The sequence below is a fragment of the Coturnix japonica genome, chromosome Z, assembly GCF_001577835.2.
Source record: "Coturnix japonica isolate 7356 chromosome Z, Coturnix japonica 2.1, whole genome shotgun sequence".
Taxonomy (NCBI): Eukaryota; Metazoa; Chordata; class Aves; order Galliformes; family Phasianidae; genus Coturnix; species Coturnix japonica.
In genome coordinates, this window is record NC_029547.1 from 45,848,583 (window position 1) to 45,992,761 (window position 144,179).

Below are 144,179 nucleotides of genomic sequence, written 5' to 3' on the forward strand. Positions count from 1 at the left end.
ATTTTCTGGTAAAGTAGAGAGCTGTCTTAAAAAAAAAAAAAAAAAAAAGAATACAAATTACAAATGGGAAAATCTATTTCTATCAATAAAATGCTTCAGTGCAAACAGTTCATATGTCATGATGTAAATCTGTATTTTGGCATTAGTGATTAAACTTCACAGTCTCCTGCCTGTGCAATGCTGCACTTGATGTCAGAACTAATGTTGTCAGAATTTAGTAGTAAACACATCTCTAGTGGTTTAGAGGCTCAGCTGATGTCATGGATTGTCAGTGTCAGTGTTCAGTCTGTGCAGAAATCATATATCTTTGTTCAGAATGGAAGATGCCAACAAATCTGGTTTCCTTCACCTCTGTTTTCTGTCTACTCGCATCCCTCCCCTAACCCCCCAAGAACTGTAAGGGAGAGGGTGAAACTCATGGCAGAACAATGTGGAAGACTGGAGACAATGCTTTTCTTGCCTTAGCCTAGACTGATAAGTATTACAAAATGTGTATAGAGGAAATAATCAAAATATATCATATCTGTTTTAGAACTAAAGCCTGGAAAAAATAGTTGGCAATTTTTGAGCTACTATTATTTAGTTCTTTTTTCTGTCGTTGGAAGGGTACATTGTCAGATATAGGAAAGACTGGCCCGTGTTGACACTCCTAGTGTAATATGAGCAGAAACTTTTTTAAATGAATACTGCATGGGAAAGCCAGTATACCAAGGCAAAACTTGGTCCCATTGCACTGTAAGCACGAAACTCCTCTAGGAGAGATGATGCATTGGCTTCTGTAATTCACTGGACTGCTGAGAGTTCTGGTAAGTCTTTTTGAAAATAATATAATTAGGAACAGCAAAGTATCTTCAAAACCTGAAGTGCATCACTTTAATATGAACATGCACAGAGTCCCTGGATCAGTCTAAAAAGAAAATTTGGAAAGCAAAGTCATTTATTTTAGAATTCAGTGAAAAAGTTAAATGCATGACTTGGGTATAGGATGTAGTTAGGCTTTCAATAAGGCTCCTGGTACTGCTTCTCACAAGAAACTTATCAGGGAATTGAAGTAATAAAAGACTAATAGTAAAACCCTGTGAGAGATTAAAAACTGGTTAAGAGATTGGAAATGAAGGAATAAATGGCCAATGATCATGTCTGAAGGAGGTTAACAAGAGCATGCCTGTGGGATCCATGTTAAGACTGCTGATGTTTGCTAATAATAACCAAGAATAGAGTCTCAACATTCAGCTGGCAAAACACACTGATGACTTAAATTTATGTAGGTTTCTTACAGATTGTAAGGAAATGGAGGATCCCCCAAGAGGTTCTAAGCAAACAAGTTAAGTGAGAAGTACCAACAAAACATATATAGACAACTGCAAAGCAGCAAACAATGGGAAGGCTGTGGAGTAGTACAACAGCTTTGAGTTCAGGATGAATAACGACATCTCAGTAGGGCAGCCACGAAGCATATCCATCAGGAAAATCCTCCTGTTGTGCCAGCAGAGGCTTTCAGGTCAGAACATGTTCTATCTTATGCAGCAAAAGAGCATAGGAGCTGGAGAGTACATAAAAAGGAGAGCAGATTCGTGGATGCACAGAATAATTTCGGTTGGACAGAATATCCTGAACTCAAGTCCAATCTACCAGTGAAATCCAGGCCAGTGTAAATCTGCATGTTTAGAGCCTTCTCCAGCTGAGGTCTGAGCTACATGCTGTGGAGATCACAGCGCCACTCTGGGCCCCTGTGGCACTGCCCAACTTTTCATCACTAGCATTACTGCTATGAAGATACATGTAGTACTGAGCCTCAGAGCAGAAACCAGAAATTCTGAGATTATTGTATATTGCAACATAAAGCAAGGAAAAATAAATAAATAAAAATCCTTGCAACAAAACGACTGTTTATCCAGCCGAGCCAGCGAATGCTCAGCCTCACAGGCTGAATGAAGGTCCCAGGCAGATTTTACAATTCATGAAGAACTTTCTGCTGCTGCAGCTACATCTCTGCCAGACCTAATCATTTTCTGATGAGCTGCTGGTGTTGGAAAGCTCAAATCCTATGATTCCAGACTGCCCACATCCAAAGCAAACCTGTGATGCAGCCCGTATTGTTCTCCTGCCAGAAATCTTCAGAATGCTTGCAAGTGAACAATGTCCTAATGCCAGCTGGCTTTATGAGCAGTTCTTTCTATGGTGCATCTGAAAGTGAGAGAAAAACTACAAAATCTGACCTTGTTCATAAGATAAATGACAGAATCATTGGACACAAACTACACTGGTCCTTGGGAGGAAAGAGATTACCTGGAAGGAAAAATATGAAAAGCAGCTCCCTTTCTTTTCCTGCAGTAAGACAGTGAGAAGAATCAGCTGGGTTTCAGTAACCAAAACTGATTCCAGAATGAGCACTCCTACCTACTCAGAAGTGATCTGGTTGCTGTAGGTGATCACTTTGGAAAGCAGAAAAATCAGATGTTCACATTTAGCCACATACATACACAGAAAGGAAAATATTTAGAAATATAATGGGCTATAGGTCACAAACTAATCTGGAATCGTTACATGACCATGATGCAATATGCACAATTAGGAGAACTCCAAAATCATTATGGACATTACACACCCTTTCTGAAATATCCAGTATCAGTCACCAAGAAAGAAGCATATCAATAAAGTAAACATTTTCAGTTTTATGATGGCATTTTTTAATGTGTTGAATGCTTGTGATGTTTTGCCCAGCCCAAAGCTGTGAAAAACAGTGTAATTCCTACTTTCCATCCTTGTGAGAATTCCAGTTGGAAGAGCTGATAAATACAGAAAAATGTTGTACTTGTTTTTTTAGAGAACTGTGAAATTATATATGGCAACATTGCTTGTATGTTTATTAACCCAGAAAGTTATTTGCTATGTATGGCACTTGCTTCTTTTTCTTCTTTATCTTAATTTAAAATGCAATTAAAATATATAGCAATACTTATTACACATGGAAACGAGACGCACGAGGGGAAATAAATGTCTTGTAAATTCCCAAGAAGTTGCTCCTTAACTTCATAATTTAACTAAATAAATATAATTAGCAGTGTGCGCACTCAGCACAAATGTAAAATAATATACGCTTGTATGTAATAATATATACGTATCAAATTCCAGCTCTTCTTTTGGTCTTGCTGGCAACAAGAATCTCAGTATTACTCATTCTCTAAGTTGGAGCAAATTACAAACCTCTCCCAGTGCTTCTACTTCAAGAGATGAAAAGCTAAACAGGAGCAGATCTACTGACCCTTCTTTCCAAAATCTGGCTTTAAAAAATAAAATAAAATAAAGTAAAATAAAATAAAATAAAATAAAATAAAATAAAATAAAATAAAATAAAGTGATTAAATAACCAGCCAGAATTCATAATTCCATTTCAGGCTCTGAAAAGATGAAGCCTGGTTCCTCCATAGATCCGTGTGTCACAGAACAGAGATCAGTCATGCTGTAGGTTCACCTGCGTGAGCATGGGCCTGGAAAGCAGCCAGGAGTGCTATGGTCCTTACAGGCTCAGGTTGGTGCAAGCTTGAAGCTGGTATATTCAACAGGTGGCAGAAAATTAATCTCATTTTTCTGCTATGCTGTCTTTCAGATACTTTTGCTTTCATTTATGCCAGTTAGCACCCAGGCTGGACTTTTCTTGGGCTTACCCAGTCTCCCCAGCTTTCCTTTTTTCACCCACTGATGTGATTTTAAGGTAGGTAAATTAAGAGAACCACTGAAGTATTAGATAAGCTGCCTTGCACTGGTAGCATTTTGCTCACCTATCCATCTGCAAAAGCAGTGTTTAAAATGCAGTTCTTTATACATCCATAAGTGATGGCTGCGGAACTGAGCTTGTTGTACTCCTGGGGCCTTCCTGCCTTTCCCATGCCCCCATACTGGAGCCAAATTCTTGGTGGAAAGACTGGTAGAACAGGAATTAGGGAGCAATTAGGAAGCTGGTTTTCTGAGCAATGAGGTCCTTGGAGTCTTAAAGAAATTGAAGCTCATCTCCCTTCTGGGCAGAAACTCATACTTTTGCATAAGGGACATTCCTAGAAATAGAAGTTCTGGGAGTTCTCAGCTATGTGAAGGACCCTGGCTGTCACCAGGTAAGATGCTGGACACCTTCCAGTGTTCATTTCTGTCAGGAACACTGTTCTGTTAAAAGCTATGGTCATTTTAACCCTATGTTGGCAATGGAGGAGCTCTGCTCTCCGAAGGACACTATACAATGTTCAGACTTAGTCTGAGCAAGGTGACCAAACCCAGTAAATTTTCTGGCATTCAAAAGAGAATGGAGCTTTCCATAATGTGTGAATGTGCCAAGAACAAGGTTAAAATGGCCCACAAAACCCAAGGAAAAAAAAACGTGTGAAAGTCTAATCTATCACTACTGAAGCAGTGAGCACAATTTACTTTATTCTGCCTTCAGAAATCATGACTGAAGCTGAGTGTGCCAAATATATCACAGGTATGGCTCTGAGGTTGGATTTCAACAGTACAAAAATGCAAGCAGGGCTCTACACAGCTGGCTTGTAATCCCATGCAGTTAGTGTTTTCTCTTCTCCCCCCTCACCCCCCCCTTTATGGATAGAAAGTATGAGATAAAAAGAGGGCCCAAGTGACTCAACGGGAAGATGGTCCTCCACATGAAAGCATAGGTCTGAAAACCCTGTCATAAACTTGATTTGAGTTGAAGAGGTGATATTGGTGGTTCCAAAAGGAGGCAAAGAACCAAGGTTTTAGTGCTTGTGTTGGTATTCTGAATCTTGGCTGATGGAAGCCTCCCAAGGATGTAATTAGTGGGGACTTCACCATTTTGTAAGCTGAATCCTGCAGTGCAGACTGAACAGATAAACAGTGGTAGCCTCCTGTTCCAGACTAGTTCCCACAATTGTAGCACTGCCAGTCTAGGTCCTACTTGGAGTGTTCTTTGATCTTCTTTCTCGTTGCAGAGGCCATAGATGGGCTAGGGGGATCAGCCTAAGGATGTTCATAACTGCACTTGAACATCCATTCAATGCTACCAGCTTTCTTCAAGACCAGACCAATTAATTAGTGATAGATACTAACAATGCAGATGAGACTAACACAGCACTTCAGAAGAAAACATGGGAGGACCTGCTAATTGTCTGTGCAAGAGGAGAAAGTTACAGCAAGCAATATTAACCAGTCACAGCAACAGTGGCCCACATGAAAAACCCTCCTGACAATAAATCAGTGTGATTCATGCAGATAACATCTCCAACTCACAAGAACACATAAGGGAACTCATCTGGGAAAGGCATCTACTTACAAACACCACTACATCTTCTTTGCTTAGCAGCACCATCTCTAGCCAGCAGCAGAGCCTGGTGCCCTTCCCTGAGGATATGGTCAAAGACCTCTGTCTCATGGAAGGGAACAGCACACACAGGCAGTGGGGTTGTGATGTCAGGGCTCAAACTGAGGAAAATGGCAGGAGGGCACAGCCCTGGCTACAGGCCTATGGCTTCTCCAGACAGAGGCTTCAGTGCCCCAGCCCATCTGGGAGAGGAACAGGACCCATGACTCCTTCCTCCTTATGGTGGGGGATGAGGAACCCCAGAAGGACACTGCTGCTGCTAATGGCAACAGTGGTGGTGGCTGCAAAGGTTAGCTGTACTCTATACTGCATCAGGCCCAGCACTGCCCGCTGGGCAAGGGAAATTGTCACACTCTGCTCTATATGGTGTGGCCTCACCTTGGGCACTGGATGCAGTTTCGGTGGCATAATAACTTAAAAGCCATAACAGAACATACAAAGGGGGGTTTACAAAGATGGTGAAGGAGAAGTTGTGGATCTTTTGTGTGCTCAGAGCAGAGCAGAGGAGCTGAGGGGATCCTTCATGGCGGCTGCAGCTCCTCACAGGGAGCGGAGGGCAGCGCTGAGCTCTGCTCTGTGTGACAGCGACAGGGCCCGAGGGAACGGCATGGAGCTGTGCCAGGGGAGGAGTGGATGAGGGTCAGGGAAAGGGGCTGCACCAGAGGGAGGTGGGCATGGAACGGGCTGCACAGGGCTGTAAACCTGGCCCCGAGCAATAGGACGACAGGGAATGGCCTCAAGTTGCACCAGGGAAAGTTCAGGTTGGGTATTAGGAGACATTTCTTCTCAGGAGTGGTGATGGAGAGGCACGGGCAGCCCAGGGAGAGAGCGGAGTCACCGTCCTAGAGGTGTTCAAGAACCGTGTGGGTGGGGCACTGAGGGATGTGATTAGTGGGCATGGTGCGGATGGGCTGACAGTTGGACTTGGTGATTTACAGGTCTTTTCCTTAGTATTCCCATGATTCCATGACTCATTTGAGTCCCTTCCAAATGGGAATATTGTGCGATTCCCCGGTGACGGTCACTTCCAAATGGCGCTGTTCCACTTCCACGCTGGAACCGCCGCTCGCCCCATCCCGCGGCCGCGCTCCTCCCCAGGGCTGAGGCAGCCCCTCCCCGCCCCGCCCGTCCCCTGCTGCCCCGCCCCGCGCAGCCGCGTCCCCCGCCGCGCTGCGTGCTGAGGTCAGGCCGGGCCGCGGTGCAGGCACGGCGGCGGCGCTCGCGAGAGCGGAGCTGCGGCTCGGCCGGGAGCGGCTGCGTCCCGCGGGGAAGCGGGGCGTCTCGGTGGCGGGGAAGCCGCCTGTACGCGGAGCGGAGCGGGGCGACCGGCCCGCCCGCCCCGCCGCCCAGCTGCTCCATGCGGGCGGCGGCGAGCGGGGCCGGCGCGCAGGGCGGCGGGGGCAGCGCTAGTCGCTGAGGGGGCCGCGGCCGGCGGGGACGATGGCTAAATGGCTGAATAAGTACTTCAGCCTGGGCAACAACAAGACCAAGAGCCCCCCGCAGCCTCCGCGGCCCGACTATCGGGAGAAGCGCAACGGTGCCGGCGGCGCGCCCCGCCCCGACGGGCCGCCGCACCTCCACCGCCACCAGCACCACACTTCGCCCGGCTTCCCGCACCGCCACCTGCGCGACGACACCAGCGAGCTGCTCCGCGCCTACCGCGCGCAGAAGGACCGCGACTTCGAGGACCCCTACAGCGGGCCCGGCTCCTCCTTGCGCAAGCTGCGCGCCCTGTGCCGGCCCGAGCCCTGCACGCCCGACGAGCCGGGCCCGGCCGCCCCCCGCGCCTTCTCCTCCGCCTCGTGCGGTGCCGCCGCCTCCGCGCCCGCCGGCTCCCCGCTGCTCGCCCGCAGCCAGAGCGAGCGGCGGCCCGGCACGCCGCCCGAGGTGCGGTACATCTCCCCCCGGCACCGCTTGATCCGCGTGGAGATCGGCGACGGCGGCAGGTTCGGCCGTGGCGGGGAGCAGCTGGCGGCCTCCGCGCCCGCCAAAGAGAAGGTGAGCGCCAGGCCCGGCCCTGCCCTCCGGGGCCGGCTGTGGGGAAGGGGCCGGGGAGGCGTTCGTGTCGGTGAGCTGCTGGGATGGAGGGGGCCTTTGTGCGTGCTGCAGGTCGGTGGCGGTGCACTGGATGCCTACCCCGGCGAAAAGAGCTGGGGCTTGTTGTAGAGTCATAGAATCGCAACGGTTGGGAAAGATCTCTAAGATAAGTGAGTCCAGGCATCAGCCCACCCTCCCCATGCCCACTAACCACATCCCTCAGCGCCACATCCATGTGGTTCTTGAATACCTACAGGGGTGGTGACTCCACCGCCTCCCTGGGCAGACCGTGCCACTGCCTCACTGCTCTGAGAAGCAGTTCTTTCTAATATCCAACCTGATACCTGGCTTCTACTGACACTCTGGTACATCTCAGAGTAGATGTGCTGTGGAGGAACATGGAATGTGTTGCTTGTTCCCGAAGTACTGTGATTACAATCACACTATCAGCTCAGCTCCTAGGGTGACAGCAGGCCTGGGCCAAGGGTGCCTAAGGGCTGCTTGGCCTACAGGTGCTGCAGCATGAGTGGCAGGGAGTGCGCCCAGTGTGGTGGTGGTGGTGGTTTTTCTTCATCTCTGCCCTCCTGTAGTCACTCACAGCCTCTTGATGGTTTTGTGCAGGCCGGGCTGTGTATCAGCATTGTGCTTGTTTTGGCACATGAGGACTAATTGGTTGGTCAGATCTCAGGAGCAGGGTAGAGGCTGTTCTACAGTCTGTGTGAGAAGCAACTGTGCGCAACATTGGAAGGGGTTTTCTTTATGTATTACTAATCCTCCGCAAATCTGTGTACTTTAGTGCTTGCTGCAGACTTTGGCTGTAACTGCTGGAGGAGGCATGTTCCGCTCTGCAGGGCAATGTCTGCTTATCAGCCAGGCTTCTTACATCTGTATCTAACATACATTTACAGGAAGAATTTCTATCCAAACAACAGCATCCTCCTTGCTTTTTCTGGAAAAAATTGTCATGCTCTAACTTCTTTGCCTCCTTGTTCACTGCTGAAGGTGAGGTTGATCAAAGTCCTGTGTTACAACAGCACAACACTTCCCTGCACATCTATGTCTTCAGCTGACAGCTTAAGCAAGCTCTGCAGCCACTGGCATGGCTGCAAATGCTCTCTTGTCTTTCAGTGGTGGTTCTTTACAAATATTTACAAAAACACTGTAGAAACAGTGCTGGGAATGCTCCAGGCTTAGGAACTCAGGTTTAGGGGAAAGGCTTAGCAGATGCTAGTGCGGCTCTGATGTTCTAAGCACAGCACCTCTGCTCTTCCTGTAAGTACAGGTTTTTGGTGGTGTTTTTTTGGTGTTGTTTTTTTTTTTCTTTTCCTTTTTTTTTTTTGTGTGTGTGTGTTGAAAATCAGTTTTTCTGCAGTTTGTAAATTGGCTTGTGAAACTTCGGAGTTGTATTCTCATCGCAGGAATTCAAAGTATGTGCTGAACTTACCAATTTAAACGAACTGTGGTTGCATGTTTAAGTATGTAACAGGATTGAATTGAGTGGTAACACATTTCTGTGACAACATGATAAATTGTGTCCTGCCCAGGTGGAATTCCCAATATACCAGCTTGTCATGATGATAAGAGATTAAAACACTAGCATTTATTACGTAGTCTGTCATTTTACACGTAGCTCCTGACTGGAAGCAACTTCTTTCTCGGAAGTGAATCATCATTAAAGTTACAGTCTCAGTATATTCACTTTCGTGTCAATTACCTGTGTTCAGACCAAGTGCTCTCAGGCAAATTCTTTCAACAGCCTCATGCTGTAGGGAAAATAACTGCTCGGGGCAAAACGATTCCAAGTGCAACTGCTGTTCTTTTTACGTAGGACAGGATTTACTACTATTATCTTTGTATTTTAGGCCCGCTGACGCAATTTGCAAAATGGAAATGAGATCTGTTTCAAGTAACGCTCCTTGCTAACTTCTGTGATCATAAGTGTGTGCTGCTGCTTCTAAAATTTGCTTTGAATGAAAGATAGGATGATTCCCCAGAGAAACAGAATGCTCATACTACAACAACATTCTTTCTGGTTTTGAGAGAAAGTATGCATGACAAACAGAAAACCTTAGCCTTCTGAAGGGGCAGGTGTGCTCATCCTCACCTTGTCCCAAGGTTTTTTTTCCCGTTTGGATGGAACTTCCTGTGTTTCTGTTTGTGGTCATAACCTGTTGTCCTATCACTGGGCTGAAAGAGCCTGCCCACTTCCTGATATTGATAGATATTGACAAACATTGATAAGATCCCCTCTCAGTCTTCTCCAGACTAAACTTTTCCAGGTCTCTTTATCTTGCCTCAGAAGGGAGGTGCTCCAGGCCCCTAATCATTTTTGTAGCCCTCCACTGGACTCTCTGTAAGTTCCCTGTCTTGAACATGGGATCCCAGGGCTGGACACAGTACTCCAGAAGAGACTTCACCAGGTCAGAGGAGAGTGGGAGAATCACCTCCCTCAGCCGACTGGCCATACATTTTGTAATGCACCCCAGGACACCATTGGCTTTCTTGGTCACAGAGGCACGCTGCTGGCTCATGGCCATTCTGTTGTCCACAAGGATGCCCAGGTCCTTCCTTGCAGAGTTTCTAACCTGTACTGATGCATGGAGTTATTTCTTTCTGGCTGTGGGACTCTGTATTTGCCCTGCTTAACTGTATAAGATTCCTCTCCACCCAACTCACCAGCCTGTCCAGGACTTGTTGAATAGCAGCACAGTTGTCTTGAGTGTCAGTCACTCCTCCCAGCTTTGTATCATCAGCAAACTTGCTGAGTACGTTCTTTCCCTTCATCCTGGTCATTGGTAAAGATATTGAACAAGACAGGACATAGTATTGACCACTGGGGAGCACCACTAGTTACTGGCCTTCAGTGAGACTCTGTGCTGCTGATGACAGCCTTTTGAGTTTTACCAGTCAGCCAGTTTCTCAATCTACCTCACTGTCCACTCATCTATCTCACACTTCCTAAGCTTACCTGACAAGAGTGTTATGCGAGACATTGTTGAAAGCCTTGCTGAAGTCAAGATACACAACATCTGCTGCTCTTCCCTTATCTACCTAGACAGTCATGACTTCCTAGAAGGCTACCAGTTTGGTCAGGTTTGATTTCCCCCTGGTGAATCCATGCTGACTACTCCTGACAACCTAACTTTCTCTCTCTTGCTTGGAGATCATATCCAGCACAGGTTGTTCCATCACATTCCCAGGAACAGAGGTGAGTCTGACTGGCCTGTAGTTTTCATGGTCTTCCTTCTCGCCCTTTTTGAAGACTGGAGTGACACTGGTGATGTTCCAGTACTTTGGCAAATTTGCTGTTCTCCATGACTTTCCAAAGATTATAGTAAGTGGGTTAAGTCACTTCAACCAGCTCCTTCAGTGCTTGTGAGTTCATCCTGTGGGAATTCATGGATTTGAATGTGTTGAGTTTGCCTAGTTGACCTCTGACCAGATCCTCCTTGACCAAGCATAACTTAACTATTTATATTATGAATGAAAGAAAATAAAATTGCTGTATAAGTCTTTTCTCACAGAAAAATATTAGTGTTTAGTAATCCAGGAGTGTTCATTAAAGTCTTGTGGTCTGTTCCAGCACCTCTAATCTGTGTTTTTCTTCTTTTTGAATATACAAGGATATTGCTCTGCTTTCTTTTACAGAGAACTATGGTTTCCCACTAATTCCATGAGTGGTTTTTCAAGCTTTGTTTCTGACGTCTGGGTAGAACTGTTGTGGGTTAAACTCGCAAGAGATTCTGGAATGGGTAGTAGATCCAGAAAAATACCTATTCATTGAGGTTTCATGTGAAGGACAAATAGTAAAGTGTAAGTAACAGCAGAATAGACAGTATAAATTTCTGGGAAAATGATGAACCAGATGATCTGAGTAGTAGAGAAGAAACACACTAAAAGTAGTGGCAGGCCAGGATGCATCTGGCAAGATTGCAGACATAGGTTGTAAAAGTAACCACAGAGTTAAGAATGCTGACCAAAACCAGATTGGTAGCAGGCCGTGCACATATAAAAGTGAGGTGAGCAACCTTCGCAAGAAATAGACCAGGGAGGGTGTCATCACTACGAGGTTATCTTTGAATTCAGAATGGTTTGTGGACTTTTTTACCTAGGTAGTACTGTCAGACAGATTTGGGGGCTTTAGCAGTGATGTGTATCCGAAAGCAAAGGAGATCAGGCAAGGTTATAATTTGTGGCAGATTCATCTCAGTTCCTCCAGTATGGGTGATGAGAAGTGACTGGCTTCTATCTGCAGTGCAGGCCTGGGAGAATTTAAATGCTGTTTTCCTGCAGCAGAAAAATGAGCTCAGTTGAGTTGGAATGGCGTGTTCACACACAGCAGCTGCCAGGTTCACGCATCTGTGTAAGAATGGATGTGAGACTCAGCTTGCCATCAACTCAGTGGACAAACCTGTTAGTGAAGAATGAGCTGAAGTCTTCCTAAGTCACATTTTTTCTGGTATAAATCCACAAAAGTAGTAACACTTAAAGGTATAATAGGTTGTGAGTTTTGTTTTTATATTTTCTTACTAAAATACTTACGCCTCTGGCTTTGGAGCTGTAGAACTATTTAGACAGCAACTGCATTACCCTCCATTGCAGTAAGTTCTTAGCATTTAAGAGGTGGAGCTGTAGTGTACTTGTCTTGTAAAAGATGATTGTTTCATAATAATGAACAGCGTTTTCCCTCTCTGTGTGCCACAGAGACAGATCTGTGCAATGGATCTAGATAGGGTGTGCAGAAGACAATATAAGTTGCAAGATCCATTTCTGCAGAAGTGCCTGTGAGAGAGCCTGTAAATGTCATGCGGCAGCAGGAAACCATTCAAGGCAGAATAGCTGGTGACTTGATTTCCAGAGGTCTGAAGGCTTATGTGAATTCTGCATTTGTGTAGGAAGGGAAAACTTAGTTTCCATGGAATCCACCTCAGAAGTGTGTGGTGTAGGGACTGAATACTAGCTAAGTGTGAGGGCATCAAACATCTGCCTTTCTTACAGTACAATAGGCAATGAAAATGCTGTTTGAGCTTTCCAATATTAACATCTGTGGATGATTAACACCTTTTAGTAAATGTTGAGAAGGTGTTTGTCTTATTTTTGTATCCACAAGGTCTAAGCTGTATTTGGTCTTGCAAGTGGGAATAAGTCATGTGTACTTAACAAAATCTTACAGCTGGTATTTCAAGATACCTAAGCAGTGTTAGGCTTATTTATTTCCACATATATACTTTTTAGAGCTTATAAGTTTCTGATAAGACTCTGCTGTGTTCCCATGTTTGATCCTCTGCAGCAGGCTGTCGGGCTGCCATTCTTTCCAACTGGACATACTCTGAATCATACCTTCTCTCTTCATGTGGTACCTATTGCCATATGGCTCTGACTTTAAGCCACAGATCTGGAGTAGATACTGGTATCTGCTGGTCTTGTAAACCTTCAAGAGTGGCTTGTGCAAGGCCATGCAAGCTGTATTTCTTTCCACACATCTCACGATGTGATGGCAGTAAGACTCTGCTAGAAATGCATTTTTCCAGAAATGTGAGCGTCATGATCAAGGTATTATTAAAGTCTTATGGTAAGATGCTTAGTTGTTACCTGAACATGTGGAGTGCTAGGAATTTTATGTCTGTTCCAAGTGTTGTGCTAGACCTGTTTGGTTAGAAGTGGGCCTGGCTTCTCTAATGTATGGCATAGCTGGGAACCATCTCAGCTCTGGAAATGATCAGATTTTCATACTCTTGGATAAAGAGAATTGAAGCAGAAAAAGGCTAACTGAGGGAAGTTCTGAAGCTGTTGGAAACATAGAGATGGGAGAAAGGTGTGATCTTCTGAAAGAGCATATTATGTACACTTTCACAGCTGGCAGATCCAAAACACTGAAAGCTCCTCAGTTACTTGATTCAAACAAAATGACCGACTTGCCCTTTTTCTGTACTCATTATTGAATCATTTACATGAAGACTGTACATGTTCCACGTGGCCTCATTCTGAAAAAGTCTAATGTTACAGCAGTGGACCTTTGTCCAGTTTTCACCCCCTGCTGTGCAGCTTTATTATCTAACTTGTATGAACCATGCTCACCTGGTGCTCAAAAAGCAGAAGCACATGCCTGCAGTGCTCTTTTGTGTGTTCCTTCTGTTTTTCCATAAGGAAGCAAACAAGATTCTTGTATATGCTGGGGTGTTATCTTAAGTCCAGTATGTCCACTCTGCTCCTGGAAGTAGTAGCTCTGAGTTTTCATGAGTGTAGAAATTAAGCAGATGAGGTGAACTGTTTATTCCTTTTGGATTGTTAGGATGAAACAGAACATTAATTGGAAAGTTGAGTCTGCAAGTTCTGGGCAGAAACTCAGATGGAATTGTTTGCTAAAACTGCTTGTGTCTGTCTTTCCTAGAATTATCCAGCATAAGCTTTCTGATTGCATCTTTAATAACAGAGAGTTCAGTCTTGATGTTATGTTCCTGTGCTCTTTCCAAACAATAGGATGTGCACTTTTCTGTTTCTCCAGGCTGTACTCTGAGCATCCTCTGGACTGAGAGCTGGCCAGTTTGTGTTCTGGAGCAGTTTGTCTGTGTTTGGTGCTTTAATTTTTGTCTCTTCATCTGTATTCATGGTCAGATTTTCAAGTGGTTACTAAAATACATGAAGTTGGCACCAGAGCCTCATCCTTTATTGCAGGAGGCGGAATCATAGCGTAGATCAGGTTGGAAGGAATATCTCAAGGACATCCAGTCAAACAGTATTGCTGCTATGGCTCTGTCCTCTTTGCACCTTCCCTTCAGGTATACTCTTCAGGTATTGATGAGATCTTCCCTGAGCCTCCTCTCTTCAAGGCTGAACAGATTCGTAGTCTTCTTGGTGACCCTTTGTTAGACACTCTCCAGTATGTCTATGACTATTCTCTACTGGGGAGCTTGGAACTGGATGCAGTGCTCCTGGTGGGGCCTCACCAGGGCTGAGTGGAATGGAGGGCCCAGCTCCCTTGTCCTGTTGGTAATACTTCACCTCGTGCAGCCCAGGTTGATATTAGCCTTCTTTACGGCAAGGACACTTTGTTGTTGGTGTTCAAGTCTGCCAAGATCCCCAGGTTCCTCTCTACCATGCCATTTTTCATCTGGGGGCCCCCAGGCAGGCACCTGGGGTTGTTCCTTCCTAGGTGCAGAGCTTGGAGCATCTCCTTGTTAAACTTCATGCTGTTCCTGTCAGCCCATTTCCTCAACCTGTTGAGGTCCCTCTGGATGGCAGCACAGTTCTCTACTGTACCAGCCAGTCCTCCCACTTGAATCTGCAGACTTGCTGAGGATATACTGTCCCATCATCCAGACCATTAATGGAGATGTTAGACAGAACTGGACCCAGCATTAACCCCAGCCATAAACCATACTTAGTGACTTATAGCTAGGTGTAGTCCTACTGATTTCTGGGCTTAACCATTCACTTCACTGTTGGCTCATCCATTTCTTCATCAGCTTCTTCATGAGAACCTTTCTGAAGGCAGTGTCAGTGGTTTTACTGAAGTCTAGGCAGTTAATATTCACTGTTCTCATTTACTAGGCCAGTCGTCTTGACTTCTTGACCATAGCATTTTATTTCTAGCTGAAAAAACAGCAGAATCACTCATAGCTGCTGTGGCCAGCAAGTACTTGGGATGCTTTCTCTGGAGGTATGGAAGCCAGCGTAATATGAATAGCTTGTTAATCTTTAACTCTTTAAAAGTAGCTGTGGTCTGTTTGGCATGAGTGAAGAATACCTGCTGAACTGCTTTATTTTTTTTTGTAGCCGAATTCCAGACTTTGAAGTCAAACAGTAATGCTTGCATTTTCTCTGTGCAGAAATACCTGATATTGAGTTACCAGTGACTACAGTAGTCTTGAAAGTGTTAAAACATTTCATAGGTTTCGTGTATGAGAGGGGAGTGATGGCAAACACTGAGGGACTTCGGCCACTTACGGTTTGTTATATGATGGTTATTAAGGATGGTATACTGAATGCTGCCGAGGTACTAGAGGAGAGCATCTTTGAAAGATTACAAGGATCTCTGATCTTCTGAGATGTTTAAGGACATATTTTAATCTTCGATGGTTTATGTTTTTTCTGAGGTTATTTTTGTTTTGTTTTGTTTTTAAATAGAAATACTCTTGAAAGAAAAGTCAGAACAGTGTGCCAGACATAGTTTTAAAGATCCAACATGCACTGTCTGAATGAGATATGAAGGGTCTAGAGCTGTGTTACCTACTCTGTGAGTAGTTACTATGAACTGATATTGTAGAGATTGGTTAAGTGCTGCATTGCAGTGGATCCTCCTCAAGCGATGTTTTAGTGTCTCTTACGTCAAGTAGAAAGTGTTGGTCCAGCTTGCGCTTCTCTTGTCTGCCATCCTCTGACATGTTTGCGTTAAATAAATAACGTGGTTAGCCGCAGTGCTTGCTACAATTGTCCATCAGTCAGTGTACAACTTGAAATTCATTTGAGGAGCTGTGCTGTGCCTAACAGACAAGCAAAAGCGATGCAAAATTACTGAGACTGCAGCATCAGTGAAAAAGGCAAGCTGAATGATTCGCCAGATTGTGGGGAGAAAGAATGTGTATTGGAAGGATTAGACAAATATCTCAAAGGTAAATAAGGATCAAAAGCTATGAGCTGCCACATGCTCCAAGATCATGGTTAAGTAGTTGAGAGCTACCCAAAGTATTTATTGCATTCTGTCTTGAGAAGACAATATTGTCCCCAGGGCATTAGACAAACACTTTCATTTTTTCCCACCCATACTATTGTCATGAAGTTCCAATGGAAAGTTCTAGTGGGCAACTTCTAGAGGTCTCTGGCTGGAGGCTGCACCTCCTGCATAATACAGCACTGAAAATGAATGGGTGGCTGATTTGGCCTGTTCATCATTGTGGTGCTAAGCATATGGGAAGGTAAATTGATGAATCTCGTAGTCTGGGTTGGCTGAAGTGCAAGTGCACAGGTGTTGTTGAAAAGTTTCCAGCTGGCTTTCAAAGGGTGATGGAGAGCATTGGAAGAAGCACAGGTGCTTTTAAATTAGACTTGCCATCACTATACTGTTCTAAAAGGGTTCTTTGAATACCTAACAGCAAAATGATACATGAGGTAATATCAGATTTACAGTGATTTATTGTAGTTTTGCCTGCAATAAGCTAGAGCACAATCAGATAACACATAGGAAAAGTAAAACATTAAGCAATTGCTTAAGCTCAGGTTGATGGGATCTCTCACCCAGGGAGACTAACAGCCAAATCCATCCTGCATACCACCATACACCTCCATCAGGACATATCCTTTGCTGGGTGGCCCCTCCTGTCCAACCACCGAAACAAGTGGTCTCTCAAACCAAATATTCTTTGTGTTTTCTGGCTGGGAGACCTTTTTGCTCACTGTTTAGTTCTGTAATCTGTTTTTAACAAGAGAATGGACATGCTGCTTTGGGAGCCTGCTTTGTTTCAGGCTGCTGCACCGAATTTGAGTGGAACAGTGTGAACCATAAAGAAGAACAAGGTGGCACATGTTACGGTGTAAGTGGGCACACTTGGCACTGGAGTTTGCTGCTGTCATTGTGTTACTAAGAAAATTGGAGGAGAGGACAGCAGCACCTGGAGCTTTATTGTCCACTGTTTGGCACAAAGTTTAGAAAACTTTGTGGCAGTGGCCAGTTGTTGCTGGCTTGATGTATTCAGGTTGTGCTGTGATCTAGTGCGCTGCAGGAGCCTGCTTGCTCCTGATTCTGGAGATGGAGTATAGAGGGCTACAAGCTGCTGTGATGGCTGTGAGGTGAGATACCCTTTTTGGGAAGTGGCTATCTGCATGCAGGGCAGAATGTCATGGCAGGATGTGTTTTCTTGGCAAGGTGTTAGACTGGAGCTACACTTGGGCTTCTGTGAGCTGTTGGGAGGGCCCAGCTCCCTCTCTGCTGCAGAAGGAGGAGCCCTGCAGCATCTTTATGGCTCAGCAGGTTGCTGCCATATAGCTGAGAAATCAGCAGGATGCAGAGGTGCTCTTGCAGGGAGATCACTGCACCAGGAACCTTCCAGGCCCCAGCACTGGCATGCCCCTTGCAAGCTTGCCTTATGAGTTTCATGGTTGGTTTGCATCTTACTTCTGCTGCATAAAGCCATCACTTAATCTTCCTATCTGGTGACTGCCATGTTGCTGTGTGCTGAAAAAGCCAGCTGTGGGAGAGGGAAGAAACTTATTGCTGCTGGATGCCTTTGCTGATTCAATAGTGATGACATTGACCTCATTCTAGCAGCTGACAAATGCATGGGGATACAAGAGAAAGCTGTGTGCTGCAAATGCAGTTCTTGCTCTCCCAGTCTTTGTAGATTGTTCATGTCAGACAGGAGACCCTGAAGCATTCCCTTGAAGTTCACCTTGCTTCTGCTAGCTTACCAAAAGTTTTAGAGGAATGATTAATGTTAATAGTAGCGGTGAGACTTGTCCCTGTGGTTATGCTTCTGTCATTGCACTTGCATGTTGAGATAGCAATTCTAATTGAAGCTGATCAAACTAATAAATGTAGTGGACAAGGCTACGTGGAGAAGGCATGCTGTTTGACCTCAAACGTTAGTAATACATTTAGTAAGTTTGCATAAAGCTAAATATGTCTATTAGATAAAGAAAATCTTCCTGAAGGATAATGCAGTACTTGGAGTTTGCATGGAGAGAAAAAGAAGGCAGATGAACGGAGATTTATTGTCCTGCAAGTTCCAACTTCAAATACAAGTGAAAAATAAGTGATGGATGCCATGCATTGCTTGTGAAAAGATTTCTCTAAACTGAATGTGAGCAGAGCAGGAACTGGGACAAATGTCCAGCAGTCTATCAGGGTAGTGTTTGAATGCCTTCCATCCTCAAGGAAACTGGATGGGAATCCAAATACACACTTAGTTACATCTTCTGGTGCATACATCTAAAACTGTTCCTGCAGTCAGTTACACTTGTATTCTTTGTTTGTTTTGTCTCAAATGTAGGTTTCCCTGTTACATATATTAAAAATAGTGTGTAATGTGTTCATGTTTAAAAGGAGGCTCAGGGGAGTCTTTGCTGTCTGTACATCTCAGTGAAGGGAGACTGTAGCGAAAAGGGGGTTGGTCTCTTCTCACAGGTGACAGTGACAGGGAGTGTCCTTAAGCTGCACCAGTGGAGGTTCAGGTTGGATATGAAGGAAAAACTTCTCTGAAAGAGTGATGAGGTATTATTGGCAGAGGCTGCACAGTGAGGTGGTGGAGTCTCCACCCCTGGAGGTGTTGAAGACCCGTGTGAATGTGGCACTGAGGGATGTGGTCAGTGGGCCTGATGAGGTTGGACTGACAGTTGGATCTGGTGATCTTTGAGAACTTCATCAACCATAATGATTCTATGAATCTGTCATAGATGCGTATACCTAAACATGGCATATGTGTTATATAGCCATAATCATTATGCACAATTTTATATGCATAAATGTACATTCTGCTGAAAAAGTGATTATGGAACTTTCATCTTTAGAACATCTTAAAACTTATGTGTGAAGTATCCTGAACAGTGAGCCCCTGCTTTGAGCAGGTAATTGATTTAATTGTTTTCAAAGACCTCATAGAACCCAAACCTTTGTTTATGTGTCTAAGTCAGATGCTCAAAACCTGCGCTGCAGTCTGAGTGCTGCTAACATACTGATGTAGTGCGTTCCTGTAAGAAGAGTAGTACTGGATGTAAAATGTCTCTGTCAAGCTGGAATGTTTTCACTATTCTGCAGCTGAAACTTTGCAGCAGGTGAATGTGGACTTACATCAGCTTTGGTCTCTCTGGTTCAAGCTTACTTTCTTCTGCAGCACATAAAGGAATGAATAGGGCTTTGTTCAGATCAAGTGTGTACAGTTGGGCATGGCTGGGTGAGTCACTGGGGGAGAATGGTATTGTGAGGACACCAAAGCAGGGCTGAATACTGATCAGCAAGAAGGAAAGCATTGTGCTTGGTGCTGTAGATTGTCCTCTGAACTTCCAGGTGGGTGTGTGCAGGAGTTAAGTACATGTTAATGCTGAAATACTGAGACACTCAACATCCGCTGAAGCAATAGCATTACACAACTCTATTTCTACAGTTAGGCCACCATAAATACAGCATCGATAGTGTCGTCTGGGAGGACAGATACTATCTTCAGTCTTAAGCTGCTCGGATAAGGAAGGAGGTCTGTAGTACAGTTATTTACACATGCATCTTTAGGGCGACTTGCACAGGGTTAGGACTGTTCTGCTGTAACATGGATGTGGGCAAGGAAGCTTTCTGCAGACAGAATAATGTTAGGCCATTGCATGCAATTTAGACGGCCTGTAAATGAGAAGGCAGCACAGTAAGAACATGCATGGAAACTTAGCTAAGTGGCTTGTAACCTGATTTATGAGAAAGAAGGTCTAGAAAAGAAAGAGGTAAATCTGTTTCTTTTTAATCATCACGTTATCTAGTAAGCTTCTGGTTTGCAGTCTGACCTTGTGGTGATGGCCAGCTTGCATTTGTGTTTGCTTTTATCCTTGACAAAATGCCTGTTCTGTATCTTTGCAAGCTCCTTTGCTCCCCAGGTTCACTGAGACTGTTCAGGGAGACTTGTGCCTTTAAACATCTTAGTACAATTCTTGACCAGCAGCAGGGCGTTTGGTGCCTGGACCTCAAAGCTGTGGTCAGCATTGCCAGTGACAAAGAGTAGGGTTTGACTTCTTCACTCTGCTACGTTGTGTCAATGTGATTGTATCCTGTGGCTGAGTGTGAGGCACTGGTGTCACAGTGGCAGAAGTACCAGACCTTACAGCTGAAAAGGTGTATGGTGGATTCTGGTGACAGACAGGAAAGGGACTGCAATCCACGTCTCCCTGGGTATGTCACTCTTTCCATAGGTGTTACAGCAGAACAGCCCATTAACGTGGAAATGGACATAAGCCATGAATTTGGAACAGTTATACATTGCTCATGAAATGTGGAAAATTCTTATATAAAAATTCTCATAACACTGGTGCATGAGATATAAGATTTTGGGGTTTTTGTTTGTTTTTTAGGATTGTTTTTTAACCTAGTTTTCCAAAGGAAACAAGACACATTAAGCTGCATCTGTCCGCCCTTCTGTAACTTTTGGATCTACTGGCAGATACTGGAAGGTGTATTTTCAAATTTAAAATAGAGAATAGCTCAAGGTTGTACCCTTTCCCTACTGAATGGAAAACAGAAGTCTTTCTAAGCTTTTAGTAGCAGTTTTTGGGCCTGTGTTGCCCTATATGAAGTAGAGACATCTGGAGTATGAGCAACCTGATGAACTGGGAGGCGTCCCTGCCTGTGGCAGAAGAGGGTTGGAAGTAGGTGATCTTAAAGGTCCCTTCCAACCCAAGCCATTCTGTTATCCTATATCAAGGAACTGCAGGCTACTGAAGGACTAGAGTGAGGGATATGAGCAGACAAGAAGACAAGAGCTGTTGTTAATGTCTCAGATTGTTAGAAGTTGGGTTCTCTTAGTGTGAGGTGGAGGCTAATACATTTGCTTGAGATCTGGAAACTGCAAACAGCAGTCTCCTGTGAGAATGGAGCCTTGTGGATGGGTGAGTGTCACTAAACAATTTTTTCAGTGCCTTACCATCCTTCCACCTTCTGTCTAAGGGTATCTGTCTAAATTGCTTTCTGTCTGAATTACTGTCCCAGTAATTTAGGAGCTACCTTCCTGAATTTATGCACTAGTTACATTTTATACAAGAAATGCATTTCCCTTTAGAGATCATAGCTATTAATAAGGCCTCTAACTTATTCTGGGGCAGAGCTGATAAAGGTCTTTCCAACATGCAAGATAAGCAGTAGAAGAAATCAGCCTGCACATAACACAGAACCATCTGTGGGGCAGTCCCCTAGTATCATGGCCTAAATTTCTGAAGTCCTTCGAGGGCTCTTCAGAGGCCTTTCTGATGTGTAGCTGCCTGGGCATTACATGAAAGTATTATTTTTAAGGAAACATCTGTCCAGGGAATGTTTGGGATGTGAGACCTGGAAATCCCTTTGGGGCAAAGAGAAATCTGGTTATGTTGAAAATATCACATGGTAGTTAAAAGAAGCAAACAAAAGGCAAAGCAGCATGTAATGCAGAGTGATTTCTACTGTACCTAATGACTGGTCTTTTCTGACTGTAAATTCTCAGAGTAGATGGAGAATTTTCATAGCATTCTGTTAAGGGTGTTAACTGTGGTGTTTTCTGATGCAATGTGAGAGGGCTCATTTTAAATGAGAGCTCCTCCTGTAAATGCTGCCAGCTGCTTGTTCTTGTCTGTGATATTAGCAGACTTAATCGCTGGTCACAAAAGCTGGAAAAGGCAGACTGTGCAGTGGGGGATTTAGTTACAAAATAATGGTGAATCTCCCCCCAAAAGGATCTTTAATAGTAAGTCTCCCAAAGGTTTGGCTACCAAGAGAGGTTTTTCTTGTTTTTAATGAGATAAGGATATCTGCAAAATCATGCATTAGGCTTGTTCTTTGTTTTCTTCCATTGATTTAGTATGCAAGTCATGCCTTTTCCCTATACAAAAGCACAATTAAACTTGTATGTAACATAATAACATATGTAGGAATTGTACAGTGATTTAAGACTGTGAGTGAGAAAGACAGTGATGCTTGCAGCTTAGTTAATGTAGGATTAAAACTGAATTTCATCTTGTATTTAATTTTCTGAGTTTTATTTTTGGAAACATCTTGTATTTTCTAATTGGCTTCTTAATTGGTGCTGTTTCTTTTCATTTGTTTACCTAGTAACTAAGCCATTGCTCGTTTTATTTTGCCTTTTAAAAGAATACCTGCTTGGGATAACTCCTGGGAGTGTTCACTATTTCTGGTTGATGTCTCTGATCCAATAAGGTCAAATGTAAGATTCACTTCATTTGATAAAATTGGATTTCTATTTATATTTCGGGGTTTCTCTTGTATTTATTCATACCTTGAGTGTTACTAGATCTATATACTATATATATAAAATAACTATATAACAGTTGAAACCCTAGGGAGAAGTGATGCCCATCCTTACAATGGAGTAGTGCCAGTGTGGATGTGTTGCAAGGCAGAATATGATGGGGTAGCAAAACAGGTGCTGTTCAGAAGTCTTGTAGTTTCTGTGACACAAATAAGCTTTTACAGCTCTGGCTTATGATGTCATATCTTCATAGATGGAAATAGTGACAATTATCAGAATAGCCTGGGAGCTTAAGGCAAAGTGTAATGTATGTCAACAGCATCATTGTGTCACATGCTAGAACAGGTGTGCTTTGATTTCCACAACAGACCTTGCAGTATGGGAAAACACAAATTTAGGTTATTCTAACTTCTGTTCAGAATAGTAGCTCTGAGCTAGGCCCTGTCATAGGCTATACGTCAATTTTGTACTTGCAGATCTCTCAAGTGAAGTATGGAAAGCATACTTCTGGGTATGTTAGTGATGGTCTGACCTGAATATGAATAGTAATACTGCAGAATCCTATTACAAATCCTGTTTCCAAATACAGGTAAGTAATCGCTATATATTTAAGAAATAAAAAATAACAAAGCAAGTAAAATTGTGGTTGGTTGACATCAGGCAGCACAGATACATTATAAACCATTTAGATCTGTGTTTAAGGTGGGCTTTTGGCTTTGTGTAGTTGTGTGTTTTTTGGTGTGGGTTTTTTTTGTTTCTTTTGTGTTTTTCTGTTGGTTGGTTGGTTGGTTACATGCAAATAGTACTTAACCACATTTTGTAAGCTGTATGGGAATTAACACTTGCTGTATTTGAGATGAGCTGGAAATTTGACAGTGACACAACTAGCTGTCTGTTGACAATAAGGCTGACTTAAAACTTGTATCATTCGTGTGTCTGGCAAAAAGAGTTGGATAGAACATTGCAGCTCTCATGGTTTGTTGTTTATATTTTTGTTTACCATCACAGCACATTTGCACTGAGGAAGTGGAAAATGCCTAACTTTTGCTGCTTGGTGATAGGATAAGCTGTGTACCAAAGTTCACTAGTCTGTTGGTTGTAATAGGGAGAGTTCTTTACTTCTCAATGTTTTTCTTGATCATGGATTGTGTATCTAAAGTGGAGTCATCAATATTTTTCTGTAGTTCATGGTTTCACCATTGAACAGTATGCACTGTAGGTCAGTTCTTGGTAAATGCAGCAAATTGAGACATTTGGAATCCTCATGGCTGCCTGTGGCCATCTTGGGATTTCCTGATATCTATAATTCATTTTGGCAGCTGAGACCTGCATGAAATGTGGCTGGATTTGGCAAAGGAAAGAGGCAGGTTATCTGTCCCACTGAGGTCAGACCCTGTGTGTGTGAATGCTATGTCTAGCTTTTGTTAACGGAACCTCAGTATGTTGCTACTCCATGTCTGTGGCAGATAGAGCAGGTGCAGCATCAGCTTGTGAGTATTCTGATCAGTTCTGGGAGAAGTGTCTTGGTAGATGACAGCCGGCATCCATTCCCTTTGTTCTCCTGTCACTGTTTGTCCATTAGTAACATGAAGGATCAATCTGGAAGCCACTGATACAAGATCAGCCATTTGCCTTGGAAGTGCACTTACCCCAAGATGTGAATGTGTGTGTATAAGTATCACCTCTACTGGCCTTGGCCCCTGAACCACAGAAAATAAATAACTGGCTGAGACCACTTTTCTAGGTAGCAAATGAAAGGTTGTTGAGAGAGAAACCATTACGCCATCATCTCCATCTGAAACACTGATGAGTTTTAGTGAATATGGAGGCACTTCATTATTGTATGAAAAGGCCTGTTCCCACATGCCTGTGGTAGGAAGGATGGCAGCATCTTTTCCGTGTGGCATAGAGATTATTCAGATCTCAATCTGCAGAGCCTCACTGCACAGCAAGGTGTATATGTGGTGAATGTTAGCTGGTAAACAAAACATGCGCAATCGGCTGACAACATAGTTCTTGGTGAGACTGGTATTGTAGTGTGACTAACAAATATATTAATTTGAGGTCTTGATGGCATTTTTGAATTAAACTTTTTTTTTTTTTTTTTAAAAAAAAACAACTAAGTGTAAAATTGGTAGCTGTTAGCAAGTACAGAAGAAATCAGATGTTACTACTGGCCAGCTGCCATATCTAGGCTGAGAATTTATACATTTGAATATAAGCAGAAACCATAGCAGTCACTTGGGAAGCTTTCTTACAGCTCCTATCTGTAGAGCTACTTTTAATAGAGAAGTACAGATGCACAGCTTGAGGAGGGGGAAGCAGACTGCTATTTTCGTGCTGTGGAGTGGGATGGAGATTTATTTGTGTTTTTTTTCAGGGGCCTTTTGGAGAGAAGTTTTCTCAATCTGATAACTCTTATAAGTGATCTGATTGAAAACATGGTTATAATTTGCTATGCACAATTGCTCAGTGCTTTGACACTGCTGTTCCTCAGGATGGGAAGAGTCACACCGCTAGTCGAGCTAGGGAAGATTTTCACACTGGGGAATATGTTAGCTGGTGTATTTCCAGCTAAAGTCTGAACTGAGGCAGATTGATGGATACTATGTTAATTATAAAAAATATATAATAATGAAATAATATTGATTTTGACTTTTTTTTAAACAAATCTTCTAATTGTTAGAAAGCAGATTTTGTTCTATTAGATCTCTTCTGAATATCAAGTTAGCTGCTGAAGTTTTTGTGTTCACATTAGGTATCAGGAGCTCTTGGCTGTTAACATTTATCAGTCTTGATTTTTGCCCCATTTCACAGCATTTTGTCTGTATAATTTTCCTTCTTCCTAATTGGCCAAAAAATATCAATTAACTGTCTGTAAGACTGTTTTCTGCTTCATGTTTTGGTATAGTTACGTTAAGGATAGGCAGATATTAAATGTTGGCATTTGTAATAGGAGAGCAGCAGGAGTCCCATACTACAATCAGCTCTTGACAGGATTGCATCAGAATCATAAATGGATGGGCATTTCAGCTGCAGGGCTTTTAGAGATAAACCTAGCCTTTTGAGGAGCAAAAATTAGTGCTGCATGATGCACGTTGTTGCCTTTGTCTTAAGTCTGCTCAGCAGCTGACACGTCTCTGATTTGCAGCTGATTTGCAGCTTGGGCATATGTCGCCTGTGATGGGGGGAGGGGGCTTTTCTCCTTGGGGTTTCACAACAATGAGACCATCATTTTGGTTCCTACCAGAGAGATAACTATGTTTTCCTCCCTCTATTACCTTGTCAGCCTGGTGCTTTAATCAAACAGATTTCCAAGCACTTTCAGCTTTGAGTGATGGAAAACACGCTTGATTTCTAATTAAAATGTCAATCCAAGACTGTTTGGTAACCCAGCTGTTAACCTGTAACTGGAGGACAGCTAAGCCTTGCTCTGACGCTTATCCCTTTGTGGTCAGTGGTAATAAACACATGTTCAGAAATCTCCCGTTGGGACATGCTTGAGAGTGGTGTTTTTCCTCTATCTCGTGGGATATTCTGGCAGGAGGAGTGGGAGCAGATGCAGCTTCAGTCTTAGAGCTGGCACTGAACCACTGTTTCTTTGTTTAAAAAATTGGAGCTGTTGGTGTAGCAGTCTGCTTTCTGTCCCGCTGTTACTGGTCTTAAAGATGAAAAACTGGTGGGACAGGTAGACTCATGGTTAAAAAATCCCTATGAAGGAGAGTTGCCTTCAGGGCAGAATCCTTCAGGCTTTCCCTGCCATGAACAGGAGACTGGGCAGGTTGGATTTGATCCCATCAGAACCGTTGCACAGTTCTTTGATTTCTGGCAGAGAAAGACAGAAACCTGCTGCTGCTCTCTCAGCTGCAGACTCCTGTTCCTGTTCTGCTTTACACCTGCATGCTCTGCAGTAACTCTCACATGAGGGTTTCTCTCATAGCTCTGGCTCCCTTGTCAGCTTCTCAGCCTCTTCCATAATAAGGGGGAATGATTCCTACCAGCTGATAAGTTGTTTAGCAGTATTGTGGATTATGACTTTTTAAACCAGATGTTAGCAAAAATCTCTGTTATGAATTACACTGGATTGGGTATGCTGAGTGGTTAGATCCTTCTGGTTTGCCCATCCCAATTATTCTGTATCTTCTGCTAATTGGAAAATTTCTGACAAACAAGCTGTTTTTTGTTTGTTTGTTTTGTACAGTCTCTGGGATGAAAAGAAGCAAGCATATTTCAGCACCATTTAGTTAATGATCCACAGCAGTTGTATCTGTCCTCTGAACCAAAGTTGTACTCTGAAGATGGCATATGATGCAACTGAATGAAACTTCAGGTTTTTTTGCTATTAGGGTGTTACTGCATTCTGGTTTGCATGTCTGACTTGAGATCTAATAACAGTTACTTTCCTGTCTTTCAGGTCTTGATAGCTGATGACTACTCAGATCCATTTGATGCCAAAAGTGAGTTGAACAAAATGGTAAAGGGGGAGAACACTGGCTATATGGAGCCATATGAAGCCCAGAGAATAATGACAGGTAAGAAAAGAAAATTGCACATGTGAGATTTAACTGCATGGCAGTTCACTTGGATATTACAACTGCTGTGAAACCAAAATGTCTTTTAAAATGCAAAACCGTGTTTTGCTTTTTCTGAAAATGTCAGATAGTAATAGTAACTGCTGTGAAGGCTTTTCATGTACATATACTTGCCTTGATATCTAAAAATACTGCTCTGGAGCTGGCTGTCAAATATAAATGGTTTGTACTATCATGTATTGAAGTGAAAAAATGAGCATGGGGACTGGAGTCTGCACTGCCCTGCTTGGTGATGACAAGGTTATAATCTGTGTACATAGCAAGAATGGCCAAAGCATAATGTTGTAAGATAAATTAATGCCGCAATTAATCCATTTGCTTATGGCTTTTTTTTTTCCTCCTTCACATTCATTCTTTTCAGCTTTCACTGTGTTGCAGGAGGGCTGCAAAGCTACATCTTTATTTTCTTCCTTCTCTAATAAATTTCTGTGACCATGCATGGAATGAGACACTTTAGGATGCTTGAGAGCCTTTAACCAATGTTCTTGGTAGTTGCTTTCCTATTGTGTTGTGAAGTGGTTTGTAATTGCAGTGTTGTAGGAATTTGGAGGGATGCCTTTGTCCTGTCATCACGTGCCTGTCTTGTCTGCATGTTTCTCTGATACAGCCTGCATCCATTTCCTACTCGTTTGCTATGTAGCCTAAAAATTTCCAAGGTCTGCAGACGTAATTTTTTTAACTTAGAATGATTTGATGTGATACATACCTTTGTGCAGATAGGTTGTGTTTTTCTTGTATTCGTACAGCAGATCTTTTGAGGTAAAAGATGTGAGGTAAAAGTCACTGTGAGGTAAAAGTCACACCTGTGTCCAGATGAGTTCATTGCATGCTTTCCTTTTCTGTTGGACAGCTCCTATTTTGGGCCATCAGGAAAGATGAATCCTTGGGGAAAGATGAGGGTGTTAGTTGCAGATATCCCTTTTTCATGCAGATGTTTGTTTTTCCCTTCATAAAGTGATTTTCTGATGAGGTGCTCGGGAAATTTCATGATGACTTTATTGTTTGAAAGTTCCAATAGAGGGAATGGGAGAGTTGTTGTACATCTATTCATTCTAGTCGAGTAATCTCAGAAAAACAAACTGGTTTAGATGACTTCTTGCTACTTGCACACCAGTGATGAGCATTGGTAATTTCAGCTTTGAAGTTTACAGCACCTTGATTTCCCACTTTCTGTACTCCTAACAGAAACTTACACCACTTTCTTTTCCAGAATTAGCCATAATAAATGGATGGTTTATTGTACAATACTGGATGTCATAGCTATAGCGAGTGATAGTAGATGTGTGTACTGTTGCAATTGCAAGAAGCTGTCACCTGCTCCCTTGACCAACTATAGTGTTTGTTGCAGCTCATAAACTGCTAAATTTGCTTTGTACTCGAACAAATGTTTGATCCTTGAGGTCCCTTCCAACCCGGGTAATTCTGTAAATGTTTGCTATAATCAAACATTATAAATGTTTGTTATAATCAAACATTATAAATGCTAAAAGTACATTAGAAACTGTTCTAACCATGTATACTCATGTAGTAAGTGTTCTGAGTATGCATTTGGTTGATCCAGTAGAAGATGACTGAAACTTAACTGAAAATGTTTAGTGGGTTGAGATCTGGGTGATTAGTTTCCAGTCATCTTGTCCTGATGCTAGTAGAAATAAAGTCTTTTCGCAAGTCTCCTTGAGATCAGGTTATGTTCTGTCATTTTCAAGCATATGTTTTTGTATTTGTTTTATTTCATAGAATTTACATTTCTGTTTTACTTGGCAAATGAAAAACTAAATGTGTCTTTTTAGGGAGTTTTTACAGTTTGTATTTCGTAGGTGAATTTTAGTATTTAGTACTTGTAAAGAAGTCATTTGGATTGTGGTATGGCCTCAGTGCTTGGTTTGCTGCTTTGTTTGTGGTATTTGTTAGCAAAAGGATGTTTATATGGCTGTCTGTTTAACTTAGATTATAGTGAAGTCCTTCTTGACTGTTAAGCATGGGCTAATTCCAGATGGGAGCAATCTGCTTTCTGCTTCAAAATGTAATTAAGGAGAGCCAGCTAAAAGAGCTACTCTCCATACTTTCTGGGCTTTAAGCAAAAAGATTTAAATTGTACTTGAGAAGCAATATTAAATATGCAGAGGACAGTATAAGGGAAACAACTTGTCTTGTGGCTTGATATAGAGGAATATGTCCTAATTGGCTCATGCTAGCCTCTCACTCTGAACTAGTTAAAAAGTACCCTCTTGGATATGACTATAAACAGAGATGTTTTTAGCACAAATGCAGGTGTAGGCTCACATCCTTCATTTTGTCAATCACAACTTGTTTTCTGTTTCTCTGACCTTACTGATGTTGAGCATAACATCGTACACTGTGGAAGGGTGTATATTCTTCATAAAACAAGATATCAGAAACCACAGCTATCACTGTCTTCTGCTTGAGAAGTCAGCTGTTCACGTTTTACACTTTTGTGTTACACAGGTAGTGTGCAAGGGTGCTTAATGCAACTTGGTTGCTCCACTTACGTTTCCTGTTTATGCTACAGTTGTGTTAATGACACTGTCATAGCTTGATTATGCAAAATTTTCCCCCAGTTGCTCAAGATCAGGCTATTTTGACTTTACAGTTATTACAGATTGAAACAACACTATCAAAGGAAGCCTCAAGTGTTTATACTTAAAAGATAAACTACAATGCCCTTTACTTTTCTTGAAGATTTATTGGAGATTACTACTGTTTTTCCAGTTTGGTGTACTGATTCTATTCAGATTTAGAACTTTTGGTGCTTATGTTTCCATGAAGTCATCAGCAGGCCATTCTCTAGTTCTGTGAACAGCACATTGTCAGCTAACATGGATGTTTTTCCTTTGACAGTCATTTTGACAGATGCAAGGGCTTTTTGGAAATTGGGGCCTAAAATTTTTTTGTGCATACTGTGTGCTTCTTCAGATAGTAGAGTATTTGGCAAAAGCAAGTCTCCATATGAAGAAATACCCTGTTACTCCAGTTTGAGAAGATAAGGTTACATCTGGATAGAAATTTGTAGTGTCTTAAATAAATGATAAGTTCATTTGAAACTTTCTCTGTTTCTCGCTGAAAGCTGTGGACATTCATAATTGTGGAAACTCCAGGTCCGGAAGAGAGCAGTCAACAACTAGATGAGTAAGCTGTGAATACTGGTAAAATCCTGTTTGTTCATCAGCATTGGCCTTGCATTCTTTGAACTGTTTGACTCTGAGAAATTGATTCTCAACGGGCACTTAAAAAGAAAATATGCCCTAAAGTGGATTATTTCAATAAACTAGTTAATAGTCTATTTGATTCCATGCTGTCTGTGATAGAATTGGATTTAATCAGGCTTGAATTTTCTTCTGCTTGCAGTATTATCTCTCAACTTTGCAGTTTTGCTGATTAGAGGAAAGCAACCCCTGTGCCAAGGTTTGTGAAGATTCTGAGGAAAGGCTTGACCTGAGGCTTAGGCAGAGCATGCTGAGAGCCAATTTATGTTTATAATAAGATGTTATCTGATGGCAGCCATCCATATCTGGTGGCCTGAGCTGATACTTGCAGATGTCTGTCACACCCATACAGAGGTTGGGAGAAAATCGCTGGGAATCCAGTTTCTTTGTGCTTAAAGTGTAGTTGCATATTTGACATATCACTGTTCTGTCTGGGGATTTGCTGTACTGATGTAAATAGAAATGTATGAAGAAAGTTCTACAATCTAAATATCTGGCATACTGTACCCTGATTGAGATCCTGGCTGCTCTCATGCATGCCTGGAAACAAGTATGGATAGCTGAGATGTTCTGATTTCTAAGGATTCTGATTAGAATTTGGACTAGAGAAAGAAGTTACCTGCTAGAAAGGTAACAGCATTGCTGATACTAACTGGATAACCTCATCCTCATCCAAGAAATAAATGAAGAGCTGGAGATGAGAGAAGAAAGAAGAAACAATCAAAGTTACAATCACTGTGATTGGTGTTCCTTGTAAAGCTGCTACCCAGTTGCTCATTTGCTTCCAGCCTAACAGCTGAAATAACTGTTCCCTCTGCAACTGTAGTTAAAACCTTTCTCTTCCTGTGCAGTGGCTGAGCTGTCTCTCCATGTGTGTTGTACGATATTCCCACTATTTTCCTATGCATGCTTTCAGTGCTTAGTTTTCCTTTAGCATCAGTCTAGAGCTGCCTTCTGCTATAATTAAGGGACCCATAGTAGAAACAGGTGACAGGAACTGTTCTTTCATAGCAAGCGTTGTTGTTTGGATCAGACCTGGGAAATGAACTGTGCTTAGGAATTGGGGCTGGAGCTGCTGTGCTCCAACAGAAGTTAGTGACTGAGACTCTGCCAGGCCAGCATGGTAATGCTAGAGACATCCAGGCTTTCTGGATGTCGATCATTCTTCATAGGCAGTGTTGGGGAGGTTTAAAAAAATAAAAGTCTCATCTGGCTATTTACTCCTGTCAGCTTGCACTGGATGCTGCACAATGATGCAAAGGGCTCTGTTTGTTTTCTGTGGTGCCTGAATGGAGATAAATCTGGGTGATTTTTTTCTCTATCAAAATTCCATATGATTGTATCATCGCCAGGTGGGCTTCCCCGTGGGGAGCTTGGAAGGGGGTAGTGCCCTTACCCCGCCTTGTGACAACTGGATGTGGTGACTCAGCTCTTCCAGGTATCTGTGCTTCTCAGGAATTAGTCAGCTCTTCAGACCACATGCATCACTTCCAATCAAATGCCAAATCTAGGCAACACACAGATATCTATTTGTTGGGCCACACAGATGATAAAAAACTCTACATGGAGAATTCAATTTTAGATACTGTTTAGATGAAGTTTGTACTGTTACCCTTTTGAGGTATCACTAGGAATGATGGCAACAAGAATGAGATAAAAGAGCAACAGATGCAGTCTGTGTAACTTACTGTTTGGCTTTGAGGGATCTTCTTACCTCCAAAGTATGATTCTTGAGTACTCAGTGACTGACATGACAAATACTGTCATACAAAAAAACAGTATATTTGAACAATTCTAAAACTAAGGATAGTTATTCTCAAACAGATTTAGAACCAATTTATCAAAAACTTGTGGGATTCTTTTTAGTGGAGAGGATGAAGTATTATCAGAGGGTAAGGCTTTGTAAAGGAACATTTAGAGAAGATTGCTGGCAGCAGAAAACGACCGTCCTTTCCAGATCAGAAGCAGTGTTTTCTCTGCATTTGAATGAGGAACAAAGGAATATTTGGGCAAGCAAGGCCTTTGAGCCTAGATCTTGGTTAGGAAGTTGAGGTAAGCATACAGTACATCAGTACTCTCATTTCTTAGAGGTCTTTAAAGGACCTTAGGTCTGTGCTCTGCCTAGCAATTTAAGAAAGCCCCTTGTTTTTCTCTTGCTTTTTCAGACATCATTTAGTATTGGGCCAGAGGCCAGAGTCTCTGCTAAGGTCTCTGGCCTCTCTTTTGTGCTTCTGCCTCAGGGCACACAGTAGACAGGGAGAAAGCCCACCTCTTTTATTTTAGACTGGTACAGATTACAGTGGGTGTTTCTGAAAATAGTCCCCTTGTCTGAGATGTAACTTGCCTTGTGTTCTATGTAGAGTAACTGCTATGTTGTGTACAGGCTTCAGAAGCCTGTCACAATGCAACTGATTATACACTGGGAAAAAAAATACTGAAATACACACTGAGCCTGCCTTCTCTGGAGGTGTTCAGGACCAGGTTGGATGGGGTGCTGGTCAGCCTGATTTAGTGCATATCAACCCTGCCCACAGCAGACGGTTGGAACTAGGTAATGTATAAGGTCTCTTCCAACCTAAGCCATTCTACAATTCTGTTACAGATTTCAGAGGCAACTCAAGGCTATTTCAGGAAAATTAAAGGCGCAGGGGTTTGATACTGGGGAGAAGTTTTTTGTTTTTTTAAGGTATTTCTTGTAAGAGATTACTTGCACAGTTGTCCTGGAACTGGATGTGTTAGATCTTGTGGGTAGGATATGCTGACTCACATGATGTGTGGAAGCGCCAGTGTGCATGTTTTTGAGTTGGTCCTGAATCAGCACAGCAGCCTGTTTCCAATATCCTTTGAATACTGGAAGATGTAAGTCCCAGAAGGACTTCTGCATTTAATATGAAAGTGTCCTTCCCCATGCAAGTCCAGCATGTACAGGACAGGCTAACTAAATCAACTTCTGCATGTATTCCAGGAATGACCAACAGCTACAGGAGAAAGCTGTGTATGCTAGATTTAAGGAGCTGGAAATGCTTTCCAAGAATGCTTTAGAGCATTTGGTTCAGGTGCCTGTTGTCATCTTACAGCCTTGCCTGTGTTTTTCAGCATTTTCTTCAAGCTGGGTGATGGCAGATAAAATCACAGAATCATAGAATGGCCTGGGTTGAAAAAGACCAAAATGGTCGTCTTGTTTCAACCCCCCTGTCATGGGCAGGGTCGCCAACCACTAGACCAGGCTCCCCAGAGCCACAGCCAGCATGGGATCTTCACCATCAGTAAAGTTTTGTAGGTGAACATAAACCAAGGCCAGTGCTGGATAGGGAAGGACAGAGTCTCCATACAGAGAAGTGAGAATTGTACTAACAGTAGCTGCTTTTGAGGCTAAATAAGAATAGAGGGGATACTAATGAGGATTTCAAGTAAAAATTCACTGCTTTGTTCACAGGCTTATAGCATTACAATCCTCTTTTCTCTATTTTTTCTGTGTATTTATTGTCCTGTTTCTATCCACATTGTTCTGACTATGTAGCAGAATAGCAGTGAGCAAGTTTGATTTTCTGACCGTCGTGGTTTTTGTGCTTTGGGTCCTTCCTTATCTGGAGAAAGCATGCAGCCAGTGCTAGAAAAGCAAACACCTTCAGACACTTCATTGTTTTTTTCTAGGTAATGCAGAAAGAGTCCATACCTGAGTCATGGAGGCATCTCCAATGTATGACATACAGCCTAGGAAGAGCAACCTCATCTGTCTTAACTGGGAGCTCCCCATGGGCATCCTGGGAGCAATAGGACTGTCTTCCTTCAGGCTATCACGGAAATGCTGGGAGTGTACAGAAAACAGCATTCCCATGAACCTGCACCTACTTCAGAAGGCCTTGAGTGTCAGTTTCCCCTGTAACTAAGGAGTCTGTTTTTTTGTTCAGACATGTAGTCTCATCTGAATAGTCACTGCAGTGCATTGGTGGTGAGTCAGGTCTTGTAAAATCCTTATTCCTTTACCAGGTTGCCTCTGGCACGTTGTTTGCTGGCGCCAAGCTTCCAGCTGCAAATAATGCAAAAAAGAACAATGATAATTGCTTTGACAAATATTAGTCTGGATATAGCAGTGTGTATGGCATGAAATGTTTAGAAAGAAAATTTCTGGCCTCTTCAGGGTGGCTGAGTTGAGTAAACCAACCTGTGATCTTTCAGCACTTTAATGACCCCACAGTTTAAGGTTTGCCATTTGCTTGTACTTGCATATTCCAAACAGCACTAGCCAAGGTGTAAGAGTGTACCAATCCACTAAGCTTTACAGCTGATGAATTTTTGAAAAAACTACAAGTTTGTTCTCTTGCACCTACGTTTTTGTGTGCTGTAGTCATAGAAAGTTCAACATTGTGCTAGTCATGGCTAGAAGTTGGCCCCAAATGGGAACTTATCCATCATCAATCTACCTCATATGGTATTGTGGATTCCTCTCTAGTAAGTACTTATATATTGTCCTGTTGCCAAATAGTACACTGCATGCTAGTCATTCTGGCACAGCAAGATTTGTTTTTCTTCAAATATAAGGTGGGAAAAAGTTGAAAGAATATCACTCTTGAAATTTGGTGTGTATGTTCTCTCAGCTCTTGGTTTACAGTTGCAGCAGGTGAAGTTTGATGTTCAATAGCACACAAACAAGAATTTTGACTAGTAACAAGACAGATTTATTTACATGTTAGGAGCCCTGTAAAAGACCACACTGGAATATTAAGAGAACTAAAGTTAGTTAGACACCTCCTGTGCTTTGGAATCTATTTAAAGTTGTTTCTTGCTTGGTTGGAAATATCCTAACTATCCCATTGTTACTGAGTAGTGGAAAACAAAACAGAAGATGACTTGTTCCTTTCCACTAGGCCTGATGTGCATGAGTTGAGGCAGAACAGAAATTATGCTGGAGTTGCTTCAGTCTAAGTCCTCATCTTTTCTCTAACCAAAGCAGCCAGTCTCACATGTGCTGTGAAACTGCATCATTTTGGATTCATGGCCAGTGGCCACCACGAACACTTTGCACCCCATGGTGACTGTGAGGAGATGAAGCCAGAAATTCTTATGTTGGGAGGGAATGCGATATGTTGTGGTTGCTATAATTGGCTGCGTAACTGGGGATGGAAATCAGCTGTACATAAAATGAATAGCATTTCTCTATATTTAACTCTGTCACCTCCTCTAAAATAATTTAACACATTCTCCCTAATGTTTAACATGGTGTTGCTTGCTGCTTAGAGTAGTGCATACCAGCTGACAAATATGTGAAATTAAAAAGAAACAAACCTTCTCTACTATGTGCTGCTGAGTAAACGTTAAATACAAGGCTTGGCCTTTTCATGAAAAGGGTAACTCTCCCCCCTCCAGCCTTGGTCTGGAATTGGAACTGGGAAGACAGATCTTGCTTATTACTGCACCATACACTGGTTTCATAGGCAAGAGCTGAACACTGGAGCCAGAACTGCAAAGGTACCAATTCCTGTGGTAATTTCTGGCTATTAATTTAGACCAGAGAATGTTAAGCTGATGCACAGGATTTTGTTGCCTTAGCTTTAGTGCAAAAATATACTATGCAAAATAGGTTTAAGCTAAAACTGAAAGGTTGTCTTGTTTTCTTTTTTTGTGTGTGTGTTTTGGTGTTTTTATTTGTTTATTTATTTTTTTATTCTTCTTTTTCAAATCTTCCATCTTCTTAGACTAGATGCAACCTGGAAACTGACTAAATGGGAAAAATCTGAATCACAAATCTTACTTCAGAGATGTTAACTGTTAGGCCTTTTTTTTTTTTTTTTTTTTCCCTGTCACTTCTCATCATGATGAGTTTTTGTCTTTTGAAGTAAAGGAATTTCTGACAGTGCTGAAGAAGAATGTCCTACATAAAGTCCTTTGTATTTGCTTATTTATTTATTGTTAACTGGTGAGTTTCTGTTCACCGAAGTACTTAATCTCTCTTTTTCCAATTACTGCTTTTCTACTGTATTATACTGAAATGGTAAGCTAGCTCAAAGTAAAACAAGTTGTTACAGTAAATACTAGCACAACAAACACAATACTTTTTGTAGTATTTGTAGTCAACTGTAGTATTTTGTGTGGCTTGCTGGTAAATTGATGGAATTTCTTTGCCTGCTGGCTTTTCAACTGAACTCTGAAAGTCTGTAGTGGCAAAACATGAGTGAAATCTTAATTAAATGGAGTCTGTTTCTGGAATCAGACAATAAATTGATGGCTGCAGTTTCTCCTGCATCTTTCTAGGCTTTTTTGTAGTCCACAACAGAGGAGATTTTCTTATCTTTAAAAGTAAATGAAGATTGAAGTTTCAGACAGTTCTGTCTGATTGTTACAGAGGTAGAACATCTTGCTTTATTGATTTGGCAGCCTTTTACTATGACTTCACAAAATAGGCTTAAAAATTCAATGGGAACTGGTCAGAAACTCAGCTTTTGTGCTCTATATGCTTTATGTAGACTGATGACACAACATACAGGTTCAATACAACTATTTGTTGACTTTATGCTTGCTGACATGATTTGAGGCCATTCTCTGCAGGAGCAGCCTATCAGAGGTAGGGCAGACATGCCTCTTCTTGTTTTGGTCCATGTTGATGTGCTAATAAGAAAGAGCATTTGTTTCTGTATTACTTTCATAGATGAAGATCTAGTAAATGGGTGGTATGTTTATGCTTGCTCTGCAACTGTGATGAGTTACTATGACTGGATTTTGTGAGCTCTATCAAAATGTCCAAAAAGAACATGGAAGAATTCAAATTTAGTTCGAGGTTTTTGTTGGTTCTGCTTTGCTCAGCGTCATGAGTTGGTAAAATGGAGTTGAGGAGCTGGTGCACAGCTTGGCATCATGAAGCAGGATGTAGGTATGCAAAACACTTGCTCTTGTAGGCTAGACTAGTAATTAAGAATAAACCAGGCAAACTACAGGGAAATAAGGCTTGCCTGTAGGAAATCTGGACTTGTTTTGAATTCTGCGTTCATTTTCTGTGTAGTAGGTAACTGTGAAAGTGGTGTGAAAAAGCACTGGATTTGGTAGCTCTAGTGCTATGGTTCTCTCTCCTGTGGTTTGTCAAACTGTTGCACTTGTCTAGTACTGGGTGTGAGGCAGGTAAGTGTGATGGCAGAGCTGAGCCCTCTTGAGCTTTCCTGAAGTCCTGGAGCATATGTTACAGCTGTGATGCAGCCTCTGGTGGGCAAGATGATGTCTGTGTTTCTGTCTCAATTAGAATGAAAAGAGAAGAAGGAGAGAAGGGAAGAAAAGCATCTTTCACATAATAACTTTTGTGTATGTTATGTGCTCCTTTCCTTGGGCTGCAAGATGCACCACCACTAAGAAAACTTGGAGTTATAGCGGAGTATAGAGCAGATCAACATAAGCTTGTTCCAAAGTCTCTTTTTGAGGATGTTCATGTGTCTTTTTTTAAAAGCAGAACATAACACCCAGAAACAAATACAGCTTTCTACAGTCATCTCTTTGGATGTGGCTTTGCGCTTTACAAATGTTTGCATGCACCCTCATTGTTGGTTTAAAGGCACATATTGGAAAGTAAGTGTAACTGCAGAAATAATCAGAAATTGTTGACTCAGTAATATGCAGCAAGATCATGGCTGGAATGAATTTTAAAATATGGTGTTTTCTAACCTGACCTCAGTGGAAAATACCAGATGTTACTCTTCATGATTTGTGATGCTTCTGTTGCATGGAGGGGAAGAAAACTGATTAATGGTGTTTGCATGACTGTGGTTTGGTTTTCCTAAGGGTAGAGTCTGTTCTTAATGATGCTTTACTGAATGCTAGCCAGATTTATTTGCTGTTGTTAGGTATTTGTGCAAGCACAAATGCTCTTGGATGGTAATGTGAAAGACTGTATGCCTTATAGCATTTTGTCAATAGCTGCAAACGTTCATACAGAACACGTCAGGTTCTGTTCTGTTGTATGCAAGCGTTACCCCAAGGGGAAAAAAAACAGTGCTGCATTACTAACGGATTTTTTTGTAAGAAAGCATTCAACTAAAAATCAGCATCTAATCATGGTTTGTCTGAGTAGCTTAACAACTACAGTAAAGTTGCTAGCAAATGCAAGGTATTGAACAAGAGCAGCTGGACAGTTCCACTGAGGTTTATAGATGCTGGGCACTAGTTGCACTTCCCATCTATCTCTTGCTGAGTTGACTTGATAAGCGAAAGAATCATAGACCAAGAAGGTTAAGTTGAAACATCTTTTCTCAGTAATTTTGATGTTCACATCCCTTTCACTTTTCTATCCTAGAAAACCATCTGTCTTCCATTTCATGCAAGGCCTTGGATTGTCAGAGACAAAAATCCGTGATGGTGGATACTATCTCATGTGGAAGTAGTATTCTAAGTCAAACTGTTATATCTTCAGAACTGAACAGCAAATCCAGCCCTTCCTTCACTGTGCACATTGATGATTATTGCTGTATGAGTGTAGAATCATAGAATCACAAGGTTGGAAAGGACCTACAAGATTATCTAGTTCAACCGTCCTCCCATTACCACATCTACAGCAAACCACTAAATTATATTTCATAGCTAATGGTGGACTATGCTAGACACTGAACTTACTGAATCTCCTATCCTAACACTTGGAGTTGTATCTGATGACTTCTACTTCCAACAGATGATGACTTATCTTTATTGCAAGTCCTGGGGTACTGATCAGTGCTCTTGAATTGTACTGGTAGCTGAATTTCAGTGACAGGACAAAGACTGCAGCTAGGATGACATTCTCCTTGGAAAACCAAACCAAGTGGGCAAAACTGTAAATAATTTTTGTGCCTGATCCATGTGTCTTGCAGTTGTGAAGACAGCAAATAATTGCTGGTAAACACTCACTGCGGCTGCTCCTTGCAGTGAACAAGAAAAAAATACACAGTTTAAGAAAGTATGAGAACTGGTGGTGCTTGCTATTGCTGGAATCCCAGACAGAAGGAAAGCTCTCTTACATCAGATATCACTTCCAAAGCTTTGACTTTTTTTGTTTTAATGATGCTTTTAAGAAAAATTACCAACTGAAAGAAAATAAATTTAAATGGATGTTAGTCATCTGAGAAGCTTCAGGCTATATGTTTGAGCTTTCAGTTTTGTTGTTTTTTAATTATAACTGGCAGAATTGTTCACAAGCTAGATATTTTGTTTGAAAAAAATGTTCATTCACATTTCAGCATAGCTTTTGACAGTGTAGCCACCTGTCTTTGGAAGTAATCAGCTCCAGGAGTTATTGAACAGAAACCCTTCTCCCTACACTGAACTCTCAACAGGGAATTTTGCCAGATGGCTAGGATAAAATGAGAGTGGATCTCATCTGTCTGAGAGCAAACCTGGTCTGGCTTTTGTTAAACCAAAGATGGCAACTGTTTTGGTTAGGTGTATCTAGTGCCTCAGTATGCCATGTGTTTTATTCTTGTGAACAACTTCGTCCCTACTCTGTGTTGCTGGGCATTCAGGTTTTATACCCACTAAAAAGCTTATTGCTCAGTCTCATTCCATGTTTTGAGTAAACTATGCCCATCAAAGTCTCTGATTATTTATGAATTTCAAGAAAACATCCCAGTTGTATGAAAGCATTGAGCTGCATTTACGCTATGAATGGATCCTATCTCCAGTCCCCATTCCTCTCGAGGTGATATGTACCAGGAGGTGAGATTGCCTGCATGAAGAGAGAGGGCAGGGAGTTGTGATAGCCACTGCATTGGTACCAAAATGTCATTCAATAAATTGATTCTGTTTGAGCAGATTGTTTTTTTTTGTTTGTTTGTTTGTTTGTTTGTGTTTTGTCTGTTTGTTTGTGGGGAAGATACTGTCATTTATTTCATGAGACAGTGAGAACCATTGTGCTAATGGGTGTACGTGAAAATACCAGTGCTCTGTTCCCGAGAAGCGTTCCATTGCAACTTGACGCAGGAGATATATCTCTTCTTTTGCATGGCTTGGAAGTTTCTGAGTGTGTAATGGCAATCTGAGTTTTGATTTAAGCAGTTTCTGTTTTGCTTTATTGCCACTTGAATTGTCCTGTTTAGCTCATGGAACAATGATCTTTGATTCCTGCAGTTCAGTGCTTCCGATCAGAAAAGGTCAATAAATCCTACAAAAACAAATGTAGTGCAATGATGCAGCTGGCTGTAGCAACATCCAGAACTGACTGTTGACCAGGCTATCACTAGATGAAGATAATCTAATGAGGTTTTTCTGAGGGGGTTTCTTCCCCCTTCCACCCCTTCTCCTATTTAAGGTCTCTCAGAGAAAAGTATAATGAGTAACTGCCTAAGCAACATCAAAGTATCTCTTATACAGACAATGTCTGCAGAAATTTTGAATTTTAAAATGTCAGTAGTAATGTTAAATCACTGCTCACTTAATATGAAATTTTATGTTTGGGAGGAAGACTTCATAGAATAAATTCCTGCTTTCAGAGAACTGAAGAAATTAAGCTTCACTGCATCTGCCATAAAAGAAATTACTCCAAAGGCAGTTTCATGTCCTTTGGAAACTGTACTATTGTTCTTCCAGTCGGCTAGGATTTAGTCTTCCTATGTGTTTTGTCTTTTAATCAATATCTCCGTACTATCCTGGATATCTCCAAAAGAAGAGCATGTCTTTTGTGCCATCTTTGGCAGGGTGTATTTCCCTATTTTGTTTCAATGCATATCTTCTGTGGAAGATAGGAATCTGTTCTGTTGCTTGTATATTTGTACTCAATCATAAAGGGACTTCTCCCCTTCTCCTTGCTTGCTTTGTTGGCAATTATGCTCTTTATCACAACTGTTGTAATGCAAAGTTGCTTTGTTTCCTGGGGTAGTGAGTCATACCTGGAGCTCAATAGGATTTCCGATACAGTGCAGGCTGTTTCAAGCCATTGCTTTTCACATCAGGAGGTTATGCCAAACTTTCAAACCAAGGCTGGACAGTAATAATCTGTTGTTCATTCCTGGAAAGGGGCTCACTTCTGAGTCATTTGGCTTGTGTTTAGAAGGGAAAAGGAGGAAAGAGGTTGCAATATCCAGCTTTTCCTGCAGCAAAAAATATTATTCTGGAATAATGAGAGTTGGGAGGCAGTTGCTACAGTCTCAAGCCAAACTACCTTTGCTGTATTGGGATGTTGTTGATGCTCTCTTCTGTCCAGTAGCTGGAGGCATCTGCCTGGACCTGGAAGCAGAGCAGAAAGCAGTTTGAATTCCAGTGTTCTAAGGTGACATTTGAGCAGAGGTCAGTTTTAGCTTCTGTTGTGTATAGTCTTCTTGCTGACATGATGAGAACTCTATGGGCTGAGTTCTGAAGCGTTTCCAGATGATCTTACTGAGATAGGTGTGAAAATAAACATCTACAGTGAGGCTTGAAAGAAGCAAGCAGCTGGCTGGCCTGCTTATGGAAGAGGAATTGTTCAGTGAGAGCAAACCTTCTTGTTTCAAGGTGATCTTTGTATCAGCATCTGATGCCTCTGGGAAACTGGCAAGTTATTGGTTGATCTGTTGCCTCGTGTGAACATATGCCCAACGCAAACAGCTCTGTAACCTCCTGTGGGGTTACATGCCAGATCAGTAGCTCTCCATTGAAAAACTCAAGAGCAGCGCATGCAGAGGGCAGGATTTTAGGCCAATTCAGTAAGAACTGTTCCCTGATGAAGAAAAAGAGAGGGACTTCAGACCAGGCATACTTTTCTACATACAGATCTGGCCCTGATGTGACCCTTACCTTCTAGAGACAGTTATAGTTTCAGGATAATGTCAGATTAAATGCATCAGGTATTCGTCACTACCCTCCATGTGAGCCTGAGGCTTCCCAAGTTTCTTTCTGCTCCCACTGATAATTTCAGTTTTTTTTGTGGCAGGTAAGAATACAGGTGGCTATGGTACACAGACAGGCATGTTCTTGACTTATGTACTTGTTTTTTGTTTTGTTTTTTAAAGTGTGATTATTTATTCTAGGCCTGTTGATAGAAACCAGTGTGCTACACCAAGTCCTCCAGTCACATAACAAGTTGCTTTTGCGGAGCTCTTGAGTATAAAAAGTTTGAACATGCATTTTAAAAATTGGGATGCCAAAAAGGTCTGTAATTTCCAGATAGAACTGCTACAATGCTGAGAGCCCTGCCAGTGGAGTTAACTAGCAAATTTAAGTGGTGCAAATGTATTAAGCATCACAGCAGTATTTGCTGTAGGTTGGTTGTGGTTTATTTTATGTAGCTGGTGGCAAGTTGTGTTTTTGATGTGTTAAAGCAGGAAGCCAAATCTAGGTCACTAAGATTGAAGCTATTTTAAATGCTGACATTTGGGAAGAATGGAGCAACTATTCAGAAGAGACCCATATTCTGAGTTCACTGATATGAAGAGAGAAATTTTTAAATATCTTTTCTGTAAGCAGTCCTGTTCTGTACAGTCCTGCTTCAGCACAGTTTAAATATTTAATTATGTATATTAAGTAAATGAACTTAATATACTGCTGTGTTTACTTCAGATGGCTGTGTATCTGATAAAAGTTACGTGCATTCACGAATGACTTTGAAAAATCATTATGCTTTCATTCAACTGGCAGCTACTGATTACAGTAGTGCTTTAGGAATAGGACAGTGCTCTGTCCACCAGTCTGATTTACATCAATCTCTACTGTTGAATGGGTGTAACTACAAGTGCTGTGCAGACTCTCAGCAACAGCATTCTGTCTTTGTCCTGCTCCTAGGTTTGTCAAGTACAAAAGATGTTGATAGTCATGTACTCAGCTTAAAAATTAGTTTCTGTGCTACCTGTTCAGAAGCTGTCACTGCCATTTCCAGCATATTACCTATATATTTTCTTGATGGCGTATTCCAGTTCTCTCCAAATTCACCTCAGGAACACAGCACATCAGTGAGTAATGCTTTTGATTTATTTGGGATTATGAAAAAGTCTGCAGTGGCTGCTGGAAAGGTTACCATGAGGCTATGTGTGTGTCCAGTGGAGCTCAAGGTCTACTCTGTATGTGCATTTTTGCTGAATTTGCTCACCAGCTAGAAACAAGAATGTCAAATTCAGTCATGTATCACAGAATCTATATATATATTCTTTAATTTATTTAACTTTTGGTAGAATTACTTCATAAATATACTTTCATTATATTATGTAAAAGATAGACTTTTAGACAAGTTTACACAAAGCTGTGAAAAGTATGTGTGAATCTTTCCTAAGGAAGATTTTCTGCCTTAGGAGCAAAATGTTGATGTTTTATTTTATTGTATTTTCTGACCACAAGGCATGAAATAGTAGTCTGTGGCCTTCTATTAAGAGATTATCTTTTCTGTGCAGATTGATGCTCTAATTCTGTGAGTAAACAAAAAGTCTTGATCATGGGCTCCTGTTTTCACATATATGCTAACAGCCATTCGTGTAGATGTCTTTGGCACTTAAAATGAATATAAATTGGTGGAGTTCTGGCTTCCATGATGCAAACTTTCTGGGATAGCAGTGGATGGCTCCACAGTACTGGCAGACAGACAAACGTGTAACATTAGTGACTTAGAAGCAATACAATGTTTGTTTTTGATCCAGGAGAAATCAGAAGAGTTTCAGCCATGTGTTCTTTCTAGTGCAACATTCTTCTTTTAGAGCAGTATTTTAGAGCAGTAGTTGAAACAAAGAATTGTGTTTTACTTTAGGTAGGTCAAAAGCACACTTCTTTTCAAATAATGTACCCTTTAGAATACCCTTTTCTAGATTTTCCCTGTATCGGAATTTGTTAATGTGGTTTTCGTTTGTAACTAGAAATCATCCTGACCTGTCTTGTTTGTATTTACATCACTGGCTGTGGTATAGATTTCATCACACTTAATATGTTTATAATACACAAAGCTTAGGTGTTGTGTTGGTTTTTTTTTTTCAAGCAAAAAGGGTGTTGTCCTCTTACAGACATTTCACAGTATTTTTAAATAGTCTGGAACAATTGCTCTATCAGTGTTCTTACTGATAGACGAATTGATGAAGTGAGGAGGACTGGTCTAAGTCTTTGTATCATTTATACATTAAAAAGTTCTTTCTCCTTTTCCCTGTGTCATTTATTTATTTATTTATTTATTTATTTTTTGCTCAAGAAGAGTCAGTAGAACAGGTTGCCTGTAAGTATATCTAGTCAGGTCTCTGGTATCTCCATTGATGGTATCTCAATAGCTTCTCTAGGCCACCTGTTTCATGTTTGACAATAAAAAATAAATATTTGCTTCTGTGTAGATGAAATTTTCATGTATTTTGGACTATGCTTTTTGCCTCTTGCCTTGTCATGGGGCTCTGCCAAGAAAAGTTTTGCTTTGTCTTCGCTCTGTGCCTTCAGGTATTTATATACCTGAAGACCCTTTCCGAGAAATCCTTTTTCACCTTTGCAGGCTGAGCAGTCTCAGCTCTCATTGAAGACATGCTCCAGTCCCATCATAATCTTTGTGGCCCACTACTGGACATTCCTCAGTATGTCTGTCCTTCTTACACTAGATGACCTAGAACTGGACATAGTTCTCCAGCTATACTCTCACTAGTACTTAGTGGAGAAAAGATATCACCACCTTGTGCCTACTGTCAGTACTTCACATAATGCAACCTAAGAACTTACAGGCACTGTTTATCCTCATCTGCGAAGCTACTCATCTTACTTAGAAAGGTTATCAGGCTGTTCAAGCAGTTTTCCTTTTGTAAATCCACACTGGATACTCACAGTCACCATTCACATATCTGGAAATGGCTTCCAAAATTAGTTGCTCTAGAACTGAGGAGGGACTGATTGGCTTACCATGTCTTCCTTCTTGAAGACTAGAGTTACCATTTGCTTTCTTACAGTTTCTTTCTTCAGTACCTCAAGGTTACCGCAGTCACTCAATAGACAATAGAGACTGGCTATTGATCACTGCTTCCACTGCATCTTCTTTCTGCAATCTTGCTGATATCCTGCATTCCCTAGAGATTTTTTTTATAAGCATATTTAATTACACTATGGAATTCATTTTGGTTGGACTTTGTGTCTGAATTATCTCCTCTTGAAGACTTAACCACATACACAAATGTCAGTGTTCTTGAGGATTTATGTTCAGTTGCTTGTAAATGTACCTTGCACAAACTGACAGGTATTGTGTTTCCTGTAATCTGGTTCTACGCAAGCTGGTGTGTGTTAATGGAGGCATAAGACTGTCCGTACTGTGGTTGTTTGCTAGGGCAAGCTTTTGCTTCCAGACAGTTAACCAAATGCAGAGGTGGAATTTAGAAGTCTTGTAGCAGCTTGCAATCTGTGTAATTAAGTAGGAATTAAGGAGTATGTGGAAGTTGAATGCTCTAAAATTAACAGTGATAAGGCATTGTGGGTAGTGACACTGATGCAATTTTCTTTCTTGACAACAGAGTTTCAGAAGCAGGAAGTCATGAAGACCCATCAGAAAAACATGCAACTCTATGACACACCCTATGAACCAGAAGGCAGTGGTGTGGAATCCGATTCTGAAAGTGTGGTGAGTCAACGTTTACGAGAAAGCAAATTGCCACAGGATGATGACAGGCCTGCAGATGAGTATGATCAGCCGTGGGAGTGGAATAAAGTCACCATCCCAGCTCTGGCAGGTAGGATTCTTTGATTCTGACCAGAAAATTCTTTCTTACAGCATTTGTTTTTCCCTTTGGAAGAATTAGAATATTTTTGTTCTTTTGGGGCCAGAGGGAGATCTCTGAAAAGCAAATATGTGTAGTCCATAATCTTCAGAAATGTGCAACATTACACTTTTCTCCTTGGTGCTTCAGCTATTGTACATTGTCTCAGCACTTAGTTAATGTTAATAAACATCTCATTTCTCCCACCTCTCAATCTCATCCCTATTTTAATGAATGTCATGCAGATAGTGTTTACTGTTATGTGGATCTATGATGAGAGAGTAGCTTTGCAACATCCTTAAACTGTGGGCCAGTTCTTAAAGGGGCGGGACAAAAAGCCATGTAATATGCCTGCAATAACATGCTTCTTCTCACCAGTGCGATTTGATAGCCATTGTTCTCAATCTATTCATTTATCATTCCTGTGGATTTGTAGAACTTGTTCTCAGATTAATCCTTCTGAATTGCAGAACTTCTCAAGTCACAGAAATCTTGCAGAAAATGACTTGTTCTCTCTGCAAATGTCTCTGTTTGTTGTTGGTTATGTTCTCCCTTTTCCCTGCTGCTGCTTTGCAGAAATAGCTGAAGGGGCTTCATTCACTGATTCTAAAGGCCATAAGCTTTATCATTGGTCGAATCTTTATGCTTGGAATAAAAAGGGAGAGCAGTAGATGTCTTCTGCCTTGGATTTGGTGTTTAATACATTATACTGCATCATTCCTGTTGCCTGGATCGGTATATTACAAGATGCGTGGAAATAAATCCAGGCCATTGACTACCAAAGGGTAGTGCTTAGTGACTGATGTTCTTCCTGGACTCTATGAATGTGATTTTACAGAGGACCCTCCCTGTTTGACATCTTTATCAGCAATGTAGTTGAGGGGAGGGAATGCACATCATCAAGTTTGCAATTACATCAAATGGGGGGTGGTACACAGTAGTCATTCAGAGGGAATAGAAGAGGCTGAAGAAATTGACTGACAATAGGCTTGTTAAATCCAATCAAAAAAAACTTAAAATTTGCAAACTAACCCACTTCAGTGATACAATGTAAGGACTGGCTGGCTGCACACTTTACAGCTTTACTGGAAATGGGCTGGGAATCCTGGGGAAGATGAGGTAAACATGGCTAGCATTGCTCCCTAGTAGTGATGAAGGAAAGAAGTATCCTCAGCTGTGTAAACAGGCTGTAGCCTATTTAGCCAGTAGCTCTTCAGTTGACTTTTCATGCACAGTTTATGGAATATTGGAATCACAGAACCACAAAATTGATCAGGATGGAAAAGACCTTAAAGATTATCAGGTCCAACCTCAACCTAACCATACTACCCTAACTCTTAACAACCCTCCTCTAAATTATGTCCCTGATCCAAATGGTTTTTAAATGCATTCAGGGATAGTGACTCATCCACCTCCCTGGGAAGTCCATTCCAGTGCTTAACAACCCTTTCAGTAAAGAAGTTTTTCCTGATATTCAACCTAGTCCCCCACCCCCAGTTCAACTTGAGGCCATTTCCCCTCATCCAGTGAAAACAGACCAATCCCACTCTTGCTGTAAGCACCTTTCAGGTATTGGAAGAGAGCCTCCTTTTCCCAAGACTAAAGTGGTGGTGGCCTCACCAATGCTGAGCAGAGGGCCAGTATGACTTCCTTAGTCCTGCTCACCACACCATTCTTGATACAAGCCAGGATGCCACTGGCTTTCTTGGCCACCTGGGCACACTGCTGGCTCATTTTCAGCCAAGTTCCCTTTCCATCAGGCAGCTTTCCAACCACTCTTCCTCAAACCTGTAGGGTTCCCTGGGGTTGTTGTGACCAAAATGCAGGACCCAGCACTTGGTCCTATTAAAACTCCTACAGTTAACCTTGGCCCATTGATCCAGTCTATCCATGTCCCTCTGTAGTGCCTTTCTCCTCTCCAGAATTCCCTCCCAACTTGGTGTTGTCTGCAAACCTTCTGAAGTTGCACTCAATCCCCTCGTCAAGATAATTAATAAAGATGTTGAATAGAAGCAGCCCCAGTACCTGAGGGACACTGCTCATGAGCAGCTGCCAACTGGATTTAACTCCATTGACCACAACTCTTCAGGCCTGGCCATCCTGCTAGTGTTTCACCCAGCAGAGCATATGCCAATCCAAACTGTGGGCAGTCAGCTATGCTGTGTCTAGTATACTGATGGCAGAGAGATGTTGATAAATGTTGATTTCTTGCCACCAGAATGGGAAGAAAACTTCAGCATGTGACCAGTGAGGAGGTGCTGAGAATTGTTCTTAGCCTGCAGAAGAGAAAACTTTAGAAAGCTCAAATAAATAGCTTTCCATTGTATCTGAGGAGGTCTTCAAGAAGAGAGAGAGGCTCTTCACAGATGAGCAGGTGTGTGATGAGAAGACTGGAGATAACAGGCATAAGTTCAATAAGGCAAGGTTCTGACTTAATATACAGAAGAATTTTTTACATCTTTGAGGAAAGCCAAGCATTGGAGCTGAATGCCTAAGGAGATTTTGCAATCTTCAGATGTTTTTATCCTGTGTGAATGGATGGCTGGGTAAAGTTCTGAATTACCCGATCTGATCACGTAGTAGACCCTGCCTTGATCATGTTGGACTACACACCTCCCAAGGCCTCTTTCTAGTTGAATTATTCCCTGATTCTGCAGATCTGTCTACTGTAATATTACCACACTGCATAAATGGGGAATTACTTGTCTGCACAGCTCTACAGGGCTAACTGTTGTATACAGCCTGTTGTGATACTACCCCGCTTGGGTGTTTCTGATCTGATTGCCTGATAGGTGGAGGTGAATGACACGAATGCATTTCTTTTGCAGGACAGTATAATAAAGCAGCGGAGATGTGCTGAGTGAGTGATTCTACCCCTCTGCTTCATTTATTCGTATATCATTATGTTGCAGTTGGTGCTACATTTTTCCAAATCGTCCATAGAACCTATCCTGACAAAACGAGTTGGGAACAAGAGATCTAGGTGAACCTGAAGCAGTTACTTTAAAAAAAAGCCTCTTGCCAGAGCCCTACAGAAGAGAGAGGATAGAGAAAACTGATCTGTACTTTCTAGCAGCATGGTGTTGTTTGGCATGTCAGATGTAAATAATCTTGCAGGATTCCATACTCAGTCACTTACCCTTAAGTATATGCTAATAGTTGTTCAGAACCTGGATGTAAGCCACCATCCAGTTCTCCTGCATGCTGTGCAAGTACAGTCTCTCTCCCTACACTGCATGAACTCTAACTCAAAATCTTAACTTGCTTATGTGGCTTCCAATAGAATGTACAGCTCTGGTCCGGAGCCCTGCTGTGTTGGCAGCAGGCTTCAGTTCAGGCTTGCCTGAGCTGACTCATCCCCTTTGTTAGGCCAATTAAAATGTTTACAAGAATTGTGCTGGGAGACTGGTCTGTGAGATCCTGGCTACAATTTGAGGTATCTGTTGTGTGTCAGGATAGGTTGGTCAGTTTGACCATGTTTTAAGGAGATGCATATCCACTGGGTTTCCTGTACCACAATAGCTGTTTTGCAGGTGCTGGAAGTCATTCCAGCATATATAAATAAATTCTTTGTTCTGGGCTCTTGCACCCTTTTTCTGTCTTACGTATCACTGCCCCAATTTACTTAGAGCCTTTTTGTTTCCATATGTTGTCAGCAAAGCTGTCCGTGGCTACAGCAAATGTACAACATCAGTCTTCTGATTGATAAGCCTGTCTCTGCATGGTCTCTAGTAACTCAATGGCAGAGGTAGGGTATCCGCTGCTTGGAAGGATCTACAGGCTGCCTGAAGCACCTTTAGGGGCTGCACAGTGCTGCAGGCAGTGGTCTTCAGCTGCTTTGCCCTGTTTTCCAGAGAATTTTCTTGATTCAAGAGAGGATTTCCTGTCTTCTCCCCTCTGACACCATATCTGCATCTTGCACATTTTTCTTTCTTGTGGTCTCATATTTATCTGCTTTTCCTCTTTTGTTTTTTTTCTTTTTCTTTTTTTTTTTTTTTTCCCTCTTACTGACTTTTTTCTATGCCTGCTCTCTCTCTCTTATTCTTCCTTCCCCTACTCAACATTTGGTCCTACATACATCTCCTTGGGATTACATGCCTCCCACCTTCAGACACCAGTTCTCTGTTGCCTTCTCCTGTTAGCTGTATGTGTATTTCTGCCCCACTGAAGAAGACTGGTGTGCTTTTTTTCATCCATGCCTTTGTAGACCTCTGGGCTGGATGACGTGGGAAAGTCTGCAGTGACAACAGATTGCTGTTGAAGAGCTTGTGCAAAGAAACTGAACAGTTACTTTTGGCTGGATGCATTGTCTGAGAGACATCCAAGTTTTTGACATTCTGTCTAGTATTTGTTTGGCTGGAGGTGTAGTCAGCCATTCCTACCACTTGTGACTAGAGCTACTTTTGACAAAATATTTCACTTGAATAAAGCCCCTGGACCGCAAAATGATTTTGGAGAGAAGCACATGCTTGAGTATGGGACACTTAAATGCAGAATTCTTTGAAGACGTTTAACTCTGCAGCTTCTTTCTGCAGCATAGGATAGTATAGTTTTAGCCTTGTGAGCTGAGCTTTTCCTTATGTAGTATTTTTGATCATTTTCCAGTGACTAAGAATAATATCAGTCAGTGATATTCCAGCACAAGGATAGTAACTGTGTGTACCCAGAGGTCATTTTTCTTTCAGTGTATGTACAATAGCTAAGACAGAAACTTCATTGTTTAGCAACACTGAGATACAAGCTAAATATTTACTGTACAATGTTGTGAGGCCAGGGCACATCTGTCTGCAGTGAGATCACACTTCATAGATTTCTCAATTAGTAATACAGCAGGCACAGAAGGGAGATTACTGGCTTCAAAAGTTATTGTCCCAAGATTCATGTGTGCACATGGAAATCTTAGGCCTTACTCCTTATGTATTGTGCATATCATATGAAAATGTTGAGTTTTAATTAAATCCGGAGAATAAATGTGTTAGTTTCTATTGCACTTCTTATTTTGCAGTACTTGGCATTTGTGAAGTTACTTGAGTCCTGTAATCATTTTCAAGACCGCGTTTTTTGATCTTTAGTGAGTGAATTCTGAAATACTCTTTTTTGAGTGTTGATTTTAAAAGGACCTTAGTATTGTCAATTCTTTCTTTATGGTATGCTTCTTAATTTGTATATACGTGAATGTAAATTAACAGGGCACAATCTATCCAATATTATTACATATTCTGATTTGCCTGTGTGTAAATATTCTTCTAAGGCATTATGTAGTAAACTTTGATGAAAGTGTACTAAATTAAAACATCGCTTTATGAAATTAACAGATTAAGAAGAAATTTAATTAAAAAGTGTTTTGATATGGTTGGATTCCTTATGGGCTCACATCAACATGTAGAGCTCTGTTTTACAGTGCTAGGAAAATAAGCTTTTAGATGAATATGATTTCTGAAATGGGGTGTGTCATTCATTATAGCTCACTGTGTCTTAGGCACCTGGTTATTTGTTACAAAGCAGTGTATCAGGACTGTCCGCAGGCTGCTTCATAACCCGTTCTTTCTGTACTTAGTCTAATTCCTTGGATTTATAAATATTTAAAATAAGAGAAGAAGAGATCCAACTCTTAAGTTTGAAACGATGAAATGTTTGCACTGGAGAAGTACTGACCCTATGATGAGGTGTGTGAATTGCTTTTCTGACTTTTATGCATACCGTGGTTCTGTAATGTATCTAGCTAAACAGGCTGGATGGGTTTTGCTCAATTCTGAACTAAGGTGGATTTCTCTGAATAGCACAATATTGGCCTAAGTGGTATATTAGAAATTCTTGCAAGGAGCAAGTTCCACTTCACAGACCCACAACTATCTGGAGCTGTGGGGGTCGTGAACCTGCAGGCATCTCCTGCTAAAACCGTCCTTTGTTGAGAGAGGTTCATCTGCAGGGAACAGCATGAATTTGTGATGTGAAGTGCAGACGCAGTGAGCTTTATGCAGCAAACATTTTTAATTTGTTAGGTGATACGTTTAGGAAAGAAGCCAAAATGGCAAGAAACACTAGAATTACCATGAAGTCAACTACTCATGCAAGCCTTTTTAGGAAGACATTTGTACGTCTGGCACGACTTCAAGATTTATTGCTGAAGCGTGGAGAGAAGCTGTCTGTCTCCCGCCTGGAGTCTGAGATGTGCCAAACTGAAGGTGTACAGAGGCTGTGATGGCCGAGCAGCAGGAGCCTGCAGCACAGCTTCCCAGCACCGGCTGGGCCTGGTGTGGCTGAGGCCAGGGGAAACAGTGGTGTTCAGCCTTCCTCAGTGTTGCAGCTGTTACTTGCAGTGCTGAAAGATGTGGCTGTATGGAATGGAGTGCAGCATTTTGGCTGGCTGTGGCTTGAGTTCTTTCACAAACAGGTTTGGTTTTGTTTTGTTGGAGGCAGCAAAGAGAAAATAGTAGGAAGGAAATAATGGCTTGAACCAAAATGTTGTTTTGAAAGGCTTTTATGAGATGCGGGGCCAGTCTTGTTTGATCTCCTGTTAAGATAGGCAGACTAGTTTGCCCAGAAAAGCTTAGTCTGGCAAAATCACAGAGACAAAGTAACTCTGGAAAGTAAGTTTGCCTGAAAAAAGGAGTTAGCAAAACCAGAGAGCTGGCTCGGTACCTTCAAGGTGACACTGGTTACTTCTTGGGTGTGAGAGAAAACAGGCCTTTACATGGTGGCATGTAGGGAGAACAGACCTCTGGGAAAAGGAAATGCACACAAGGTCTGTAGAGCGTGTCCCAGGATCACTTAGTAAAAAAAGTGGCACTCTGATGTGAAGTAGGCCATCTGGTAGTTGCTTTCACCACTTAGCACTGATCACAGAGCCCTTGAGGGAGGATCTTCAAATTCTAAACTTAACCACATGTGCTGGATGCAACTGCTAATGTCAGGGACCAGGGTGAACATGGAGAAAGGCAGCTCTGCCACACCAACCCCGGAGGGATGAGCTACCAGCTACAAGCACGAGAAGGGAACTCCACATTGATGGTGAAGAAAGGCTGGGGATGCAGGCAGTTCCATAGCTGACAGCTGCGTAAACACAAATACCATGATGATAAGTAACTTTTCATAGAATTGCTCAGGTTGAAAAAGACTTAAAAGATCGAGTTCAACCATGACCTAGCCAAACTATCCTAACAACCCTCCTATAACTAATTCCCTGAGCACCACATCCAAATGGTTTTTAAACACATCCAGGGATGGTGACTCAGCTGCCTCCTTGGGAAGTCCATTCCAGTGCTTAACAGCCCTTTCTGTTAAGAAGTGTTTCCTGATAACCAACCTAAACTTACTGTAGCACAACTTGAGGCTATTTCCCCTCGTCCTGTCACCTGTCACCAGTGAGAAGAGACCAGCCCTGCTCTCACTGTAAGCACCTTTCAGATATTGCAAGAGAGAAATAAGGTCTCCCTTCAGTCTCCCTTTCCCAGACTAAACAGCCCCAGTTCCTTCAGACACTCCTTGTAGGGAACATTCTCCAAGGCCTTCACAATCCTTGTTGCCCTTCCCTGGATCTGCTCCAGCACCTCAGTGTCCTTTCTGTACTGAGATGCCCAAAACTGATCACAGTACTCAAGGTGAGGCCTCACCAATGCCAACTACAGGGGCAGGATGACTTCCCTAGTCCTGCTCTCCACATCATTCTTGATACAAGCCAGGATACCACTGGCTTTCTTGACTGCCTGGGCACACTGCTGGCTTATATTCAGCCAACTGTCCATCAGCACACCAAGGTCCCTTTCCATCAGGCAGCCTTCCAGCCACTCCTCCCCAAGCCTGTAGGGTTCGCTGGGGTTGTTGTGACCAAAATGCAGGATCCAGCACTTGGTCCTACTGAACCTCGTGTCATTAACCTTGGCCCATCGATCCAGTCTATCCACGTCCCTCTGTAGTGCTTTTCTCCCCTCAAGCTGATCAACACTCCCTCCCAACTTGGTGTCATCTGCAGACTTATGGAGGTTCACTCAATCCCCTCATCAAGACTGTTATTAAAGATGCTGAATAGGAGCGGCCCCAATACCAAGCCCTGGGGGACACTGCTCGTGACTGGCCACCAACTGGATTTAACTCCATTGACCACAACTCTTTGGGCCCAGCCATCCAGACATGTTTTCACCCATTGGGAGCATATGCCCAGCCAGACTATGGGCAGCCAGCTTCTCCATGAGAATATCACTCCTAGCTGCGTGGAATTTAACTTTTGAATCTTCGCTATACATACTGCAGCTTAGGTGGAGAGTGGATCTGCAGCACCCTAAAAATTCATCTTGAGCATTGTATGGGTTGATGCCTGAGTTATCACACTTGCCAGTGTTGTCCGTCTGGATATCCCTTTAAACTGCTTCTTCCCACCAGTTTAGTTTGCAGAGAGAAATAGGGCAGGAGTCCAGAGGCTGTCTGAGCTTTTCAGACAAAAACATTCAAAACATTTTAAATTTAACTTTGTCTGTGCTATTTTTGCCAAACGAGTCCTATTTTTAACCATCATAATGTTGTAAAAATTTTGCTGCTACTGTTAAGAACTGTATTTTGTGTTTGTTTTGTTAACTGATTTTTGCTGTTTGGAAGATGTTCATCAATCAGTAGCTGATAACGTAAAGATCATATACATTCACAGAGTTCCCAAATTTCAGTATGCAGGTGTTTCTTGAAGTTGAAACAACAGTGCTGTTCGTGTGTCACTTGCAGGTACCCCACATACAGTATTTCTCCTTGTTACGCTAGTCTGCTTTCATTATCCAGCAGTAAGGTTAATTTTGAATGCACATTTCAAAATGTAACCATATTTCTGCCCTGTATAGATCAGAATTTGAATTTCTACATCTGTCCAATTTTGATAATATTTAGTGCCTAATTTATCAAAAAAGAGGAGAAATTTGAAAGTGTGCCCAAGACATGTGGAAAGCATTTAAAAATAACCAAAGCAAAACCCTTCATAAGATTTTCCAAGTCCAACACATTTCTATTCTGTATGCATTATATTATTGAAGATTACAGCTTTTTCCCTGTTGTCCAATTGCTTTAAAGCAATAAGTACTACCAGACACATAGATGTCTGTGTGTTACAAGCTGAGATCTGAATGCACATGATCTACAACATGCTGTGGTAGCGTTTCTCTATAATTATCCTTGCAACATTTTCATTTTCTCTAATGCTGCTGTTGAAATTCACACAAAAGCTGGCTGCTCTGTGTGCACTGTCATATTTGCCTGCTGATACAGTGAGGTTTGTTCGACTTGTTCCCCACTCGATGATTTTTAGAAACAAGAATCCATCTGCTGCTGGTAATTTTACAGTGAAGAAGCAAAGCCCAGAAGGCAATGAGTGTCTAGAAAGTGTAGATAGCTCCTTTCGCTGCTCCTGTCAGTATTTGATCACTCAGTTCTTTGAAGTTATAGATATGTAGAATCTCTAAGTGTGGTGGGTTGATTCCTTTTTTTTAGGGGGATGAGGCTGCAGGTCTTGCTTATATGTGTCTTGATAAATAACCATATTGCTTTCCTTGACATAATACAGTTTGAGAAAGAAACATAACAAATGCAAATTTTCCTTTTCATCACTTCATACCCTAGTCTTTCAACACAAAAACCTTGTGGCAGTGTTATAAAAGAAAACATCTTTAATTGTTTGCTACTTGCTAGCATTTCTGATGTGTGCAGATGGGTGTCACCTGTCTAAAAGTGCACCAGGATCACTGTGTGGATGACTCCACATAAGCTGAGACAAGCTGAGTTTGTAATTTTCTTGCTTACTTATTGTTCTGAGCGGTTGAGTGAAAGCCTGTGTTCATTACTGCAAGTAGTATTTCTGCAATATCATCCAATGGGGAAGACAACACCAAGTGTTAACATAAGTACTGACAATTTTAACAGCATTTAGAAGTGTGTGGATTTTAGGACTGTATTTTACATTGCTAGAAACATTTCCAGATGATAAATATTATTTTGTAGGCAAACCATTTTAATGTTAATGGATGCGTGCTTATTCTCCTTGGGAAGCAGGAAACTTCTCTAAATGCTACAGCCATTATGCTTTTTGTTAAACTTGCCTACAGAAGTAACTTTTTTATATCTTGCAGCTCAATTTAATGGGAGTGAGAAACGACAAGCATCTCCTTCTTCTTCAAATGACCAGCGCAGGCAATTAAGAGCACCTGGAAGAGGCTTTAAACCCATCAAACATGGCAGTCCAGAATTCTGTGGCATTCTAGGAGAAAGAATAGATCCAACTGTTCCACTGGAAAAGCAGATGTAAGTAACACCAGTAATTGCACTCCAGCTCTTTGCGTTCCTGCTTACAGGAGCAGCAGATGTCCTAGATTCTGCTGCCCGTCTCCACTTCTTCTGCATCCCCTCTGTTAGTGCACTCAGAAAACTGTTCTCATTAATTCTCTAAGGTGTAAATTAACTTCTGTGGGAAACAGAATAGGAGTACTTCAGGAACAATCAGTTCCATCTTATAAGTCATGCCCAGTTATTTTACTTTAAAGCATACTGTGTTGCATTAAGAAAAGCAAGTGTATTTCATGTACATTCAAATTGTGCTTTGAAGCCGTGCAAATTCTTGTGTTTTTATTGCTGCATGTCATATTTCTGGTATCTCAGGAAATGCCTTGCATTTGGCTATAATACTGCTGTAGGGAGAATTTTGATGATACAAGTAACAAAACTTAAATAAAAGAGACTATTCCCACTCTGTGGTGTCAGATCTGAGGGTGGTTTGTAGAAACAGCCTTGTCAGCTCCACATTCAAGTTCTGGGAGTATTCCATGGAGTTAATCAATCTGTTATCTGCAAGGATGGCCTCTGTCGTGTGTCATTACCGTTCCTCAGATTATTCCAACAGACTGGCAGGTGTGAAGGAGTGACCAAAAAGTGTAGCCCCAAGAAAAGTGTCTGAAACTCCTGATAAACAAAGAAATGAAAATATTCCTGTGGAGTCATTTACACACATTATGCTGATATTTGTATTTAGAGGGTTAAGTCAGAGATGTGTGTTTTTAATCTCTTAAGGGAGTCCCACTCTAGACAGTACTCAGAGTTTCTTTTCAGGTGAAAGAGAAGACATGCCTGAATGGTAATGGTATTGGTGAGATTAGCACTGAGTAGTTTTTGCACTTCCAATTCCTCAGATGGAGAAAGTCTTTTCTGTCAGTTGATTCTGAGCAACGGTGATTCCAACAGTTCCTTTTCCTTTGATACACTATTTTTACGTGCATGATATTACATTAGCAGTATGGAGCTTTCAGCTCCCAACAGTGAATATTATAATCCTTTTGGTATCATTTTCCACCAAGCCAGCTTCAGCCTTTGAAGCACCTTCCTGCTAACAAAGGGTAGACTTACCTAGAACAGAGGAGATAGCAACCAGGGTTGTGAAATCACTCACGTTACAGAAAAATTACTAATGGCCACAAATTTGGTTGTAAAACTTGGTCCTTGTACTTGGATTGTTTCAGTCCACAGTAACTAAAAAAATACATTTAAAACATTGTAGAGACTCATAAGTACATTATTGTAACAGATTTATGCAGTGTAACTGCAATTTAGAACTTCAGTCTGCAGAGTTAGTTTTATTTCTTCTAGTCATTTAAGTGTTAAGCATTTAAGATTATTTTTTATTCTTTGTTTTGCAGGAACAAAACTGAAATGGATAGCCAGTTAATAAAAATTGGTTAAAAAAAAAAAAAAAAAAAGGAAGAGTTTGGATTTATTGTAAAAAAAAAAAAAAAAAAAAGGAAGAGTTTGGATTTATTGTACTTCAGATTATTTGTAATAAATTAAAGTGCTTAATCTTTGCTGACGTCAGACTTCTTAACAGCACTATTCCGTCCTTTCTCTTTAAGAATGGAATTTTTATTGTAAAGAGGAACACAAGATCTAGATGAATGAAAGCATGCAAATTTACAAGTGAATTTTTAATATGTAATTTGGGAGTTTCCTAAACTGACAGAAAGTCCAATATATAATAATGCATGAGGAAATTACTTCTAGTTGCTTGTGACTAAGGAATCCATAACCATAAACAGACTTACTCACAGACACAGGGGAATTGAATGAATTTGTTCCACTTTCTCAGTCTAACAGTGAAAAAGGAAAGTGTGTGTTCCGTGCATTCTATTGAAAGTGAATCCCTCCTCCCTGCTGTGCACACACGGTCTGACTTCCTGTTTTGCCCTAACCAATTCAGAAACAGAGTAGTAGTGTTGTACGTCCTGTGAGCTGTAATAACTGATCACACTTACTGGATAGCTGATGTTGGCCATCTTCTCTGCAGTGGAGCATTGGCCATGTAGTGGCTGTAACACGATCAAAATAAGGCAAATCAGGAGGAACTTCTATAAACCATGGCCAGGATGCTTTCAGTTTGTCTTAGGAAGTGCGTGATTGTGTTTGAACTTCGCTTCCAGGTTTACTGTATGCTGCTGTTTTCCAGGGTTCCTTAGAAGATATACATGTCTTCAGGCTCTCGTGTCCTGTACTTTTCCTTTGGTGTGTTTTACAAGCTATTTTACAGCTTTGTAATCACATCATTCACATCTGGAATCTTTGAACTTTCTATACAAATATCTATATGTTGACATCTCAAAAATAGGCACGCCCAGGGCAAACAGCCACAATACATTTGAAATTGCAGTTTAGGCAGGAACTTTAAACTTATTATAGCACTATGCTTATCTTTAGCTGGCTGTAACAGGAGCAAGCTAAATGTCCCATTTACTTGGGCATATGATTCACAAGCAATTACACTTCTCAGCACTGCTGTTGATTCTCAGCAGTAGCCAGAACAGCTTCCAGGCATCATTTCTGAATCAGATGTTCTCCCATCAGAAGTTGTCTTCACATTTTGCTGTAGGTTGTTTTTTGTTTTGCTTTGGTTTGGTTTTTTTTGTTGTTGTTGTTTGTTTGTTTTTTCTGACTTTTCTGAGCATCAGTTTTTTTCTTCTTGTTTTGTTGGTTTTTTTCCCCTGGAACCAACTCTGTGCTTGCTCTCCATGAACCTCTCTGCCAACTGGGAAACATGCAGCCCAAAGAATCTATCAAATACTTCCCTCTGAATATCCAACTCCAGATACCTCCCTGATTTGGGCTAGGTCACTTCTTATTTTGGCTGCATTTGGTCCTTTAGGAGAAAAAAAGAAATAAAATTTTTAAATAATAGAAATGTTTTTTATGCTCTTCCAAATGCATTTTGTGTTTGACATTATTAGCATCCTTCATTACATTCAGAAGACAATTTAGACCTTAACTTCTTCCTGAGAAGTTTTCTCCAGCAGTAAATAACTGTTGAGGCGCCTGAAAACAGAAACATCTCTGTTTCTGTGGTATTTGTGATGTGATGGAGCTGTCTAGGGTAATCCTTGCTAGTCTGTCTTGAATATGCTGCAGTATAACTTCTAGCTTTCGTTAGTGTGGACACATGATGAATTTTTCTTTTGAACACCAATTTTCATTTAGCGCATTTACAAAATTTAACAGCTGAGCTGACATTGGCTCAGCGATTTCTGATAAAAGAACTTCTGTTTATTCACTTATATTTTAATTGGAGCATCTCTCAGAGTAAGTTAAACAGGAAAATAAATGTAGAACAAACAAAAGGAAACTTTTGCACAGGGTCAGTTTTTGTTCCTGGTAATGATGGAGAGATGGCATTCCAAATGCATGTATTATCCAGCTTGGGAAGACAGGGAGGTGTTGTACCATGTTGTTTCAGAGTGTACCTTGCAGTTGCAGGAAGGGGGAGATCTCCCTCAGAGGAGCAATCAAACCTGTGGAGAACTAGGCTTGTTATCTCACTGGGGAACATTTTGGGAAGGGACAAAGCACTTTCCACTGGATTGCAAAATTGTAACTTGCTGATACAGAGCAGCAGGCACTGAGGAGATTGTTTGCAGTGGTCAGTTTAGTGAAGGACCTTCTCTCCTCTCCCCATTCACTTCATTTCCTATATAGAAGACTGAGCATATTCCACTTACTCTAGAGATTGGTAAGTATGCCAATTCTATCATATGCTGACCTGTTCTGACTCATCTTCTTTCAGCTGAGACAGACTACAAGCCTCCACAAGTGGTAATGCTAATGTCAGATAAAGCAAGCAATATGTTTTTAACCTACAATTTCTTAGATCTTAAATATATCAATATGTTATTAGGTGCTATCCACACCTTAAAGAAATAAAATAGTAAAGTAGTATGACTTGAGAAACATGTCTTTATTAATTTCTCTGATTCTTCCTAGATGGTATCATGGAGCAATCAGTCGGACAGATGCAGAAAACCTTTTACGTTTATGTAAAGAGTGTAGCTACCTTGTAAGAAACAGTCAAACAAGCAAGCACGACTATTCTCTTTCACTGAAGTAAGTACTTGTCAGTAAAACATAGTAAATGTCATTTAAAAGCCATAACTTCACTGGTGCAAGAGGGAAAATTATTCAGTTTGTTGCTGCACTAATTCAGATCTGAAGGGCACCCAGAGGGTTTGAGACTGTCAGCCTACATGATGTATAGTGACAGCTGCTGAATTAAGACCTTGTAATTTGGGCATGTTAAGAGGTTTTTAGTCTTCCTTTCGTGCCCATTTAACTAAATAAACTTGGGTATTTTTTTCTGGTTCTGGTTTGAAATGGTCTCCTGCTCCTGCTTCAGGTTGAATAAATACTGGGAGAGGAGCAGGTTTATTCCTTTTGTAAAAGTCACTTGATTTATACATGGAAGGATGTCATTTTGTTGCAGAGGCCAGCAGTATTGGTTCAGTTGTTGGAAATAAAAAGCCCCACATCAAGAATTAGGAAATAAACATTATTCCAATTCCAGTGCTGGTTTTAGCATCACCTACCTTGGCTTAGCAGAGTACATTACAGATCTTTGCCTTGACATATGCTCATTTGCATATCCAGCAGATGAAGTTCTCAGATTCTCAAGTTTTCCACGCAGGAGAACAGGAAGGCTCCTGACCTTCATGTTAGCTATACAGAGACAAAGAAAATTGTCTACTTGATTTTCTCCTTCCAGGACAGGATCTGATGTGGAACAGATTTTCCTAGGTGGGAAAGAAACAGATCTTGGCTCTTTCTTAGGTTTTTTGTGTTTTCGTTTTTCATGGTGGTAGTTTTGTTTTTAAACCAGCATTACTCCTGACTTTTAAACATTTTATTTACAGAGCTGTTGTTCAAGCATACTTTACAGCTGCAATAATGGTAGTACATGATGGTAACACTTTTAGATACATTGCTGAATTTTGTACATCCTTAGGTTAATTAGAAATAAAGGGTCATATCTGTTCTACCCTGCTTTAACTGGATGGTATAAACAGTAGATTTCAAACTGGTCTTCTATCTCAATTTTAGACATAGTAAAAGTGCATGTATTGACCTAGTTTTGACATTCTGTTCAGATATTTTGTAAGGATTCATTAAAACCTCAACTACTTTGTTATAGTTGTGGTCTCTGTACAAGAGAGGTATGCCTTAAACTGGAAAAGACCTGTTTGAGGAATGTAGTTCAGCTCCTGTTGTCACTTTTGTCATTTGATCAATTTTGCCAGTTTTTCTCTAGCTTCTTTCAGACATTGGAGGCTTGATGGCGTATGCTTCAGGTATATGTAGGGCTTAACTTTTCATATTCTGTAAGTCTTAAAATACAACTTCTGTTATTGAAGCATGTCATAGAGTTTCACTTAATTCTTGTCTTGGAACAATTCCTTGTTATTTAACAAGAGGCAAGCTCTGAGAAAAAAAGATAGTCAAGGTCTAGTGAATTGGCTATAGTGCTTAGTTATCCTTAGTTATCCCACTTTGCCCGGTGTTCTTTATTTTCTTCACATGTCAGAAATTTGTGCAACTGGATGGTAGTCATTAGTGCCCTTTTTCTGTGTTGTATTTCAGAATAATCTAAACTAGATTTTTCTTGTGGCACTTAGCTAAAGGTTCCTCAGCATCTGCTTGATAAATGACATCCTCCAACCTGTGTTTTCTAGAGTTTAAGACAAGTTTTCAATAACTTTGAGCTCTTCCTCTGTACATTTATCAGATCCTCTGCCAACCCTCACCTGTTGATGCAACTCTGTGTACCACTTTCCTGCAGTGATGTTTATTCTCCCATATCCTCACTAGAACCTGCATCATTCTCTCAAGCCCATGGTACTGCACTTAGAATTCATGTGCTATCCATTGCCCAGTCATCAGTTTTCTTTTTTCTAGAAACTTCTGTGACATCCTGCAAATGCTGCCAATGTTTTCTCTCCAAATATGTAGTTAAACAAAAATCTTGCCATTTAACCATATATTAGTTATCATGCAAACCTCCTCACTCTTCTAGCAGCCTGCTTCTGTTTTACTTTCCATTTTCCTGACCACTACCATCTGCAAACTACTCACAAAGCTAATATTTGATACTCGTGTTCCCTAACACCTGATTCCTACTCACTGCCATAGAGTTCTCTTCTCCCTCATTCTGCTTGCATAACTCATTGCTCTTTTTTAGTTTTCCAGTGGAGAGAATTATTATTTTTTTGTTTTATTTTAAATCAACTTGTGGAGGGTAAGGCTTCTGATAGTTTTGATAATGGAAGAATTCTTGTTCAATATGCTCAAAAGTGACATTCTCAGTTTTCAGATTTTAGTTAGAACTTTTGTGAAGAGATGTTTCAACCAATCAGGCTTGCATATGACTACTTTTAGATATAGGAAATGGGCCTTCCAAAGTACCAACCACATGCTGCTATGTGGGGCTCTGATTCATTTGCTCAGAGGTAACTAATCAGTACATGATGAGGCTATTTTGTGCTAGGTACAGCCAGGAATCTCTTCATTTAATTCTCATGAGATCTTATATACTCATTAGCACTTGTCTTGTGGGATCTCCTGCTTCCTTCATTAAAATGTGAAATAATGTGTATGTACTCATTTCTAAACTATGCAGTTTTTCATCTTTTCCCATGAATTTCCTCTGAATTTGGTATGTATGTTTCCTTTACAGTATTTGTTGTTATCTCTTCGGGGAGCTTTAGTCTCAAACTCCTTCTACATTACAGTGTTTTTTGTTTTGTTTTTGTTTGTTTGTTTGTTTGTTTGTTTTGATTGTTTGTTGTTTGTTTTTTTGTTGTTTGGTTTGGTTTGGTTTGGGTTTTTTTGCATTGCTCTGTATTTTTTTCTCAGTTGCATCTTTGGACATTACTGCAGATACTGTTTTTCTGGATATCTTTCCAACTGATAGAGTGAAATCCTTTGTGAGCATTAAGTGAAGTGACATCATATATTGCTGGTGTACCTTATGTCACAATGGAAGCAACAGCTTAAGGAGTCCCGTGTCTCCCGCTGAGGGATAAGAGAGATCTCATACCTCTGTCCTTACTCAGTTTTGTTGACTTAAGTGAATGAGCTACAAAATTTTCCAGTAGGGCTGCCAGTGTTCATATGGTTTTGTACTCTTCCCAGTGCTCCACTTCTCAGTGAGATTTATGAGACAATCTGCTTCACCTCCCATTTTCACCAGGACAGATGTGTGGCTTGTATGAAAGTGCTCAGAACAAGATGCATGGAGTAATTGGCAGGATTAACCACAGGCACAATGGCAGTCAGCCATCCCCTTCTCAGACTGCACTGGGGAAGTGTATAACCTAGTTTGTACTACTGCAGATAAAATTACTTCTCTTTGAAGAAAAGAGCCTCTGGAACATTCCAGTGCAAACTGAAGTTGCTGGATGACGTTACTGGCAGGCAGTTGATTTCCATCATCATCAACAGAATGTAAGACTGGCTTTCACATCAGAAGGAAAAAAAAAGATGAAGGAGCTGCAAGAATTTGGCTCTTGTCTGATCATGGGTGGGGTTGTTTTTAGGTGCATCATACCGGCGTCTTTGGTAATGCCAACCCCAATTTTGTAACAACGCACTTCTCCTACCTCTCCTACACAGAACAGGACTTGTGTTGCTGTACCAATCCAGTGCTCTCCTTACTGTATGACTCTGGATCAGGACTGGAAAGAAGGCTTTGCTCACTTTTCATGTAGCAGACTGTAGACACATATCCAATAAGAGAATAATCTTGCTGGGAAATTTAAAAGCGGCATTTCTGATTTGTGTGGTGTTGTCATGTATCTTTTTCCAGTTATATCAGTGCCAGAATAGGAAACTGAGCTAAATGAAAGCTGTAAACAGAGTGAGAGCTCAGTATGTTATTGCCATTGTCAGCTAAACTCTTCCCTGGTAACTTCAGTTGTAATTTGATTGAAATTCTTGCTGTCTGACTGGCAATGAACACTAGAACAGTGCATTTCAGAAGGCAAATAGTGTCTTCTCCTTTTAAAAATAATGAAGACCTTTATTCCAGTGATAGGGAACTGTGGCATGGTATTGTCATGAGCTGACTGAGGCTTGTGTGGAGCATCAGTAGCCTTTTCAGGCCAGTGGGTATGGGTAGCATTCTGTTCCACACTTGACTTGTATTTAAGTTGTGAATAGCTCTCTGGATGCATCTTCTAACATCTACTTGATAGGTCATATGCTTGAGCTCACAGCTGGGAGGATAGGTGGCAATTGACACAGGTTTTGTGTGGTTGATAAGATCTTTGTTTTATTCACTCAGCAAATCTAATCTTGGGTGCCAAAAAAGCATGTTGGGTAGGGTAGGTTATTATAGAGGCTTGCAAGGAGAGCCCAACCTCTCATCAGATAGGGGACCTAGGAGCTTATTTCCATCCACATTCCATCCTATTATGTAAAGCCTTGAATACTATTTGATTCATTCCCCCTGAGCTGTTGAGGAGCTGTTTATGGACTTACAATGCCAACCTTTATTTCCCAAAAAGAGAACTATTCCACTGATAGATTACTCTCAGCAATTCCAGGAGTATCTGTCTTGGTGTCTCAGTCTGTCTTGGTTTCTCTGGGGCTTTGCTAGAGGGGACAGTGGGGCTGCTTCTTTGTTTTCTATTCAGCCACACTGAAATGGAAGCTCATGCAGCAACAGACTGCTGAAGAAATGCAAATAAGTCTCTGCTGTCACTGCATTTAGAAAATGTGAAAGCTGTGCTGAAGATGAGGCCATGAGGCTGAAGAGAAAAGCCCTCCAGGCTTTAGCAGTGCATCAGATTAGATTTGTGAAACGAGTAATTACTAAATTTGTTCTTGTAGCATCTTGCTGTTTCTTTAACTATAATAAATTTGAGGAAAGAATTGAAGCTCTAAGGAGCACTTAGCTATCCATAGTATGCATCCTGCATCCATTCAGTGCCCTGGCTGAGATTTTTCACGCTTCTTAACACAGACTTCAGCTGTACAGGTATGGCAGACCCGAGCAGCTGTGATTAACAAGATCTCCTGAATGGGCATGGTATGGGGACACTGACAGGTCAGAGGTGATGATCTCCCCAGAAGAGTAGATGAGGAGCAGAAGCAGGATGATGTGTTTTGGTCTGTCCATGATTTATTGAAATATGAAAGGGTAGTTAGACTCCAGCTGGCCCTTAGAGCAAACGAGAGTTGATAAACATCATGGCTTCTGTTGGAAGGAGGTGAAAGGCAGGCAGGATATCTATTTACCCACAGAAGTGACTCCATGAAGTGAAAAGTACATATATTGAAGTATCTGTGAGGGAGAAATAGCATTTGTAGAGAAAATATTGAATTTATTCAAATGCACATATATATGCATGAGTATACTCACAGTTCATTCATGTTTTATGTGAAGCACTTGACTATTTAATGCTAACTCCTGGCAAATCTTCTAGTTAGTGTTGACAGCAAGCTCTTCTGTGAATGTAGATGACTTTTTGGTATATATGTATGGAGGTTTGAGGCTGGCTTAGGTCCAGCTGCCATCCATTGGTACACCCAGGTCCTTTTCAATAGGGCTCTTTAAGACTCTGAATGGCATCCCCCCTCAGGTGTGTCCACAGCCTTGCCGATGGTGCACTCAGTCCCACTCTGAAGATTCTAAATGGCACTGGTCCCATTACTGACCCCTGATGGGAACCCCTTGTCATTGTTCTTTTTGTTTTCTTTGTGTTCTTTCAGGGTTGTAGGTGCTTGGCCCTCTCATACTCCTTCACTCTTTCCTTAATCCCAGTTCTGATTGCATAAGGCTCAGTGAAACCTTGAGATCCATACTCCTGATAACTGTTTCACTGCTGCCAATGAACTGCCCAGTTGCAAGCTTCTTTATGTAAGGTCTGCTTTTTACTAGAAATTAGGGTGGTAGAATAAGTGCAGGCAGAGGTATAGAAGCAAGAGGAGAGCCATCGTGCTTGCATTTCAGGTGTTCAGCCATGAATTCAGTGCACATCAGCTCTTGTAGGTGCACTGTGAAATGTAACAGTAGGAAATCTCAGTTTGAATACTGCCTTAAGTTTCAGTCTTGCTCAGTGAAATCCAGCCACCTGCTGGACTGTAGCAGCTAAAGCAGAAGCAAAAGGACAAAAAAGGGATTACAGAACACTACTAGTGAAGCTGTATCTGGTGTGAGGCCTCCTATAAAAAAATGGGACAGGTAAAAAATGGGACAGGTCCAGAGACAGAGCCACTGGAAGGGTTGGTAGATGTTAGCTCATGGCACTGAGCGCCTGGCCACTCTGTAGAAGAGAAAGCAAGGTGGTGAGCTTTGGAATGCCTTACCAGGAAAGTTACTGAGAAAATGGCTGTTTGTTGGACAGTGAGTCATAAGCTGCAGCAAGGAGTTCCCATTGGACATAAAGAAGAACTTCTTCCCTGTGAGAGTAGTGCAACCCTGAGACTGGTCTCAGAGAGGTCAGGAGATGTTTATCCGCACAGATTTTATGAAACTGCCTGTAGAAAACATTCAGCAGCCTGATGGGCAGATCCTACTGGGGACAGGGAGTTGGACTGGATGAGAACAGAAATCTGGAGGTGTATAGGTGTGCTGTAAGCCTCAGCTGGAATAGAATTGAAGTTACAACAATTAACAGCTATTGTATTTCTTAATTGCTGTTAACACATTTAACCGTCATCTTTTAATGATGTTGTAGTGGTGAAAAAACATTTCCTGGTATCTGAGCATTGGTTTGCGTCAGGAAGTAGAGTTTACAGCTTGTCAATAAGTGGTGTGTGCTGACAGAGATGAAAGGTGACTACTTTCTCTAAAAATGGAAGAGGGCAGATCCTGTATGGGTTGGTTTGCCTAGAGCCATTGTTACTGTGCATTTCTACAGGCTTCCATAGAGTTATTTAGAATGCATGAAAACAGCTGGCAGATTTAGATGACTGATTTCTGTCCAGATACTAGTAAGTATGTTGGAAAAGGGAAATCCAGAGATCTGAAAGTGGCTGAAGTATGCTTGCCTGATGGGTGGTGAGGATTCATTTTCTCTGGATGAAATGGTGGGTAATTTCAAAATTAATAGTACAGCTGAGTATGCTTATTCACTGTAAAAAAGGTTTCCAGCTTGATGTCCTGAAGAGAACAATGTGTGCTTTTAATCCTCCTGAAATCTACTCTAGTATTTAAATTTATCTCAAAATCCTAAGTACAGTTGCCTCCAACGTTACATATTTGCTGGCTTTGAGACTGTTGTGGTCACAAGAAATATGTGGTGCTCATCTCTACATGAAATTTTATCAGAACCTTCAAGATCCTCTGCCACAGTTAAGTGATTTTTGAGTTGCTTGGCTTTCAGCAGTTTTTTGAGGTTTTTAGTGCTGTTGTTTAACTCCTTCAGTAAGAGTCTCCTTTTGTCAAGGCCCTTTGCAGTGGTGTGCACCGTGCTTACACTTCATTTTCTGACTTACTTTTCAGTTTGGGGAAATGTGACTGCTTTTAAATTTTAGGCTAAGATTATTTCAGAAGTGAGCTGAATACGCATAATGTAAGTGAACACAGGAAGGGGCTTTCCTTTCTCCTTTCTGAAATAATTTCTGTGCAGTCGTTGCCTTCAGTGGGAGAGAAGAACTGAATCCAGCCTTTTTGACATCCGTGGACAATGTTGTTTACTAAAACCCTGATCCTGTGAGCTTACAGATGTACTTGTGGTTTTCCTTAAATGGCCGAGGAGAATGAAAGCAGAGTTTTTGTTGCAAATGAAAATGTAGGACTGATCTGTAGAAGAGGTCCTGTTTTTCAAGACTGATAACATAAGATCTGCAGTAGGTTTTGGTTTTTGTATTAACCCTGGGCTCTTTACATTGTAGTTAATTTTAAACACAAAACACCTTGGAAAGTAGTAGTTGTAACATAAGAAAATCCTAATTCTTATCTCTCTATGCATTTCTAGTCTACTGTCAGCCTAAATAGAAATTACAAGGAGCTGGCTCTTAGCAGATGAGGATTTTGCCGCTTCTACAGAAGTCCAATAGGCTAAACATCCTTCCTACTTTCTAAGCAGCAGATTAGCATTGGTTATAGAGAAAAGAACAGAGCCAGGGCACAACAGAGCACTGCTGCAAACTGCTGTTTTACATGCTGCTGCAAAGGGAGGAACACTAGCCCTCTTTAGCAGAGGAAGTGACACAAGTACAGTGAAGGTAGTAGCTGTTACATATGGGATGACAGGGCTGCGTGTACAGTGCTTGAAAAAGCTGAGCTGAGCCACAAGAATGATAGTCAGGTAAAATCTTGATTTTCTCCAGTAAAGGACTTGTTTAATTGATCACTCATATGGGGAAAAAAACAAACAAACAAACAAACAAAAACCCACCACAGGTTTGTTTATTGTTTGCTTCAGAGGAGACTTGAATTCATTTCTTTGTTGCTGTAAGTTGCCATGAAACATTGTCAGTTTTGTTCAAAGTGACAGCGTGAAACAACATACATTTCCAGCGTTGCTAGAATGCTTTTTTTTTTTTTTTTTCTGATGCTGCTGCAATATTGTTGCCTTTTTCCTTGCCCAAGTGGCATTTGACTATGAATGCCTTGATGCAGAAAATCTGTTCTGACAAGACAGCAATTTCTACAGCAAAACCTGCATTCAGAAAGCTTGGCCAATTTTCCTGATTGTGAACATGAATAATGTTTCATAGTTGTTAACATTTTCTGGAGAGAAAAAAATAAAAAATAAAAAAAGCTAGGTTTAGTGCCTAATTAGTATTTCCTAAAGGTTCTTTTACCAGAGTTCAGGCATAAGATCAAACAAAGCATGATCTGATGAGCTGTCTGCACAATCCGTTTTCCCATCCTCACTGGATTTTGAAAACTGAGGTAAAATGTGTGGGAAAGCTCTAATTCAAAGTCGCTTGGTTTTATGGTTGAGTTGCAAAACATTTTAAATGAGGTGTGACTATTAGTCATGTATCATGTACTGTGTCTGTANAAACACCTGCCCTGGAGAGTCCAAATCAGTTTGGCACAGGGATAAGTATCTAGGAGCTCTCTAGCTCTGCATTTGAGACTCATGGGAATGGTTGAAATGAGGTAGGAATTAATATTTTCTTTAGTGTCACTGTCTTGACACTGTCTTCATTTTGTCACCCTCAGCTGAACAAAAACTCGGGAGAAATACTGAGAAATCATAGCAACGTTTGGAAGTCACACAGTAACAATCCAGCATATTTTCCTGCAAAGTGATGATGTCAGATCTACTTAAGACACCATTTTTCATCAATGTTCATGTATTCGATTGGGGATTTTGTTAGAGGTTCTACTTCATGGTTGTCAGACATGGAAGACCAGGAAGTTTCTAATAGCTATTGTTGCTGAAATAATTGAGTAATCCAGATTCCAAAAACATGACAATATGTTATCAAGGGCATGTTTTGCTTGTGCTTGTAAAATTCAAGTGGACGCAAATGGCACTGCAGAAAACTAAGCAGAAACTGATTTACAGCTGCTTCAATCATAGAGCTTTTCCCTCATCTCTAACTTGCATTTCAATAACCTCTGTGTTTACTAAGATCAAGGCGTGAATTGAAAAGCTTTGGAGGAGATGATAATGGAGGAATATTGTAATATTCCTTTCAAGTTTCTTTCTGAGCAATATTCCTGTAATTCTAGTCACTGGTCTAGCAGAAGTAGTGTTGTAAAACAAGTGTAGACGTATTCTGTCCATGCCAGTTACTAATGGGCCCTAATTTGAGTTGAGGCTTGTCAGAAGAGGGAAGCCTGTAAGGCAGACTTCAGAAACAAAAGGGGAAGGGTTTACAGCACAGGATCCCTAATGGAGATGTGAATTGTTTGAAATCCTTGGCACTTGGAAGGGCTTAATTCAAGGGCGTTGTTTCAATGTGCTAACCTAACATGGAATTGAGTGGCTCAGCTGGAAAGAACCTACTGAGATCTTTGAATCCACCTGCCACACCACTTCCTTCCAAGTGAATTTGTTCTTCATTCTAGAAGACTGTAAATGTCTGTCCTGGTATTTTTGGCTGCAACAAATGTTGTCTCTGTTGGTTTACTTGGAACAAGGAAAGCAGATAACAGATTCACAATCTAATTTTTGGAAGTTTAAAAGAGGGCAAGAAGGGAGAGAGGAAAGTACTAAAAACACAAAATTCAGCTTCTAATAATCTTTAGAATTAATTCTAAATTAGAAATTTTTAGAATTTCTAAATTAGATTTAGAATTTCTAAATTAGAAATCTTTAGAATCTATTCTAATTCATCTGCCAGTAATCTCAGTGCTCAGCTTAAAGAGTTCTGGACATCTGAAAAAGCAGCTGGGATAGAAATTAGAGCTCACTCTGTCATTAAAAATGCAGTGATTACTGTTGCATACGAACACTGGCAATCAGCAGAATCAGTTCATTGTTCAAATACTGATCTTTCCTTTTAGTCCCTTAGTTTTGTGGACATGCATTCTTGACATTGCAAAGCTCTGAGATCAGTTTAACGTGGCTGCTTGTTGCCACCTGTGCTCCACAGAGAAGGACTTCAGAAATCTACTTCTATGCAGGTCAGATGGGGCTTTACTGAGCAAAAATCATTCTCTTTTTCTGGGAGAACTGAAAACCATAGAAGTGCAAGGGAGGAAATACAATGAATGTGAGGGGAGTTTCTTATTTTGTTTTTCTGTTTGTTTGGTTCTGGGGGGATGGAAGTTATTTATTTCACAAGAAACTACAATAAAATCTACCCCTGTTTCAGACCTATTCAGGGAAAACCTGCAGAGGGGAAACTTCAGGTTTTTTTGTCTGAACACCAAGGACTTCTTTGTACCTTCTCTTCAGCAGGGGAAGGTGAGGGGACATGTATGTGGGTGCGGAATCCCACATTTTCAACAGTCAGATCATTCGGTTAGCTTACCATCTATTTCCTACCAGTTTTCTGATAAATACTTTCAAAAGAAAAATAGCTTTTGGTGAGACCTGTCAGAGATCTTACTGAATAATTAGAGAAGATAGGTAAGAATGAAAATAACTGAAGATAACAAAGAATGCAGCTTTTCATCTCCATATGACCAGTTGAAAGTTTAATCATCTGGGAAGTTCCACAGAGATCTCCTATAGCAGTTGGTTTTAATAGAAAAGCCTTGTGCAAATAAAATCCCTGGGAGTGTTAGCCTTGTGGATTTCATCTTTCAATGGCTAAGTGAGGCCAGTGTAACAGAGGGCTACGACAATTAAATGGTGATATAAATGATGATACAGTGGCTGCAGGGAAAGGTTCTTTGATCATCAACTTAATCCTTCTACCCCCAATAGTCATTTTGCTTCATTACTGATTTTTAACAGTTGCAGGTCTACACCTCTTAAAAATTATAGTTCAGTCTGACTGAAAAGGGAGTATGTGTGTTGAGATACTGATGTGTTAAGGTAGAAGGCTCAGAAAACAGTGATGAATTTTTGATCCTATAAATATGAATTGCATGTAGCCTACATTAAAGGGAACTACTATTTCTGTAGGATGAAAGTGGTCCCTCTACCTCCAGTCATATCAGTTTTGTATGAAAGGTTTTTCAGTCATTCTACTATGAAAGGAATTGATTTAGGGTGAGTGTGGCTTGTATTTTTTCATGAAAAATTCATTGAGCAATTACCAGAAAAGTAAGAGCTGTAAGAGGTACATATTAGCTGCAGGCAGTATGTACCAGCAGCTGCAAAATTACATCATGTATTATTAAATATCTTGCTTTTTAGGAGTGGATTGGTTTTGTTACTAGGGTCAATTTCATTAGCAGTATTTCATAGCCCTTTTGATCAAAAATTGCTTTTTGTTATGGTAATGGATGTTATCCAGCATTGGCATGAATTGCATGTTTCCTTTCAAACACTGCACACTAATAAGATGCATTAGTGCTGGGGGGTTCTCTGTGATTGCAATTTGCTCTGCAAACACGCTTTACCAAAAGAAAGAGAAATTGCCGAGAAAATACTTCTTTTGATGAGAAATGGGACCACTGGAGCTTCCCTGAGCAGCATCTCTGAGCTTTGATGGAATAATACGGTAAAAGAAGTATTAGTTCATGCCATACCTCAGCTGCTTTGCAGTGAAGGGAAAAGCCAGCAGCACAAATGTTCCCTTGTTTGTAAGCAAATGGTCTGGGGCTACAGCCATTGAACCAGAACACTGCTCAAGTTGGCTCAGGGCATGCATGTCCGCAGACTCCTTGTAGAACTGCCAGTGGTGGTAGAATTTTGCCCAGTGCTTTGATAGTTAACTATTATTATGTTTAAGTTCAAGCATGAGTTTAGTTTGCCTTAAGAATGTTAAAAGAAAAAATAAAAAAATCCTCAGCAAAGTTGCTTACTGACTTGTGCCTGTAGAAAGGCTGCAGGCTAGCTGACAGAACTAAGCACAGTGCTGATTAAATTTTTTAAGCTCTGCAAAGGGCTGATCTGAGGGTTTTTCCCCAGCTGAGGGTAGCAGTTCTGCCAGCACAAGGCCACGCTTCGGGCAATCGCTGTAGGGTAAGAAAAGTGTGCCCTACACAGGGGACTCCGTAGCACATGATCTGTCTCATCTGGGTGAGGCTTACAGCCTGCATGGACCCAGAACAACGAAAAGAGTGACACCTTTTGTTGAAAAATGATAGGCAGTTTCATGAAAAGTAAATGCTCACAGCAAAATGGGAGGAAAGAGGAAAGAGGCTGTCCTCTTACATGCCTCTAGGTCAGCTCTAGTATAAAACAACATTGGTTTGCCTTTGTGCTGGACTGCCTCTGGAGGCTTTCAACTAACAGTCAATGTGCTTTGGGGTAATCTTGGCCTGTCACTTAGAAAATGTCTTTTTCTCCCACATTCCCCTGCAGTGTGAGTGAGTCTGTTGTGGTGCTGTCCTCCTCCCTGTACAAAATCGTGAACTAATACTTTGTTTTTCTTGCAGGAGCAGTCAAGGTTTTATGCACATGAAGCTGACAAAAACCAAAGAAAAATACATCCTGGGTCAGAATAGCCCTCCCTTCGACAGTGTTCCTGAAGTCATCCATTACTACACTACAAAAAAGCTTCCTATCAAAGGAGCAGAACACTTGTCACTGCTCTACCCTGTGGCTGTGCGGACCCTCTAATATCCTAGTCTCACCCCTTCCTGTGGATGGGAGGTGAGAGGTAAGCAGGGTTGCACTAAATCCATTGTTGGAATCCAGCACTCGAGTCTATGATGCAGAGCAACTGCCTTTAGACTGGGGCATGCAGGTGATCTACAGAATTGTGTATGGGACTTTCTGTATGGTAATTGTATGCTGCAGCATGCCTCTAGAACTGTGCTTCTGTGTAAGAGAAAGAAATCTTACCTGAGTACAGAGAGAACAGATAGCCTTCCCAGAGCTTCTCTGTGAATGCAGATACTTCCCAACAAAATGTTCCTTCTCCGTGGTTTAAGCTGAATCAACAAGTTCTTCTCAACAGTAAAGCACCAGCAACATTTATTCTTTTCCTACCCTTAGAAGCTTTTCCATGTGAAAAAGTAACCTGCCCATGAGGTTCTTGGTGGACTGAGAAGGATCTGATAGCAGGCAAACCCTTGCTGCTCAGTGTGATCACTTAGTTTGGTGCGTTCTGATTTCTTAATGCCCAGAGTTTAAACCCCAGTGTTTATTGGGGTAGTCAAATGTGGAAATGTTATTAGGCACATCAATCTTAATGAATAGTTTTGTGAGAGCACGTCACGGTCAATTATTTATGAATAAGGGGATATAATTAAAAAAAGTAGTCTATTCTATATTTTTATCCTTTTTTTTTTTTTTTTTTTTTGGTACAATAATAAATCTACAAGGTTTACTGTCTTCATTTGCAAGTTTCATTCCTAGATGCAGGTGGCTAATATTGTCGGGGGAAGTTGCACCCCAATGTTTTAAGTAGTTGAGAATGAGTCATTTTAATATGTGGGTTAGTATTTATGCATGAGGGTGGTCAAAGGCTTATAAACAGCTTTTGTAGGCAAAATCTTCACTTGCTTATTTCATCTGAAACAAACAGTTGTCATGCTGAGGTAGCGGACTCAGAAGTGTGTGTTACACTGCTGTTACACGAGCTGGCTTTCACAGCTGGGCTAATGAGAACAGTGGTATGTAGCAGAGCAGAAATTCATTTTTGCAGTGTGCAAAACATTCTTAAAACATGGTTCCTCAACACACACCTTCTGGACAGTGTTCGTTTTCCCTGTGAGCAGAAGTCCCCTTGCCGTATTTCATACAGTGCCAGCAAGAAGCGCTGCAGAAGCTGCTCTCTACCTCAGTCCTGCCAACTTGGTGCCCATCCACTTGAGAGATATTTGGTACATACTCTGTGTGCTCATTGAATGCATAAGTGAAATACTATAATTGTTCAGAAATTGGAACTGGGGATTCAATAGCCTGGTAGTCCTCACTTTGTGCCATCTCCCACCTATATCTAGAGTGTTGTGCATTAACCTATCAGATGTTTTAGTAGCAAACTGGTTTCATGCAGTTTAGGTATTTTACAGACTGCAAAAGGACTGTGAAATTGTGTGTTATTTAATTCAGCTTTTCTTTCCTTTCTTCTCTTTTATGTATGTGTAGAAGTGCAAATCTGAAAAATGTAATGAAATAATCACTTACTGCCTGTAAAAGTAGTGCTTCACTGTATTGTCTAATCTGATAAGAACCTGAAGGAAGTCACATATGATGTCATCAGTGGTGAATGTTCTGCTGCCTGTCTTTCAAACCTGCCTTTTTCTGTTTATGACATCCAACACCGTCTGAGCAGGAGTGGACCACATGCACACAAGGAGCCCAGTGTCACTCTGTTTATCAGCTTTAGTGGATCGAGCTGTCCCTATCCCACATGGAATTCAAAGGCAGAGGTTCTTACTGGTTTTCTGAGAGAAGGGTTGTACAATGAAGTTTACAAAGAGACAACATTCCTCTCCAAGAAACAACTACTCCAGTTTTTGTGTTCCCACCTATGCACACTCGCTTTTCCCTGATGCTTTCATTCTCCCCATAAAATCCCAATTGGCAAGAGCATAAAAGCACTTTATCATTAGCATGTTTTTGCTGGTACAGGACTACATGAAGGCAGATGTCTCATAGATTAGAAATCAGATTGCTTGCATCTGCTGCTGTAATTCTACTACTGTTTTTCTCTTGTTATGGAAAAGTAAGCCCCTACACTCTAACAACAATTAGCAGCAGAGGACAAAATAACTGTAAACCAGCACCTGGCCCTTTCTTACCTACGCTTTCTTTAGTTCACGGAGAGGACTGTTGTACTGAGTTTTTCTTGACACAGGCTGATCAAAACTCAGTTGAAGCCAGCGGTGCCACTTTATTGCCGTCTGCAGGTTTGGGGTTGGGATCCCAAGCCTGACACAAATCAGGTCAATATGCAACATACAGATATGTATACAGTTTATTACAGCTTCAAGGATCAGACCATGATTCAGCAAAAGGAAATCATCTCAGAAAATGTTGGTTGTCAGTGGGTAGGTTTTTTAATTATTTAAAAAAAAAAAAAAACACAAAAAAACAACAACTTTTAGAAAGAAAATACTCAGTAATTGCAGAATAAATAAAACCAGGATTTTGTTTGCACTGTAATGTTGTCTTTGTTTATTTAAGTGATTGTATGATATTTTTTCCAGTGAAGGAATATTCTTCCCAGACTTTTTAATGTACATTGAAAATGCAGTGTGTTGCAGTGTGTAGTATTGCATATAGGTGGAAGATCTCGTAGTGATCATGCCTATATAGCACATTAAAAGTTTATTTTAAAAAAATATATATAAACATCTCCAATTTCTTCCTGTAATTGTCAGTGTGTTCTCAGATTGTTTTGAATGGAACAGTTGAAGTGGCTTTTGAAAACACCTTATGTTTGTGTGTCTTAACTGTGTTCTGAATATTATTGTTGGGCTGTGGTCTCTTCTGGAATCTGGAAAATCAGATGCCTCGGTTCTGCCCTGAGAAATTCTTTGGACAGTGTGTACCTTCGCAAGGGTGCAACAAAAGCAGGACAGGGGCAAGTATGAATGACACTGCTGTCTAATTGCTGGAGATGCTGAAGGAATCCAGTTATTATTGCTTTTACTGTGAACACTGCTGATTCATTTTTGCAGTCTCTGAAAGAGGTGCTCATTAGGCCTCTGTTTTGTTGAGCATTTCAGCATGGTGGAAACGTCTGAGCTGTGAGCATCTGTATGATGGGAATGGGAATTTTATTGGCCAGGACTGCACTTCATGTTTCCTTCCATAACTGGAAAAATTCTTAAGTTTTGTCTAAGTACAGCCTTCACCGTGGATTCTGTACTTACTTACCCAGAGATACAAAACACACACTTAGAGTTTCTCAAAGAATTTGGCCTGAGACCATGCTCTGAGGAAAAACATTTGGAGAATGACACATCTATGTACTGTTCCTCCATATTGCAGTGAGATGCATGGTTTGCCCTTTCTCTTGCTGTCATTCCACAGGTTGTCAGTGCAAACACTGTATGGCAACATCAGTATTAGCTGCAAATGCCGCCTTTCATCCAAGATGTGACTCCATGTTCACCTTTCTGATTACTCTCTGGGTTAACCCTTCCTCAGTAGCTGGATGGCAGGGGAGAGCCTGCCTTAATCCTCCACTGCTGCTGCCAGTTATTCATGCTGTCCTTGAGTTGGGGCATTTCAGGGCTGTGCAACAAGAATGACACAGACCTGTGTGAGGAAGAGAAGAAGAAACTAAGTGGTAGAGCATCTCCCCTTTTTTTTTTTTAATGTGGTCTTTCCCTTTTAATAATCTACAATAATCACACATGAAATACTACGGATCGCTTCTTTTTCATTATTCTGGGTGTAGTCCCTTGTGAGAAGGTAAGAATGTCACAACAGACTAGATGTTAGACCCTGCAGTTAGTTCAGTTCTTTCTCACGTGTCTTTAACTATCTTTGTCTTTCACTTATTGATGCTAGTAGTTCCAAGACAGGAGCACAATAGCTTAATTGCAGCTTTGCAGAGCAGCTTTGGAAGATTTATACTGATTAAAGGAAGACACCTCCCTGTCATCATTTTGCCAGCAGAAAGGGGCTGCTAGCCTGTCAGCTAGAAGTCAACGTGCACAAGGCCTGTAGATCAAGAGTTTATTCAAGGTAAATCCAGTGACTCTCTTAGGTCTGTCTCCTCTGTCCAGGGATCTGGGTACTGGGCCTACTTGGAGAGGAAAATATAAGACTGCTATGTCTTATTCTCTGTTATGCATCTTCTCAAGCTACTGGTGGACTGAGCCCTCTCACCTGCATTCCTCAAAGGAGACACTGGAAGTTATCATGGGAGCCCACTGATGGTGTTCCCAAGTATTGCGAGCTCATTGTGGGGGACTGGGTGTAAAAAGGGAGTAATATGAGAGTGAGAAACAGATGCTATGAAAATCAGAAATGTGTCATGAGGAAGGGCCTTCAAAAAGGACACACGGAGTTCAGTAGGCAAGAGCTAAGTGTTAGATGCTGAGAGAGTCTGGATGCACTGATCAGGCATTCTCTACCCAGTCTGTTACAGGTAGTCCATAGTCACTCAAAAGAGACCTGGGAGAGACCCCAAATATACCTCAAAAAGCCCCTTGGGAGAAATGGAGGGGACTCTCACATGCTTATGCCAATGCTGTATTTCCAGCATGGAACACACCTGAATTATTTCCCGTGTAGTTTCCTGTACAGGGAAAGAAAAATTTCTCAGGAACTCCTGAGACAGATCCTGGTTCTGACTCAACATCCTGGTTTCTTGCAGTCTGTCTTGCTATCACTCAGCTCCCAGCTCACTTTCTCTTGTTTCCTTCTCTTACTGCTCCTCAGCACCTGCAATATCTTTCTGTGTGACCAAGACAAGAATATAACCGAGAAGTCACCTGCAAACCACCTGCACACAGAAACACTTCCTTAGTCATCTCTGCATTTCATGTAGCTGGGATACCAGAGACCTTCCAGCACCATGCAAAACTATTGCCACGTAACATTTAGCTTCTACAAAGTTTTTCACAGTTCTGTATTATAGTGGTTGGGACAGAGACAGCAGAGACAGCTGGGATAATGTTGATGAATCTGATGCAGAAATAACTGATTCCTAATATCTGGTATCAATTAGGCATTTGACTAAACAAGATGTTACTACTGATGAAACATAAAGTGGCAGTCTGCAGAAACATGACACCACTAAAACTCAAGATTTTAAAGTAGGTAATCTACAGAAAATTCAAGGAACATATAAAAAATGACCCACAGAGTCAACAGCTATGCCAGCATTGGCATAAGGAGTAACCCTGTTTGCAAAAGCAACAGATGACTTCAATCTTGATCAGTCTTATCACAAGAAATGCCTCAGAAAGCAAGCTTTAAGCCAAAAATAAAGACAGGTTCAGACATCATAGTGTTTTCCTCACCTTCCAAACCTTATAGACTTTAGCCACCAAATGGGTGAAAGGAATCCATTATTAAGATCAGGGCAATGAACCTACAATTCCTTGGTGAGGCCTAAGTGGATTGCAGGATGCATTGTTACAAGCGCCGATAATAAGCCACTGCATCAGTATGAAGTCCAAGGTGATGAACCTATTCTGTAGGATGTCCCTGCTGCATCCCCATTTGCTAGTTGTATGGTAAGAAGCCACTGGGACATATGCAAATACACCAGGTTTTACCTATGGGGACCCTTTTTTGCAAGAGCTCCGACAGACCATTGCAGACTGTCACACAAGAACTAAGTCCTGAACCTCCCATTCATAGGTTACAATTGGTTTAACTTAATATACTCAATCCAAATCAGACGGTTAACAAAAGCTTGGCAGTCAGTGGGCTAATTAAAAAAAATAAAAATTAAAAAAAAAATTAAAATAAAATAAAAAGATACTGCTAAGGAAAAATCTCTGCAAAGTGAGAATGAGTGAGACAAGTAGAAGCGATCATAGCAGAATCATTGAATGGCTTTAAGTTGGAGGGGACTTAAAGATCATGAAGTTCCAATGCCCTGCCATGGGCTGGGCTGCCATCCACCAGCTCAGCTGCCCAGGGCCCCGTCCAGTCTGGCTTTGAGCACCTCCAGGGATGGGGCACCACAGCTTCTCTGGGCAGCTGTGCCAGGGCCTCACTGCTCTCTGAGTAAAGAACTTCCTCCTAACATCAGAGTCTCCTTTTTTAATCTAAATCCATTCCCCCTTGCTGAGTCACTAGGTGTTTCTACCTGTAAAAAGTTGGTCCCCTACCTGCTTAAAAACTCTTTAAATACTGGAAGGCTGCAAGAGGAGGACCTGTCCCCACCCACTGAGTCATACTGGACAATAAATTAGTAGCAAATTTCTTTATAGTCACTGGAGCAAAACCATTTGTGATTAAGGTGGAATAATGTCCTGAATTTAGGGCTTCAAAACAACACATTTAGTGCCCAACCAAAATATCAATGAAGTGGGATAAAGAGAAATACTAAGCAGGCTATCAGAATTACTGATGAAGAAACAGTGCCAGTGTTGGCTGTAATAAATCTTTTACAAGCTGCCTTGATTCATAGAATCATAGGATGATGGAATGGCCAGGGCTGAAAAGGACCACACTGGTCATCCAGTTTCAACCCCTTTGCCACGTGCATGGTCACCAGCCACCAGACCAGGCTGCCCAGAGCCACATCCAGCCTGGCCTTTGAGGGCCTCCAGGGATGGGGTACCCACAGCCTCCTTGGGCAACCTGTTCCAGTGTATCACCACCCTCTGAGTGAAAAACTTCCTCCTAATCTCTAACCTAAACCTACCCTGTCTCAGTTTAAAACCATTCTGCCTTGTCTTATCACTATCCACCCTCATAAACAGCCATTCCCCTTCCTGTTTATCTGCTCCTTTCAAGTATTGGAAGACCACAATGAGGTCTCTGAGCCTTCTCTTCTCCAAGCTAAACAAGCCCAGTTCACTCAACCTTTCCTCACAGGAGAGGTTCTCCAGCCCTCTGATCATCTTAGTGACCCTCCTCTGGACCCATTCCAAGAGCTCCATGTCCTTCCTGTACTGGGGGCCCCAGGCCTGGACTCAGTACTCCAGATGGGGCCTCACAAGAGCTGAGTAGGGGAGGACAATCACCTCCCTCTCCCTGCTGGCCACCCCTTTTTTAATGCAGCCCAGAACACAGCTGGCCTTCTGGGCTGCAAGTGCACTCTGCTGGCTCATGTGCAGCTTCTCTTCCACCAGGACCCCCAAGTCCTTCTCCTCAGGGCTACTCCCAAGGGGTTCTTCACCCAGTCTGTATAAACACCTGGGATTGCCCCAACCCGAGTACATCACCCTGCACTTGCCCTTGTTGAACTTCATTACCTTTTAGTAAAGCTTTATTGAAATATATTGCTGACATTTTAATAGGAGGCCTCACTGATGAAATAGTCTATGAAACTACTACATAAAGTTGGGAATATTTAACCAGATTAGGACTGGGAATATCACATGAAAAATTTTAGGGCCCTATCTGGGAAGTTACTTACCTAAGAAAACAGTGGAATGGGAAGGAAAATCAGTCCCAGCTGTGACACTCAGTATCCTGTTATATGTTTTCTCAACAGATGAGAAATCTCTTGCAATTGTTCTAAGTCTCTGAGTGGCTTTGGAAGGACTAATCTCATTATTTTCATAAATATCTTGGCCTCTATAATTTATTTAAGAAATAAATGAATCTGAGCATGGGCTTGCTGTCACAAAACCATGCCCCATCTTTAATAGAATTAATGTAAATAATAATAATTCCATAGTTCTACTATCCTATTCTGTCTACACCTCACAGTGAGATAACAGGTTTTACAGCAAAAACACAATGTTTAGCACCCCTGTCCCATCTGATTTGGGTCACATAGCTGCCAAGTTTCCAAAAATAAACACGTCCCTTATGCAGAAAGGTGCTTAGGGCAATTTATACCAATCTCAGAGAGATGGTAAACCTCACTGTAAATCATTCTCCGCACATCCCTCTGCCTATTTCTACAGTTTATGTAGAAGGCCAAGAGCTACCCCTAGGGGTAGCCCAGAAGCCTACCATTCAGCAGTGTGCACTTTAAATTAGTCACTGCACTGCGCTTTGGGAGAATTATTGCTCAGAGGGGACTTTCGTTTGAATGTGACTGTCTCGAGAGCATGGAAAAGACATGCCATCCTCTATTCCTATTCAAGATGTTTCCCTTCTAACACTAATGATAATTTAGAAGAACAGTTTACAGATGGAAGTGTCTGTCTAAGAAAAATTGTTTTGTTCAACAAAGCTATAGATATTTCTGCTGTTGGAAAAGAAAAGATAATTTAGGCTGAATTACTGGCTATTACCCGAGTTTTTGAAACTGAAGCCTTCACAGTTTATACTGACTCTAGTGATGTACAGAGCCACCCAGTGGCTTGGAAATTGTTAAAGGTGGTAGTGAAAAGAGAAGTTAAGGGATGCTTGTACTGGGAAAAACTACATCCTTTAGTTGTACTCTAGCATAACTTGCTCCCTGTGCATCTCAATCCAAAGATTTTGTCATAGAATTGGTCATAGCACTGGTCCCAGAATGGACTTCTGGGGGACAGCACTCATCACTAGGCTCTACCTGAACATGGAGACACCGACCACAGTGCTCTGACTGACCATCCAACCAGTACTTTAAACATGGAATAGTCCACCCTTCAAACCCCTGCCTGTCCAATCTGGAAATAAGAACATTGTGTGGAACTATGCCCAAGGCCTTGCAGTTCAAGTAGATGACATCAGCTGCCCTTCCTTTGTTCACTAATGCCATCCCTGCATCATAGAAAGCCAACAGATTGGTCAGGCACAATCTGCCCTTGGTGACTTATACACATTGAGTCCCACGACATAGTCTTGAACTTGCTCTTTACTTACAGTGGGTGGGATTTTGTTCCCTCAACCTCTGCCTAGAGATTCAGGGACATAATAAGTATGGAATTCCTGACTGTTACTGAAGACTGAGGCAAAGAACTCACTGAGTACCTCAGCCTTCTCTATGTCTGTTGAAGCCAGTCCTTCCCTCTCATTTGTCAGAGGGAGTTCAACTTCCTCAACCTGTCTCTTCTGACCAGTGTACCTGTAGAATCCCTTCTTGTTATTTTTCACATCCCTTGCCAAGTTCAGTTCCATCTGCACCTTGGCTTTCCTGACTCTATCCTTGCACATCCAGGCAGCATCCCTATATATTTGAGGTCACCCATCCTTGTTTCCACTGCTTATAGTTCACGTTTTTGTTCCTCGATCTGACCAGAAGTCCTTGCTCAGCTGTGCTGATTTCCTGCCTTCCCTGTCAGATTTTTTATTCTGGGTAATGGAGAGTTCTTGTGTTCTCAGAAAAGCACCCTTAAGTGCTGCCAGCACTGTTCTGTTCCTCAGATTCTTAGGACAGTTTCCCACCGAGTCTCATCCAACAATTCCTAAAACAGCAGGGATGTCATTCTCCTGAAGTTCAAGGTCCTGATTGGAAATCTCTTTGCCAGATGGATGTTTCTGAAGATCACAAACTAAACCAGTGGATCATGGTTGTAGCCCAGACTGCCTCCACTCTTAACCTCTTTAATGATCTCCTCTGCACTGATGAGCTCCAGATCTATTAATTCTTCACCTCTGGTTGGTTTGTCCAACTCATGCACCAGGAATTTATCCTCAGCATTCTCCTGGAGTCTGTTATCCTTTTGCCCTTTTAAATAGTCATTACTCCATAAGCAAGAAGTGTATTATAACATTCAGCCATTACATAACCATTCAAAATTGTTGGATTCCAGGTTATCTTTTAGCATAACAAGATGGCATATGTGTGATCTTGTTATAGGTTCTGGAAATACATTATTTTGTTCTATATCATGTTTCAAATCTTACTGTATATCAGCTACTCAATTCAATGTTTTGTACACTATTCTAAAGGAAACAGCTTTGGCCAACATATGTAACACTGTCACCAGTAAGTCTTCTTTATGACCCCATTATTAAGCTGTAGGCTCTGATAAAGAGATAGTGTTATCACCAGTGTTCTTCATGGTTAAGGGGTGGTTTGGGATAAGTACACCCTGATCCAGACTTCTGGCAACATCACTGGCATAATAACAAGGCAAATGGCTATTACAAGTAAACAGGCTGATCACATATCATTCCTGTCCTTTCTCCGTGCTCTTGGCATTGTGAGCAGAGTATTTGACCATCAGTATTGTCTCCAGGGTGTGGTGACACCTATCACAGAACAAGAAAGCTTCCTGACAGCAGTGTGATAAGAAGGTTTACCCACTGTCATTTTGAAAACCTGGTTTGCCACGTTGCTGTGACACCAGGGGAGGTGCAATGGAACATAAGACATGTAACAGCAAGCAGCTGCAAGTCCCTGAGGAACTCAGACTGGAACTGCTCCTGAATGGCAAACTGTGATGCCCTGAAGACCAGAGACAATTCCAGTGTTGACTGCTTCTCCCAGGGAGTGAGTGGCTCATGCTCTTTTAGATAAGTTCTGAGTCTAGATTACGATTACTGTATTGTGTGCCCATTATTGAGAGCTGACTGATTTGCAGCAGATTAAAAATTCAAAAGTGACAAAAAATTCTAAATATGTTATATTAATGAATAAAAATGCAATGTAACAATGAGCTTTGCTGATTTCTAACGATTCTAGATAATACCAAGCTATGTTGATTGCTACAATGCTTATGTGATCATAAAGCTCTATTTACAACCACAACTCAGTGACCAGACCTGATTCCAGAAATGACATCTAAGAGAACCTGCTATCTCTGTTACATCCAGTGAGGGTGAGTATCTCAAAATAGAGTTTGGAGTAATCCAAGAACTGGGACCAGTGGTTAATCAGAATGGTGTTGTGAGGTCAGTGGAGCTGCAGAGTAATGATGTTCATGCTGAACAGCTGTGTGCACTGATGAAATCAGGGAAAACCCTAACGCATAACAGAAGGCACTGCAATGCCCTGCAATGCCTTTCTAGTATATGCAGGAAGATTCCAAAGATGTATTGTCGCATGTACATATCTGGGCATTCCGTGCAAAGGAAGGAGTCAACAAGAGCCTCTTGCTGTGGCATCCTTGATGTTGAAGACAGATACATTCTTTTCTTTTCACTGGAACCCAGGAGCCTCTAAATGACTCTCTAGCGCTGTCGGGCCTCTGAGTATGACCCAGGTGGCTTCAGACTGGCTTTCTGTTGTCTTAGTTTGGGTTGGAAGGGACCATAAAGCCCATCTGGTTCCAACCCACTGCTGTGGGCAGAGCTGCCCATCACCAGCTGAGGCTGCCCAGGGCCTCATCCAACCTGTCCCTGAGCACCTCCAGGGATGGAGCATCCACAGCTTCTTGGGGCAAAGATGGAGGTGAGTGTTTTCCCTCATTAATTTAAATAATGCAATCTTCTCAGCCAGGAAGATTTGAAAGCAAAAGCTTGTCTCTCTTTGCACTTCCTTCCATAAGACAGGCTATATACATCTTTCCTGATGGTGAATGTGGGAGTACTCATTATTTGACTTGTCTGCGTCATGATTCAGAATCTCTCTTTCTGATTCTTTCATTGGATCAGTTGTGATTAATCCTGAGGTCTATGAAGCATAGTTCCTATTTTATGGAGGGTATAATTACAAGAACAAGAGTTTTGCATGGGGAAGATGCAGAGAGGCTGCCATGAAAATGAGAGGGTGTATCATACTTTGCAATGCTGGCTTTTTCAAGTTACTTAATAACTTCATCAAAGCGACTTGCTTCAAGTATCTCACAGTGAATAGGACGTGCAGGCACAGTGCTGTGCTGCCCACTGGGAGGTGAAGGCTGACAGAGAGACAGCCTGGAAAAGTATATTCATAATTCAAGTGTAAGTAGTCCAGCTACAGAAAAAAGAAAGCTCCTAAGATCTGATACAAATTATCAGTAGCTATGCTATATGTCTTCTTTTATTGACGAGAGGTTCATCTGCTGCTTGTTTTCACTGTCATGACAAGTGAGTTCTGGCTAAGTTTTACCCTAATAATTTCCACTCATACAGAAATCTATACCTTAACTGACATGTAAATCTGTGACTGACATGTAAATCTGTGACTGTTGGCCATAGAATGAAGTAGGAGCTAAGAGGATTGACAGGTACAGAGACATCAGAGGAGTACTATGAATAAGGGAGAACTGTAACAAAACAACAAAACACAGCTGATGAGCAAGGCCTGGAATTAAGTGCAAGCTAAATGATCATTATGTATTTTTCCTTCTTATGACACGTCAGTGAAGTATTGGTTCAATTCAGTGACCTGTGAACATCTTTATTATATTTTTAATTCTAATGCCATTGGGATAGATTTTCTTACAGGCCATTCAAACCTGTATTACCCTCATAATTACTGTTGCTGTTGTGCTCTGTTCTCTCAAGTCTTCATTTTCCATGTCTCTCCCATTTATTTTTTTACTTGAATTGCTTGAGCCAGTGGCCAGCACTCCCTTACAACATTAAAAGAAAAATATCCCAGTTATCATTCTGGTACAAAGGAAGATGTTATTGCTTTCTGAGGAAGTTTTAATTTAGTCTTAATTTTCTGGAAGACAGGATTTAACGTTCATTCAAATAATTTCCACACTGAGTCCATTAAGCCCTGCTTAAAATTGAAGCATTTCTCAAACAGACATCATTTTGACTAAGGCTCCAGGGAACACTTGATTTCACTGTCAATAAAGAAGCAGTTCCCAGTGACTTCCAGCCCAACTACATCTTTATCTTTGATTTGAGTTATAACTCTTGCTTGGTCACCTCATTAAAAACAGTTCTTGTTCATCATTTTTCTGCTTTTAATTTCCAGAATCACATCTTGTTCTGCCTAAGTTTGGTAAACAAGTTTGTGAAACAGTAAGAGATTTTGAACACATTTCCTCTTAGAGTTCTGTGGTGTTTCTGTTCCCACCATCCTTTGATTTTTGTTTGTTTTATTTTTACTGAAGGCCCAGTTTTATTCCTACCCTTTCCTTTTCTGTTCTTGCCCCCAATCTGTCAGAACATTTCATCTCTCCACCAGAAACTATTTGCTCTTTACCTATGTGCTTCATTCTCACACCTCCAAGGCAACACATCTGCGCTTCTTCCATGTTGTCAATGAAGAGGTGATACCAGTTGTTGCTAGCTCAGAAACCATCTAGTTCTCTTTACTTGCCCTTTAACCGTATGCTAATTTTAGAAGAAGAAAAATTCCCTCCAAGGAAGGAGATACAAATCTATTTGTGCAAATCAGGGCACACTTGCACAAATTGCAGGTTGGCAGAAAGATTCTGTTAGGCCTCAGGCACCTTGTGCCATGGCCATTCTTCTTAGCCATGCACAGCATTTGTGTAATTCAATGTGTAACACTGAGAGATGATTGTAAGAGCAAGAAAAGAAACATCAGAATTCAGGTTTCTACTTCTTCCCTAGAGTTATCTTGAGATCCTCCTTCTAGTTAATCATTATGATCAGAATTTAACTTTTCATTTCTGTTAATTTGCACATAGATGACTTTGTCTTATTCATTTACAGCAGCAACTAAAAAAATCCAGCAAGAGCTGGAAGTTTCCGGTACTATGAAATAGTACAACATGAAATAGTCCTGACCACAGAAAACTGTCAGTTTCAGACACACACAAAAGGAGGCAGTATTGACACTTTTGTTTTATGCAGAGCTTTGTCTGGTAGAAAGTTGGAGGCACAAGGGACTTGTATTTAGGCAGGACTTTTACCTAGGCATCCACAATTAAAATCCTGATCAATCTAAACTTCATACACAGAATCTTTCTTCATTTCTATAGAGAGAAACAGGCACTATCTGGAGAAGCACTCACCCTTCCAGACATTTTACTTAACATGCCTGTCTCTACTGAGTAGCTTTAAAATAGGATCTTAATTCCAGCATTTAAATTATCTGCAGCAGGTAAGGTTGTGTGAGTCTGTATGCAACAGTGCTGACTTGTGACAGAACTGTTCTGTTCAGAACCAAGTGGATTCTGGGATGAGACTGTGGATATTTATTTGATGAATATACAAGTTAGTACCAAGACATAAGAACATGGGGCACTAATCGCTCATGCAGCCTCATAAGTGAAATGTGAATAAAAAGCTTCAACTGATTAAGCCCAAGTGATTTAGAGAAATGTAGCATAATAAAATCAAAGGGGTTTGGTTTTGCATTCCAGCAGTCACTGTCTCTGTATGGTTCACCAGCCATATTAAATGGAACCCAAGAAAAAGAACAAATGCCTGGCTTTAAATGGAACCCCCACAGAGCACTGGATCATGGCCTAGACTTCAAAGAACTGATTCACAAAATGCCTGGTATCTTTAACCTGGACCAAATAAAGTATGCCACAGCCATGCATACTTCACTTTTTTTTTCCTCTGATTTGGACAAACATGTAGTTGCTGCTATTTATTATAGGTCAGAAGTCACTAGCATTACAGTATTATGTAAGAGATTCATTAACTTTTAAAATAAAAGTCCATGAAGTCCAATTAACTGGGATTTAGAAGGTTTACTAGAAAATCTTGTTCACAGGACAAGTAGAATAATGCCAGGATAAACAGTATAAGCAGCAAAACACCTGGCTGAGGAAATCAGCTTAAAGATGGTGATATAATTGTCAGTGAACTGAGATTAAAATATACATTACAAGCTCTTCTGGGATACTTTGCACTGATAAACCTATTGAGGAGAAACATGAGAGATAATAAAAAAGGCGTGCTAACAAAGAAACCTCAAAAGCCTCCTACATTTTCAGGTTTTTTTGTTTTTGTTTTTGGTTTTGTTTTTTTTTTTTTTTGTTTTGTTTTTTTTGCACACTGGACTGGCACAGCTGACAGTATCTTTAGAAGCAATATTTTTTATTTGGAGATAATTTTTGTTCAAGCAGATAACCATAAAGAACACATTGCTTTCATTGTGCAAGGGACAAAACCAGGCATTTCAGAGATGAGTTATGTAGTGTTCAGTGTTGTGTTTTGTTCAGCACTGACTGCAGACCCGGCCCTAATTACCCCTTTTCAGAGCTACAGTCAGTGATGACAAACAGAACTTCAGATGATATTTCAACACAGTGTGAATAAATACACAGCTTTCAAAGAGCCTGGCTCCTTCCTTTAACCAAAATTGTGCAGGAGTACGTTTTAGAAAAACACAGGGAACACTGCTTAGAGAATGAAATGAGCTGAGTTGAATCAACTGGGCAGCCAAAAACAGTGAGTGACCCACTGTCTGTTTTCACTACTGGTGTAACAGAAGGATTTGCATTTAAGTGGTGGAGCTGGAGTGTGCAAACTGAGAAAAAGCAAGGTCTGTTTCAGGGCATGTTCAATCTTTTCAGATCTAATCCAAAAGTCTTGGTTACTGGAAGACTGGTGGGTTAAGGAGCTAAATGTTTCCGTATAGAGAGCAAACTTTACACCTGACTTCCAGCAGTCCAGTGAATTGGAACATTTAGAAAAGAAGAGCAGCATTCTTGGAATGTTTGCCTGAAGCCTGAGCCTCTAGGTTAGAGATACCTAATGACTTCCGTGTAGCTACATTGTTAGATTCATAGTTGCTTTGGTAGACTGAATTCGGCAGTGGCACCTCATTAGTGCTTTGATATGTTCATTCATTTAAAGCAAGCACCTTGCTCTTTGTTTTATTCTTGATAGTTCAGAGTCATTTAGCCTTGTTCCACTCTCACACAGGGTTCAGGAACATCCATGTACACATACAGTAACTTATATATATATATGTATATACATATGGTATTTATATTCCTTCTCTGTATTATATATGCATGTGCACATAGATATTTGCCTTATTTATTGCCTCTGTCTCTGATGCCTTGTTCTAAAGTGAAGACATGAATACTAGTCTCATAGGTGGTACACTAAGTTCTATTGAAGACAAATGCTAATTCAAAGGCCATATTTCTCACTTGTCTGAGTGGCAGGAAAACAGATCATGACAGGAAATATTAAGTTGCGTCTCTAGAATGCAGTTTTTCTTATTATGCTATTGGAATCCTATGGAAATTCTCCTAAATGTGAAAGAAGGCTGTACAACAACAGTTAAAAGGAGAACATTTGGTAAAATTGTTGAATGAAGTGTTCAGTCCTGTCTGTTTTTGTCTCACTCAAGAGGATGACATGCAAGTAGATGAGCATATACCTCATAGAGCTGAAGAGACCAGAAGTCCCTGCAGAGGACCATGGCTCCTTGGTAATGTACCTGATCTCTACAGCATATTTAAGAATTGTGGTTTCCTTGCAAAGATATTTGTATTTTGTGTGGGAGACAATACTGAGGCTGGCTGTCAGTAGGAAATATGATTTAGCAGATGGCCAGCTATCTAAAATATTCCGCAGTTATGTCCATCCATCAATCAAACTCCTACAACTTTGCTGTCTTAGTACCATCAAAGCATTGTCTTTGATCATCTGCTTTTCCTCCTAGTTTAAAGGTATGCATACCTTTTGAGAGAAGATATCATGCTATGTTAGAAACAGCTGCGTTTCTGTTTCTTTTTATGGCTGAAGTTTATAGCATTTTCTGAGAACCATCTGGACGCCTACCTGTGTGATCTATTGTAGGGTACCTGCTTTGACAGGGGGGTTGGACTCGATGATTTCTTATGGTGCCTTCCAATCCCCACCATCCTGTGTATTACCTCTTCTGTCTGAGCATTATCTTTAGCCCTGCTCACTTTCAGGTCCTAGTACAACTCCCTGACTTCACTCTCTTCTTATATAAACTCCAGCTCTACTCATTTTGCAGCACATAAGCCTTCTCGCTTTTCTTCTTCAGTTTCTTAGTAAAACAAGTGGAAAACCTTCCTCAGACAAGAAAGGTAGAATGATGTCTAATGATACAGAGAGAGAAATCAGGAAGATACAAGCAACAGCTATGTTCATTAAACTGGGAAAGCAAACAAAAAAAATGCAGAGCAAGAATGGAGCAGTTGTTTGAGCATTTATGAGAGGAGTACACAACTGTCTCAGTTTCCTGCACTGAATGGCATATTCTAGAGAATGGTGGTGGACTCAATCTTACTTCAGTAATAGATATATAGACAGGGTTGTGGTACAGACTTAAACAAAATGTGACAGCTTTCATTAAGTGTCCTGTAATAAATAAATCCTGACTGTAGATATATGCTGGAAAACTATAGTTGAGTACTGAAGGCATAAAAATATTGTCACTCATCTAACTTGAGTGATTTCTGCTGCTGTGGATGAAGAACAGCTGCCAACATGCACTGTCACACATACTGAGCTGTGTGTCTATGCAGATACATGCTGCTTCAAATAGTATTTGAAAGTAGGACATATTGAGGCACATGCAGCTCCTGTTTCTGCGGATGGTCCTTTTCTCTGTTGTAAGAATGCTGAATAGGTCTTTCCATGCAAAGGATTTACTGTGTCTCTAGACATTACTATAATTCCCTGACATAACAACTCATCTATTTTCCTCCTTAAAGTCCTTTTAAACCTTCTATCCCAAAATACGTGCTGCCTTAGGACCTCTACTGTGCTCCATGGCCTATTCAGTCTGCAAAAGGCCATGTAGCCCTTAATTCAGACCCTTACTGCTGCCCTCAAGGCAACTGGATAAACAGTTCTGTCTTTTCCTTTCCTGTTATTACATAATGTTGAGACCTTAGTGTGACTGGAGGTAAAAAACACTGAGAGAAGAATTTGGAGTAAGAAAATAAGGGAAGGTACAAATAATTTATAATTTAAAAGAGGGTTTTTGTTTGTTTGTTTGTTTCTCACAATGTCTACAAACCCAGGAATGTGATAATTATGCTTTAGGTTGGTCAGGGTGAGATTAGTGACAGATTCCCAGAGAAACATGTATCTGTAACAAAAGCCATGGATTTTGGCTCCTTTGTTTCAAGAGGGTGTAAATGGAGGAGATACATTTGATGGAGTAGGGAGTGCTTTCTAAGAAACTGACCCTCATATTTTTTAATGAGGAAATCCAAGTGTGGAAAGGCTATGCTCTTTCACTTGGAGTTTTATATATACTTGTGGATAGGCTGCTCTTTTAGTGATCCAATTCCGTCAGACCTCTGAACTCAATATGTAGTTTTGCTTTGTCCAGGGGGCACCATCATGAGCCACAGCCCTAGTAGCTGCTGTGGTGTAGCTTATAGTATGGAATTACGATAGAGAGATTTTTCTGAGTAAAGGGAAGCTAGCATATAAAACATAGATTACAAGCTTTCTTCTCCCTAGAAATTATTCTCCTGAAAATACTGATATTAGTAGTTCTGCTCCTAACAAAGCCAAAAATGGACAGAATCCAATTATTCTACTAGAGCAAGTGGGGAATATATCATTGACTTTGGTGAAAATACCTTGATAAATACCGCCCAAAACTTGTTTTACCATGGACTAAGTAAGTAGAAACATAAATAGGAATGCAAAGAAAAATGGAATTATAGAGATGGTATTATTAGAAATCTCAAAATGTCAAGAGGTGTTTGCAAATACTTGCTCTTAGAGGTGTGGAAGAGTTGTGCCTGCCTCCCTAGATACTGTGTTTTGCCAGCTGGTGTGCTGTCACACAAGTTAATTGAACATCAAAACTTGTGATGCAGTAAGTTGTGCTTTGCATTTGCATGTGGAAATCAGGAAAATACAGTGACAGAAAATGATGCAAAGCATCCTTATTTTTGGTAATTTTAATAGTGTTCCCTGATGTCTCCATCTACACCTGGGTCATCAGTGTTACAGCACTGACCTCACAGAATTTTATGGTATTAAAGGTGCACTGACAGTGGTACCCCAGGACCTGTATATGCATCTCAGATCTAAAATTTATTTCTGCAGCCTAGTAAATAGGCTGCAGAGTTGATCCATTTGGAGGTTTTTCCATCCCCCTTCCTCTTCCCTTTATAAATGCATGGTGCCTCTTATCTAGTAAAATAAAGTCTTCCCCTCACCTACTAATTTTCATGAAAGGGTAAAGCTGAGTTCAGCACAAAACATGAGCCTATTCAGAACAAAATGAACATCTGGGTGCCCTTGGTGAGGTGAAGCATTATCATGTTGGCCTGTCTTGACTAGTTCATTTTCATGAGGCGTCTGTAGAGGTCTCCATTTCCTACCAAATAACATCCACCAGTGACTGTAACACACTCCGAATTAATAATCATTTTGAAATAAATGTTTCCTCCTTATGTTTTTCAACAGATGGGCCTACAATCTTGCTTTCTCTTTCTACACTATTCAAGCAGCTCTCACAAGAAACTCTTCATACTACTCTGTTTGGAAGTTATTCACCACTTCTCCTTGTCCCTTACCAACATCTTCCATCCCCTCCTCACAAGCAGTGCACCTCAGCTACATTTGTCCTCTCCAAGGGAGTAGGGGGAATTGCCTTGCAAAGGCAAGGACTGTCCTGATCTCATTCACTATGTGCACACTATACACTTCCAATGAACTGTGCAGCTTTTGTCCATGGTCAAAAGAAAAAGACAGTCCATTAGGAGCACCTGAACAGCTCAGTCTGTGGGAAAGGTGCCCAGCAGCAGCCATAGTATTTACATACCTTAGTATGTAAGGAAGAAAAACCGTCTTAGATGGTTCAGAAACTACTGAGGAAGGCAGCACTGAGATTCCTGCTTAGCACTACTTTGTCATTTTTGCTCCGGCAGCATAAGGCTCTAGTTCAGATTTCAGCTCTTGTTTTCTCTGTTCTGTTGTCCGATAGTGAGACATTTGTAACCCCAGGCAGATGGAACGGTGAGACATTAAGATACACATCCTTCAGTGAAACAGCAGAGCCATTTGTCTCAAGAACAGCAGAAGGTTGAGACGGCTATGTTAGCTCACCATGGCTCACTCACACAGCCGCGCAAGACGTGAAGCAGGCTGGAAGCAAGCATAAGTTCCATGGCTCAGAGAAGCTTCTGCTGCAGACCTAAGACACCAAAAATCCTAACCATGATTTCTTAGTAAGGCAGGAAATAATAACTCTCCGTCCCCACCGCTCATCCCCTGTCCGTCCGTGCTCCGTCCCGGCTCCTTAGCGCAGCGCCCACCCTTCGGGCAGCGGCGGGGCACTGATGGAGAGGATGGAGGGCACCGCTGTGACACGGGGCTGCTGGAAGCTGGGAGCGCTGCCTTCTGCAGCCCCTCGTGCCAAAACATGGCCACGAAATCTTCATGCACAAATGTTGGCAGGTGGGAGAGTTCAGTAACCCTGAAGATGGTCCCAGGGCTCAGAAGGAGATGACAGCAACCTCATTGTGGCTTTTATTCACTGTGGTATCACGAAGGCTCTACTACAGAAGAGAGGCATGTCACTTTTCCCTGTTTGTGCCTGTATTCTAACACAGAATAGGTGATATCCTCTAAAACTAATCACGCCAGGTATATTAGTTCATCCCCTAATCTTGCAGTAAGAACAGAATTCTGCACTTCTTCACTCTTTCCCACATTAACTTACAGCCTAGATTTTTTTTTTTTACTTTCTGATCAACCAAAACAGAAGGTTTACAGTTACACAAGTTCACTTAGGTTACTTACTGTGAGCACAAGGTCAAGCCCACCAAGTTAGTATACCAGTTACTTAGAGGATCAGTTGTGTCTTCTTGTGTGGTCTCAGAAAATTGCTTTCAGCAGGAGCTGTGTCACTGCTGGGATAGCAAACAGCTCACCCACGTGGAGTTTACTGCCTGAGCTGATTTATCCTGTCACTTATCACGTGCACTTCTGCGAGTTCTCCACGAGGAAAAATAGCCTTGCACACAAACCAGCATATCCCGAGATAGATGTATAAGGCAGACAATTGGATTTCACCACAGAGGTGAGTTTTCCTCCCTAGGGCATAATGAATTTAATGGGTATCTACCCTGTAGATAAGAATTCAGTGAAATCAGCTAACTGCTCACCTGTCAAGGAATAACAGGAAGTGAAGAGCAATTGATCACTGCCCTGGTCCCAAATGAGGCTACAGGGAACTAGAAAAACTCAGCTAATTTGTTCACCAGGATGTCAGCTGCAGTTAAAAGTTAGCAATGCGGAAGTAATATGACCTGTGAGAAAAAGCCAGAAAGAGAGATTGTGGGCATTTACTGCAGGCAGACAGACAGACAGAGCTTCTCACACAGCAGGAACTGTTAAGGGAGCAGATATGAGATGTGGGCAGACTAGGGGCAAGAGCACATTCATTCAGATAAAGTTCTATTTCTGTATCTTGTGCCATTTTAGTCATTCCTGCTCAATTGGTTCTGCAGAATGGGTGCAACTCAGGGGAAAAGACATAAAATAATCTAGAATCTAGGAAAAAGCTTCTTTAGCAGATGTCAAAAACCACAGGACTGTTTATCCTAGATGAGCACAGTAAGATAAGTATCATAGAAACCCATCAAGTGTTGGAAGTCTAGAGCATCATGGTCCTTGCTGGAGTTCACAGCCATGGCAGACAACAGGAGGCAGGCAAATACAACAGCAAAGTGATGAGAAATCATTGCTCCTTCTCAAGTGAACATTCAAGAGAGAAAAATAAATGGGAAAAGAAATAAAATTAACTTTAAAAATTTAACTTCACTAATTGAAAAATACCCTAGTAATGCAGGACAAGAGGTTCTGTCTTTGAATTTTTTCTCCCATTAAAAATTAAGAGAGCATTGATTTGTTTCCTTGTTAGGAATTATGGGCTCTTTCATTTAAAATAATAATAATAATAATAATAATAATAGTAATAATAATAATAATCAGTGCCTTTTCTGAAGTCTTGAATATACAGGTTGGTGACATTCTGCGTCATGGTGATAAAATAATCACCAATAACCTTGGTGATTCTATGATTCTATTAATGATGAAACAGAGAGAAAACGCAGTAAACAAAGATAAAAATAAACTCTTCCTTTGACATTGTCTAATTGGCCTACAAAAAGGCAGCAAAGATTATTAAGATGAACAGCTGAAGAAAATTCTGAAGTTTTTATAAGAAAAAAAAAAAAAAGAATGATATTGTCTAGTTAGCATAGTTAACTGTACTGCAAAATACAAAGCAGTATAAGAAAGGTGAGAGCGTCATCATCATAGTGGCAGATCACACCACTGCGCTGATGGTGGGACAAAACAGTGGGTTAGATGAATAGAGCCTTAGCAAGCACAGCAATTCCACTATTCCTGTGTCATCAAAACTGTGCTGAGCAGTCAGTTTACAGATTACTACAAACTGTATTCCCTCAGCTGCTCTCCATAAGACTCGTGCTCCAGACCATTCACAGCTTCATTGACTTTCTCTGAACACGCTCCAAGACCTCAATGTCCCTCTTGCAGTGAGGGGCCCAAAACTGATCGCAGAACTCAAAGTGATGCCAGGATGCCATTGACCTTCTCTGCACTCTGGGCACACTGCTGCTTCATGTTCAGACAGCTGTCAACTAGCACCCCTAGATCCTTGTCTGCCATGCTGCTTGCCAGACACTCTGCCCCAACCTTGTAGCTTTGCCTGGGATTGTTTTGGCCACAGTGCAGGACCCTGCACTTGGTCTTGTTGAACTTCGACCCACTGGCCTCAGCCCGTCTGTCCAGCCTTTCCAGATCCCCCTGAAAACCCTTACTGCCCTCAGGCAGTAAGTACTGAACCGTGGGGGGCAGGAGTTATTCTTATCATGTTGATTTTTATTTTTTTTTTAATTGTGTCCCATGAGTTTATTTGGTTTTCTCTTCCTTTCCTCTTTCCCATTCTCAGTGGCAGTGAGGGTAAGCAAGCAAGGGGCTGTGATATAGTGAGTTGTCTACGTGGGTAAACTTGCAATATCTCCCCATTTTGATTGAGCTGATGATGGCATGTGTCATAATAATCTCATGAAGTGTTTATCTTGTTTTTCTGACAAATCTCTCTCTTTGAAGACACAGGAATACTATTGGTAACAATTTATTTCCTCTGATTTTTTTCCTGTTTTGTTTTAAGAAACATCCGCAGACTGGGAATCATTTAAGTATCACTGCTATTTCAGCTTTAGCTTTATGATACTACAAAGGTCAGTAACTCTGCGGGTGAGTCTTTCAGAATGTTTTGAAGCTGTCAGGAAGGGTGGGCACAGCTCCCATGCTCTGAAAGTCAGGAGTGAGAAAAGGTGAGGTTCAGTTCTGAACATGAGCCTTTGTCCCTCTTGTGTGTGTGTTCTTTTGCCACATTCTGCTTTACAGATGTCATTTGAGGAACATTTTAAAGACAAAAGAAAAGTTTGGGAAATAACATATCTGAAGCAAGTGCAACATTTGTCAAGAGCTCCCCAGCAGTGTAAGTATCATGTTATTCACTCTGTGATGAAATGAAACTCAGAAAATTGTACAAGTCCTTCCCATAAAGGTTCTGCCCTTCAGAGTTTCAGGAAGGAGTTCCAAGGTAAGTGCTGTTGATATGGGTGACCCAGGAATGTGATGAGATCCCTCCAGCCTCTCAGTTCTCTGCTGTTTTCAGAAGTACATTGTGAGGTGTTTTTCTAGTACAATGTCATTCAACCCGTACTATGTACTACGTCATATCCCATCAAACCTGCCCTTGAACACCTCCAGGGACGGGGCAGCTTACTCTGCTGCCCAAGATCACATGTCTACGTTGAGATGTTAACTTTGTAAGAAATGTTTTCCTCTTCCCAGAAATCACTTAACAGAACTCATACTTGTTAATGACATAATGGTATCCCAAGAGCATCCCGATAATTCAAGGAGACTGAAGTTGAACAGCCAGAAGAGGCTAAGAACCAGGCCATCAATAGTACTGCTTTGGGTTCTGCAGCAGTATCTCACTTAAGCTCACTCTTTCCTTTCTCTGCAGTACATGATGTTGTAATCCTGAACAACAGTATCCAGGCTCTCTACTGAATTTTCCATGCACTGATGAGGAGCAAAACATTTATAAACATAAATATGTATATAAATCTGCAATAACTGGTTAGATTAGTTGAGTTCTTTAGGCTATTAGCAGCTGAGGACATGAACTTTTATGCCTTGCAGTATCAGTGTGAGGTCTATAGACGCACCTGAAATCATTTTTTTGCTACTAGCAACACCCCAACCTGGATTTCTGTTTAGTACCTAACAGCCCTTCAGGTCAGAGGGAGCCAAGCAATACTACAGGGCTCTAGCATTACAAAAACAGCTGGTGCAGCTTTAAATAACTTTGCAAGCCTCCAGAGTCTCTAACTATGCTCTCTGTTTTAGAAACAGCCTACAATAATGCAGAGCAACTGAATGCATATGCAACTCACCATCTTTCTTTGCATGCACCTGCTGAACATCTGTGTCACATTTCACTAGATTCGAGACATACTGTTTATGGACAAGAGCTCTCCTCACTTCGTGACCAGGATTAAATAGCTCCATTTCTCATAAGGTTTTGTCAGTGTGGATTCAGTGTGGGACTTGTAAGGCATGGGTCTTTGGTCCTGCAGGGCACAACATAGAATCATAGAATCATAGACTGGCTAAGGTTGAAAAGGACCTTAAAGATCCACTAAATCCAACTCCTCTGCCATGAACAAGCTTGTCACTCATCAGATCAGGCTGCCCAGGGCCTCATCCAGCCTGGCCTTGAATACCTTCAGGGATCATCCAATAAACTCTTTTTTCCCTAAATAGTTCAGCTTTCAAACCTTTATCTCTCCAGTCTGGAGATAAGGATGTGGTGTGGGACCATATCAAAGGCCTTACACAAACCCAGGTAGATGGCATCAGCTGCCCTTTCTTTGTCCACTAATGCCATCACACCATCACAGAAGGCCAACAGATAGATCAGGCATGGCTATTGGTGAAGCCACATTGGCTGTCCTGGAGCACCACCTCATCTATTATGTGTCTTCTCTTCCTTGAGTATCTGCTCCATGATCTTCTCAGGTACAGAGATGAAGTTCACTGGCTTGTTGTTCCCCAGGTCTTCCTTTCACTCTTTCTTGAATATGGGAGTGATGTTTCCATTTTTCCAGTCACTGGGGACTTTGCCTGACAGACATGATTTTTCAAAAATGATGGAGAGCAACTTGGCAACCACATCAACCAGTTCCTTCAGAACCCTATGATGCATGTTATCTGGCCTCATATTTGGTCTCAGGAGGCAGTATTGAACTTGCTCTTTTCTTACAGTGTGGGGAGTTTTGTTCCCCTGATCCCTGCTTAGATCAGAGAGGGTGGACTAGAGGCTGGAGAAAAGGAGGCTGAGGGGAGACCTTATTGCTCTCTTCCAGTATCTGAAAGGTGCTTGCAGTGAGAGCAGGGCAGGTCTCTTCTCACTGGTGACAGGTGACAGGACAAAGGAAAATGGCCTCCAGTTGCACCAGGGAACATTTAGGTTGGATGTTAGGAAATACTTCTTCACAGAAAGGGTAATTGAACACTGGAATAGGCTCCCCAGGAAGGTGGTTGAGTCACCATCCCTGGATGTGTTTAAGAGCTGTTTGGATGTGGTACTCAGAGATATGATTTTGCAGAGGGTTGTTAGAATTAGGGTACTATGGCTAGGCTGCAGTTGGACTTGATGACCTTTGAGGTCTTTTCCAGCCTGAGTAATTCAATGATTCTATGATTCTATGATTCTATGAAAGGCATGGGATGCCTGACTGTCACTGAAGACTGAGGTAGAGAGCTCATTGAGTACCTCAAACTTTTCCATGTCTGTTGAAGCCATTTCTCCCTTCCCACTTGAAGAGAAGGTACACTCTCCTTTGTCTGTTCTGATCAGTGTATCTAAAGAAATCCCTTCTGAAGAATCCCTTCTTGTTATTTTTCACATCCCTTGCCACACTCAGTTCATTGCACTCTGGCTCTCCTGATTCCATCTCTTCAAATCCAGACTGCAACCATATATTCTTCTCAGGTCTCCCAGCCCTCCTTTTGCTGTTTGTGCATTTCCTCCTTAACCCTGTTTGACCAGCAAGTCTTTATTCATCCATGCCATTTTCCTACCTCCTCTGCTTGAGCAGATAATTAATAATTAATAATCCCTTACATCCTGGGAGGAATGGCAGCAGAGTTTTTGAGCCTCAGCGATAGAGAACAGAGGGAGATTAGTTTAGAACAGAGCTGGTGCTACCTGATTTATTGATTGTCCTTGACTGCAGTTTGATGATGGGCAAGGCAGAAAACATCACTACATTTAAGGTTTCAAAATCGGGATTAAATTTTGCAGCTCTGTGCATTGCTTTTATAAGCCTCATCTGTTGTTGAACTGCATGCTTATGTAAATCAGATGTAGAGTTTTTTATTGACATCAAAGCAGCCCAAAATTTCATAGGCTCTGAATTTCAGAGATCTTCAATGTTCCTAAATGTAGGATGTAAGTAGGACAAGAAGAACAGATTGCAGTGCATAAAAGTTGCCTTTCCTTTTCTCTGAAGACACTCAGTTGAACAACACCCAGTGCTTCAGTCATGACATAGGAGGAGAACTGACCTGCCTTTCTAGGTGGCCCTATGTATTTCTATCAGCTAAGTATTTCAAATGCTGATTGTGCACATCTGCTGTCAATAACAAATTCCTGGCTAGTATGAAAATCTGCAGGCACTCAACTATTTTCCGTAAAACAAGCAAACAGAAAAAGAAACTAAGAAACTAGGGACAGGAAAAAGGTGCCTGTATTTCCAAATGCCAATCAGATTTTTGCGTTGGTTGAAAAGCCAGCTCAGCAAAACAAGTTATTAAGTTATTTTTCCTTTTAAAAATGGAGAACTAAAATAAAAAATACTTTATGACCAACCCCCAGTTGCTTTTTAATTTGTAAAGTAAGCAGGCAGATTTCCATTAGCAAAGATGATTTTCTACATGATCAGCCATGATTCTTGTCTCTTGAAGTGACAAAGCATTTATATATTCAATTAATTTTAACTTTATACTGGCTGCAGAAGGTGAGCCACTTCTTTCCAATACTGACAAAAACTCTGTTGCTGTTCATTCATCACCTTTCAACCCCCATTTACCCTATTGATTGTTTATGAAGAGGCAATAGGGCACCTGTTGAGAAAACAGATCTTTCAGTATCTGAGAAAAAACCGTCCCAGTCTCTGGAAAGTGCTTGTTTCAAACTATTTAGAAGGCAAAAGACTCAAAGAAATGCAGGTGAGTATCAAGTGCATTCACCAGCAGCATACCAATAGTTTGGAACCACGTCATGTACGACACCTCTAATGTTGACTTCCAGCAGAGTGCTGTCCAAAGTATGGCAAACCAAAACAGTGTTTGTTGGCTTTCATGGACTAGAGCTTACCCATTTCTGACCTGGAGGAAATAAAAGATATCAACAAAAAGAAGTACCTTATGATTCCCTTGAATTTCGCATCATTATGATTTTACTTGTTGAGATTTTCTGCTTGCTTGTGACCAAGTATCACTAAGGTAACAGTGTCCCATCCTGCCTGGGTGATGCTTTTTATATGTTCTTGCAGTGGTAGCTGAAAGGGTGGAAAGTAAGGGAGAAAGAAGTACCCTGTTGATGTGAGCAGCTGCAGGTAATGGACTAGCTCGACTCGGCAAACTCAGTGAAAGTTGCTGATAAATGGTAAGAAATATCACCTGATTGACTGTGGACTGCAGTCAAATCTGGCATTTATTTCCACCAACAAACAATATAGATGATGTGTGGAAGGCTAAATGCTGGGACTTACATGAGTGAAACTGAAGTGCAAATTATTATTAAAGGGCTCATCCCAGTCAGAACCATGCCTCTTAAAACAGATTGTGGTCAAAGGTAGACCCAGACATGCAGGCTCACATAGTTTTTGCCCACATACCAGTTACACAAGGCAATATTTGTACATACCCAAAAATGCGTGCTTTCTCCTGGCCTTTCATAATTTATACTGGTCGTTATATAATCATCTGCTTTGTATGATCATCCCTGCTTTGGCAGGGGGGTCGGACTCAATGATCTCTAGAGGTCCCTTCCAACCCCTACAATTCTGTGATTCTGTGATTCTGTGATCTATAACATTTACTTTTGAAGTACAGTTGATCATTTGAAGAGAGAAAGAATAATTATCAGGGAGTAAACCTTAGGTTGAGGTGAATTATTAGGGAGCAAATTTTAGGTTATGGTCTGGAAAATGACAGAAGTGCCCTTACAAAATTCCTGCCATAGTCCAACATTTGTTTAAGTTGAGCATAGTTTGGTGGTCTGCATCCTATTAAAGAAATTCATGCTTGAAGAAATTAATGTTCCTTCCAAAATGAATCCTTGAATGTTGAAATTTTCCCAAGTACTGAAGTGTTGTATTCTGCAAAACAAGTTCAGTAGGATCATTTCATTATAGTGCTGTGAACATTGTGCACTTCTTCTCAACCACAATAAACATACATCATCAAACACTGAAAGTTTTAATTATTTTCAGTAGCTGAAATAACAGTTTATAAAATAATAAGACTTTGAAAGTATGAGTTGCTTTTTCTTAAAAATATATGTGTTTATTACTTTTTAACAAAGTTCTCTTTTACTAGCACTGCCATAAGTAATATTAACAATCAGCAGGCAATTTGTTTGAGTGGTAAGAAAAGATTTTCACATACTGTGATGCCAATGAGCCTTTATGTTAGTGAAAGGTTAAATGAATCAGTCCTGTTTAACTCTGATAGATATCTACTGCTTTCTAAACTGTGGGATTAGTGGAAGTAGCATCTGACAGAGTGTTCTAATGAAAGAGGGCAATTTCATAAACAAAAAGCAATAAAAAAAAATCAGCAATAGCAAAAAAAGCAACAAAAAAACAAACCGTGGTTAAGGGACTGCCGATAGTTAATATTTGGATAAAACATGGTCAGAACATAGGAAAGAGCAGCAGAATATGTTTTTTTAAGAAGATCCCATAAACATATCATTCTGTTTGGTGAGGAAGCGAGGGAACAGAGAAAGTAACATCTATGATACTTTAAATCTATGCCCACTGGAAAGACAGAAAGTGATTTTCAAGTGTTGGTTTACAGGAAATTCTACAGCAGGATAAAATTTGAATCTGATAAATCTTTCTGAAATGTTTCCTGGAGAAAATCCAGAGACCTTCAGTACCGAGTACTTTCATAAACTGATGAAGCAGAATAGACTCTCAGGTTCTTCAGAGGGCTTGGTGTGACTCATTTCTCAAATATCAGTAGTTAGGAAGAATGTAGTTTAAAAGAAACTCATGATGAGTAAGTGATCAAGTAATTAGTAGAAATTTGGGAACCTATTTAAAGAATAGTGAATCTGGGTAGAAATTTTCTTTCAAAACTTCTTATTGATGTTTTAATTAAACCAAAAATTTTGTCAAGCCTTTGTCAGTTGTAGTGAAAGTGTCAACAAATCTTTACTGACACTTTGATTCAAAACCAAGCTGTCTTGGTTTTATTTTTTTTCCAATTCTATCGTAGAATGTGTTGAAAAAGCCAAAATTAAATGTAGTGGCTTACCTAAAATGATAAAAGAAGATTACTAGGAGATGACTGATAAACACTGAGGTAGGAAAAAAGTGGGTGAGTGGAGTGAAAAATTGATTTCTAGTTGCTATTTTAGGATGAGAGGTCATGTTAAAATGTCTGCCTTTCCTGTGACACAGCAATTCCAGATTTCTCAGCACTAAACAGAAATTTTAGTGTTTTGATAACAACACCTTCTTGAGCCAGTCTCAATGCAAACAGGAACTTTTTATTCTCTAGACTGTCGAATATGCATGAAGAGAGAGCACTGGCACCCACAAATAATAATCTGTTCCCTCTACACTTTCATCACTGGAGCAGAGCATGTATAAATGAGGGTTCTATAAGGATAATGTAATACAAGCTGTATTTGTGGAACTCCTAGCTAGAAAATGAACATGGATTTAGTTCCTACAAGAAAAGCAATCTGCTTGTCAAATGCAGGAAATATAAAAAGATCAAGAGAAAAGATAGATACAGTAAGATTTCACTTGACATATTGAAAAGATCTTTTCTGCACAGTTAATTTTTGAAAGCTGTAATCAGAAAAGCTGCAGTTTTCAGAGTCAAACAGTTGATTACAGAAAGTGTGATAAACTTTTCCTCCTTGCATATTATCACTTGCACATTATGTTTGTGGGGTTTTTTTCTGGACTTTCTCTTGTAACCTTTGGTGCACGCTGTATTTGCAAACACTGCTTGAGCTGCACATAGCAAAACAGGATGTCATGTTGTTTCTGGAGCACCGGCATTGATGTGAGTTTAACAATAAATTTGTGAACAGCTTGAAGATGAAGCAGGGCCAGTGGACTTTCTTGGTATATATTCTATACTTCAGACTCATTCTGGCTTTGGGCACATCTGATCACATCTGTTTCTCTTTGTCTATGCTCCTCATGTATGTGATATAAATGTATGTGCCCTTTTTAAATCTTATGACATCTACACCAGTTTCACAAGTGTGGAGGAATGCAGCAGTTTAGTGTCTACATGATATCCAAAAGGTGAATTAGTTACCCAGTGTGCAGTAAGCCAGCCTTACACAAAGAGACGATATATAGGTTTATTTCAAAGTTGCACAGATTGAGGAGCTGTGTGCTCTTCCGCAAAGATAGAACACCCCAGGACTTTTGAGTGTCTTTTTATACGTATTTAATCACTTGACTACTACCCTAACAAAACCTCTGGCCTACAATTAGTTAGTTAAAGACAGGGAAGATATCCCCCTGTGAAGAAAGATGGAGGGAGCTGGGGTTCTTCAGACTATAGAAGAGAAATCTCCAGGGAGACCTTATTATGGTCTTCCAGTACTTGAAGGGAGCATATAAGCAAGAGAAGGATCAACTTTCTACATGATCTGAGAGTGACAGAAGAATGGGGAATGGCTTTAAACTAAAAGAGGAGAAATCTAGGTTTGTTGTAAAGAATACATTTTTTACTCAGAGATCAATAAAGCACTGACACAGGCTGCTATCTCTAAAAGCATTCAAGGCCAGGCTAGATGGGGACCTGGGCAACCTGACCTCATGGGCACAGCTCTTGTCCATAGCAGGGGGCTGGAACTGGGTAATCTTTAATGCTGCCTCCAGCCTAAGCTATTCTGTATTATACATGACCCTCATTTCCCAGTTGTCCATACTCTCTGGTATCTCAGCACCTCTGATAGCCATATCCAGCCCTGTTTCTCCCTTGGTTCATCTGCATTTCTTTCTCTTATGCAGTGTCAAGGAAGTTTATTCTGTTTCTTCAGAATCTTCCTGAAGAAGAGAAAGAAGTTCAGTTGCATTAAGTATCTAATAACCTTCCATTTGCATATAATGACTTTTTGTTCAGATATTTCAGCTGTTGCCATGAAATTTGGGGAGCACTTACAGATCTTGATCTTGCCTGTGAATTCTTCATCTACCTCTCAGATTCCCCAAAGCTTTGAAACACGACTCTACTTTAATGTAAAAAAAATCACTTATGCTGAGTCAGGCCTTACAACACCCTACCTGGGAATCATTTCCACTTCCTTCACACTCATCGCTTCCCTGCCACTTGACCAGTGGTGGGTTTTGCAGCACTGACAGATTGGTACAGTTTCCCAACAGGATAAGGGCAGAACTCTGTCTGCAGATCATAATCACCTCCTCATCAGCCTTCCTATTCCTGCTCCCTGTCTAGTGGTAGCTTGAGGCAGAAGTCCATCTCAAGTAAATGTAAGTAAAAGCCCAAGTAATGTGGCCTGAAGCAGCCCTGGCAGAGTTGATAACAACCTTGGTTCTTTACATTCTTAATTATCCACAACACTGAGCAAGAATTTCAGTTTTCAGTGCACTCAGCACAGGCTCATTGACTCTAGGACCTTTCAGATCAAGCTCTGAGTAACTGTTATCTGTCAGCTTTTGTTTCTCCTAATAATACACAGAAAAGAGTGGATACTCTGATGGTTTTTATTTAACTCAATCATAACAGTCCAGTTATTTTAGTATGGTGCCAGAAATACTTTTGTCTGTTTTCCCAGAGTTGAACAATCTGCCACAACACTCGATTTCAAAGAGTACATATAATCACTGAGGCATTACTTAATTGAGTTTCAAGTACAATGCACCATAATTGCTTGCCTCTGCAAATTTTACAAATCAACTTCACAATTATAATTGACATTACCATGGAAAACAAAGACTGTTTGCTGTGAATCTGGTGATTCTCAAATCACATAATGTTCTCCTTTAGAAACAAGCAGTAACTTAAAACAGCCTATGTTCTGAATGCATAGCAATACTGTGTAGCAAGCAACATAATTTCAGAGAGGTCTATCAGTTCTAGAGAAAGCAAACTCTTAGCCAAGGTAAATATTTGACATAATAGATATTTAAAGGGCATGCTTCAAATCTCATTGATGCCAATGACTCTCAGGCTGTTAATGTATGAAACTGGTAGCATTCTGCACCTGAGTCAAATACAATAACTGTATTACAATAACTACAATAACTGAGAATATTTATTCTCTAAACTTCTTAATGTGTCTAATGTATTTTCTGAATTACTACAACACAAACACAAGCACACAAATTCCATTCCAACACTTCATACGAATAATCCTGTCTGTTCAGTAGAATGTGTCTACACCATATTTTCAGATTTTGCAAGTAAAATATGTGTATTTATGTATGCACCCACATCTCAGTCTGTGCTTCCATGTATAACATATTATAATTTTTTTTTATATGGAAGTTTTAGAAATACACATATTTATTTTGCAGAAAACTTTTCTGATTTGTGATAAATCCTTCATGTCTCAAAAGTAACACAAACATACAGTCTAATCAGCTTGCACTGCTCATGAAGTGTATGTTTCATTAAACAGTGCTTGTTTCACTAAGATACACAAACTGAAAACTACTGAATTTCTCTGTTTGAAGTATATGTTTTGTAAATATGATTTACAAAGAAGAAAGTTTAAAAAGGCCACACAGAAAGCATCAACTCAACAGAATCTTCATACAAAGGGCACATCCTCCCCCTCGCACCGATGGTATGAGATCTTCTGCAATTTTTGACAGCTTTCTCAAATCAAGAAGAAAGTATGACCTTGATTTCAAAATACCTCTTGAGGGAGGAAACATTTTTCCTACAAATCCTTCCAACCAATGAAGAAACCCTTTAGTGTGTTTTAGAAAAACCACTACCCAAAAACATTTATTTACTAGTCCTTCCAGCGGAAGCTCAGAAGTAACACAGTCCTCTCCCAGACTGTGTTGTGGATGGAATGGAAGTTGGTGTTCTGGCCACCCCTGGTACTTAATGAGCATAGGCAAAAATGTGCATCAGTCAGGAGCAAAGCAGCAACTGTGATCCAGTATTAGAATTAAGTGTATGGGCATGCACTGAATCTCATAGATCAGTTTCACAAAGTTTATCCTAAACTTCATTGTTTGCTCTGAAAGGTAACTAGCTACTGCAGTGTTTTACCTGCAAGATCCCTAAGAAGCAGAAATTCAGCGCACTTTATAAAAGATAGGAAGCACGAATTAGCTTAGTAACGTATACTAGATGGTATACACACTTCAGTGAAATCTTCAAACACCCTTGTATTTTCTGTTAACATTGTGAAGAATGAAGTAAGAGCATTCCAAAACACACCGCTGCTCCTGTTCACTCTGAGGAGCAGTGGAAAAGCTTGCCTTACTAATTAAGGGATGTCACTAATATTTAAGATACAAGATACACTAGTATCCTCTAGGTAAAAACCAACAACCTGGAAGATACAACAGCAGGCTGCTTAATTTAAAATAATTTTCTATTCTGTTCTTGAAGATTTAAGTGAATACTATGATTAATTTATCTTCTTTTTCTGAGAAGACATTTGGTCTTGAAATATTCTCAGTAAACACTTGAAGTTCTGCTTCTGTTTGTCTTCTCTTACTGTACTTGTATGATTGCTTGAGAGGATTAAGGGAATATCCAGAAACAGAAAGTTCTTGCCCATCAAGAGCTCCAATAGTAGCACCAGAAAAGCACTGTCCTGTGAAAATGTGTTAATGAGAAAAGCACTGTGCTCAGATCATATTCCTTTTACTTCATCTTGATGGAGAGTTGATCTGAAAGCTCATCAAGAAACAGAACAATCATTGGTTTGATTAAAGTTGAGTTAAAACCAAATAGAAGATTCTTAAGTCATAATAAACCCAGCTCATGTTGGCTTTTCTAATACAAAACTAGGTCTAGGTTTAGGTTTATGTCAGCCAACAGTCATTCCACCCCTACTTGCAGGTATGATCTCAGTCTCCAAGCCTGTGAGGCACACCCTGGCTGTAGGACTGGTTAAGCAGCAATGCCAGAGGCAGATCAGTTCCAGCAGGGAACTGATTTCAGGGTTTCAAAGTTAACTTTCCAAGGCAAGTAATTTAAAATGTGCACAGCTGCTGAGGACACAAATTTTTCTACATTTTCACTTCAGAAGTCCTTTCTGAGTTTCAGCTCATTCTTCACCTAGATGCAAACTAAAGAAATATGGATATTGGTGTTAGCCTACCACTAGCATATGCTGTGATCTGTAAATATCTCTCTTCTGCTTTTCTCAGGAATTGCTGAATTCTTTCCTTTTTTTAGGAAAAAAAAAAAACAACAAAAAAACCACAAAATATCAAGTGTCATATTATTCATTCTTCAGTCAATATTTCTCCTTCAACATCTTTTCACAAAGGGGACTGTACTGAAAGATTCATCTACATTACAGATTCATTATGAAAGTAGTGCCTTATTTGCAGTGGTATCACAGAATCATAGAATCATTAAGGTTGGAAGAGACTTCCTCCCAGTTTGGTGTCATCTGAAGACCTGTTGAAAGTGCACTCAGTACCCTCATCTAGATCATTCATATGGATATTGAACGGGCCTGACCCCAGTACTTAGCTCTGGGAAACACACTTGTGCCAGCTGGATTTAACGCTGTCACCACTATTCTCTGGGCCCAGCACTCCAGCCAGTTTTTTGTCTAGTGAAAATGCACTTGTACAAGCAATGGGCTGCCAGCTACCCCTAGGAGAACATTATGGGAAACATTTGGACTGCAAATGGCCCCACATGTTTTCAGCTACTGGAAGCTGTTTATGTCTCTGAAATTAAAATTCAGCGTAATTCACTGGAAATTTAAGTGAGGCAAAAATCCATCAAAATGAATAAATATTAAAAAATAGGTTGAGCAGCTGAACGTGAGCAATAAACCAGTAAATCTTTGGGTTTCTTCGAGTTACAAAATAAAGGATTTCAGAGGTAAAAGTGGTTGGTGAGTTGTTTTTGGTGGTTTTTTTTTAAAAAAAAAAAAAAGTGGTGCAAAGACTTTGAATAGCTTCATTAGGAGGCTATGCAGGGATTCAATTTATTTTAACAGGGACTTACTGGAACATGTGAATGGATTCTAGCTTTATGTTGCTCAAATGCTAACTTAAAGGAGGAATTAATTTAGCATCTAGTGAAAGAATTCAGATGAGAATCCATCTACTAGCTGCTAATGACAAAAGTCCCAGTCATGTTTCAGTGCTCCTCGTGAAGTGGAATCCTGAAAAATCACAGCTGCCTTCTGGCATTGCTGTCTGAACAGCAGTCCCAGTAGAGTTCTCTCAGGATGATGAGCAGGGAGAGAGGTGTTTTCCCCAGCCAAAGACAAGGGAAGAAGAAATTGGAGAGCTCACACTTCTTTAGTAGTCTCTGACTAATTGGCTTCTTTTCTCATTATGTACTAGTTTTCTCTCCACTAGTACACGGTAAGCCATCCTCTGTTGAGCAGCTGATGGCTGGATGTGACATGACAGGGATACTGGTAAATTTGTCTGCTGTCATCTCTCCCTAGCTTTAGTTCTCTATGCAGGTCTCTAAGGGAAACAGAACTTTGTTTCTCCCACATGATCAAGAGCCTGCACCTGGGAAGCTGCAGAAAGCAGAACTGTTGAAAACAGGGCTTGGAGAAATTAGTGAGAGTTTGCCAGAGAGAAGTCATCAACTGTATCAGTGTCATCACTGTTCAGACCACATTGCTCAGGAGATTTATTTTCCTTTCCTGGTCCTCTAATCCACATGTTCTCTGATCTTTCCTCAGCTACAGTACTGTTGATAGTGTGTGCTAACATTGATGCTCAGCAACGTGCTTCAAGACTCAGAGAGAAAGAGAAACTTTTTTGAGGGTAGTCCAGTGATTAAAAAGCACCACTCAGGTTTTAAACTTTTCTGAGCCTTGTGGAAAAGTCAAGAAAATTTTATCTTATCTTGCATCTTGTCTCTTCCTTGTGAAGCTAAGGGAAAAATGTAGTGTGCAATATGAAATCCAAGGTACATCAATGCAGGCCATGTATTATTGATAATGGTGCTCCCTGTAAATACTGTCAATGCAGGCCATGTATTGATAATGGTGCTCCCTGTAAATACAGTCAATCGTTCTTTGTAGCATGTATTTGCAAGTAGATTTGTCTCAGCAAATACTGGGGAATGACTTGAACGAACTTGGCCCAAACTCTCAATTCAGAGCTCAGTATCACACTGAGCCATATTTGACCAGTGAAGCTTATGGGCCCTCAGCCACTTCCTGTGAAGCCAGTGTCTGTGAACCAAGTCACCAATATAGTTCTTTCTTCAGGTTGCTCTTCCTTGATCTGATACACAGAGCAACTATCTTCAGCACGTCTTGCAGGTATTCCTAGCACGGGAGATTGCACAGGAGCCATGCTAACAGCTTTGACTACATGGACAGTCATGTATGTGTTTAACTAAAGAAGAGAGAAAGTATAGGGCTACACAGTCTTCTGAGAGACAAGAATGTCCCAAGAATATGTCTGGGCCTTGTTCTCTATGATGAGGAGGGTGACAAACAAAGTTGGTATCTGCAAACCCTCAATCTGCACTTGACAGGGGACCAGGTTCAGCAACACGGACAAGTTGCTCTGTTTGGCCTTTGCACAAGTCCGCGGGCATGGTTTTCACCTGAATCTGGGCTACCACTTAGCTGAAGAGTGCCAGAAATTCTTCTGGCTGTTGTTTAAGAAGTATTACAATCTGCCTTAGTAGTTCAGCCCTCAGTTCTTCCTAATTTATCCAAGAGATTTCTCTGATCCAATTCTCACCTGAACTGCTGCATAATGTTCCACAATATTTCATTCAAACATTCATGTGAATGGGCCTGTGAAATTGATGGGAAGCCACATCAAGGGCTGTGGTAAAATTCTAGAAACAAAGGCGTATAGCAGAACAGTCAGAAGGAGATGTTACTTGCCAAGAGGAAAGTAAATGTCTCCTGTGGTTGGCATTGTTTTGGACTGAGGTGAAGATGCTGAGAGCAAACAAAACCTTAATGGCAAACAGTTATTTGCCTGCAAGGAATGTGATTAAAGCCAGCAAGAGACATGTTATTTAGAACAAAGAGAGCTCTTTAAATATTTACAATGCTCCTTCATAACAACCTTTTACAAAGACAGAGATGAAGACCAAAGAAAAAGGGGTAATCTTCTTAGAGCTGTGTGGGTTTCTTAACGTAGTATAAAAGTCAGACTTGCCCTGTATTGCAGAGAACCTTAATAAATTTTAGTACCTAAAGCATTGTCCTTTTGCACTATCAAGCCATTGAGTGAATTATTAACATTTCATATCAATGAAAGACAGTGAAAAACCAACACTATTCTCTGATTTATTTCAGTTTAATTAATGAACATTTAAAAAATCCTATGCAAACTTTTTTGACTGAAGAATAGCCTTCTTGCAGTTAAGAATGTGTGATAATATGTAGGTATATATAAGTGATTTATGCCACATCAAAATGAATCGCTAACAGTGACGTAGGAGGAGCAGTACTGAAGTGTTATTTAATTCTGTTGTCAAAAATTCATGCCTTCCTTTCAGAAGTAGAGCTTTCCCCTGCAAAAATGAAAAAGAACTGTAGATACATAGATTATCTCAGCTAGGGACAGAAAGTATCTTATGCAAAGGTGAAGGAAAATCATCTGAAGATCACACGCCCAGTTAAATCACCAACATTGTGTGAATAGTCATCATAAAAACAGAATGTACTCTGGCAGTAAGTCAAAGGTGAGAAGACAGGAAGTGGGGAAAGTTTTTTCTCCTAGTATAAAAGAAGCTCAGTCCAGAACTTTCATCATGCTGGGAATATCATGAGAGTTGACATCAAACAAGCCCTCTTCTGATCTAACTTTGCTGTCTGTTATAGCTTAAACAGTATTCAATGACAGATTATATCTTGATAGCATTGAAGTATGATACTTTTAAGGATGCTTTTAAGAAGAAATGCAAACTTTAGCTTGTAGCAAGGAGCAATGCAAATAGAGAGTGAGAATTTCCTGCTATCTCTGACAGACTCTTTTTTTTCTGAGCTTGAGGAAACTCAGGTTTGCACATAGGCCTTCATATTTAGAAGTGAGCTTGTTTTCACCTCAGTCTTTGCTTATGTGAAAGATAGAGAGTGTGTGATGCCAGTACATGTGAAAATTACCTTAAGGTTTCCCTAACACTCATGACAGTCAACATTCCAATTCTTTCCACAAAGGCATACGAACCAGGCTTTTTCATACATCATGAAAAGGTAAAAACTCTGGAGTTAAGAGTCCAAGTACTACACAGTGAGGATTCAAAGGAATAGAAATGTTTCAATAAGACAAAAGCAGAAACTCACAAGCAAGCAGTTCTGTTAAATCTTACAATTTGGTTGACCCACACTCATGACTTTTCTTGAAGTGGCTGTTCTTACAGGCTTGAGAAGAAGAAGAAAAACTTCAGTCATCTTTTAGAAGACCTCATTTTCAGAATGCTGTTAATCAGGCAAGGGCATCAGCTTTAATCTCTAGCCATCTGATCTGCAAATAAATTCACCTGCTGCAGTTGTTATTACTGTTATTATAATTACTGTTTTAAAGCCTGTCTCAGAGTTGCATGTTATTGAAGACCACAGATATTGCAAAAAGTATCTTTGGATTAGTATTGTAATATTGATTTTAACTTTGTACAGTTGTTTTTGGATGCTATGCTTAATAATCTTTGAGTCCAGGTGTTCCTAGAGCCTATCCAGAACTTCCAGAATTCATCACATCTGAAATTCCACAAAAAAAGTTAGACTAACTTTTGTCTTCAGTAGTCTTTGAGAAGAGGTGGGTTAGGTCATTGAAATATGGAAAATACCCCTTAAACAGTTGATTCTTGTTCATTTTCTCTTAGAATATCTATACCAGTTTAAAGTCTTGTAATCAGTACTGGGAAAAAAAAAAAAAAAAAAAAGTATAAAGTTTGTCTCTTGTTTGAGGTGAATCAGTTTTCACTCAAAACTAATCTACCTGTTTCTAAAGCTGGAAAGGTACTATGAATAGAAAGCAGTCATCTGAAGGTGGTTCATAGAAGGAAGAAGAGAAACAGCTTGTGGAAGGTTTGTTGAAATCTCACATTTTGGCAGAAATCTCTGTAATCCAGTATGAACACTTTTAAAACACAGTATCTAGAACTTATCTGAAAAACTCCAGTATCATTAGTGAGCCAGAAAATTGTTAATGGTGCAAATAGGGATAATGTGCAAAAATAGGATTTAATAAAGAATAAACTGTATGACTTCCTAAGAGCAGGTATTGCAGTGATGCAATACATTGATTCAGTACAGATCATGACATGATTAGATTTTGTGTCAGCTTCTCAAGAGTTCATGCTTGGCGGAAAATGTCATAGGTAGGATACTCAAGGGCAAGATTTTAAAAGATTGGAAATGATAGTAAACAAAAAACAAAAAATAAACCCACAAAACCCATGCAGCATATACAAAAGTGAGTATTTACATGTTGAGCTGGGATTTTTCTCATGGCAACATGGCTAATACCCTGATTTGAAGGGAGTCTTATCTAAGTATTTCCATTTTGAGAAAGGTAAGACCACTGTACTTTATGATTATGTTATTAACAGTACATGCCTTCAAACATGAAAGAAATGCTGAAATTTTCCCATGAAAGAGAACCAGCAGATGTAAAACAATGAGCCAGAAAAGAAAAGCAAAGAGACATATCTACCAGTGAAAACACTGCTATATTTTGGGGAATGACATAATCACCTGTCATGCAGTTAACAATAAAACAAGATAAGAGTTTAACAGGTCAGATACCTTGGAGCATGGGTGTGGTGTAAGTCAGAGACATGGAGATACTGTGGCAGTATAGTTATATACACTTTTTTTTCTGGGTTTCTCACTTCTTCCTGTTTGCATGGATGTGCAAGTCAGGGAGCTCATAAAATCAGCTGCTTCCCACATATGGGCATAGCTTGTCAAATTAACTTCAGTGTAGTTTCAAACCTCACTGCACTGCTGAAACTGCATAGATAGGCAGATGCTGACAGAGAAGCTGAGTAAGCCTGCTAGCTATTAAACTCAGCTGTTCCTGCAGGACCTCATGTCGAGAAGAAAAGATATCTGGATCTGCCTAATGCATATGTAATTTGGCAGGGAAAGCCCACTGCACTTTGGCTTTTCTGCAAATAAAATGAATATCACCTATCTGTTTCATCCATAAAGTCAGCTGCTCACAGACAATTTTCCTTCTGGAGTGGAAGCACTAGGAGCACTGCCTAGTTTTTTGTTATTGCTGTTCTAAAAGCTGCTGTTCACAGGAAAGTGTTCTCATGCCACCATCACTAGGGGTCAGCCTTTTCTAAAGGCGTCTGTTCTCCCATTGCAGTGATATGTCTGTATTTTTGGGGATGTTTTCTTGCCAACAGATTCTTGTTGTGTGGGCTTCTCATCTGTTTGATAAGCTGTGGATTTTATCCAAGTGGTGTGGGACAGACACCATCTTCTGGACTGAATTAAGTTGACTGGAGATATTATTATCTCTAACTCAACAGAAAAGACTGCGCCAGAGCTCCCTAACCATCTTCAAGCTGAGTCACTGAGCTTGCTCAAACCACCTTTCCTGCACAGCAGAGGTGTCCTATCAAGAGCAGCAAATAGACAAGTGCTGCCACAGGCATCTTCTGGGAGAACCATGGAAGGGACAGGCATAAGGTTATGGAGACAGAGCAACAAGGCTGGAAACAAAAATGGGATCAGATGGTATTTCTTGCAAACATATGACCATAGCCTCAGTTTAATTTGTTTTCAAATCAAAACAATTGAGTAAGAACTGTTCCAGTGCTATTCCCATATCTGGGTAAAGGACCTTTAGTGGTCTTATCCACACATCTATTGCATGCCCTGAGGAATGATCAGTGTCCATGATGCAGGTTACACAGGAAATCTTTAGCAGACAAAAACTGTAGTTTGATCTCCTGTTTGCTGGGAGGAATAAGAACAGTGATGGACCAAATGTCTGACTAGCTGGAAAAGACTGATACAGATACATAGAGAACTCTTTGAAATGTGAGCCGAGAAATCTCATTTCCATCAGAGAATAAAGGGGAGAAAATTACTTCAGTGCAAACCCTCAGAGGCTCCACATAATGTGAACATGGGCACAACTCAGAAGCTGCAGCAGGAGATGGGTGGGGGACAGGTGTCAGAGAAGACATCCCAATGGCAGTGCCAAGTTCCTTGGCCTTGTTGAGGTCCTGTCCCCACCCTAGGACTTTGGACCAAATAAGGAGGTGCTGTGACGGGGTGGTAGGAATAGAAGAACCTGAATGATGCCATTTGTAAACAGATCTCACAGTTATGCATCAGCCACTATACTAACACCAGTAGGAACCAGCTCTACTACAGAAGTTCTCATAAGTTTTGATTGTCTTCAGTCAGATTAAGCACATCCCATTTTGATACAAATTTCCTTGCATCTGATGATATCAGAGGAATGTTTCAGTTTTCAACAGCAAGTCTATGCCAGTTGGGAAAGCTGGGTCTTTTATTAGGGCATTTTGCAAACAATCCAAGATTTTTTTTCATTCCACTACATATAATTATTCTCCAGTTCATTTGTTCTTTGAATGCTGACCCTTACTCTCTATAACATGAGTTTCAGATTTCATTGAGGATCCAGCTGCAAGAAAGAAAGGCCTCACTCAAGGACTTTAGAAATAAACTAAAATATTCCTATTGCCTTGAGCTATCTGTGCCAGACCTCTCTCTCTCTCTCTCTCTCTCTGTCTCTCCATATATATATATTTATATTTATATATATATTTATATATTCATATATTTATATTTATATTTATATTTATATTTAATTTTCACAAGGAGCTGGGTCTTAGTGGTATAACTACAAGATAAAATCAATTTCCACAAGGCCCAAAGGCCAGCTCCATCTCATTAGCCTGCAAATTCACTAACATTTACACTGCCTTTTGTGTTTTGTTGTTTTTTTTAATCTTAGTTACAGCAAAACTGTACAAAGTGTACTGTACTGTCAGAAGCAGTTATCCTTTTATTAACTACTACAAAAAGTAATTCACAACCCCCCCCTTGCCCTCACAGCTCTTCAAAGGGTTATGAAACTCATTGACACTGTGCAACATTTGAATGTTCCTACAAATAGAAACATAATCAGCGCAGTGAAAAGTACTTGTGTGCAGACCTGATCTTGTACCTTGCTACATCTGCAGTGATTTTCACTCATAATTCATAGTCTTGTTCTTGCAATTCATCACTTTCTGTCTCCCAAGATACTGTTCTATCATTAGAAACTTTTTTTCCAGTGAGTCATCATTATCAGTACTTGTCTCAGCTGGGAACAGGACACATAGTAGTCATTTCAACTTACATTAAGAACTGATTGACAGCCATGCATTATTTTTTTTGTTTTTAATGACATAAAATCACAATGAGATAAAACCACAGATAGGGCTGGAAAAATACATGTTTTTTTCTTTCATTTCAGGGCAGTAGTTGAATGGCCTATTATGTTTTTCCAATGAAAATTAAGTCATGTTCATGCTGAGTTTCATCACAAGATCTCTGTTTCAGATGATTCATTTTCCTTTGTTTTCCTTCATGATATTATTCAGCCAGTCTAAATGGCTATAAAACAGACTGTTGTAGGTGCAAATGCATGCAGACACACTGTGTCTTTACAAAGGAGCAAAAAGATATGTCTTCATCTGGAGGAGATTCAGAACAATATTATGACATTGAGAATAAAGTGTTCCCAAACCCACCAGAGGCAAAATGCTCATGTTCTATTAAATGTATGAAAGCTAAGAAAGAAATGAACTTCCAGGTAAAACATGTCATCTTTTATAGTTGACTCAATAACTCTGTCAAGTGTCCTCATTTACAAGTCCCCCTCTTTCCAGCAGGGACAGCTTGAGGAAGTTCAAGATTGACTATTTGAGTTAATAACATTTCCTCATGTCCTCCTAGCAAAAGCTTCTTGATGTCTTGGTCAGCTAGTTTCTCCAAGAGAGATCCCCGCACCTTGCAGCCTACAAACTATGTGCAACACTGTTAAAGCAGTAACAAAGAAAGTTAGGAACAAAGAGTGCAAATGGATATGCTACCAATGACTCAGCAGCTACTACTACCCAAAACACCTACAGCACAGCTTTTGATCTGTGTTTCCCAGTATGACTTTTACATAACTTAAAGCTAATCTTTACTGTGTGGGTTTTAGAATTGAACACTGATTATGTGTTTTGCAGAAGAGGGACACGGTTATGAGTTTGCAGTCATTTGTTTGACATGTTGCTTTATTTTGTGTAGAGTTTGGAAAAAAAAAAAAAAGAGAGAGAGAGAGAGAAATCTAACCCATGCAACTGTTCCCATCAATCTCACCATCAACCAGACAACAGTGATGAGAATTTCACATTATGTCATATTTCTTACCCAGGAATGGATGGGATAGATCTTTTTTATCTAGAAATTACTCAATAGTTTTATTTGGTTGTTGTTTTCTGGATTTCCTGTATGAACTGTTGCTTTCCCAGTTTATATGCTTTCTTCTAATATCCCGTTATTTCTAAGCACATCTGAAAGTTGGGTTGTTTACTGGATTATTTTTTCAGAAGTTAATTCTGGATGGATAAATATGCAAGTAAGTTATTTCAATACATCTTGAATACTTCAGAAAATATTATTTGTCAAATTTATAAGTCTATTGATAATGGTAATAGGAGCTCTCTTTCACACTGCAGTGTTTTGCCCAGTTACAGTGCTCCTAGTTCCTCATTCTCTGTGTGCTTCTGACTCTGCCTCATGAGGTTCAACAACTGACCACGACCATATCTGCTGAATGCACTTGGTATGTCTGTGATGAGGTAAGTTAAGAGAGCCAGAATAAATGCTGGTGTAGGGAAGGCATGCTGCTTTGCTCTTTAGAAGGAAAGACCCATTGTTATAGCAAGGATTTTATTATAGGCTAGTTAGAGACACACCTGTCATTGCATGACCATCTTTCCTACTGAAAGAATGAACTGAGATGTACAGCAGCCATTCTCTTTCATTAGACCAGAAATAATTCTTTCTAAGACAATAAAAATCAGTTCATTTTCATCCACATGCAAAATGTTCTTTGCTGAACATTTTTTAATTTTTTTTTTTTTCAGTTCATAAACTATAATTTCTTTATGGAAACACTGATTGGTATCGACATGTTACAATTTGAGCAACTGTGCACTCACAAGTAAGCATTAGAGAATCAGATACTGCTGTCACTCAGGATAGTTCTGCTTCATCTTGGTCATAAGTACTCTTCTTAGTCCTGTAGCTCCTCAGAGATCTCCTGCTGCAGTAACCAGAACACTGGCATGAGACATACTTTGTACTATACATTAGCAAGCATTTGGTACTGTGTGTATTGCAATATCCTGTGCATGTACTTTCAACACAATCTTTTTAAACAAAAATCTACCATTACAGCCATCTGATGTTAATTACTCTTCATATCAAAACAAACAGAACACCTTACAGCAAAGACCTCAGCACCCAAGCTTGCCCTCTGCTGTGAACCTTCTCCAGGTGGGAAGGCCAAAACTGGAAATAGATCTGGTCTTCAGCAGAATTTTGAATGAAAAAGCAAAATATCCCTCCTGATGACTCTCTGTTTCCTCTACATCATAGGCTGATGCTGATTTTTTTGTTTGAAGGCCAAAGGAGGGACATTTTTTGAGAGGGATAGCTGGTACCAAAGAAAGGCTTTGACTTCCTGAAAAGAATGAAAGCATGTGAAGGCTTCCTGGTGTTATTTCCACTTGAATGACAGTTGTCAAAATTAATTGTGTAGTTTACTAATTCAGTGAAAACATTTGCTACCCATTAATCTGCATTCTTTTCTCCATTCAGTTTTCTATATTGTTTGTTTTGTTTACTTCTAAAATATACTCATGCAAATCTAGAGAACAAGTTGAAATGTCCGTTCACTTTTTTTTGTCTGAGTTGGTTTCATTGCATCAGAGTCTAACATGAAGCATCAAAACAGAGAAACATTTCCACTGATAAAGTGACACAAAATGTGTATATTCACTCCAAGATCTCTGGAAATAATCTCAATTGGCAAAGCCCTTCATCTCCCACAGAAATGTATGAATGATCAGTGCCCCAAGTATGCAACAGAAAATGCAAAGAAAAATCTTGATACTGTAAGCTCTTCTGCAATCCCTGGGCAAAGAAGCACATAAAATGGTGTTAGCTTGAACTTCTTACACATTATTCAAAACAGAAGGCACATAAATTCATGAAATACGTTAACCTAAGCCAGTTCTTCTCTTTGTGCTGTTTCCCCTACAACTTTCTCACCAGAGTGGATGTCCTGGTCATTGTAAGGAACACATGGCAGTGATCCTGACCAGCGGGGGCTACCTGAGTATGCCCAGGGCTGCCCTGTGCTGAACTGCCCATGCAGTGCAACCCTGTTCTGGACTTCACAAATCCCTTGGACTGGGCTTAATCTCTGCCATTTCCTTGTAATAAAGGAGCCTGCAGGCAGCTCCCACAGTGTACTGGTAATTACACCTGTGGGGTCCTTTCTTCACTCATGAAGGTCTCAAGAGAACAATGCTTCTGTTTTTACTGCAGCAATGATATAGCTGTTTACTCTTAAGAAAATCTGATGAGAGCTTGAAGGGCCAAAAGGGAGAATTTCTGCAAGCCATCTCTGCATAGCAAGCTCTGCACAAGTCAGAATCCAGTTGGATGGCAAAGCCATTCAGGGTTCCAAGTATCTAAAGGGATGAATGACTGTCCTTGCTATTCTTTTCTTATGCTAGCTCTAATAAACAGCACTTTAAATGAAACCATATGAAGTGTAAGTGCTTTTCTTGCTGGGATCATAACAAGCCAGCACCTCTCAGTGTAAAATGTAGACTTACCCCCTGCTTGTGAGGAGTGTGCATTGCAGACTGTTAACATGTTTCTACCTGAAACAACCTTCTACCACACAAATGAAGCAATGAAGTCTTAAGACATGCTCAGAGTACTATTAACTTCCAATAATGTCAGTAAAGTAAATTAGGAAAAAAACAGGCTGATGGAGCCAGGCTAGTCCAGCATGGAGAAGAGAAAGATCTAGATAGTTGTCATTATGACCTTCCAGATCTTGAGGGGAGTTTATAAGAAGAGGGAGGATCAACTTTTTGCATGGTCTGATAAGACAAGGGAAAATGGCTTTAAACTAAAAGCTGCTGGGAGGAAAGGTTTTACCTGGATGGTGGTGAGGCCCTGGCACAGCTGCCTAGAGAAGCTGTTTGCCCCATCCCTGGAGGCATTCAGGGCCAGGTTGGATGGGGCCTGGGGCAGCTGAGTTGGTGGGGGGCAGTCCTGCCCACCTCAAGTGGTGTGAATGATATGATCTTTGAGATCCTCTGTGGGTTTCTCCAGAAAATTACAAACATATTTGGAAAATTAAGAACATTACAGGGTGGAAATGGAGTTTCTGTCTGTCTCTGTTCAGTCATGCTTGAAGAATGTGTGCATGCTGCAAAAGTGACCCTCATGCCTCCTTGTAATTCTCCTGAAATGCTGCATATGATCTCTGAAACCGCAACAAGAGCAGCTGTCTATGTGCATAACAAGTACATGGTCACAGGACAGAGCTGTGGTATCTGATGTAGATTGCTGAAACACAGCCTATAGCTGAAGTTATGACTATGTTGTATCTTGTTTTGCCACTGTCACAAATTTAAAAACCCTGTCCTTGTAACACTTTCATAAAATACACACCAGGCATAAAAGTAACATAAAAATTCTGTTGCAGCCCGTAGCTAAGAGTAGGTCTCATTTCTATCTTGCTGTTTGTTGTTCTCCAGTATATGAGAAAGAAAAACAAGACACTGCTGCTTAACCTTTCCCAGTCAGATGATGTGCTTGAAGATACCACTCTAAGGAAACATATGAGAAAAAAAAACAAAATATAAAAAAATAAAAAAATAAACAAGTGTTTTATGTTGCCCTGGCAAAATTATAAAGGCTTCAAATTGAAAATACAAAGAAAGAAGCAACATATTTCAGATGTTCTGTGGAGAAGACCTCTTTGTACATGAGCCTCTCTCAGGATTTGTCATGCTGTAGTAACTGAGTTCAGTTATTTATGTGCCGATTTTCTGGCTTGCAGGTTCTCATTTAATCAGATCTGTACTGAATGCAATCTGCCTCCTGAACCCAGAGCACATACTCAGCATGCTGAGAGAACACAGCTTTGAAGTAATGGCTCTGATATCACATCGGCCAGGTCAATCTCTACTGGCTACCTCTGTGTTCTGTGCACAGACTTAATATTGGACTTTTCTTGACACTTTGCCAAAGCTCTGATGCTTCTCAAAGCATGTAAATATCAACATCCATCTGTTAATTGCATCTGGAGTAATTCCACAGAGGGGAACACAAAGTAATTCAACAAAAAGGCCAAATTACCAGTTGATTGCAATCTTCTGTTAACTTCATGCAGAAATATGTTGGCCCTTGTGGTTTCCCAGCAATTTTCTGTCTGGGTTAAATTTATTAATACAAGGGGAAAAAAATATTTAAAATACACCACAGTGAATGGGCAGCAATAGATTTTTGATAATCAGATTTTGATGCAATCTTCTTTCATTGTTTCCTTTAAAAATTAATTTTAACCTGTTTAAGATGCCATGTAAAGATCATGTCCTACATATTCTTTGATAATGGTAAGAAGAAGTTCAGAATCAGTTATACATAATTGTGTATACTCATGTTTTGATGCACCTGTGACTTCAAAAACTGTAAGGAATTTATATCAATTGAGAATGACAGACAGATACAGCTATTCAAGTTTATGTTCAAAGGCATAAAGAGCAAGGTCAGAAAGTTGGCATGATATGGAGAATTTATTGGAATTAATATTCATAAAAACATGGAAATACCATCTCTTAAAGCATTTCTTTTTCTCTAAGATGTTACCATTTAAAATAAACTTCAAATAATTTGAACATTTTTTGGTATGTTTCATTTTCTGCAGGCTGAGAGTCGCTCTCTTTCAGCTGCTTTTCTTTCTCTGATTCCTATTTCCTTCTTTCCACATATCTCCACTAGAAAATGGAGGGATAAAATGAAGAAAAGAGAAAGGGAGAGAAAGAAGAGCAAGAGAGGGAAAAGGAAGAAAACTTCCAAGGGCAGTAGAGCTTCAGATCAACAGCATTAATCAAAATACTTTGAAAGAAAGCACAAACAGCAGAAGTCCTGACAGTGCCTGCTCAAATCCTGCAAGCAGGGGCCATGTGCAATTCTTGCAACGACCCCCCCCCCCTTCCCCCTCCTTCCTTCCCAAGCCAAAGTAAGGCTCCTTTTGCAACCCCCTCCCACCCCATCCCCAATTCCAGAGGGATTCTCCTTAGACATTCCACAACAGATAAAAAGTTGTCCTGCAATAGGAAGGAACATAGTCATAAATGCAGGAGGATGATCAGGGCACAGAGCAACATCTGACCAGAGGAGATAAGCAGTGCTTGACAATGGAACATGCATTGGGCAAAAGAGAAATAAGGGGAAACAGAAGAATTTTCCTTTCCTAAATAAGGGAAGAAATAAATGTAAACTACTCATTCAGAGTTCCCTTGGTATTAGAACTTCAGCTTATCATATATTTAAGTAATAAGCACCAGGTTTCCCCTTGTTTTCTTACTGATATACATTGTAATAGTCTCTGCTGTTGTCTCATGTTTTCATTTTGGCACCTTCTAGTTGCCACAAACAAAAGCTGCTACAAAATTAAAATACACATACAACATTAGCACAGTGCAAGAACATGTCTGCTTGCAATCTTTTTGGATTAGATCACACCCTTCAAATCTGGTTTTATTTCAGGTTTTATTATTATTTGTGATTTCTTTTTTCAGACTCAAGTGAAAACATTAGATTATAGCAAAGCATTTTGTTTCATTTCTTTGGTAATCTCCAGCCTGTCACCCCATGGTTATAAACCTGGTCTGTCCTCTACAGAGGGATGTAAGGTTATGTGTCTGGTATAAGCTAGGCAGGGAAGAGAATACTCTCAAGAGCTTTCTGGAAAGAAGCTGTTTTCCCTCAACACCAAAGTCCATACAGTGCTGAAGGAGAGTAAGAGACTGTTTTGGAAAGGAGAAGGCTCCTTGGTCAGAGACTTCTAGAAATACCAATTTCTTCTGTCTACATGTCCTCCTTGTTCCTAGCGAAAAGAGGGAAATAATTAGGTGCTAAGGTTAATATGTCTATGTAGGGACACCATGGCTGAGTGGAAGATAGCTTGGTGGAGATGTTAAACTCCTGCAGTGCTTAAAGGTGAGCAACAGAACACCATCCCTGATGCCTGTGCAGCCTGCATGAGGGGATCCTGACCACTGACCCACACCTACAAGAGCAGCACAGCATAGATTACTTCTGCTACTGTAAAACAGAACTGTTAATATCTTATTATGAATGTTATTTGTTGAAAGGATGCTGTTATACTCTCCTGGAACACACAAGTGTTGTTTTATATTCTCAGCCTTGGAAAACTTGCTAACATTGGTTCGTTGCCAGCTTTCTGCCTGGCACAACTTTAGCAGACGTTGATTGCTGTGTCGTTGGCAGTGCCACCATAATCACACATCCACTGCACCCTTCACAGTGAAGGTGTAAATGGTTATGTCAGACCATTATCTCTCAGGCTACAAAATACTGAGAGAGAAGAATCATGGACAAGGAGGGCAAGGAGACTCCCTCAAGAACCTGAGTGCCTATTGAGCCTTTTGCCCTTTTTCTCTTCCCCAGCCCTCATGGTTGTTTCATTTTTGTTTTGTTTTGTTTTGATTTGATTTGATTTGATTTGTTTCATTTTCTTTTTTCTAACCTATATAGAACTACATTATTTTCAATTCCAGGTAGAGAAATATCCTGACAAAGATGTCAAAAACTGCTGTGGGGAAAAACCTCATCAGGATGAAGGCCTAGATTAACTGAAACTTTTCTATGCCCTCCCAGTTGAACCACATTGCAGGGGACCTTCTCTTGGAAGGATCCATCTGTTTTTCAATTTGGTCTCACTTAACATTCCCTCTTCCATTCCCATCTGTGTTGTTTTTTGGGGTTTTGTTGTTGGTGTTTGGTTGGTTGGTTGGTTTTTTTTTTCTTTCTGAGGAGGATCAGTCCAAAGGCAGAATTTTTTAACTCTTCTGAATGCTAGTTAGTTACTGCACATAGTAGTGGATTGTTTTTATTTAATTTTAACTATTTTTTTTGTGAAATGCTGTGAATAATAAATGTATCTTAGTTGTACATCTCTGTGTGAATCAGGAGGGTATTTTGAGTCTGTGGGCACTAGCTGTTGTGTGCTCTGCTGCCAAAAAAGACAGCAGCTGCTTAAAGCTGACATAAGCAAGTCTACTGCCACTGAAGTTATCTGGTATGTGTGGGCTAGGGCTCTAGCCCAACATGGTCTGCTCTCCAACAGCAGAGTCTCTCCTTGGAGGGGCATTCTGTACCTTATGTTGCTTGTTTAATTTTTTGCTGCCATCCATTTTTCCGTAGCATAAGAATAATGCCTCTTGGAAAGAAAAAAACAAAGAGGAAATTCCATCCAGAGTCATCATATGAAAAGTGGGGCAGGTCGGCCTAACCTTATCTGCTGGGACACTGCTCTAAGATCTTGTGTTTTTAATGATTTCTTTTTTAATTTCAAAGCCAGATGTTTAATGTTAATCTCTGTAAATCTTCAGGCCATAGGAGAGGGGAGGCAAGGAAACCAGTGCTTCCAATTTTAACACTGTAATGGCATGTATTTGACTGGAGGATTTAAGAAAAAATGGACTGCATTATTTTTCCTTAAAAAAGCTTGACACAGCTTGAAAAAGCTTAAAAAAGCATGGACACAGCTTGACTCTCCTTGGTACAGTAGGTATCTCAAAGTGCAGAAGGTTGGAAAAAAAATGTGTATTCAATGCTAGGATTTCAGAGAACAATCTCTACATGGAAGTCAAATTGGCCTCCCACACAAAGGACCCAAGAGTTGTGAAAGAAATATGGTAGATATAGATAAATGCAAGCTGTTTGTTGTCTTCTCCTGGACCTGCAGGACAAAACTGAGTGACACTTGAAATTACAAGGGGAGACTACCACATTACTAACCAAAATGTTGAAATTTAGTCCTCATTTTTTTCCACGGTTAGGAATATACATCTTACATGTTCTCTGACCTAATCTTGCCACAACATCTCCTTCAGTCACGGGAATCATCTAAATCCAATGTGCAGAAATAACATTACCTAAAGCACTTAAAAAATACTGAGCTAAAGGTTCAAACCACTTACAATGACAGCCCTTGTCCTACTCAGACTAAAGTAAATGCCTTCAGTGCTGTCAACTTACCAGATAACAGACGGTTTTTGGAGATGACTAGTGGTAAACATACAGGGTTAGGATGTCCTGATGTGCTGACTATTCAGTTGCTTCTTAAACTGAAGGGACCTGAGTTAGGTACTAACTTGAAAAACTTTGTGCCTACTTTTTCTCCACAAGCCTTTGCATGATTTCAAATGGATAGTTATAGAACAAAGGAGAATCATTTTAAACTAGTGAATTCCTTAGATTTAGATTGGTCGTGCGGGGGGAAATTTTTTCACTGAGAGAGTGGTGAGGTGCTGGCACAAGTTGCCCAAAGAAGTTGTGAATGCTCCATCCTCAGACGTATTTGAAGCCAGGTTGTATGGGACCCTGAGCAGCCTGGTCTAGTACTTGGTCTAGTGGATGGCAGCCCTTCCTGTGGCAGGAGGGGTGGAACTTGGTGATGCCTGAGGTCGCTTCCAACCCAAACTATTCTATGATTCTACAGTTCAATTATTCAGTGGTTCTCTGATTCTATGCTTCTATGGTTGATTCTATGATTCTATGAAATAGTCTTTTTGACACCATTTTAGAAGACAGAAAAAAACAAAGGAAATTTTTGTGCTGAGCTGCAAAATATATCTGCCAATTCTACACCCAAGAATTCTTGGAGTTATGTTTGTTTTAACAGTGTTGCTAATTAAAATACTTGGCACAGAATGAAGTATTGGTTGTTCTTTAAAATTTTAGAAAAATGTAGTTGAAAATTAAGCAGCTTGTTCTGTAAGTCTATAAAGATGCCTTTGAAAATGGGGAAAGTTGCCAATATCTGAGTCAAATTTGATGTACCATTAAAAGAATCACGCTTGCAAGGTAAGATGTCAATATAATTAAAAGAGAAGTGTCTAGATAATCCATCTCCTTATCTATACAACATCTTTCTCTGAAGCTAAATCAGCTTCCTGGAGAACACTTATATGTTCTTAAATCGATGCTACATTGTATGTGAAGAGCAGTAAGATTAATTTCCAACAATGATGCAGAGCAGAAAGCCATGGATGGACCCCTATTAAATTTAGTACAAGTTATGCCATTTGCACCAGCTACAAAGTTCAGTACTTCTAGATGTTCTAAGGAATGTTTTCACTTATGTCTTTATAGCTAAAATCTTTTAAAATGCAGGCTGTAGGAGAAATGGGTTTCAGAAAATGGATTAAAAATGACACCAGAAAGGGCATTTTTTTAGTAAATATCCTCTCACACAGGACTATGTCCTTCTTCTTTTGAATCTGTGTTCTGACATGAAACATCCAAGCTAGAGAGAAAGACAGTACCATGATATTAAGGCTTTTGTTTTAAGTCTACATGTTTGTATTTAATGCAGGTCTCTGTATCTTGGCCCATGGATGTATGTTTGTGAGAGTTGGTATGAGCATACACATACAAGTATAAATGAAAAAACATACCTAAAGACCTTGAAAGTTACTGCAATATGTGGGAAGGTGAGAAGTATGTTTCCAATAAAACAACAAAAACAACTGAAATAAAAGACTACAGCTTGAATTTATGAATCTGGAAAAATCATGTTTCATGGGTTGAGGCAGCACCTCACAACACATGCTCCATCTCTGTTTTAGGCTCCTTTCTGTTCTCTTCATACATTACAGCTGTATGTTTGTCCATTGTTTCACTCTCCACCAATATTGTTTAGGTATTTGGGCATATGTTGTAGAATGTTTCATGCTTTCCAATGAGGTCATCAAGTAATGTAAACATCAATTTGTTTTCCATGGAGTGTTGTGTGATTGTGATAGTAAAGAACAAAGATGATTTTATTGGAATAATATGATGTCTGCTGTTACAGAAAGCTGTTATACCGCAATAGTATTGCCAAAATATGTATATAGCTTTTGTGTCTACCTTTTCAGCTCTGTAAACTGTATTGTGCAGTAACAAGATAAGGTTTTTTCCAAACTAAGTCACATTGTGAGTGTAACTTCAATACTATGTTGAAAATAGATTACTTCATTTGGGAACAGGGATTTTTAATCCCTTAAGAGCATGTGGCTTTAAACTTAACAATTTAGGGATCAAGGCTGCATTTGACTGAGGCCCTGCAAGTTATTCAAATCCACACAGAGCTTAGTTAATAGATTACTGACTGTGAAATCAAATACCAGTAATCAATCACATAAATAGAAGGCCAGATTAGTATCCACTGATGTGAATTGACTAGTTTTCTGTTAATCCAGTGGTCTGTGAACTTGCCCCAAGTAAACAAAATGACTTAACCTCGGTGGGCTAATTTGGCTAACGGAGATAAATCTTGTTTCTGTTCACTCCTGTAATAGTGTGAACTCTCACCTGCAGATAATGGATATGATTAATTTGATGCAGTAATATCAGTCCAGTTTTCATATATAAAACAGCACACATAAAAGAGTAAAAACAATACAATGGTGACTGCCATTTAAAGTGCCATCACCTCTAAAAGAGTTTACAGTTGTGGAGATCTACTGATATTATTCTACAGTCTATTGGAATACATGCCATTGATTTAATTTATCCCTTAGTCTCTAGGGTAGAATATTATGCATTTACTCTAGAATTTATATTCTTGGTATAAAAGCTGTGTATTCTACACTTTTTGCTGCAAAATTCTGTAGGAGCTTTCTGCATGAGCAAAACTGGAAACAGTGAAGTTTAAAAATTACAGTCCCAAGAAAAACAGGACAAATAATAGAATCAAGAAATGTAAAGACCAGATTTATGTTGTGGACTCTAACTTCAGTTCTCCTTGGTTTGGATGGCAACATTTATAGAAGGACAAAGTTCCACATGTTATAACCACAGACCAAACTTAACTTGCCCAGACACATCTAAGGTAGGATTAAAAAAATTTCCAGGAAGCGAACTGATTATGCATACTAACCATTACTGGCTATTCTCTTCGTATTCTCTTTCATAGAAAAACCAGTGAACTGCACTGCATTTTCTCTTCATATCTCTTCCTCTGCTTAGTAGATTCTGACCTTCTTCTCCGTAAGTTTTAGGGAGGTTTGGAAATACATTTAGAAAAGTATAAAGGCTTTGTGATTAGGAGGTACTTCCAGTAACTGACTGTGGAATGAAAGGAGAGGCAGACTTGTACAAAGCAGAGATTTGTGGAGGACAGAAAGTGTGTACTGAATGTTTATGGTTGGCAGGAATCTCTGGAGGTCACTTGGTCCAACCTTGCTGCTCAAGTAGGAGCACCTTGTGCCATACCCTCCAGGTTTGTTTCATCTGCAAATTTGCTGACATCACTAATAAATGTGTTGGGGAGGATTGGACCATGCCTTGACCCTTTCTGTACACTACTAGTACCTGGCTTCCAACTAGACTTTTTGCCACTGATGACCATCCTCTGGGCCTGCCTGTTCAGCCAGTTTTCTATCCACTTCTTTGATAATCTAATCCATGCTTCATCAGATTATTTACGAGGATCCTATGGGAGACTGGATGCAGTACTCGAGGTGCAGCCTCACCAGAGTACAGGGGCACAACCACTTCTCTGTTTCTGCTGGCAGCACTGTTTCTGATGCAAGCCAGGATGCCACTGGACTTCTTGGCCACCTGGGCACACTGCTGGCTCATGTTCAGTCGAGCATCAATCTATACCTCCAGGTCCATTTCCTCTACATATTCCAACATACCTGACATGGAACAGGGATACCTCTACTAGATCAAGTTGCTCAAATCCCCATCCAGCCTGGCCTCACACACTTCCAGAAATAGAGTATCCAGAGACTCTCTAGGCGATCTGTTCCAGCGCCTTACCACCATATGAATAAAGAATTTATTCCTAACATCAAACATAAGGGCACACCCCCAACACCCCTTTCTGTTTAAAGCCATTACCTCTTGTCTTGTCACTATACTCCCTGATAAAAAGTCCTTCTAGCTTTCTTCTAGTCCTCACTGAGATACTGTAAGACTGCTGTAATGTCTTCCTGGAGCTTTCATCCTGTCTTCATGGAAGACATGAGTCTCCTCCTTCATTTGAGACTTCCTGCTCACTAGGGTAGACCACACTGGGATTGAGCTTACAGGTGTTTATCCTTGAACATTAGCCAACTTTCTCTGATCTTCTCTCTAGTGCCTTATTGAATGGTATTACAGAGGAAATACCAGCTTTTGTGTGAGTCCAGCTCTGAATTTACAGCTATAATTGAGATTTTACCATAGATCCTTATAACATTTCTGCTTTGTTCCAGGTTGTGTGTGTTCACAGTGTTCTCAGTAAGAAAAGCACTGAGAACATGCAAATTGTTTATATTGTTTATTTATTAAATCTAACACTGAAAGAAAAAGGAAATAGTATAGATGTTCTAACATTCCTTCAAGAGCTGTGAAATTAGAGCTGTGCAGAACTAAATGGGTTTTCAGTCATCATACAGCAAGCCATGCTTTTCCTTTCTGTGAAGAATTACCTCATGTAGGTCAGTTGAGCTCATTATAATACTTTTTCTAAAGAAAACAACTCTCTCCATCATTGCTGCTGCCAATTAAGATGATGTTAACGCAAGTACTTTTTGCTGTATTTTTTGAAAAACATCAAAACTTACAAGTGATGTTGCCATTGGAAGGAAGGGGAAGCTGGTTACAAGCTCCAGGTAAATCTCTCCTGTATCCAAGGGTTATGAAGGGATATGCGTGGAAGAAGACAGGCCTGAAGATCAAGCTTACACTATAGTATGACACGACGCAGCACAACTGGAATCAATCCAGGACAGCTGTTTTGTGGATAATTAACCCTTAAATGTTCAATGATCTTCTGCTCAGGATCACTACATTGGCTTATGACACAACCCTAAGAATGTCCTTCATGTATCTAAGCACACAGTTGTGTAACAGGGTTTATATAATCCGAAAGGTGACTATAGCAAGTGAGCCATCAGTGATATTATCAAAGGCAGATGTTTCATACATTCACGAAGTTTTAACTCTTTAATAGGATTTGGCAGCTTCTCAATGTTTGCATTAATAACTAATGGTCTGATATTCTATGTCTGGATAACAGAATGGGAAACCTATCTATGGAACAGCAAAATATGAAAGATGAAAGCTGGTACTGCAAGAAAACTTGAGAATATCTGAAAGAAAGCCCAAGTAGCTACTGCTCTTCTTGAAAAAATACCAAAATGGAAAACAAGTCACATTGTTTGATACATCACAAGAGTTCACTCTTGTGTTATTCCCAAAGCTGCACCATACAATAAAACAAAATGTCTGATCTGTACCCGTTCTGAAAGGAAAGTGATTTTCCCTGGTAAACAAAAAACATGGGAAAATTCCTAGTTCAGCTCCTGCATTCCTGCTCTCAAGTTTCCTTTTATTTCAGGGTTTTTGTCTGTTTTGGCTTGCCCAGGAATGTTAGAAACCTGCCACGGCCTTATCAGAAACACCAGACTCAGCTAACATCAGTGTAAGCCACTCTGTCTCTGTGCCATGGAGCAGTGTGAGAGCCAGCAGGTAGTGGTAGTGCTGGACACATTCCTCTGTATGAAACTCTGCCTTTCCTGCAGATGCAAATTTGACTTTACATAAGAGGCTTGAATAGGAACTACAGAAAAGTGCAAGCAAAAGTCCACTCCCGGACAATATCAAGGCAACATTTTTCTTGCCCTTTACTCTTTGCCTGTTGTGAAATTTTTCTTATCACTGTTTCCTTAGTATATCAGATACTGAATGGGTAACTGAGCAAGTACATACCTTCTGCAGAGATGCACTACAGACTATCCTGGATCTCAAGTGCTTTGCAATTATTAGTAAATACATTGTGAGAACTAGGTTTTTCAAAGCAAATAAGCTTGTACATCTAAATGAGAGTCTTAGCTGTCACAGAACATTGGCAAACACTTCAGGGTCTAGCAAATAGACTAGGACCTCCTGCTGAGCACCAGGGATTGCCCTCCTCCTGCCCCATCCTGAGGAGAACAAATGGGGCATGGCAGTTGCTGAGATTTTGTGTTATGTTTTTATCTTTATTGCAGTTGTACAAATGAAATATTACTATCCTGCACAGCAAGACCTGGTGTTTAAAGAAGGAACAATAATACAAGGAAATTTGTATTTTAGTGATAAATTATTTTATTACTTTTTCCACATTTTTGTTATGTTTATTCCAATTCTATGTTGCAGGCAATACAAAAACCATTCACATCAGCAAGGTTATTAGCTGCTATACCAGTGTACTAAATAGCATAATATTTTAATCCAGGTGAGTAAGTGGCTCCTTTCAACCTTTCAGTCTGCTTTCAGACCAGATAATCTGTAGCTAGCTGATCACTCATTTAAAAAGTCTGCTTCTGGAAAACCTGTGGCATACTGCTCTGCTACAGCTTGCCTCTTCTGCTTCTTCTCGACTGTTTTGCAGTCTTATGTAGTATGTGAAGTACAGAAATGCAAATAATGAGGAATAAGAGGGAATAACTTGGATGTCAGTAAGAACATATTTTTCTCCTGTCTGAATGGTAGATTTTGCAGCATATGTTCTTTCAGTAGTGGATATGCCATTCAGACTGTCAATGTTTCCCACTAATGTGAGCTACAGGTACATGGTCCTGACTTTCCTATCTGTGACACCTAGTAGTCTCTGTATGGCTTCACAGTCCGTTGGGCTAGACAGTGGGCTGGAGAGCCTGCAGTACTTCACTTTTAGTTTTTGCCCCCACCCAGCATCCCTCCAATATTTAATAATATTGACATCAGCCAGATCCAGTATGACAGCACTGTGCTATAAAATACTCTACTCTGATCACAAGATTTAGTGTACGGCCTGGAGGCAGAGTTGCTCTGAGTGTTACCACTGATTAGACATAAGAGGTATGCCTGCTTTGTACAGGAGCAGTTGTGCATATTGGTTGACTGACTCTCTTCTTCCACTGGTCTTTCATTCTTCTGTGAGCCAATTGTATCTGAAAGACAGAAAAATGCCACAGAAGTTACAGGAGCACAATATCTAGGAAGTGAAACTTATGTGGGCATAGCAGGTTTTGGCATTTGGAGGCTGTGTCCAAAGAGAGAAGTTGAAATATTACCTAGCTGCTGAGTCTGTGCCCCCCTTGCTGATTTTGTTTGACTCCCTCTGCCTATTTGAAATGTAATAAACAAATTCTTCCATTTGTGCTTTACCTTAAGATCACTAACCAGTGACTTGTAGGTTCCCTGTGCTTTTTTTTTTTTTTTTCCAGAGCAGTATGTGGGGAATCCGAAAATCAAGTTACTTGGACATGTTCAACTGCATCCAGGCACCTAGGACTTTACTTTCAGTGTGTAAAAGGCTACGCAGACCTATGCTATGGCTAGGAAGGGAAGTATCTTCTATGGAACAGATATAAAGAGGAAAATTTTGGTATTTCATGATGAAGTAGAAAGCTGATGGACCTAGACACCTCACAAACATCAGTAACAATAACATTAATGTGCCTGCTTGACATAGAAGCTGGCCCTGGCGACTGTTCCTTCTGCTCTCCAGCCTGTGTCTCTATTAATAGGTATCTAGAAAGGAATACAGCAGCTATTTTGTGAAAGCAAATGCCACAAAGAACATGGAAAACAGAATGAGAGAATCTACATAGAGAGCAGAAATAAAGCAGCCATAAGTGAAGGTACTTGAAGTTAGGAAAATGTCAGTGGAAGTGGAGAGTTTGTGCTAAAAGGAGACAGAAAAACATCAGCCTACGTGGAGATGTGTGGCATAGCTTGATCTGGTCTTGCAAGTGAGAGTGGGAGATGGAAGAAGTGTATAGAAATCTTAGGGGCAGCTCAATTAGGGCTGAGTTCACAAATGCTAACTGGAACCTGTGATGCAGCAGTGATACCACGGAAAGCAGCTTATTTGCACAGTTCTCTTTTTACTGTGAGACAGCACTGTACAAAGGATGACCCCGAAGCACTGCTTAGAAAAACATGGTCTTAAATGCTTGGACATTTCCTTTTGATTACTTTGTGATTGTTCTTAATTTGACAGCAGAAAGAACATTTGTTATGTTGTGTCTTTAAACAACATCCATTTGGTTTTGCAAAAATTTGTTTTATTCTTGCCTACAGACATATGATTAGATCCCTGTTTCTGTTCATACTCCTTTCCCTTACCCTTACTAGCGTGCATGATGAAAGATCTCCAGTACGTTCATAGACATTTTTTTTTAAAAAACAAAAAAGGTTTTGTTTTTAAGAAATAGTTCTCAATCCAGCCATAATCAACAGAAAATAATCCTGTAGAAAGGCTCTGGAGAAGCAGAAAAATGTAGGGGCAGCAAATGATTGGAGAATGTCAGAAATAACATGCCTGATAACTGCAGGAAATTCAGCTGCCCCGCTTGTGTTTCCGATTGTTTGGGTTTGTTGTGTATGTTGTGGAGTATAAAAGCAGACCAGCTAAGAAAATAATTTCAAAGAGAAATGCAGGGTTTGCTTCATCCCATTTCTTCCTTCTATGACATTGGGAACAACATGTGTCATGATGGTAAGCATATCACAGAGAGGAAGAATGGGAATCACATTGGTATTGTGATTGAACTTTGTATTGAAGTAGATACACTATGAGTTTCTTAAAAGTGGAAGTCACATTGTTTGCTGTATATTTTATCTCAATCTGCTAGATATGAAATCTGGTGTAACATTTGGTGTAACCATTTTCAAATAAGTAAGTTTAATATTGAACATGACACCCTCCACACGTGGAATATTAAAAAAAATAATAATAATAATTTTTAAAAATCGAAAACAAACCACCAAAGTGATACGATGAACTCTTGGGTTAGGACATTCTCTGCATACTTGCTACTCCAATTCCAGCTCCAAACTGCAGGCTGCTGCCGTTGACTGTGCGTTGATAGTGCTAATGTGTGCAGACCCGTGCTAGTTTTCATGACAGTAATGGTGAAAGGCTTCATGACTGGATCAGGCCGTATAAATAACTACATCCTCACATGTAGAAAATGACCTGAAGAATAAGAAATCTGGTTTACAGATCTGAATATTTTGTTTGAACAGTCAAGTGTAAAGCTGCTAAATGATAATAAATGTTAAAGTACTTATTAGGCTTGACCAGGGAAAGGAAAAAAAAAGTATGAAAGCTTTCACTATTCAGTAACAGTGTCTGAGACTAACATGTTACCTTAATGTGAAAGCAAAGGTTTTGATACTTAAAAGTAGTATCAAAATATCAAAAGTAGAAGATCAAAATGGAAAATTTAGCTTTTTACTTCTCCAAATTGTCTATAGTAGCAGTATTTGACTGATCATAGAATCATAAAATATCCTAAGTTTGAAGGATATCCTTAAGTATTATTGAGTGGCTCCACAGTGGAACTTCCAAAATCAGAGCATATATCTGATGTGGATTGTCTGATTATGATCGTAAAAAAGGCTTTTTTGAAAAAATAATGTGGTATTATATATTGTTATCATAGATAAAAGTAACTCATCTGGAATGTATACCATATTGTGTATTCTACTCCACCGAAAAATGCATATATATTTGATGCTCTGAAGACAAGCTTCTTTCTGTTTTTCCAGAAGGAATGTGTAAGATAACACTGTGTAAAGTGGTAATCATTTGATGAAAGCTGGAATATAGTGTGTGTGATACAGAGTGTTGTCACTTCTGGATGTCAAAACATGGATGTGCTACACTTTGCATGGTCATGTCAAAACACAGCAGTATTGCAAAACTGTCATATCATTTTCAGTGATATTCATACAAAAGCAGGGGCTGCACTGAATGCTTTGTGCCAGAATGCTGGTGGCTTAAACAGTATGACTGCTAAGTTATTATAAATATCCCTAAATCCTAAGTCATTCATAGCATTTCCTGATTGCCATGAAAGACAGTATAGTTCGTGGGTCTGACCTCAGTAACAATATAAACAATCATGGATATTGTGCCACATCCTATTCAGCTTTTTTTCATGTAGCAAGGGAGAAAATTTAAATACATTTTCAGTGTAGAAAAGGAACATCTGATCACAAAAGGAAATCTATTGCCACAATCAGGCAACCTGCTACCAATCTTCATTCAAATGATGTCCATTCTTTTCTTCCTTTTCTGTCTGTGTTCACTACTGGAAGATGGTATCTGTGTGCAAACAGATTTTTTTAATCAGAGTCATTCAGCCCAGTTTACAACCTGCAATCTAGAGTGTGTCATTTCACACTCATCTCCATGCAAGTGTACATTCAGAATAAGATCTGTGAATAACAGTCAGGGTGCCTTCTTTTCCATTTGTACTTTGGGCCAGATGCTCAAAGCCCCCATTCAAACTAAATAGCTGTAGCCTTTGCAAGTGTGAATAAAACAACCAGATTTATTCAGTCGATGGGCTTTGTATTTGTCATTATGACATGGAATGTTAACAGAGATTTTGTGTAGTTTGGAACTGGGCAGTGGGTTCTCTTAAATTCTTTAGTGACAGAGATCTCTTTATATCTGTCTTTCATTCTTCTCATGCAGCAGATAGCATTTTCCTTTCATTTTGCTTTTTGAAAGATGCATCTGGAACAACAGCAACCTATCTATAAAAAGAGCACTGCCTTCCTGGTAAAGGTTCAACTAGTGGTGTAACATAATGCAGGAATTATAAAACAGAATAAAAAATAACAATATTATAATCAATGATTGTGGCTCTCTAAAGGCTAAGTGATTTTCACTGCACTAAAATATAGTTTAAACCACAAGAATGTCATTATCTATAACTTATTGTATGTCTTAAGACTGAGTACAGCCTGGCGGACCCTTTGAATGTTCAAATCATACCCTTCCAAAAACTGCAAGACATAAGAAAATGTTGAAGACAGCACTACAGTTCTGAACAGGAGTTTCTCTTTTCCAAGCTTTGTTCCTCCAAAAGACAATCATTCAACCAGATGCTGACATTCATTTTCATAGCAGGCTGCAGATGAAAATATTTTCAAGGAGAACCAAGACATTTCTGCTTGCAAGCTCAGGAATTACACAGGTAGCAGGTGAAAATTCCTGCATGCAGTCAAGTTTTCTAGCAAGTAAAGGGTCTGAAATTCTGTATTGCTCATCAATTAATTATTTCCAAATTCTAAAATATGTTCATCTCCTTTACTTTTCTTACTGGACTGTATTAGAGGCTCTGCAGAGTCTAGAGAGGGTTATGGCAGCCACAGCTTTGGTTCTCAAAGACAATTGCTGGCAAAGCTGAATGGGACGCATCCTACAGGAACAGTATTTGCAATAGCAGAGAGAGCAGCTGTGAAAAACTTACCAGGGGAAAAAAAATGAAAAGGCAGCTGAACATATATCCATCTATTGTGAGGTTTCATTTGAAGCCTATAGGTTTTATATAATGTGACCTCTTGTCAAAAATGCCGGCAGATCAGGTGCACAGCCATTCCACAAAAAGTAAAGATGAACACCAAATTGCATATCAAACCCAGGATAGCCTCAGACCGTAAGAAGAAAGCATAATATTTTATCTTATGGAGAAGTCTTCTAGACATGCCCTAGAGTAGCTGTCCAAACACAGAGAGTCTTTTTTGTAGCCTTTGCAAGTAAAAGTAGAGGTGGAGATTACTAACGGAAGTATTACTGGCTCCTGTAACTAACAGATAACCTCTCAGCACTGCAAAACAAGCAAAGCACAATGGATACTGGATGGGAGCAGCTCCTCTACACCCAAATACAACACCTCAGTCACACTCTATAATCCACAACAGCCAAAGGGAAGACTGAACAGTCCAAGAGATCAGCAACAAAGCCAATGGCACATCCTGACTGCACTGTGATACTCTGACCATTTCCACTTCACAGCATAGAAGGGTCTATTAAGAAAAAACATTCACAGGAAAATACGTACCATAAATACTTCCTGAAGAAAGAGATGGATTTAACAGTGTGCCACCCTCTGTCTTCTACCTGCACCTATTGTATCTAGTGGACAGGACAGAACCCCAATTCTGCAGGCTTCAGGAAAGCAGCACTGACTGCAAAAGTTGGAAAATTCATGTTGTGGGACTCAATGAAGATGAACACAAGTCCTGTGAGAGCACGTTCCACTCTGTGACACTTGACAGTTTTGCTACTACGTACTAAGTGCTTGTCCTTTTGGACAAGTCCCATCCCTTTTGCTGTCTGATAGCAGGGAGTGTCCAGAATTCATTAATTTGAGGTGGTAGCTGCTCAGAGCTATCCCTCAAACCATGCTGAGGATGACTTGACCTTACACCTTTCCCTTTTCTGAGGCTAACAGGCTGTTGAACCTGCTGATGGTGAAAGCAAGAAGTATAGAGAGGTGCCAGTACAAACATGGAATCAAGACCAGGTCTCCCCTGGAGGTGGACTGACAATACCATTATTTCAGAAGCAGATTTTCTTTCAGATGCAAATGAAAGACTAAACTCTTCCTGCCCTACTTTTGGCCCAGTAACAAGCAGTGCAATCACTGACTATGCATGCTGGACCGTGAGTCCACAGTGACAGTCTCAAAACTGCATAACCTGGTGTTCGAGCTCCCTCCAAAAGAGTCCTGTCAACTGGAACACTATGATGCAAATAATCCATCTGTAAGATTCAACTAGAGGTAAAACTTCTGCTGTAGATAATTTAAGGGATAAAAATTATGAGCACACAGGAGATCACATGCTACTTGGGAAAGTACATTTACACCTTAATTTCCATTTTCTTTGATGAGTCTACTAGTATGTCACAAGTTGGGAATCTAGTTTATGATACTTGTACTTGAGATTGAGTGAAGTCTTACCCAGCCTTATTTCACGTGTTTGAATTTCCACTCGGGAACTACCATTGGGCAGGGATAGCTTTCACGTTCACTAATCTGGTGAGGATCATCTCTCATCTAGAAGTCTGGACACTGAAAGCAGGTACCCTTATCAGTCGCTCTGGATTACTTCTCCCTTCCCAATGTAGATATGTTATTCATATTTTTCTCCTCACTTCAGTCAGGGGAACAAAAGTGTGGACAGTCATGGTATAGCTCACCTGTGCACACTAGGACAGAGTTATTCTGTAATCCAGGGCAATGAGAGTCCAGTGTAGACCTACATCTTTTTTATATGTTCATGCTGATTCAACACTCTGGGTGTTGTGTGCATTGCTGGAATATCATTACAGATCCATGCTGAACCACTATGATAGTCACAGATCACTCAGGGGCAAGCCATCAATTTCCCTTGACATCAGAGTCCTGTTCATCCTCCCCTGTGCTCTGCTGCACAGTGTAGCAACCAACCTGAAACCAGCTCAGGCTTGAACTGCGGAAATACAAGCCTTTCCTTCCCGGCTGTACATGTAATATTGATGGATCAGGAACACAAGATCAGTTCTATGTTCCCCAGCAATAAGGAGTCAGTGAGTGCAACAATATAGTACAATCACTGAGCTCTTTCTTCTCTGTTCTGAAAAGCATCAACTACTTGTTTTTCCTCTGAAGAGCTGTAATGCCTATGTTCCCTCCCTGCAGATATTCTCTGAAGATACTTAAAAATGCAGGGTATTGTTTGCACCTTTCCTCAGACACTGTTTTGGCTTGTTTTGCAGTACTACATATGCTGCTTTTTGAAGAGTTCTGTTGTCACACTTCAACTTTATTCTTGTTTTGAGTGCCTTATACTACTCTGGTTCCACTGCAAGTCTAAAATATCTGGTGTGTGTCTGGTTAGCCTCCTTTTTCTGTCAAATCTATTTGTTCTCTCAAGAGCTGATTTTTGGAACTTCCAATTTGCACACACTGCCTTCTCTGGGTCAATCATTCCACAGACTCAGCCCACCATATCATAAGAAGTTGTTCATTGACTCTATATGATTCAGTATGCTTCATAAAGAATGCTTACACCTTCTTTCTGAACTCTTCCTTATTTCACTTTTGGTAACGTTCCACCCTCCTCAGACTCTTGAATTAACAGTCCACAGGATACCTCCTCTGACAGTGTTAGCTGAAAACCAAGGAAGTGTCATGAGCAGATTCCAACAAAGGAAGGACATTTTTCTGCACTCTATCTGCACCTGCTCTGTGCCTTCAGAAACATTTCACCCTGACTTACCTCGTGCTTGTAGCTTCCTCTCACAAACTCTATCCTTAGGAGCTGATGAGTCATTTTTGCTCTTTTGCTTCACTGCCCTATTTTTCTGTTCATTAGCTTTTGCAGGGCAAAGTGTAAAAAGCTGGTTTCAACACTCTGTGGGATTTCTTGACACCAAGCAGTAAATAAATCATGTCCCTGGAATCATCTCGCTATATGAGCTTTTGTTAAACTTTGTAGAACACCCTGGGTTCAAACTGAGCATAAGAAATATAAGTGCCTTTCACTCTCCCTGTTACTCAGTCTGAAGAAAGTTCTGTTAAATGTGGAAAAAATACCTCTGTAATTTTACTGTGAAACATTAACTCCCAGGAGGGAAGTGGCTGAAAAATAAAGACAGCCCAAACAACTGTTTTTCAAATTGCTTTGGAAAAAACATTTTGTATCCCTAAAGATATCCTACCAGAGGAAAGAGCACCCATACAGCTGACCCATAAGCTGACACTTTCACTCCATGCTCAAGGACAGGACAGGACAGCAGCCTAAGAGACTGAAGCAAAGTGTCCGATTAGGCCTAACAACTAAACACCAGAATTCATTTTACTGAAAATAAGGATTTATCACTTTGTTTTACATTTCCCTGCCAATTATTTTATAATTCAAGGAAAGAGAAACAATGGGAGATTTGTTTCAGGACATGAGGACACATCAGGACATGGAGAGGATGTAGATCATTCATAATCAAGGCCTCTTGTGTGCTGCTGAGAAGATGCAAGACACAGTCTTTGTGGACAGAATACAACAAAACCTATGTCAGACCTTAAAAACTAATTTTAAACAAATCTCAGTGTCCTCTCTCTAATTACTGTGTTTCTCAATAGTTTGCTTACTATAAACACATAGGAAGTCAGAACTGATTATCACATGTTGACCTGAAATACCCACAATGGATGCAGAAAAATTGTTACAACAGTTCCATTTCTTTCAGTAATCTCAGATAACTCCATTCCTCTCAATAAACTTGAATAGCACACCTTAATGAAACTTTAGTTTAAGCAAGCCTCAAATGATATAGAGACATATTTTTCTTTTCCCTTTAGAATGCAAAGATTTTCTTGTCCAAAGTTTCTGTGGTGTAACTCACATACTCAAGTTACTCATTATGGATGTCACTACAGATGTGAAGGTTCTCATAGTTAGGTGATGTCAGAAAAATTATCATAACTTATAATAATTTCTCAGATTTAAATTTTCAGGATTAAGATAATGTAGGGATCAGTGATGAGGTCAGTAGGAAGATAAATTATTTTTGTAACAGTATTCACAGAAAGAGAAAATTCTGTTTCAAATGGGAGATGCATGTTAGCTGTTTTCAAAATAATCCTTTCTCAAGTTCAGAATTTGCAGCAGTTTTTTCATTCCTGGCAGCTTTCTGCCATAGCCAGGGAAGGCACTTCGCCAGTAATGTTACCCCAGGAAAATGTAGCAATGAGTCAGCTGTGTGTGTTTGTTAATTTTAGCTTTCCATATTTCTCCCTTTAAATAAATAAATAAATAAATCCATGGAAAAAACTACTCTTATAGGTCAGATTTCTGCTCCTTCAGTATGTTATAGTACTTTCTCAGAAGCATAAGAGCAACTTCTTTCATCTTAGACTTTTCCTTCCTTCCTTCCTTCCTTCCTTCCTTCCTTCCTTCCTTCCTTCCTTCCTTCCTTCCTTCCTTCCTTCCTTCCTTCTCCTTCCTTCCTTCATTCTCTTCCTTCCTGCCTTCACCCTCCTTCACTTCCTTCGCTTCTTTCCCTCTCTTCTTCCATTTGCCTTACCTTCTTCCTTCCTTCCTTCCTTCCTTCCTTCTCTCTCTTCTTCCTTCCTTCCTTCTTCCCTTCCTTCCTTCCTTCCTCTTACCTTCCTTCCTTCCTTCCTTCCTTCCTTCCTTTCTTCCTTCCTTCCTTCCTTCCTTCCTTTCCTTCCTTCCTTCCCTTACTTCCTTCCTTCCTTCCTTCCTTTCCTTCCTTCAGCTTCCTATCCTTCCTTCCTTCCTTCCTTCTTCCTTCCTCCTCCTTCCTTTCCTACCTTCCTTCCTTCGCTTCCTTCCTTCCTTCCTTCCTCTTCCTTCTTCCTTCCTTCCTTCCTTTCCTTCCTTCCTTCCTTCCTTCCTTCCTTCCTTCCTTCCTTCCTTCCTTCCTTCCTTCCTTCCTTCCTTCCTTCCTTCCTTCCTCCTCCTTCCTTCCTTCCTTCCTTCCTTCCTTCCTTCCTTCCTTCCTTCCTTCCTTCTCCTTCCTTCCTTCCTTCCTTCCTTCCTTCCTTCCTTCCTTCCTTCCTTCCTTCCTTCCTTCCTTCCTTCCTTCCTTCCTTCCTTCCTTCCTTCCTCCTCCTTCCTTCCTTCCTCCTTCCTTCCTTCCTTCCTTCCTTCCTTCCTTCCTTCCTTTCCTTCCTTCCTTCCTTCTTCCTTCCTTCTTCTCTTCCTTCCTTCTTCCTTCCTTCCTTCCTCTCCTTTCCTTCCTTCCTTTCCTTCCTTCCTTCTTCTCCTTCCTTCTTCCTTCCTTCCTTCTTCCTTCTCCTTCCTTCCCTTCCTTCCTCTACCTTCCTTCTGTCCTTCTTCCTTCCTTCCTTCCTTCCCTTCCTTCCTTCCTTCCTTCTTCCTTCCTTCCTTCTTCCTTTCCCTTCCTTCCTTCCTTCCTTCCTTTCTTTCTTTCTTTCTTTCTTTCTTTCTTTCTTTCTTTCTTTCTTTCTTTCTTTCTTTCTTTCTTCTCTATGATCTTGTTACCTTTTAAAACACATCTGCAAGGACATCTCATCTATTTTCATGGTGGTCACATGTCTCAACTTGTTATTTTTTTCAGTCACTAAGGAAAAAAAAAAGTTGTTCTTAAAAACCTGTACTTTGTCACATGATTGTAGGAGTTAATTACAGAGTATAGCTATATGGCATTGTGATACCATGATAAAATCGTAACTGCTAGCAATAAGAAAACTATTCCGGTTTTGATATTTCCTGGAAAGACATCCAGCTTCTTCTGAATTATCAGAGTTCTCCTGTGTGATCCCCAGACTGTACCCTCACCTTGGCCCATGCTCCCAGTTTCTGCTTAAAACTAAATGATTCCTGAGGAATCCAGTCAGGTCTCATTGCTGAAGATCACAGTGATAGGGAGAGAATAGAAGGATTTCACCCTCATCTTCATTCAGTTAAATAATCTCTGAGCTTTGTCAGTCAAGCAACCATCTATTAATAGCTATATCAGACAGTTTCTGCAGGTTCCTTAATGTCCTTTTAAGGGTGAAAATTAAATTGAAACAGGCTTTTTGCTTTAAAATTGTTCACACAGAAAGTGGCTCTATCAGAATTACATTAGTGTAACTGCTAAAACAGCCTGGAAGGGATGATTCTTCACATTACAAGATATGAGCAGATCAAAGAACAAGTTTGGAGTGTGCTTTCTTTTCTTCCACATTATTACAAACGATGCCTTTCTAGTCAGAATGTCTCATACCTTATTAATGGGGAAATCTCATTTTTCAGCAGCCTTTGCAAAGATTAGTCATTCTCAAATCTCATCTCTCAAGTTACTTTCACCTCTGCAACAGAGGTCAGCATAGGCTTTCTGTGTTTGGACACAGCAAGAAATCCAGCAGGATCAGAAAGAAGGACATACCCAAATACATTATTCCCCATGTGTTTTACTTTGTACTGAAAGCAAAAAGTCAGTGAGAATTGCTATGCTAATTATTCCACTGATTGCTTTTCCTTGAGAGTAACTGAGCCCTGAAGCTGAATTGCACAGAGCAGTCTGCATACTCTACTGCAAAGTTACAAACTCTTGTCTCCTTCTGAGTGGCAGTGCCTGCCCATAATGTGCCCAGATGTGTTTATGACACACCTCAGAGAATCACAGAATCGCTTGGTTTGGAAGTGCCCATAAAGACCACCCAGTTCCAACTCACTGCCCCAAACCAGCTCAGCTGCCCAATGCCCCATCCAACCTGCCCTTGAGTGCCTCCAGGGATGGGGCACCACAGCTTCTCTGGGCAGCTGTGCCAGGGCCTCACCACCCTCTGAGTAAAGCATGTCTTCCTAACATCTAACTTAACTACTTCTCTCCCAGTTCAAATCCATTCCTCCTTGTCCTATCACTATCAACTCATGGAAATTGTTGTTCCCCTTTTGCTTATAATCTCCCTTTAAACGCTAGAAGGCCGCAGTGAGGTCCCCCTCTCCAGGCTGAAAAAGCCCTGTTCTCTAACCCTTTTCTCGTAGGAGAGGTGCTCCAGCCCTCTGATCATCTTAGTGGCCCTCTTCTGGACCTGTTCCATGAGCTCCATGTCTTTCTTGTGCTGGGGGCCCCAAGTCTGGATGCAGTAGTGCAAGTGCAGCCTCAAAAGGGCAGAGTAACAGAGACACTGCCCTTCCTCTCCCTGCTGCCACCCCTCTGTTGACACAGCCTAGAATACTACTGGCTTATGTCGCTGGCTCAAGTCCAGCTATTTATCCACCAGGACCCCCAAGTCCTTCTTTACAGCACTGTTCATAACTTCTTCTCCCACTTGATACTTGTATCTGGGATTGCCCTGATATAAATGCAACACCTTGTATTCAGCTTTATTGAATCTCCTTTGATTTATATGGGCCCACTTTCCGAGTCTCTCAAGGTCCCTTTGCACCTTTATGCTCATTCCTGGTTTAAAGCCATGGTTTCCAAACCCTTGCAGCCTCCTGCTCATGGAGAATGGTTCAGTGGTTGTCAGAGTAAGGTTCACAGAAGGGAAATAATGAGAGTTAACTGGATGCTTATACCCTACTTTGGGAACAAAAATATAAAAGTATTATTCTATGAAAGAAAACACCAGTAGTAGTACTAAAACTTCTAACCTCCAAGTTACCACAGAATGCATATGGCATGCAATATTCTATTTCTCATCAGCTTCAAATTTGTGGACCTTCAACCAGAAAGCTCTCTCTGAGGAGTGAAAAAACGAAGGAAAAAGGAGTCCCTGTCTCTTGTGCACAGTGTTCATTAGTTGAGACTAAAAACTCCTTTTTGCGAAGTCATCTTTGAATGATAGAGAATGTAACATGGCTCTTATTATTTATCATTACATTATCCATTACTTTTATTATTTATATTATTATTACCAGAAATAATGAGTTCCAGGAAAATTTTGCTTGCAGTCAAGCAAGTTTTTCTGCCCTCCACATGACTCAGTTTGATAAGGAAACAAAAACAAACTGAACCTCATTGTGCCACCTTTCCAGAAACAACACACTTGCTGAATCACTCCTTGCTTCACTAAAAAGCATGTAGTGCAGCAAATTATCAAGGCACGGGAACAAGGATCTGTACGTATGACAAGCTCTTTGGCTGGCTTTCAGTGCACCATTCCTGTGATCTGCCTGCTGATGTTAAGCTAGCTGAGGTCACACAGCTCACCATGTTTGCTAAGCAGCTTGAGCAGCTCATCCACAAAGAAAGTGCCAGAGAAAGTCTTGAAACTTTTGGACCAAGTAAGATG

At 40.6% G+C, this 144,179-nt stretch overlaps 1 protein-coding gene across 1 annotated transcript; it reads left to right on the forward strand.

The window, feature by feature from the left end:
* The first annotated feature begins 6,548 nt into the window (after positions 1-6,548).
* SHB (SH2 domain containing adaptor protein B) lies at positions 6,549-75,831 on the forward strand. Its single transcript, XM_015849495.2, has 6 exons — positions 6,549-7,345; positions 26,723-26,840; positions 45,499-45,714; positions 55,845-56,016; positions 60,004-60,123; positions 72,974-75,831. The coding sequence occupies exons 1-6, from the start codon at positions 6,788-6,790 to the stop codon at positions 73,155-73,157; spliced, it is 1,368 nt and encodes a 455-aa protein (XP_015704981.1). The 5' UTR covers positions 6,549-6,787; the 3' UTR covers positions 73,158-75,831.
* The last annotated feature ends 68,348 nt before the right edge of the window (positions 75,832-144,179 follow it).

What these genes read in the sequence shown, in the direction of transcription:
- SHB (XM_015849495.2), top strand. Translation starts at nt 6,788, where the DNA reads ATGGCTAAATGGCTGAATAAGTACTTCAGCCTGGGCAACAACAAGACC. An exon ending in CACCATCCCAGCTCTGGCAG is followed by an intron (nt 45,715 to 55,844) that starts GTAGGATTCTTT and finishes TATATCTTGCAG; the next exon opens with CTCAATTTAATGGGAGTGAG. An exon ending in GACTATTCTCTTTCACTGAA is followed by an intron (nt 60,124 to 72,973) that starts GTAAGTACTTGT and finishes TTTTTCTTGCAG; the next exon opens with GAGCAGTCAAGGTTTTATGC.